Source organism: Ursus americanus, chromosome 4 (genome assembly GCF_024610735.1).
Source record: "Ursus americanus isolate L20-20 chromosome 4, mUrsAme1.1.p, whole genome shotgun sequence".
NCBI classification, from domain to species: domain Eukaryota; kingdom Metazoa; phylum Chordata; class Mammalia; order Carnivora; family Ursidae; genus Ursus; species Ursus americanus.
This window is the reverse complement of record NC_142130.1, coordinates 83,648,547-83,792,725: the sequence shown is the minus strand read 5'-3', so window position 1 is coordinate 83,792,725 and position 144,179 is coordinate 83,648,547. Positions and strand designations below refer to the sequence as shown.

Here is a 144,179-nt window from a genome sequence, read left to right as displayed (position 1 = left end):
AACATGTCTGATGGCTAAAATGAACATCCCAAAGCCATGGAGCAAAAGCCAATATAAATCCTGCAAGTTAATCTCATGCCCCAATTTGGTTGATTAACTTGATTTTTAAAATTACTTTCCCCATTCTACATATAAGAAAATGTAGCACGAGAGGTGCAGAGAGCAGGCAGGGTCCATATTATTTTATTTACCCTACAGATGAAAAAACTCAGGGTTAACAAAGGAGTTTAAATATAAAACCATAAGAGACTCTTAACTGTAGGAAACAAACTGAGGGCTGCTGGAGGGGAGGTGGGTGGGGGATGGGGTAACTGGGTAGATGGGCATTCAGGAGAGCATGGGATGTAATGAGCACTGGGTGTTATATGCAACTGATGAATCACTTAATTCTACACCTGAAACTAATAATATACTATATGTTGCCTAAATTGAATTTAAATGAAAAATTAAAAATAAACCAACAATTATAATGTGAAATAAATATAGTGCCTAAGTTCTCACATCTAGTATTTTAGTTTTCTAGAGAATGAGTATGACTCGATAAAGAAGAGATGGGTCCCAACAACCTTAACTATTAGAAACTTCCTTCTCAGGTTGCAGCATGGAGGCGCCACAGTACTTTGAGGCTGGAGTCTGTCTTAGGGAGAGCTGGCTTCTCTGGCCCTTCAGCTGCCACCTGTTTTTCAGGCTGCTGGCTCCTTGAGGTCTTTCACCAACATATGGTAAGTGATTGAACTAGATCAGAGGAGGGCCAAAGAAGGGCTAAGCCAGGGAATTGGTCGTCTGAGTGGAAATATGAGATAGATTTGAGAAATGTTTTGGAAACAATATGTGAGACTGACTGAAAGGTAAACTTTCATCATATACTCACTACCTCTTTGGAAACTATCTTGTGGCCTGATGGTGTCAGTTTGAGAGGTATCATTTTATTTGATTTATACTCCTATCGTCCAGTGAGTGTTTAATAAACAGACCCCAGCCATAGTTGAACCACAAGTATTAATAATAAACTTTGAATTGTTTTCTAGATGAATAGATTTTATGACCAAACTATATAGAGGCTGGATTTCTGCTTTAGAGAGATTAATATCAGAAGATTACATTGTATACTCCCTGATGTATTTTAATGATGTAACTCTTGAGGAACACAGTCCTTGACAAAGGTGACCAGCAATGATAATGCTATTGTATTAGTCCAGCCATCAGCAGTTTTAGAAAGTTATTAATGAAGCATAACTGACCTACAATGTTATATTAGTTTCAGGTGTACGGCATGTTGATTTGACTATTCTATATGTGACTCAGTGTTCACCATGATAAGTGAGGCAAGCAGGTGTTTTTGCAGTTAACTAGATCTCTCCTCAAGTGATCAAGGATGTTATTAAGACTTTTTCTTTATTGTGACCATTACAGTCAAATGCACCAAACCAAGATTAGTCTTGCTTACTATTAATCTTGCAGTCATTACAGAGATCAGAGACACTCGAAGAGGCAAGAGTCCCTTCATCCTTCTTCTTTCCAACAGCATCTTCATCCTCCATTCTCCTGTTCAGAAAGAGCCTATTTCATGTTATAGGTTAGTTAATCCTCATTATTTGTGATTCAGTATTTATAAATTTGCCTACTGTCTCTAACTTACTTGTAATCCCCAAAACAGTGCTTGCAATGCTTTCAGTCATTGGTGGGCCCATGCTGAACAACAAAAAATTGGGTCACCTGATGCAAAGTCTCCTAGCTGAGGGTGAAGAAGGTGATGCTCTGCCTTCTAATTTTGGCTCTCCTTTCCGTAAACAACTATGCTTTTCCCATTCTATTCAGTTCCATGTGAGTTTCTTTTCCCATTCTTGTGTGTTTTATTGGTAACTTAACTGTTTGACGAGATCTCCACGTAGAGCTGTCTAGCACTCTCATGCGCATGAGATTGGGATGTGTGTTAGAGAAGCTTCATTCAGGTATGAGTTATGGTGTTGTTAGCTGTGAGTTCAATGTCAATGACTCAGCAATAGGAATACCCAGAAAAAGGAAGAGAAAATTCCCCACCACTATGCAAGGTCACTCCAGAAAGAGCTAGAATCAAATGAGGAAGAGCTGAGTGCATGGTGAAGCTAGGGGAAAGATGGAAACATGGGTGAATCTAGTTGTGAGCTGACCACCAAGAAAAATGTGCTGTGAAGAGTTTGCTGTGAGCATGAAAGCCAAAGAAATTTAAGGTCACATCTCCCAGGGTCAAAATATGTTATCCCTCCTCCACTAGGGCTGGGAAATGAGCATGTTTCAAAAGGTGATATGTTGTGAAAAAACAAAACAAAACAAAATAAAACAAAACCTCACATGAGGGACAGACTGTGCAGATCAGGAGGATGTGGAAGAATGAAAAATTACCCTCTCAGTATTCTACAGAAATGGGGTTTTGTGGAAGAGCCATTTTCCATGCTGATGAGACAGGCTAGTTTTCAGAGCATGTTGGCAAATAAATTAATGTAATACAAATGGTGTTTAGGTTGAGGAAGGTGTTTTGAGTAGAGGCCTATGAGAACCTAGTCTTGTGTTTCCCCTAGAAGTAATGGGTCAGTATCTGCAAAGTCTGTGTTCCAGGCAACTTTATAGTACAAGCTATTCCAAACAGTAAGAGTCTGCTGTATTTATCTTATATATATATAACTGGAATCCTTGTTTTACAAAACAGACTTCCAAAATGGAGTTTCAGGGAATCTTAAGTGCTATTAAAAATGCTTGGTTCTGGGGCGCCTGGGTGGCACAGCGGTTGAGCGTCTGCTTTCGGCTCAGGGTGTGATCCCGGTGTTGTGGGATGGAGCCCCACATCAGGCTCCTCCGCTGGGAGCCTGCTTCTTCCTCTCCCACTCCCCCTGCTTGTGTTCCCTCTTTTGCTGGCTGTCTCTATCTCTGTCAAGTAAATAAATAAAATCTTTAAAAAAAAATGCTTGGTTCTGCAATAAACCTAGTACACTTTAAGTACTCTATTTTACTAAACATTTTAAACAAAACCGTATCCTGAACATGAAAGATCAAAGACGAATACTAGAGCTCAGTATTCCAGACATTTTGTAATTTGGCCTTGACCCACCTGTCCAGTCTTATCAGGTTCCTTCCTCCTTATATAAGCCCACATCCCTACAGCTGGTCACCCATTGACCATACCTCATGTTCTTTGCTGTTGTCCATCTTCCATACTCAGGTGCTGAACATCCTTCTTTCCACCAGTTCAAGTGCCAGTTACTCAGTGAAACCTTACAGGACCCTTCCACGACAGAAAAGGGAGGGAACATAATTAATATGTGTCAGGATGTTGTTATTAATATGACGTGCTGATTGCAAGGTGGAGAATGGCTTGCAGAGAGAATATATGGTGTTGTGGTGTTTGTTAGATTCAGATATTTACTTAAGAGCTACATCTTGAGTATATGTTCTGATTTGCTAATCAGGGACTTGAGGACAGGGACTATAGATAGTTTGAATTTTTTCCCTTATAAAATAGGGAACAGTATCTTAGACATAAAATACTATAATACATCGTAGGGAAGTCATTGCCTGTAAAAAAGTAACATACACTTTAGTATTGTGTATATTAGAATGTTAAAATAAGGTGAATGTTTTTATTAGTCAAAAACTCTGCTTACATGTACAAGTGCCATTTTGTTGAAGTTTTTATCTCCTTGAGAATACAGTATTGAACTCAAAAAGAAATAATTATGAACTGAGTACTTTTTAAACTAGGATTTAGCAATAAAAAGAAAACAATAATTCTTTTAAAAAATTGAGTGAAAGAAATAATTCTTAAGTTTGTGTTAGTTGAGCCACACCATGAGCTAGCACAGTTTGAATAACCTTTCACCTTTTTTTGTGTAAATACAAAAAAGATGTATTTTGTAAGAAGTCATAAGAGTTGGAATGCTATAATTTTCATCTGCTTTGGAAATAAGCCAACTATGAAAAGACATTGGAAAAGGCCTGGATAGTGATCAAATTTCAGTTCCCAACAAAAGGATATGCATCTGGCCAGAATTTAAACTTAATAAAATTTGATGAACATTTTTTTTCTATCTGGATTTAGGAACAGGTGGTAGTTTATCATTTGTAAATATTTATTTGGTTAATTTTTCACCCTTTAGTGTGCATGTAAGAAATGTGTAATTCCAGTTGAGTAGACTGAAGACTTGCCTTTTCCAAGTGTGGATTGGCTTATTTTTTGGGTATTAATTTCCTACTAGTAGAATGAGGGACACAATGAAGCTTGATGTTAGAGAGGCCTGGGTTCCAACTGTTACCTTCCATATGTAGGGCCATTGAGAAAATTCCTTAATTCTTCTTTACTAGTTTTCTATTCTGGCTGTAACAAACCACCACAAATTTAGCAATTTAGAACAACAAAAATTTATTATCTTACAGTTTTGGAGGTCCTAAAATCAAGTCCTAAAATCAAGATGTTGGCAGGACTGCATTCATTCTGTTGGTCCTAGGGGAGAATCTAGATATTTTCTAGCTTCTAGCAGCCATCTGCATACCTTGGCTCATGGCCCCTTTGTCCGCCTTCAGGGCCAGCAGCACAGCATCTGCAAATCTTTCCCTTTCTCTCTTTTTGACCTCTGTTTCTGAAATCACATCTCCTTCTTTGACTCTCCTTCCTCCCCCTTCTGTTTATAGGGACTGTTGTGATTTTACTGGGTCCACCTGGATAATTCAGGCTAATTTCCCCATCTCAAGACTTTTAATCACACCTGTAAAGACCATTTTGCATGTAAAGCAGTATATTCACAAGTTCTGGTGATTAGGAGGTAGTTATTTTTGGGAGGACATTATTCTGTGTACTACACCTTCTAAATCTCATTTTCATCATGTTTAAAATGGAAACCACAGACAGTGCCTCACTCATTGGGTTGAAATAATCTCTTAACATACAAGTTGACATAAAGAGGGCACTCGGTTTCACAGAATTATTGTGTAATAGTCTATAGAGTGATGCTTAATTTAGTTTGCATTGTCTTGGAATAAAGTATTAAACAGATAAACATTTTCTAGAGGAGACATTTAATATTTTCAGCTCTTAATTTTATTTATTCATTGTAATAATTTTAAAAGTGAATCTTTCTAAGTGGTATCCATAATTTTTCTTAAATAGTATGTAATTAGAGGATTATAATGACATTATAATAAAGGATAAGACTTTAAAATCCAGTAAACATGTGTTCTAACCTCAGTTCTGTCACTTCTCAGCTGGGTAACCCTCAGCAATTTACTTAGCTTCCCTAAAGTTGCTCCCATGTTTAAAAAATAGGGATAGTAGCATTTCCTTCTTAGGATAGTTTGGGGGATTAAATTAGGAAAATATAAGGTAAAATAATATCTCTATAATTTTTTAGGGCTGCTGTAACAAACTACTATAAGCTTAGAGATTAAAAAAAAACCACAGAAATTTATTCTACCACCATCCTAGAGATCAGAAGTCTGAAATCCAGGTGTTGACAGGTTCTAGTGGAGGTTCTAGGGGAGAATGCTTCCTCCAGCTTCTGGAGGCTTCTGGTATTCCTCTGTTTATGGCAGCATAACTAATCTCTGCCTCCGTCTTCTTCCCTGTGTGCCTCCTTGTGTCCTCTCTTCTTATGAAGTTATAAGTCATTGGATTTAGGACCCATCCTAAATCCAGGATAATTTCATGTCAAGATCCTTAACTAATTATATCTGTGTGACCCTATTTTTAACTAAGGTCACATTTTGAATTCCAGATAGGTATAAATTAGTGGGGAGGATGGGGGCTCTATTCAAACCGCTATAATACTATTACTTTGTGTCACACAAAATGTTTTACTTATTGTTCTTATTTTCTAAATCTCATCATGTTGAATCATAGCATTTTGAATTTCATTTATTCAACAAGTAATAATTGTCTAGTGCATTAGACTGAATGTTTGTGTCCCCTGAAGTTCAGTTGAAGCCCTAATCCTGTTACCCAGGCTGTGCCCCAGAACTGGTGACCCACTTAGAGTTGGCCTAACAAATCTTTCAGTTAGAGGCAAAACCACAAAAGAAAAAGCGACTAACAAAAACCAGTCAGAACCTGAATGATCCAAGATGGCAGCTGACTTAACCCTAATCAACCCCAGGCCTAATTATATGCTAATTAAAATACATTAGAATGGTAAGTGACACACCCTCCAGAGCCATGACAGTTCTGACCAGAGCCTTCTAAGGAAGAAAAATAGGTGGTACTCCAGTTCCAGGAAAGGCCGGCTTCTTTCCAAAAAAGCTTATGCATAACCCTCCCCTTATCACCGTGACTTCATAAAACTCTATCCCAAATGCACCCCAAATGAGAAGTTGATTTATGAACTTGATTCCTGCCTCTCTGTGCTTTGGCCATTGAATAAATCTTGGGCTCTTAAATGCTTAGCCTTGGTTTTGTTTTTGGCTTTGCTACACAGAAGGGAAAAAGAACTTGCAAGGAGAGACAAGGGTTCTCCTCAGGGGTCCTAATCCCCTATTGGGGAAAAGGAAATTAATCAGCAACAATCCCCACTGTGATGATATTTGAAGGTAGGACCTTTGAGAACTAAATAGGTCATGAGGGTGGAGCCTACATGAATGGGATTAGAGTTTTTATAAGAGTCCCAGGAACCAGCTAGCTCTGTTTCTGCCATCTGAAGAACCTGGAAGAGTGCTCTTACCAGAACCCAACTATGTTGGCGAACCCAACTATGTTGGCTCCTGATGTTGGACTCCCAGCCTCTTTAATTGTGACAAATAAATTTTTGTTGCTTATAAGCCACCCAGTTTGTGGTATTTTATTATAGGAGCCCACGCTGACTCTGACTAATACACCCAGTAAGTACCAGCACTGAATTAGGAGCTAGAAGCCCTGTACTCAGAGTTCTTTAATTTTTCCAGAACTAAATTACTACCCAGTTCTCCTTTTCACTTGGATTTATCATATCCTCTACTGTACTCCAGCTTTCATACACTCCTTTCCAGAATTTGACTCTTGCTGTCTCAGTTTGTGGACCCTGTGTTGCCTAGGGGAATGTGAGCCTTTTCCACAACCACATACTGGCTCCTAAACTAAGTGTGGCCTCAGGCTTAGTTTTGATAACAGGACTTTGGAAAGCTCTCATCCCATCATCAGCCTTAGCTCATCATTAGCTCCTGTCTTAACCTCTGAGGCTGGATTCTTGTCCTGATATATGTAAGGAGAGGTGCAAACAATTAAATGTACTGGTGGGTTTAGCAAGGAGTCAAAGAGGTGACAACATCTGAAAGAATGATTAGAAAGAAAGGAGTACCAACAAAGGTAGCAACAAATATGCAGGCCGAGAGAGGGGACAGAACTCTGGGTGTTGAAGGAGATACAGGTGCTGCTTTGGTGCCATTTCAGTAGGTGAGGTGAAAACAGCAGGCTTGTGCAGCTTCCTGAGAAATGTCATTGCTCTGAACCATGACAGACTCACGCAGCTCTTTGATCTGCTGGGTTTGGCTCAGTTGAAAGGAGTTTCCCTTTGATCCTCTCTGCCTCACAGTGAGGCCCTCGGAGGTGTTAGCTGGTTTCATGCACTTTGTGGTTAAGCAGAAATAAAGTCGGAATCTCCACAGCAGGAAATTGCTCTGGAGGAAGGGCTACCAGACACAGATTACTGTAATATTCTTGATGAGAAGGGTTGACCCAAAGTCCTGGGAATAGAAATGGAATGGAGAGCCCAACGTAGCTATGAAACATACTTCGTGGATGTGGAATTGGCATTAGTCAAATAGTTATCTAAATGTTTGCCAAACCGCTTGATTCTAAGATGCACATTTTTCTTTCTTCTGTTTTAACATCTCTTAAATTGCAATACATCTTACATTTACTAATGGCCTGCCAGTAACTGTGATGTAGTAGTTTTACTTAATTGCTTATGCGTAGACATAAAAAATTCTGGAATGCAAGACGGCATCTGGGAAGAGACAAAATGAAACACTTTTTAAGAAATATTACACCATCAACATTCCTGATAACACAGAAAATGTTATTGTGTATAGACACCAACCATTCTGACCTGAAAAGTATTTCAGATTATTTGGGCTCTGAGTGAATATAGAGACATTTTACAAATACTTTAATCAACGTCTTTGGTTTTTATTTTTTTCAAAAAAATATAAAAATATAGGTAGATAAGCTTTTTTAAATACGTATAAAATAAAAATTTCAAGTGATAGGAATGTAAATGCCATAGTTCAATTGGCAGTAATTTTTTTAAGTAATGCATTTTTAAAATTAAAACTTTGATTTGATGACAGTACAGTGACAATTATCACAGTTGCATTTGTGATGTAAAGACACATGGAGCACAATGCAAGTCTAGAATAGAGGGATAAACTTAGTCCCTATAATTTAGGGAGAGCTATACTGAGAAAGGATAAAACTTTACAGATAACTAGTTCACTTACTTAAGAAGTAGAGGGAGAGCCCCTTTCAGGTAAAGAATAATGATGTGGAAAGGCCCTGTGAAAGAGAGCAATCATCGTTGAAGTGCAGATAGCAAGTAGGAGAATGTTAAGAGATGAGCCTAGAGAGATGGAGGGTGGCCACTTCCCAAAAGGCCAGATTTTGGATTTGGGACTTTCTCATGAGGTTATTGAGAAGCTAGAATTCTTTAGGCAGTGGTATGAAAGGACTAGTTCTGTGTTTTATAAACTAGCTCTGGTTGCAAATTGCAGAACAACTGGAGTGGGGGATGACTGAGTTTTGGGAGATCAGTTACAGGCCAGCTGTCCAGGTGAGACGTCATGGTGACTTGCACTAGAACAATGGAAACCAATGGAAGTGGGACGACTTGACAGATATTGTAAGGTAGTGGACATAAGACTTATCTTTTTGTTGGTTGTAGTAAGTATGCGGTGATGATAACATTAGCCTTCTGCCATGGACAACTCCATCCTTGAAGTTGCACATGTTCTCCTTTACTCTTAGTGGTGGACTTCCTGTTCTGGTAGAGCAGTAGTAGTAGCAGGAATAGCTAGAAATGGGGAATTTGGTGAGATATATAAGAAGTATTAGAGGTAAGACACCTTTTTATTTATGCAGGCTGTGGATAAAACAGCATCCATTAAAACATGACCGATTGGATGAATCATGATGCCATTGCTGAGGTGGAAAATGCCAGAGGAGCAGATTTTGAGGCACTACAGTAAATTCAGTTTTGCAGAAGTTGAGTGTTAGGGAACCTTCCAATGTCCAGAAGAGATGAAGAGGAGACAATTTTATATACGTATGTATATATATAAAAGATATATCTTCAAGGAAGATTTCTTTGGTAATTCCAAAGAAATACCTAGGAGATTGGAGATATGAATTTCTGAATAGTTGACTTAAATCCATAGAATAGGTTAAAAATATTGTACGGCTGAATGGTGCTCCCCCCACCTCCAGATATGTCCATCTCCTAATTCTCAGAACCTGTGAATGTTACCTTATTTGGAAAAAAGGAGTCTTTGTGGATGTAATTAAGTTAAAGATGATGAAATGAGGAGGCCATCCTCCATTATCCAGGTGGCCTCTAAATCCATTGACTGTGCTCACATAAGAGACAAAGGAAGAAGATGAGAAAGCCATATGAAGATTTAAGGCAGAGTTTGGAATGATGCATCCTTAGGCCAAGGAATCCTTGCAGCCACACAAAAACTGGAATAGACCAGGGAGAGAGTCTTCTCCAGAGCCTTCTCCAGAGCAGGCCCTGCTCACACCTTGAATGCAGAAATCTGGCCTCCAGAACTGTGAGAGAAGAAATTTCTTCCTTTAAACTATCAAGTTTGTGGTAATCTGTAATGGCAGTCGTAGGAAAAGATTACAAATGCCTAGGATAAGCTTTTAGGGACAGAAGAGAAGGATGGGGTTTGAATGAGAAACTCCCACATGTAAAGGTCTCTAGAGGAGGACAAGTTGACAGAGAAATAAGAAATGAACAGAAAAAGAGAAGTGTGGTGTCATGGAAGCCAAGGGATAAAATGCTTGAAAAAGGAAGGAGTTGGCAACTGCATCGAAAGTTGCCCAACCATGAAATGACATGGCTCTCTATATGATTCTTGGGTTCAGCTACATGGAAGATATTAGAATCGACATAGATGTAAAACAGATTGTTTACCAGGAATTAAGGCGTGGCACAGTATCTCCCTGAGTATGCCTCATCTCCCCTATGACTACTTGTATAACCAATAGAACGTGCCGGAAGTGACACTGTATGACTTCTCAGACTAGTTCATAAAAGATTACTTTCACTTTGCTTGTTGGAATCCTTGTGCAAGAACCTTGAGCTGCCATGCTGTGAGGAAGCTCACAGTCCACACAGAGACACCACATGAAGAAGGAGAAGCTGTGAGACTGTGTAAGGAGTAAGGAGAAAGAGGCTTGCAGCTGCTCCAGGCTACATGGCTCCAGCTCTAGTGGTCTGAATGTCAAGAGAGACCCTAAGCCTGATCCATTGAATTGAACCCCTTCTCTTGACCAGAAAAACCTGGACAGATAATAAAATAAGTATTGCTATTTTAAGCCACTGTTATTTCATACAGGAATAGTAATCAGAACATGAGGTACAGAGTTAAGTGAAGAAAGGTAATATGCTCGCACTATTTGAATCCTTTCTCAACAAGAGCACAAAAGGGAATTTCAGAACCACCTTGAGTTATTTAATTTTATGGAGCCAAATTGGCACTTGAAAAACTTTTCCCATCAAAGTTTTGGTCGCATTGCATTCTGAGATATATCAGAAAGTTACTTTATTTTCTCATAAAATTAATAGTTGATGGCGCTTACATGTACAATTTAGCAATTTACTTTTTAGTTTTCAGCACACATTTGGCATCATGCCTAACTTTGGGTTGCAAAAACTGTGAAAAATTAAGCTTTTGGGCAAAATTCCAAACCTAAATGGATGCTTATGGTATATCTGTAATTGCTTATCAAAGCCTATTGAGTCTAAAGGGTAATTCATAATTCAGATTAAAAAATGTATAACACCTCTAACAGGGTCTAAGGCAGTACCCCATAATCTAACATAAATTAATGTAGCAAAATGTATCATATTCACTCTAACACAAATAAATACAGACTATAAAGACTTCATATCAAGCCATTGGCTTATAGCCAGAAGAATTGGAAGAAAGAGGTGTTTTTTTCAGGACATTTTGGATTTTGGAATTATGGATAAAGGATTGTGCATCTACACCTGGCCCCTTTCCCTACCCCTGACCATCCACCATAGCTAAGGAACTGTGCCTGGAGAAATTTGCAACCACAGGACAAGCTGGATTCATTATTAATCATTGTTGTGTTCAAAGGGACATTGCCTGGTAATTCCACCATGTTTCTTTGGTCTCTCATCAAAATTTTAACCCAACTGTTTTTCTCTTTACTTTTAGTGGCTGACTTCGTCTCATAAGTTCCAATGAAAAGAAGGTCATTAGGAGGAGATTTTCTCAATTTTCTGGTATCAAACATGACTCTTGTTATAATATCGGAATTTCCTGTACCTTCTACTTCAGGCCAATTTTGCCCTATGCTTACAATCCTGTTTTCTTCTCATTCTCAGAAATCTCCTGCTATCGATTTGCCCTATTTTAAACAGGATAACTCTTAGTTTTCTGTGTTTCATTGTTGGATGAGCGATGATGGGCTAGGTTACATTGGAACATTGGAAGACACAGTGATGATATCAAGTGTGTATATGTGTTTGTGAGATACTAAGTAGATGAATGAAACTGAAACTATTAATTTATAAGTTACCTGTGAAGGTTATTACTGAAGCATTGGACATGGACACAACTGGCAAGAGTGAGATTCTATAAAGTGAAAAAGGAAGAGGATCCAGACCTGGGTCATGAGTTAAATAATCAGTAAGATAGGGAGCTTTCAAAGGAGACTGATAAAAAGTATCCAGAAAGGAGGGGAACCAAAACACCATGCTCCATACAGAAATGACAGACAAAATTTTCCAGAAAATTTGACGGTAAAGGGAAAGTTAGAGTCATAAAGTTGTAACCAGAGATGAATGAGGGGAATATGTAGGGTTTTTTTTTTTTTTATCCTTTTAATGTGGGAGCACACTCTATCATATGGCTATGAATGGGTTTCTTCCAGGGAATTATGAACCCTTAATTATAGTTACAACCAACAAACGTATTGTGTCTTATTAATTATGTTCTGTTCTTAATAATGTCCTAATAATTATTTCTATTAATTATGGCCAATAAACCTACTAATTCCTAACTTCTCTGTTCATTTGGGTTACTAAAAGTTGAAAAAAGCATATTTGGTATGCTTGGTGTGGTCAGAGTCAAGTTGGACCTCATCATCCAGTGATTTTTGTAGAGACGTTTGTCACTATACCTGTACGATTGTGGCTATAAATGCCCCTACAAAGGAGTTCAGGAAGTGAAGATTGAAGACATCTTAAAAAAAAAAAAAAAGGAAAAGTGTAGTTCTATAAATATTGCTCTTTATTTTGTGATTAATGATCCAAGTCTAAGACACCTTTGAAGTTAGAGATACCGAAGGAGATAATATAAAATAAGGTGCCAAATCACCCTAGTTATGGCAAAATTGTCCCCAAATGGACAGACTGCAAAACCTGAAATCCTTGCGATTTGAGTTATATGGTTCAGGTCAATTTTCTTCTGAAAATACTGTTTTTGGCAAATCTTTAGTAAGTGGTGTCTCTACATTTTCACCATAAAAACATTTTGAGAAAATATACAATCACAGGAACTAATATCATGACACAGGAGAAGCATATCAAGTGTGCTGTAGATTCTGACTATCTTGCCTTTTTCCATGATACATCTCTGGGATCATCTAGTATGTTTTAAAAAAATATATTTTTTATCTCTGCTGACCTTAGGCTTATTTAACATTGTGTTACAAACAAAGACAATTTCAGGAAAATTGTTGTACGTAAATTTTTCCAGATTTCTCAAGGGAATGTTCAGGATTTATATTCTAAGTTATTTCTTAGTTGGACACATATTGCTTATCTTTTGAATTTCAAACCTTCTGGAGTAAGAGAAATAATGGATTCTTTTGGTTATCTTTTAGGAAGGATAATTATCATGTAATATATGATCTGTTTATAGTTTCTGTGGATGTTATCTAACGTAAAAAGTGAGTGATCAGTGTGAGGCAAAGCAGACGGTGAAGTGTCTGGTTTGTGTCTGAGAGTAAGCAGACCTGAGAGCCGAATGGTCTTCACACAACTGTGGGTCATCGTGATGCCTGCTGGCAGACTCCGCAAAGGGGTTAGTTGAGCCCCAAATCATTATCAGGCAATTGGGAGCTTGGAGAGTAGAAGCATTTGACAAAACATATTAACTTTCTTCTGTCTTTGTTTGGATTGTTCTGCATCATGACACCTGTATATACACACATAGGCAAAGATACCGAGATTCTGTGATGAATGATTATAGCCATTTTAACACATAAGACATGTAAACTTTAGTTACCATGAATTACAAGTTTTACAGAAATTAATATTGAATTTTGTTTCGAAGTTGATATGAATTTCCTTTTAGTGCCCATAACCACTGTTAAGTTCTTTGGGCTGGAACAGTGTTATACAAACTTTGGTACAAGGTTCTCTGCAAGTACATATCTCTGATTGAATCTCAACCTTGTATTATAATCTGTTTCTGCATCTGTCTTCCCACGATGAATCCTTGAGGGTATAATGTCTCTCTTGTTGTCGTAACGTGGCACCTTATGTTTGTCTTGGCACATCCTAAGTCTTCTATGAAAGTTTTTAATAAAATACAGATTTTTTATATGCTTATCCATTGTAAATACATGCTTATATACAAACAAACAAATAAGTAAGAGTTTACCTCTCATTTACAATATACTTTTTATTTCTTACAGGATCTGGAATGAAAATATACTTAATAAAATATATTTATCTTACATTTTATTTAGTAGTAATTTTTACATCACTTTTATCATGCCAAATTCTAAAATAAACCTGAAACCAGTTCTAATTTTAGAATTACATAAGGTGTAACTATCACTTCATATATATAAGTCAGTGGATATTTATAAAGCTATTAATTCATAAAAAAGCATATATACAATTATATTTTTAAATACAATAAACTGTTAGTGTGAGCTTTTCTTAGTACCTGTTTTATAAAGTGTGAGTAAAGTAAATGCTCTTATAATTTCACATTTAATGTTTGAGTTATCTTAAGAATTGCTGTATAGTTAAATGTAGCAATAGCAAACATTACTACCTATTACCTCTAACTGAAGATAGTGAACTTGAACTGTGGAGTTGAACTTATATCTAATCACAATGATTATGTTCTTTCTCAGAATGCCTTCCCAGGTGATATGTTCTATAGTATCTTCCGACAGCTTTTTTAAATCCAGGTATAATTTACACACCTTCACCTGCACAAATCTTTAGTGAACTGGTTGGTTAGTTTTCATATATGTATACACTCATGCAATCACCACCTGGATCAAGATAGAGAAAATTTCCAGCAGGCTAGTAGGCTCCGAGTCAGTGTTCCTCTTCAATAATACCAGAGTAGCTACCATTGATTTTTATCACCCAGATTCATCTTGCCTGTTTTTGAAGGTCATATATATGGAAGCTTAGATGTGCTATCTTGTGCCTTCTGACTTAACGTTATGCCTGTAAGAATAATCCATGCTATTGTATACATCAGTGGTTCATTCTTTTTCATTTGCTGCTTAAAATTTCATTCTATCAACATATACCACAATATATTTATACTGATTCTACTCATCTTTTCCTCTGTCTCTGTCTCTGTTTCTGTCTCTGTCACTCTTGGTTTCCAAAGGAAATCCTCTTTTGGGCCTAATAAACATCTGGCTGTGTGTGTAAAAGAAAATGAGGATACTCTGAGTTTTTATTTATCAATTTATTATTTCTATGTGTTGTTTATGTAACATTAATGTTATTAGAAGTTATTTTTACAAGTCTAGTGATGTGAAAATGGAATAAGAGAGTAAAGGGTGGAGAAAGTTTTGACACTTGGATAATTCTTTAAGCTCTTAAAAGATTAAACTATACACATGAATCAAATACAGTTTAAATACTGAGGTTATAGTGATCACTACATTTGTTTTTTGTTCTTCAATCATTTAGGTTAGAGGCACCCTAAATGGTCCATCTGTTGTACTGAAATGGCCACATTGTCAATTATTTGAGTCTATGACTTTGTTTATATATATGTGTGAGTTGCAATTCTAGAAAGTATAAGAACAATCTCAGAAAGGAATAATAACAAAAACAGCAACTTGTCTTGCATTCCTGTTCTGAAACCAGGAACCCTACTTTCTTCCAAACATCTGCTATTTCTTGACTCATTCAATATACAACCCAAATTTGAAGAAAAAAAAAAAAAGAAAGAAAAGAAAATCTGTTTTGAATATCTGGAAGAATTTCTGTTTCTAATTCTTATTTATTTATCATGCAATTAAAATGTCATCAGCTGTAAGTATCAAAAGGGTCAGCCTCATGATCATGCAGAAAGATACAGATCGTACTTCCATGTGGCTTTGCTTTTACTAACTTTATGAACATACTCTGTGCTCCCATAACCAGCAACAGAATATGTATTGGGTCTGATCACGATTCCATGGCATATGTAAATAACTATCAAATAATGCAATGTCTGCTTTGGAAACTTTTCTTTCCTTCTTTTCTTAAAAAATCGACTGCACACCCAATGTGGCGCCCAAAGCGGGGCTTGAATTCAAGCCCTGAGATCAAGACCTGAGCAGATATCAAGAGTCAGACACTTAACCACCTGAAACACTCAGGCACCCCTGCTTTGGAAACTTTTATTGCTTTACTTTATATGCATTATTAATTTTACCACCAATTCTATAGTTTGGTGCTTCTATTACACTTGACTAGAGACATAATATCTTTCTGACATTTCTATACATTTCCAAATTTATTAGAAGTTATGTGTAGCTTTATTTATGTAAATCTATTAGAAATTATATGTAACATAATAATAGTCATGTAAACATGTCTCATCTCTCTTGACCTCTTGTTATCAGCTTCTCAATTTTCACATTTAGTCTATTACCAAATTATGTGTCTATCAAAGACAATTTACAAATCTGAGTTAACAACTACTTAGGTATACTGATATCAACCTACCGTGAGGATTTCAGTCTTCATCTATATGATTCAAGACATGAATTCACTCTTTGCCCATCATACTCATTTGCAACAATATCTAACAACTAGAGGCAATTATTTATTATTCAAGGCAAATGATAAGGACAGAAAAAAGTGGAAAACAAAACATGCCAGTAACAATGTCCATAACTTAATCCCTAAGAGTAGTCTATTTTAGAATTATACACAAAATCAATTAAGCTGTCTGTCTTTCTCATGCTTATTGTTTTTTCTTCCTTACTCTTTCTTGATAAAGGCATCATTTGCTCACCATTCCTCCAGTTTCCATGTGGCCTCCATCCACATCCTTCACCCCACTCATTTCCTCAAAAGAAGATGAGATAGTCAGTTGGCGAAATGAAGAAGCAAGGGGGGTGCTAGACTCAGTACATATCACTGGGGGTCCCAGACTGTTCATGAGAAATATGGAGTCTAGTCTACTCTCTGCTCTACAGTTAGGGACTTGTCTTTGAGGGTAAAAGCTGCAGTTGAACAGTTGTGCCAGCAAGATTACATCCCCAGAGATTCAAACTCACGTTCTGCATGAAGCGTGATCTCCATCTTTGTCTTTTCCATGTCATACCACAATTGAATCGGAATACAGATGGTGAAAAAGATACTATTTGTTATCTCTCCCCCAAACTCCCACCATTTCTCTCTTGGATTTTCAGTTTGTGCCTTTTTATTCACTTCCTCTTCTACTACTTACAAATGTAAGTCTCCTTTAGCTTACTATCAGTCCTGCTGTTTACCTTCTTTCTCTTTGTCTTCACAGTCTTTTTCTTAGCATGAAATTTGTCAAAGTGTATTTTGTATTTGCTCCTTTAATGGCTTCCTCTCTTACTCCTCTAACTTCATTGAAACTACTTTTGGAAGGATCTCCAAAGCTCCCCAAATCCTGTATCTTTTTATTATTCATCTTCCTGGATAAAAGCAGATTCAAACTTGGCTATAGTCTTCCTGATGGAAAGACAATATGTCCAGTTATAGAGGAGCCCATGGTTTTGAGCACTACAGTCTAAAATTGGTTTCCCATTCTTGGCTTTAGAGAGAAAGCCCTAGTATTATAGTGTAGTGAGTTATGTCTTCATTTGAGCAAATACACTAACTCCCTGTGAAGTCTTTTGGTAAAGGTAAGAAAAAAACAGTCAGTAAGGGAGATTCTCCAAGTGTAGATATGTCCCTGGTGTAACAACTTGGAATTCTGAAAGAACAGGGTGAAAGACAGGGTGCTCAAGTAAGCATTCAATAAGCACCTCTTTGTTAGCCAGATATTTTTTTTTTTTGGGGGGGGGGGACCAGGGATTGGAAAGGCAGAAAGAGAATCTTAAGCGGGCTCCACACCCATGGTGGAGCCCAACATGGACTCAGTCTCATGACCCTGAGATCATGACCTGAGCCAAAATCAAGTGTCCTTGCTTAATGGACTGAGCCATGGGGTGCCCCATTAGCCAGATTTTTGAGAGCTGTCCTCTGTGAAATAGCCAAGATTATCAGCACTCTATGCTCCTGAAGGAAGGCAATTGAGTATGCTTTAGAAATTAAAAAAGAAAAATCATATTCTACCACTTGGATTACATTCTGAATGTCTGCTAGTTCCCTATTTATCCTTCTAGCACATTACATTCATAAAGTTTAAAAGAGAACTTTCAATTGAGTCAAGGATGGAGAATCTCAAATGATTCTTAGCAGGAACGGAGTGAGATAATTGAAAGGAAGCTAGCAGAGGATAGTTTGGACCAGCTGCTCTAGCCATGGAGGAAAGAAACATTTCTTTCTGTGAGTGATTTTCCTAGGATTTGTATTTTTGAGACTCTTCATACCATATGTAGGTAAATATGAGGTTGTGGATATAGGAGGAAAAAGCCAAATTTTTTTAGATGCCAACCATGATTCTCCTGGAGGCATACATGTGGTATAGCCAACCTATTCCCTGAGGTCTTAGGACCAAGGCCATATTGGTACAAGCCACATAAATTTGTCTGACTGTCTCCCTACATCTGTCTTGGAAACTTGCAGTAAAGACAACTGCCCAATTGAAAACTCTTGGCTATACTGATAAGTCTTTCTATCAGAGACATGACTAAAACCAAAAATAAAAATATATGTTCTTTAAAGTTCCCTAATAAAAATAAAAATCAGAGATGTACAATAGTCTTCTTAATTTTAAGTTTAACATCATGTATATTATATTTCTTCAGTTTGCCTCCATAAGACTACAGCATGCCTCTTCGATAGACCCCACAGCATCTCACTAGTAATCCATTTTTCAGTTGCCACAAAAAAAGAAATCTCTGGGAAATGGACCTAAGTCTTCTTATAACTTCTTTATTTAAAAAAAAAATCAAACAAAGAAAAAAACCCAAAACAATAACAACATACCTAAATATTCTTAATTTTCTAAAGCTGTCAACACAATCAAACCATCTTTTGAGATTACTTGATACACATTATTTGATTAGTTGATACACAACGATGTTGTTAGTCTTTCAAAGTAAGTTTATCAGATTTGAGGCTTCTTTTCTCTCTAAAAAAGCAATAATATTGTGGGTCATATTTTCTAAAATGAAACATGATTCTCTACGTTACAATTTTTAACGAAACTGGATTTTGTATTCTTAGTCTTGCTTCAGTGTTTATTTTGATTTTAAAATAAATGTACCATCTAAAAGCTGATGGAGTCAAAAGAGAAAGTTTCATGACTAAAGGCAAAACAAATACATTCATCAGAAATTTTGGTGTTATTGTGGTAGAGAGTTTTCAAAAAAGTAAAGGTTAAAATTCATACATAAGTTTATTTCAACTGGGAAAACAGTGACTGACTGCATCCTTCTTGTTCCCATAAAGTTTCAAGGAAACTAATAATTAACTCAATCAACATGATTCTAAACCGACGTCTTTTAGTCAACTTTATTAATGTATTTCAAAAAAGGAAAGTAAGCTATTGACCAAATCCTAGGAAATTAATGAGTCTGTTGACAACAATTGATTTCAAAACAATTCCAAATCATTCATCAGCCAAATGGCAGGAACTAATTCAAATACCTTGGTATTTGAGGATTTGGGAAAAGGTTTGGAAAATTTGATTGAACTTTTTCTATTTCCTCTACCCTTTTCTTATCCTTTCAACCACTGAACTTTTTTTAATAGAGGCCAAATTCTTGGGGAAAAATTCATTTTTTATTACACATACCCGTGATTTTTAATCAATTTGAACCCTCTAGGGATTGCTATATTTATAAATAAGGAAAAAGCCATTGTTGCAACTACTACACTTTCTTTTTCTTTTTGGCTAGAGTTAATAGCAATTCATCCATGCTTCTCTTATGTAACCATCATTTTATTGAACAGATTCAGAAAATTCTCTATGTGGATAGGTTTAATTTTGCTTGATAAGGGCTCCTTTGTAAAGTAATGGTTTTGAAGTTATGAATGTTTTCATATAAATCATAATCTTTAAAAAAATTCTCTGCTGATCAATCATAAAACACAGATCTAGATAAGCATTTGTTTATATTATTAAAATTATAAGATTTAATTTTATACTACTTTAGTGATCTTACTATGTATTTTGCTGATTATGGATATAAAATTAAATAAGGCCTATGGGGACATATAGTTAAATTTTGAAGACAGTAATCTCTTTCTGTCCTAAAGTACTCTTTCAGAACAAAGTGAAAAAAATGAATGAATATTTATTAGGCTTTTTAGAAACATGAAAATTATTGTCATTGGCTTTATGATCTACCAGCTTCCCATACATTAATAAAGTTGCCTCTATAAGGGCCAATACATGAAAATAAAATCATTTTATATATTTAAGAGTCAGAATCTTGGGAGCCAATCCTGTCTTCATCACTTACTGGATATGTGACCCTAGGCAACTTATTTAACCTCCCTCTTCTTCCTTTTTTTTTTTTCCCCTTCTATAAAATGATCTACCTCCTAGGGTTTGGTGATTAAATAAGATGATACATGTGCTTGAAGTATGGCAATCACTATCTTTTTAGTACCTATTATTATTACATCAAACTCTAACTGAAATTGACATTTTTCATTAAGTGAGAAATTAAATTTTTAGCTGTCACAACTTACTAATAATGTATTCATGTGGATAGCAGTTTCCTTATTTTGTCATTCAGCTTTCATAGTAACTCCAAGTCCTGATAAATATCATCCATTAGACTCTTTATATATCATACAATGACTTTATGTCAAGAATATTAGAATAATCATCACAGGCAAGCTATAGATATTCACTGAGCATTACATATAAAATGTCACATTTCATAAGTTACTCTGATATTGGTTAGTTATTTGGGTACATCCTTTTGCAGAAACTATTAACAATGCAAGCAAATATATTTAAAACAATATCTCTAAAAAGTATTGGCTAGCAGAACAGTCAGTGAGTAACAATTATGCCAAAATTGTAAGGAAACCAGGATCCCATATATGCGAGCAGGGCTAAATCCACTTTTACCTCAAGAAAAGATTGATGTTCTAAGCAGATTTGGGCTATATAACTAGTGGCCTTGAAATGCAAGGGGGACAAAGTCAAGGTCCTAGACCTACTATGGTAGGAAATGTATTCAAGACACCCCTACCCCTGTCATTAAACTGGGTCATCAAAGGGTTACACACTCAGAGTATGGTGACCTGTAGTAATTCTCTACCACACCTCCATCCACTTCTTGTGGACCTCAGGGAAGTCTCCCTTGGTCCTGATTTGAGCATAGAGGATAAAGAAAGGTGGACAACAGTTACCTGTGGATTTCCATCTCATCCTGGGATTGAGCGTTCCCAGGATCCTCCAACTATGAACTTGGAATGAGGGATTCTTAGACTGACAGTGCCTCCAGAAACAAAACCAAATCCTCTTGAGGAGAGCAACTTCATCTAATCCTTAAGGAGTACTATGAATTTTTTAATGATCATCCTCTTCTAAAGTAACCAAGTACACAATGAAACAAAGCAACATGAGCCAGGAACAGCAGGAAAAAAGAAAGCAAGGAAAAGAAACAACAGAAACAGACTTATATTCGTTTCAAATATAGTGATTACAGATAATAAAACACTAGCTTTAAAATCTGAAAGAAATGAGAAATATAAAATATAGCATAGCAGAGTTTTTAAAAATCAAGTTGACTTTCTGGAAATGAAAAATCAATGAACTGATCAATCGTAAAATCTAGTGGTTGGGTTGAACATCAGAATAGCACAATTGAAGAGACAATTGATATTTTAGGATTGAAGTCAGAAAAATTTATCCAAAATGATACATATGGAGCCAAAAGATGGAAAATATGGAAAAGAGATTATGAGACATGGAGGTACCACATAGGCTTATTTGTAGTTCAAGAAGAAGAAGAAGGAGAAAACAGAATAGGTACGAAATTTGGAGACATTATAGTTGAGGATTTTCTGGAAGTGATGAAATATACCCATTCGTGGATTCAAAAATCTAAGAGAACTCTCAGCAGGGTAAATAATAAAAAATCCACACTGAGATGCATCATAGTGGCACAGCAGGGCATGAATGACTAGAAGGAAGATCTTCAGAACCACTGGAGACGAAAGGGCCTATTTCTTTCAGATGAGTACCTGCTAGAGTGTTAGCTTATTTCTCGACAGCTGCAGTGTAACCCAATGAAAACTTCCATTCTAGAATACCAGACTTGGCAAACCAAATGTCAAGAATAAGGACTAAATAAAAAACAAAATTAGAGGGAAAGAGAGAAAGATGAGAGAGAGACAGAGAGCAGGAGAAAGAGAGAGACAACAAAACCTGAAAGGGTTTGTTAACAGCAGACCCTCATTTCAGGTAGAAGGACCATGAGCTCAGCAGATGAAAAATGTGAGAAGCAGGAAAATGAAGTGCAAAGAAAGTGTCAAATGGGGGCAAATCTGAATCAAGGTTTCTCAACCCCAGCGCTATTGACATTTTGAGCCAGACATTCTTTGCTGTAAGGAATTGTCCTGTTCATTATAAGACGTTTAGCAGCATCGTCGGCTTCCACCCATCAGGTGTTGGGCAGCACCTCTCACCTCTCCCAGTGATGACACCCAATAATGTCATTAGGCACCGCAAATGTTCCTGTGGGGTGACGTTGCTTCTGTTGAGAACAACTGATCTAAATGAATATTAATTTATAAGACAGTAATAAATAGTACCTTGTGGCTCAAAAAGATGGACTTGAAACCCACAACAAAAACAATATATAAATCAGTAATGAAAAAAGGATCTGATAGAAGAGGAAAAATTAGAAATGATAAGGATAACCTCAGGAAAAGGGAGGACGGAGAGAAAAATCACGACAGACCAAGCAGGAGACCTAGAAAACACCAATTAAGATGGGAGACTCCAGCCTAAAAAAATCAGAGATTGCACAAAAACATCACCTTTAACAGAATACATGATTCCATTAAAGGCAATGCTTTCCTGATTCATCAAGGGAATAACATTTTAGCTACATGCTGCCAATGAGAAACACTTCTAAAACCAAAGGGCAGAGACAATTTGAAAGTGAAGAGAGAAAGAAAAGATGAATCTTGGATAAAGGAACAACAACAACAAAAAAAACCCAAAGTCTGGTTATTAGACAAAATAGTGTTTAACCATCATGGATTAGTTAATGTTTCTATCTTGATTGTTTCACATCTGTGATGCAATGGAAAGAGTCAGCCTTTGTTGCCCTTTCTTGATGTGCTTGCACAGTTTGTTTTGCACATGTGAATCCAGAAAAGAAACACTGAAGAAGAATAACAGGATTTTACTATAGCCAGAAGCAAAACTGATAACACGGAGGAGAAAACACTTCTAGCAGTTTCTTACACCAAAACAGGCTGGCTTTCATCTTCGTGACAGAAATAAAAACATTTTAGACAACATATATTGAAAATCTTTTGTTGAAAAAGCAATCTTCCTGGCTTGAAAACATTGAAAACATTCTAAAATTAAAAAAAAAATCATTTAGAAATCTGTGTTAACCAGCTTTTGGTGACGGTACAATTATGACCTGTCTGTCTGTCTTTCTTCCCTTAGGTTTGCATTTCTCTCTCTCTTTCACACACACAATAATAAACAGGAACCAGCTTATGGAGACATTTTGTACTCCCTTAGAAAGAAATCTGAACCTGTTTAAAAAATTGTTTAGCATAACCCCACAGAATCATCTGCTTAATTTTATTTATTTTGGCAAAGATGCTGTCACAGATGTTCATTGTTACACAATGAGAACGCGCTCACAGTGTAGGAGATGGGCGTAAAGTGGATTGGAAGAGCAGCGCATGAAGCAAGGAATCCCCATAAATTTTGTGAGTAAGTGTATGTGTGACCAGGTTATGGGCTAGTAAGTGTATATTAGCACCTTGTAAGAGTCTGGTGTCCTTTTAGAACACAGAGGTAAATTCACTGAACCCTCTTAGGAGCTGTTGAGATAATGGAGCAAGGCTGTTAATGGACGAGGGACAGAATGGCACGTACGTAAGATGGCCTTTAAAGGCAGGTTTTGGGAGATCTGGGGAAGATAAAATGCCCAGGCTGCTCTTTTATCACCTTCTCATGCCAGTGTGCCTTCTCTTCAACCTGGGGAATTTGGGCCTTGAGGTTATAGTCTGTCATCACACGGGAATTCTGCATGACCTTGTCAACTCTGAGAGCAGTACGATAAACAGCTCAGAGCTCTCAGGAATGACCATGTTTTAAAAAATTCTATAAATAGACTCTGCAGTTAATTATTACTCTCAAGGCTGTCTAGTAAGTGAACAATGAAACTATCAACCTGAACAGCTAATTCCTATGCAGTTTCAAAGCCTCTGGAGTTTAGATCAACTTCCTTCCTCACACTTGTTATTGACAGAAATTCTTGGTTCTTATCCTGTATTAATGAAAGTGCATGTTTCTTTTGATATCTTCATGTTATTTGCATGGCTAATAAAAGCTCTTTATATACAGGCAACATCCTGATCTAATTAATGAATGCATCAAAATCACTTCCTTACATTAAATATAATTTTTATGAGAATCTACTCTTCCGGGGGGGGGCATGTTGTATAGACCATTACATTACACATGTGCTTAGGTTTGCCAAAATGCAATTTCAGTCATATACTATATTCTATTTTCTTTATTCTGATTTTGCTAATAAGTATCTTCTTTGTTAGAAACACTAGCTCTTTACTCCTTAAAGGAGGATATGTCTCTACCGTTATGCACTCCTTGGACCCTCATCTTCTCCAATTCTTACCTCCTCAAACCTCAATTCAATTATTTTGCAAAATAAAATTTATTTCTATTAAATTTTAAAGCAGCTCATATCATATTCAGATACAACAACCACCAAATGGTAATACTGAAACAGCAATGTCTTTGGTTAAAAGCCTTGCTCCTACATAGCAGGGCTGGTGAAAGCATATGTTAGACAGAACTTCTCATTTAATAAAATTCACGGTAACTGGATCAGGCAACCCCTGTTACTCCGGGCTACCTGCCAGGACATACTACACTTGTATGGAACCAGCCATGACACTGGTTTTCATTTAGATGAATTCTGCTTCTGGGGCCAATAACATGTTTAGGCTCATGAAAGTATTCACTCTCCCCGGTGTATGTTCTGCACACTGTGACCATCCTCATTTTTATCATTCTGATTGTCATTTCCCATATTTATCCTCGGTCTGAAATTGTGTTGTCCTCTTTCATAAAAGATGATGAATTCGTTAATATATTTTCTCTGAGTTGTGTTTCCGGAAATGTTGATTACTACCAAGTTAGTGCTGCTGTTATTACACTACATAAAAGGCACGCTTCTGTCTCACATTAAAGGAACACTTTAATTGGGCTAGCTGTGTTTAAGAGCTCTGACACCTTGCCCCTTTCTGTCCCCGACACGTGTGTATTTTGCTGTCTAATATGCCCAAAGGACCGGGAAGTACTCATGTATATATCAGTTTAAGAATGAGATAAAACATTGGGCATGTGAAAATTAATATGTCAAAGTGTTTGTTAGAGACATTTTAGTAATTGGTTCTTATAGATAAGATGCATGAGACCCTGAGAGAATAGCTGATTTGCTACTATCTGAAATCCCTGTATTTCAACAAGACAACAAGATAAATATGAAAGAAGGTAATAATAGGCTGAGGTTTGTATTTGCATTACGATATTATTTCTTCAAAATAAGATTAATTCGACAAATGTACATAGAAACTTTCTTTTGTTTTGGGCCCTATTCTTGGTAATGGAGATGAAAAGACTCAGCTTCCAGGGTTGACAGCCTGGTGGGGATGTTATCAGCGCCTTTGTGTTTATTACATACGTATGGCTGCTAGAACTTAAGCTTCATGGAAACAAATTCTTATCTGCTTGGTTCACTGGTTCACTGAGCATCTACAAATGGGCCTGGAAAATTGCAGGTACTTAGTAATTATTTGTTGAGTAAAAGAACAAATATATGCATACTCTATGCTAATATTATATACCATAAGACTTATTATACTGCGCATATCATCAAGTTTCTCCCGGAGAGCAATGAGGATGGTGTATCTTGAGGAAGGCATGCCCTAGTCAACAGTTTAGCTCCATTGACGATAAGGATTGGCATTTATTTGACTTGCCTGAAGTTTTAAAACATTGGTTAACACTTCTAAGAGAGTATATATTCTGGGTATAATACATAAATGAAAAAATTCCTGGGCTTCATACATAAATGAAAAATCTCTGGGCTTCATACATAAATGAACAATTTACCTTGTTATTGCTACTGAAAATCAAAGCTATTAAAAAAAATGCTCCAGTTTTGCACAGTTGAAGACCAAACGTAGGCTTGAAAATTAGTCACACAATACTACTAGCAGCACATCTGCATAGCGTGCTGAAGGGAGGAGGCAACAGAGACAGAAAATACGCCCTGGAAATATGTGAGGGTGTCCACAGCACAATACTCCGCTAAATGAAAACATTCCAGAAAATGATTACAGTGTGCCATGTTCATAATAAGAATAGAATAAGCATGGGAGGCAAAGGGGGTAAATTAAAGTTTTTTTTTTTCTTCTTTTCCCTACTATCTTCTTTTCTGAGAAAAATGCAAAACACAGCCCATCTTGGGCAAGGTCAAAATCACAATAATGAGTCATTATATAATACAAGTATGCATCATAAGTGCAGAGTATTGTTTCAAGCATTTGCATTATATTTAAGGAATAGAGGCAATGGATTTAGAACGGTATGTGCTAGGGCAGCTCAAAAATAAAATTCAAAATATCCCCACCCCCTAACACACACCACTATAACAATGGAGGTTTACATTGTATGAAGACTTCAGAGATGCATTAGAAATGCTTGTAGATTGTAAGGCAAAAAGGACTCAGTTAATTACTGTTATGTGGGATAAAGCCCTACTCATAGCATGTGAATAACAATTTTCTGGCTGTACACTTTCTTTCAAGAATATCTCATGCAGTGGGCCAGAAAAACTGGTCATCAGTGAATTTTGTCTCAGTTAGCTACGCTCAGGAATGTTCTGAAATTTTGAAACATATCACGATGTACTGAGTGTGTTTAATTAATCCTATGACAAGTTTATTTAATTGACTTCTTCCCCACCTCACTTCTTTTCTCCCACGTGGAGTTTTCGCATTTTTCCTCCTTCTTCTCAGTTTGATTATGAGATTAAACATATGGTTATTTCTCCTTAAGAAGTTTGAGATGTCATTCAGTCGCTATTTCTAATACCCACTGAGATGATTTGACATTATGGAAAGCCGGTTCTTCTTTCTTAAAAAAATTAGCTTTACATTAGTGTTGTGAAAAAGTAACATATTTAAAATATGTTCATGGTGAGTGAAAGGAGTGAAACCATAATCATAATACTCTACCTGCTTGCTTCATGCAGAATATGCCAGAATAAATGTTTCATGGCTCTGTTAATTTCTGTGATGTTTATGGGCAGTGTCTGAATATTGACCTGAATAAGTTTACCAGATTTAACAAATGAAAATACAAGATGCCCAGTTAAATTTGAATTTCAGATTAACAAAGAATATTTTTTTAGTATGTCCCAAATATTGCTTTGGGCATATTTATCCTAAGAAATAATTCACTGATTATATGAAGTCCAAATCTAACCCATGTTTTATCTGATAATAGACAATGAAAGGGACTGTTGTCAATGACATCAATCAGATTTTTCCTCTGCAACGCAAAGAAAATATCACAAGGAGAGGATTCATGGTATGATTAAGCCAGTACTATGGCAGATTGATTGAGGCAAAGCTGAATTTTCTATGAAGTGACTTAGCTCAGCATGGACAGTTTGCTATAATGAAAGTCTGTATGGAACATATCGCTAGTGTATATTGTTTGATTATAGAAATTCATTTCAGGGGCATCTGGGTGGCTCAGTCTGTTAAGCTGCTGACTCTTGATTTTGGCTCAGGCCATGATCTCAGGGTGGTGAGATCAAGCCCCGCAGCAGTCTCTGGCCTGGGTGTGGAGCCTGCTTCAGATTCTCTCCCTCTCCTTCTGCCCCTACCCCTCTCTTTCCTCTCTCTAAAAAAAGGAAAAAAAAAAAAAGAAAAAATTTGTTTCATTCAACAAATATTTATTGTCTAAGACTTTGCCAAGCACTGTAGACACCCCATGATATTTCTAAGGAAACGAAGAAAAAGAAATTTAAAACTGAGATGCATGGCTACTTCCCTGAACTGACAATGTGACAATGTTAGTACATATCAGTTCATAAACACATTGCCCTCCTTCCTTTTTCTTCATTATTGAATTTGATTTGCACATACTACTTCCCATTTGTATGAAAATGGGTGATGTGATCAAGTGTTCTGTTTATTTGTTGAATTTCTAGAACTCGGATAGACTGCACTACATTAATTTAATTATAACCTATCCTAGATGTTTTTAATCTGCTTGTTGTACATATATGTTTGCCACACACACACACACACACACAATTAATTATTTTGCTTTCCTTTAATAACTTGTGGTATCTGCTTTATTGAATGAAGAATGAGCCCTGAGAAAGATTTTAATTTGCTTGGAGATTTACTCAGAAACGTTCAAGGTAATTGAGGTCAGCTAATATTTACTTCAAATTATTCCTATAAGAATAGTCATGTGGTTATGTAATCAAATGATAATCAAGTAATAAGAAGAATGAAAGTAATAAAGAATTAAATAATCATGGGTAATCAGGAGAGTTTTCCTGGTGTTATTTGTCTTTAATTTTTGTACTCAAACGGAACCACACACATTCCCTGTGGTTGGAGTAACGTGGAACCTAGCAAGTTGATGAAAAATTGCACTGCGTCTATTAAGTATGAGTTAATATATAACGATGATTCATATTGATTGTTTTTCATTGTAATGACCTCAGCAATGACTGAAATACCCAAAGGAAACAGATTTTACTGACACGAAGCATTATTAACAACCACAATCGCATTCAAGCAAGTGGTGTCGGAGCTCTTTTGCGTAGACGCCTTATCACACGCTCTATTTGGTGACTTTCCTATGAAATTGGCAAACACACGTATATATATTTTTTCCATTTGGCACGTATCACCACACCTTCACATATTTATTTTGTCATGCTTCTAATGAAATCTTGACTATCCTTTAAAAAGTGGTTCATTTTTATGCTTTCTTGAAGGCATTTCATTTTTTTTATTATTATGTTCAGTTAGCCACTGTATAGTACATCATTAGTTTTTGATGTAGTGCTCCATGATTCATTAGTTACGTATAACACCCAAGGCATTTCATTCTATTCATTATCCTTACCTAAGTAACTCTTGAATGAGAGGACCAGCAATAAACTAAGTGACTTTGTATTTCATAAATCATTAATTCATTTAAATGAGTGTTTGTGAGAGGGACCAAAGAAGCCACATACGTTGATGAAGGCTGAGTAAAATAGAGAGCAACCTGAAATTTGGGGAAGCATTTTTGGGGAGGCTTTTGACCCCAAACACAAACCAAAAGGAGATCAATCCTTTGCTGTGGTTTTAAGTAGTGTGACGCCTAGGCAACATGATAAATGTGCCGATATTTACAGAGGCTCCAATTAGAGCCAAGATATCTTAATGCACTCCTTGGCATCTCAGAGCACACATACTCTATACGAAGGACTTCTAGATTTATGGTGTGAAAGCAACCTACCATATGGGACACAGTTCTTAACACTTTCCTCCAGCATTTATACAGACATGCTCTTTTGTTTTGATCAATGTTTCTTAACTATTTGTAGACTACATATTTTTTCCCCAAAGTCTTTCAACTATTTTCTTCTCATTTTAATCTTCCATTATCCATTTGAAATAGAAAAGGTTTTATGCCCGTTTCACTACTTATACCAGTAGTTCTTATGTATAACTAACCAACCTATGATTTTCCCCCGTAGCACTGAGTGTAACTACTTACTCTTCATTATTTTCTTTTTTTTTAAATATTTTTTATTTTGTTATATTAGTCACCATATAGTACATCTCCAGTTCACTCTTCATTATTTTCAAGAGAGGGTGCATGGGGGATGTGGGGAAAACATGTACGCTAATGTTTTTCTTATGTTCTTGATGACATTTACTGTGTAGTAATTTTCACTAAGAAAAGTACTGCTTAAAAAAGAATAAAAATGGACTCACATAACTAATAATTTTTGAGAATCACGAAGATGTGTGATAATCATTTCAGTTAAAAGACACACTCAAACACAAAATGACTAAAAACCTAGGGACGGTTTCTGAATTGAATTTGCTTAAAATTTGATGCGGTAGCCAGTCATAATATTTGCCATATCACAGTAATCATAGTCCTGCTGTTTGGAATATGTTAGGTGCTAAAAATGCCATAAATGGAGGAAAGCCAATTATTTTCATGACGTGTGCATCTTAATAATTTTAAAAGTTTTAACTGTTTTGAAAAAGATTAAACATCCTGAATTCAAGGTAATTTTACTTCAAATTATCCCTAATTTGTTGACCTCACGTGGATTGATTGGCTCTCTTTTAAATTCAGATGGTCAGCATTCATTTAAATTTAACAGGTCAACATGATAGCTTGGAAAAGTTCTTTGATATGTGGGTTCACAAGGGCTCCTTGCATGATATTAGGTCTATTTAAAATGGTGATTGCATTGGAAATGAGTTTTCCATATTTATTAACTTGTAAGATTCACAATGCCTTGAAAGTGAGTAAAATATAAAATCAAATTTATGAACGTCACAGGTACAATTAATATCACATAAATATTTTATATTTGGTAATCATAAATTTTGTTCTTTCAGTGGAATTACTGTGTCATCACATGATAATTCTATATCCATATTCACTGTAACTCATTGTTTATTTACATGTCATATGATGTTAATATTTATTTTTGAGTTTTAATCCAAAATCAGTGTTTTAAAATGAGTATGTTTCCTGCAAAAGTAGACTTACGGGAATTGACTACACAGATATTTTAAAATATTTTTATAGATGAAATATAGATTGTCCAGTATTTTAATATGGTAATAGTTATTTTAGGTCACATGTTTAACATATATTTAAAATATGTTTTCTTAATTATAGTAGATATTCATGTTTCATAGAAGATATTTTTTGACATTTTTAAAAAGTAGAATAAGAATTTAGGAATATCGTCATATAATTTATTTGTTTTTAGTTTTTTAATGATCTATTTATTTGAGAGAGAGAGAGAGAGCACACAAGCAGGGGAAGCAATTGGCAGACAGAGTGGAGGAAGCAGGCTCCCAACCAAGCAGGGAGCCTCATGGGGGACTCGATCTCAGGACCCTGGGATCATGACCTGAGTTGAAGGCAAACGCTTAACCCACCAAGCCACCCAGGAACCCTGGTGTCTAGCCTCTTAGTAATTTTCTGTGTCTGTGTGTGTTAACAACACTTTTGCTACGTCACAGCTGCCACCACTTGGTTGTGGCACGAGAAAATATCTCAATGTCATATGGTGTTGAAGAGCTCAGGTTCTGGAATCTGACTGCCTGACAAAGTTCTGATTTCATCTCTTGCTAGTAGGGCGGCCTTGGCAAATCAAAGCTTCTCCTAAGCCTCAGACTCCTCATTGCCACCATGAGAACAGGGAATAATAGTAACTTCTAGCTGATATGTTTAAATTGGGGTAACCCCTGTGAAATATTCGGTTCAGGAAATATTTTTTTCTTTCTATTTGAAGCTTAGTGAGCCATCATTTGTAGATGCTTAAGTTAAAGAAATGCACTGTTGCTTGACGGAAAATTCTTTTATGTTAGGGGCAACATGCATATGTTGGTGCACTCATTTTAGAAAGCTGTGATCTTTCAACTTTTGTTGTAGTCATTAACATAGCCAATTAAATCATGAAAGGAGAAACTTCATAGTAAACAAAACACAAAGGTAACTACCAACTGAAATAAGAAAACAGTTTAAGAATAAAATTAAATGATAAATCCTCCATTTAAGTGGACTTACTTTCTTCTATGTTATATTTCTTTTTAAAGGAATATATATTGGGAAAACGGAGAGTATATCTTGGGTATTTAGGATTTGAATTTCCAGAATGTGATCAAGGTTTTCAACTGGTTACTAAGCCTGTGTTGATAAAAAAATTTAACAGATTAATGGGGCATAAAACATTTTTTAAAGTTGTCATTCCTGGTCTAGCACAGTGGTTAATATTTTACTGACTTACGTGTTTTTCCTGTTCACGCTTATTGAGTCTCTTAAGTCCCACGATTCAAAGAAATTAATTAACTGAAAGAGTTTCTTTTTTGCAAGCATGTCACTCCTGGGAATTAATGTGTCTACAGTAAAATCCATGTGAGTTTTTATACTGTCTAGTATTACTGGACAAGGTTGAGTCATACAATATCCATTAATTTTTAAATGCCTCAATAACATATTATAGAACCAGGAACTTCAGATTTTCTCAAAGATTGCACACTAAAGTTCTCTTGGGGATTTATAGATTGAGTTTGTGAGTATCACAACAAATGATGGTTTCCATTTCTCCTCCCTCTATAAGATCATAATTGGCATGTAATTTTCAAGGACATCTTTCCCTTCCCATCTTCAAATCCTTGTGAATTTCTTCAGTCCTGTGGGTCCTTGCCTCTTTCAAGTGTCCCTTTTCTCAAGTGTTTTGTGGAATATGAAAAATCTGGAAGTGCCATTATAAAATATGGGAAACTTTAATAATCTCAGCCATCTTGATTCATGTTTGAGGGTCCAAACAATTAATATTCTTTCCTTTGCTTACAACATTTTTAGTTTGGAAGGCTGATGTGAGGTTACCATGATCAAAAGTTCAAAAATCATTGAAGTTGTAATTGGCAAAGAAGAGATCTCAGTAATAAAGCAGTTGAGTGCCAGAATGCCTCTATCTTTGATTAATAATCTACTAAACTCTATGCCCCTTGAATGCTGAGATATTTTATTTTTCTTGGTATTCTGAATACATTGCCTGACCCATAATATTGGCTTGATAAATATTTGTTGAATAAGTGAATAAGAAAATAAATTCATTTCCTAATCCAACTTTCTACTTGAATAAGGAATCCTTTTAATATCCTGACAAACCAGTATCCAAATCTTATTTATTTATTTATTTATTTATTTATTTATTTATTTATTTATTTATTTATGATTTTATTTATTTGACAGAGAGAGAGATCCAGTGAGAGAGGTAACACAAGCAGGGGGAGTGGGAGAGGAAGAAGCAGGCTCCTAGCAGAGGAGCCTGATGCGGGGCTCCATCCCAGGACCCCAGGATAACTCCCTGAGCCAAAGGCAGAAGCTTAACGACTGTGCCCCCCAAATTATATTTAGATTTAGTGTCTTCAATCTCAACATTCCACAAATTGTTCATTCTGCCTCTGGGTACAGATCTTATTTCTTTACATTTCCTGGGAGATAGTGGGCAAAGAATTTAAATGCTTCAAAAGTCAATTTCATTATCTGTACACTTACTATACAGTTGTAATGTTCCGTTTAAGACTATTATGAGAATTCACTTATTGAGCATGCAGGGAACACTTGAGCATATCATTAGGCTCCCAGTTTGTGCTCAATATATTGTGATTCAATGCCAAATGGATCTTTTCTTTCACTCCATCAGTTGCCTAAAACAAATGTTCTTGTTTGGACTCTGCCATTCTTGCAAAACTTATCTTTTTCTTTGAATCTTTCATTGACTTTGTTATTATTGAATGAAGGAGATATACATCCATCCTTATTACAACCAACAAGGCATTCTGAATCACACAGTTTGGGAAATGAGTCACTTTCTTCCTGAAGAAACTTTTGGTACCATATTACTTCCTGTTCAAATAACTCTGATTTCTTTTCATGTCACTTTTCAGTTTGGATTATTCTCTGAGATCCATGATTTCTTTCTTGCTTCCTTTTTTGGTTTTCTGGATTATAAATGTAAATTAAAAAAAATGTTTTTCATTGTTTTCAGAAAAATGTCATGGACACTGGGACCTGGCAGCAAAAGATATTTTCTTTTTAACTTCCTTTTCATATTTAGTCAAAATTTTTCTTATACATAGATTTTTAGATTAAACATATTTTCTGGATATTAAGTTCTTTTTATTGTTTTTTTCTGACGTGTAATGGTACTAATGGGAAGTCTGACGCCAGTCTCATCCTCTTTTCTCTGAAGATTACTTTTGTTCCCATTGGAAGACGTTTTATGATTATCTTTTTCTGCTCAGAATTGTGAAATTTCACAACTCTGTCTTTCGGTTTGTACCTCTTTTCATTTTTTCCTGTAATCTGTGAAGTTCTTCAGTATGTCCTTTTCTTAGATATTTGTGTTACATTATTATATGTGACAATTTATACCTACCAATGGTCTCTTTTCTTTTTCTGGTTGTCCAAAGGTCTGGAACATTCTGGATATAACTGATTGGCATCTAAATTTTCTAATACTTTCTATTTCCTAGTTTTTTAAACTTTATATTCTGGAAGATATCCTTGTCTTTCTCTTCCAGATTACTAATCCAGGATGGCCCATTTTATTAAGTATTCTTATTGATTCTGTTCAATTAATTTTGGCAACCATGCTTTCAAGTTCCAGAACTTCCTTCTTATTTGCTTATTGTTCTTGTTAGGGCAGCTTGGTTTTATTTCAGGCATGAAACATCCTCTAAATCTTTCTGAGGTTACTAACATGGATTTTGTCTATCTATCTGTATCTATCTATCTATCATCCAACATCTATCTATCTATCTGTCTATTGAATTCACCTTTTTTACTAACATGTATTTAAAAATATTTCTATTTTTTGCATTTCTCCATTTCTTCTGTGATCACTTGGTTTTCTCTGATGTGATTTTACAACTGATGATTTCCAGTGTATCATTGATACTTGTGAATTAGCTGAGAACCTGATGAAACTCTTTGACAGCAGGGTGTGCTTTGTAGTTAGGAAGTCTGTGGCCCTAAAAGCCCCTTCCTGTGTGGGCAGAGGCCTGACTGTGAGCCAGTCCAGTTTTCAGGCAAGTCTCTCTTTATATTAAAGCTGTTCTTTTGAGTAGGAAGACTGGCAATGATCACAGGGTAGAGGACTTTAGTCTGGGGGAGAAGTACTTTGATTTATTTTGTTCTGGGTAGAACTGCTTCTCCTTCTCTATGCTCAGTACTCAACTCCACTGAACACATCCAGAGCCACCAGAGCCACGTCTGCTGTTTTCTGCCTTTCCTCTCAGCCACCACAACTGCCACTGGGGCGGCCATCCAGGAGAGTCATCTGCTCAGATTGAAGGTGAGATCCTTACCTGGGATCTCACCTTCTGCTACTCTGCACCTACTGAGGCGGGGCTGATAGCTGAATGACTCAGCAGCTCTCTACACGGGCCTTTATTAAATTCTGTCAAGAATACCTAGAGATATCTCTTGTTCTCTGTAATTCATAACTCCAGATTTAGAGCCACTTCATTTTATTTTTTCACCACTGAGAACAGCTCCAGTCACCTGTAATCTTCACCCATGCATATATTGAGATGTTATTTCTTTGATCTAGATTATACTTCTATTCAACCCTATTTCTCTACTGTCTTCTAAACTTTTGTTGACTTTTTTTCTGCTTAAGTCTGATGCCTTTTTCACTTCAAGCACTCTCGTGGGTTTATTATTTTTTGTAGAGCATGTTTATTCTAATTTCAATAGTATTTCAAAAAAAGATTATACAGTATGTTATGTTATAAAAGAAAATGGGATATTTTATAATTATGGTTTAGATATAGAGACAATTTTTGAATGTGGACAACTGTAATATCAGTCCATTGTTTTGGCGGAAAGAGATGATAGTCAAAGGAAGTTTAGTAAAGTACAGGTTACTTCTAACAGCTTGAACCAAGTTTAGGGAAACAGATTTAAGGTGGAATGATACCCTGGGGCTACTAAAAATGAGCATAGGTTTACATCCCAAGCCTTAATTAAGGAGTCCTAAAATGGCAAAGGAAAGAGTAGTTACTAAAACTCAGAAGAATGATGAAAAGATTGTCTTATAGGATCTGTGGCCATTAATAGAAGGATAAAGTCAACCCACATGGAGGAAATTAAGAAATAAATACTTCCTCTCATTCCTCTTCCCCCTTCCTCCGGTCTCCTGGTGACTCCCATGAACTGAAACCAACTGGTAGCCAGAAGGTGAGAGAGCTCATTGATATCTCTTATATAGGTCAGCCTCCAAAAAACACAAAGGATGGAAAAAGATGGGGAGTGGATCTGAACAAACAAGTGGGAAATATCCAGCAGGCCTCACCCTTCTGCATCCACTCTTTTACTTTGTCCAGATGAAATATTATGTCTTCAACAGAAGGACCACCCAAATTCCCATCAGCTATGTTGATGGCAATTCAGTGATCTACCCACTTGAAACTTAAAACAAGAGGATTACCAGTGCACCCATATGAGGCAGGAAAGTGAGGAAGAAAGGGAAGCGAAAAATAAACACATAATTTGCATAACATTTTACTGCCAAGTTCCCATTTCTGATACTCGATATGGGCTTACAACTTTCTTCACTACTCAGTCCATTTTTGTTTGTTGTTTGTTTTGTTCATTTGTTTGACTTCTGCCAGCCACTGCAGGTGTATGGAATTCTTTACCTAGTGAGGTGATCCTGCATGATCTGGGTCCATGTTGGTTCTGTCTTTATTGTGTTGCTGTAGTTTCTATTGACCAGGGCTCTTGGGAAAGGAAGTACCCAGAAGCACCCAAGCAAATCCCCTGTGTTCCACACATAGACCTTTTTGTCCCATCCGTGTAGCAGGGTTTCCACTTGCACCTTGATGATTAGGATCAATCACTTCAGCCTATATGAGACCTACTTCTCTTTCTGTGGGCTCAGTATTTTGAGAAGCCCTGAATAGCCAAGAGGAAGTTGCAGCTTCCAATTAAATAGACCATAACTGTATTTCCTAATTGCAGCATTTCTTTCTTAAAGAATACAAGTCCAGGGGCCCCTGGGTGGCTCAGTCAGTTAATCATCTGACTCTTGATTTCAGTTCAGGTCATGATCTCAGCATCATGAGATCAAGCCCCATTCAGACTCTGTCCTGAGCATGGAGCCTGCTTAAGATTCTCTCTCTCCCTCTCCCTCTGCCCCTGCCACCCCCCTCCCTGCTCACTCATTCACTTTCTTTAGGAAAAAGAAAGAAGAAAAAGAAAGAAAGAAAGAAAGAAAGAAAGAAAGAAAGAAAGAAAGAAAGAAAGAAAGAAAACAACTCCAAACCCCCTTAACCTAAGATTATAGGGACTGAAAGTAAAAACTTTTTCAGTGAGTAACTTTGATAATAGTAAAAGAGTTTATTCTTACCTCTGTATTGTAATTCCTTTTCCCATATATTCTAAATATGGGAGTGATGGCTCCATATATGAAGCGCAGGTTTAAATCATACAACCTGTCCCATAGGACAGAACTTCAACCTTGCAAGTTGTTGTTTTCCATTTGGTGGGGTGAGTCCTTAGTTGGCAATGGTGTTGTTACATTAAGGCAGTAGCTCTTGGGTTACGGGCACATGTTAAGGCCAGTAGATTTGTGATTATGAGTCCATTGTCCCATTTCCTTCCCTTTAAAATGCGTCTCTTTTTTGGACATGGTATTGCTTGGGGTTCCGTGGTAGTAGACAAAGTTAACAATGGAGATACTTTCAGGGCCAGAGTAGAGTAGAGACAAGTAGAGTGGATCTGTAGAGGCAAATGGCAAATATTCTAGCACACAAGGAGACTTTGCTGGTTGGAATGAAGAAGAAGAAGAAGAAGGAGAGAAGAAGAAGAAGAAGAAGAAGAAGAAGAAGAAGAAGAAGAAGAAGAAGAAGAAGAAGAAGAAGAAAAATGAAGAAGGAGGAGGAGGAGGAAGAAATGGAGGAGGAGGAGGGAGGGGGAAGGGGAGAAGGAATACTGGATGAAAGGATGTTTATTTTTAATTTTTTAAAGAGATTTTATTCATTTATTTGAGAGAGAGAGAGAGAGAGCACACATGAACAGGGAGGAGGGGCAGAGCAAGAAGGAGAAGCAGACTCCCCTCTGAGCAGGGAGCCCAACACAGAGCTTGATTCCAGGGTCCTGGGATCATGACCCGAGCTGAAGGCAGACGCTTAACCAACTGAGCCACCCAAGCACCCCTAAAGGATATTTAGAAAAAAATAATTCCCTAGGAGGAAAATGCGGAGAGTTTACCATTAAGAGAAATTTTTTTTTCCTTTGACTTTTTTCCCTTAAAAGTATCAGAGAAAAAAAAGGACAATGTGGGTTTTGGTTAAAAAGCGAATCTTAATGGAGAAAAATTAATAATAAGTGAACTCTTCTGAACTTCTAGACCATCATCATGGGAACTCATATCTACCATAAGAGCAATATGATCTTTGCTATCTAAGTCACTGTTAGATTGTTGTGATCAGAGGGCATAGTCCAAGAAGTTTTCCTCAACTAGTGAAAAAACTCTGTCGTTCAGTCAACTGACTACCTTCCGTGTGCCACATACCGCTGCAAGTCCCAGGTATACAGGGAGGAAGAGCCCTTTCTCTGAAGAAGCTAATAGCTCACTAGGCAAACAGACATACAAACCAACATACAATACAAAGCGATAATTACTGTGTGCAACTTGTGGTGTGACCAAAGGGAAAAAGGTTGGCTCGAAGTGCTGAGATAGGAAGCGAGAAGTGTCAGGGTGAGTTCAGAGGAAGTTTCACAAAATATTTGACTCTTGGGGGTAAAAGGTATTATCCTAATAAAGAGTAGAGGGAGAAAGAGATTATAGGCAGAGATGAAAGCAAGTGCAGTTATAGGGAGATATGAAATATTTAGGCCACTAGTTTGATATGGTCCCCAATGATTAGGTGAGAAGGAAAGAGGTTGGAGATAAGGCTTGGGAGGAGACTGATGGAGACAGGAGGCTGATGGAAATTATTTGTATTTTTCTTTTCATTATTGTGTACAAATGATTGGTATCTGAACTTTCTTAGGTTCTATATTCATGAGAATAAGATAAGCCACAAATAGGTTTTCCCTCTCATTACCTGTTCTAATAAGCAATAAATTTCTGGATCATGCAGTAGTCATTATGTTTTAGTCAGGGATCTATTGTTGAGAACCATTTGCATCCTCAGACTCTTAAAAATTATGAAGTGGAATCATTAATATTGTTACAAATTCAAACATATTATATTTCTAAATAATATATAGATCTGTGGCATATTAATTACTGATTAAATAAGTTATTATTATATTGTTTCTCAAATGAATTTAAAACTATTTCAAATATACAGAATGTACTAACATTCCCAGTATTAGACCGAGTCATTATCTTTTTAAAAATATTTATTTATTTGAGAGAGAGAGAGAGAGAACATGAGCAGGAGGGGCAGAAGGAGAGGGAGAGAGAGTTTTAAGCAGACACCACACCGAGTGCAGAGGGCGACACAGGACTCGATCTCAAGATCCTGAGATCACAATCTGAGCCCAAACTGAGAATTGGACGTTTAACAGACTGCACCACCCAGACACCCCTACACTGTGTTATTATCTGTTAATAATAGTCTCCAAAATAACATGTACAATAACTTGGAGATTTAAGGCAGAGAAAATTTGGAACACTGTACAAGAGTATGAATCAATTTCTTATTGATTTCTGTATTAAAGACCTTAATGTATATTGGTGCAGTCATGAAATCATGAGAGCATTTCTAGTGTTAGAAATGTTTAAACTATTGTTATTAAAATTTACATATTTTTAATACTGTGCATCCAATAAAAATTATTGTAGTTTATTTTTAATATATATTTAACTTTTAAACTATAGTTGTAAGTGAATTTTAATTAATTTCTTACCATAATTTTAGTTAACACACCTGACTTTTAATGAGAAAATGAGAAACATGTTTTTGTGTTTAGAAAATAATCTTGACTCTAGTTAAAATTAAATGGTATTTGAAGTTCTTAGTGTTATATTTATTTCTGGCATACTTAACTTATTTATCCTATAACTTACTTATTAGGAATTTTAATTTTAATTAAACATAATTACACCTCAGTGATGCTTTCTGGCTTCTGTATATAAAATCATGTTATATGGCAAAAGTGAACACTTGATAATTTACATGAAATGCTTGATTTATTAAGTTTCAAAAAATTCCCCTAGATTACTTCAAACTTCCACCCATCCTTAGCTAACTTTTATCTCAAATACAATCACAGATGACAAAAATAAAATGTGTCATTTTTGGAGGAGCATGTGAAGATTGCCCATAGTTTTTCATGTTTTCATTAGAAAAGAGAGTGAGTACTCTCTAGGGCCTGAAGCTGGGACAGTTAGCCATGCTTACATTCTTAAACCAAGCTCAAGAACAAACAGTTCAAGCACATACGTGACATATTCCTAAACTTTTCTTGGAAAGGCTGAAGACGTGTTTTTAGCTACTGACATATTATTTAGTTCTTTTTTTGCTAGTGCTGCTGGTGGCAAAAGATGCTTGTGTAACTGTTGTGTCTCTCTCTCTCTCTCTTTTTTTTTTTTTGGCCCGTTTTAATTTCTTATGTGCAAATACATTCTGTACAGACAAGGCAGGCTTTAATCTATAAAAGAAAGACACAGACATGATCCTGTCTGCAGATTTGGTTTTCTATTCTCTGTTGGACACTCTGGTGCCTGAATGGATAGAGCTCAGTGATATTTTGATATATAACACTTGTGTGCATATTTACACACACACGTATTCTCTCTTCTCTCTCTCTCAAAGATTTGTATACATGGTTAATTAACTTCACTTTCAATAGCTGATCAAAAACAAAGAAGGAGGAAAAAGCTTAACTATGAAATTACGAGCATTAGGAATCGTTCTCAAGAAAGAGAATGATGTTTTTCTAACCAGTTGTCCATCCAGCACCTTCAGAATTTGGATAGATAATCTATATACGCAATTTCGTTTTCTCCCCCCTCCCCGCCAGTGTCTGCTAATTGTTTTCTTTAGTGAAACCGGTGTGACATTAGCTCATTTTTACGAGACTCTCTTCAAACATTCCTTTTCACTCTAAACCATGTGTGTGCCACCCAATCTGGAAGCTTTTCTGTCACAAGTTGAGACATTTATTTTAAAAAGAAAAAAGAGTGGTGCCTGGGTGGCACAGTTGGTTAAGTATCCAGCTCTTGGTTTCAGCTTCAGGTCATGATTTCAGGACCGTGGGATCGAGCCCCGCGCCAGGCTCCTCACTCAGCACAAGTCTGCTTGAGATTCTCTCTCCCTCTCCCTCTGCCCCTTCTCCTTCCCTCCCCCGCTCTCTCAAATTATAAATAAATCTTAAACAAAATAAAACAAAACAAAACCCAAAAGTGGAAAGAAGGCTTTTCTAGAAGATATTTGATTATAATTTGTACCTTGGGAAAAAGTATTATGTAAATATTTAACATATCATCCTCTAACATATATCGATACAGTATAAATGTTAGCAGAGTATTAATCCTCTATTGATAAGTTTTGTCTATGAACACTTACATATCCTATTTAATATGCAAATTATGTGCCCCTGAAATTTATACTAATGAATAAGTGAAATTCATGGATTGTGTTCTTTTTCTGGTTAAAATTTCAGGCCTTTGACCTACTTCTTTCTTAAGTAGAAATTATTATGAAATAGATCAGCTTAATGAAAACACAAATAATCTACATTAATTAAATAAGCATATGCATCATCTGTTAAATTTTCCAAAAACATGTGCGAGAGTTAGAGTTAAATCAAATTAGGCCATTTTCATTTACAATTCTTTAGATATTCTGGATACTACAATAATGTCAAGTTAATACGTTTCCATATCTTTAATAGTACTGTAATGTAATAATAAGAGTAAACAGAGTTGCAATAATAATTTAGTGTAATAATAGCAATGATTGGTGAAGAAAAGAGACTTAAGAAATGACCTTCCAGTCTTCCTGTTGAGACCCTTTTAAGGTCCACTAATGCTCAGGTCTGTTCATTTGTTGCCAGTGTGGAATTTGTGAATTCAATCTCAGTTTCATAGACACTTGGAACAGAGAGATTAAAACGGACGGGTGAGTGAGTGAGTGTGTGGATTATATCATCTCTTCGTGCACACTCTACTCTAGAATAAGATAACACGGTCAAAGGAGAACTGCTCTTCCCACTCCAATGTTGTTGCTTTCTAAAGTAGCAGGAGGACTGGCGGCCATGAGAAGAGCATCTGGAAATGCTCCAGGGACTTCTGGAACATTCAGCCTCAATGCCCTCACCTCCCAAGAGTGAAGGGAGGACTTTGAGTGACATCTGGCTGTCCTTTGAAAGACTTATGTAATAAAACTTTTATTCTCTTTCAAGCAAAAATTTTTAATTAAGTTTACGTCAATTATTTATTGTCTGTGCAAACCCCACAACTTGGGGCTGCAAGATTGGCTCTACGAACTGTGTGAAATCATATCACAGCACATTGAATATTCATCCCCATCCAGTCTCTGCACCTAAGAAGTTTTGCCTCTCAGGGGAGTCAAAGGAATATGCATTCCCCTGCCATAGCACCTAGGACGAACCTTTATTTTTCTGATATGTCCTGGAGCCTCGCTTCCTCAGAGACCACTGAAGCATTTATTTTAAAGGGCCAACTTTTGGAGAAACTACAGAAATTAAACAGAGGTGCAGTTCATGGTCACTGAAAAGCCAGTATTGTCACCAAAGTGCAATTTGATAATCGTGTGTGTTGTTTTCATACATTTTACATATTATCCATAATATAAGTTCATTAAGAGATTGGTTGGAGCCGTTTTCCCTTACAGTTTCTGTAGCAATCAATTTAAATTTGAAAGAAGACTATTTTTTATGTGAAACTATACCAAAAATCTTTAGCTATGGTCCTGGCAAATAAAAACATTTTTAATATTTTCAATTTTTGATAATGAATGAGTAACTTGTATAAACACTATTTTATATGTCCAATTATGACTTTAAATGTACAAATAATTAGAAAAGTAATTAGAAAAATAATAAGGACTAAAAATATGTGGAACTTATGTACTGGTTTTCTTTGAGGTGATTTTACATATTACTAATTTACTGAATCCTCACAACGACTGTATGAATTAGGCACTAGTGTTATCTGTAATTTTCCATGAGTAGTTGAGGCATAGAAAGATTATGTAAATTTCCCAAGGCATACGGCTAATGAGCTGCAGAGGTGTGGTATCAATCCATGTTCTTTGGCACCAGTATTCATGGTGCTATGATGTCTCACTACAGACTGAAGATTAACCTAAAATGGAAAATTCAGTGCAAGTGCTTGGTAAAACAAACAAGCAAAAAATGAAAAAAATGAAATAAAAAAACTCTAATATTGGTTTTGTCTAAGACTAGCCCTTAAATAATTTAATAGTGATGTAAAAAAAGAGTGCACAGCCTAGATCTATTTCGATACTCTAAATGTGCAGGCAACTTCAGTCACGCATCACGAAATACATATAGACAAATAAATGTAGACAGCAAAACACACTCTGAAATAGAAAGAACTTGATATTTGAAAGTGTGGCTGATAATTTTTGTGAAAGGTAAAAGTAAATGCTGTGTTTTTCACTTATTGGTTAATTAATGACTAAACCTATTTCCTAATCGCATGCAAGTGCAGTTAGTTGAGTGCATTCATTTTTAACTTTAAAAGTTGCTTTGGGGATCCTGGGTGGCTCAGTCGTTAAGCATCTGCCTTCGGCTCAGGGCGTGATCCCGGCGTTCTGGGATCGAGCCCCACATCAGGTTCCTATGCTGGGAGCCTGCTTCTTCCTCTCCCACTCCCCCTGCTTGTGTTCCCTCTCTCGCTGGCTGTCTCTCTCTCTCTGTCAAATAAATAAGTCAAATCTTAAAATAAATAAATAAGTAAATAAGTAAATAAGTAAGTAAATAAATAAATAAATAAATAAATAAAAAATAAAAGTTGCTCAAACACAGCTTCAGGTGTTCAGAATTTCTTTGTCTACTGCTGGCCATTGTTTCAGACTCAACTCCAGGCATCAGTGAAAACTCGATTCATATTTTCTGAGAGAGGAATCAATGCTTTCTTCAGAAGTCTAAAATAAGTTGGCACTCTTTCATAATTCAAGTTTAATTTTAGTCATGAATGCAACTTGACATTTCTAAAAGTAGCCCACATTGTAAATTAAAATCTAAAATCCAAAAAATTTTAAAGTCAAAAGTTTGTGGTGTTTTATTTGTATGGAATCCACACCAGGCTGGTTCTACAACTTAGGGACATAACTCCAGCTCTGTGCTCCTTTCTAAAGAAGGAATTCCTCCTTCGTTTTTGCAAGGATAAACAGTTCACAACATAAGTTCCCGGATGACATGCATGTAGATATAAGAGAGGTACCATATGGAAAGAAATATGGCATTGAGGCTTTACTTGCTGTTTCAAAATAGTTTTTCATCTTGTTATTTAACGTTATTTAATGAACTATTATGTATACAAGAGAATAAATATGTACCTGAACGATGTAAAGAAGAAAATAAATATCTATGCACTCAACCTTTAACTTAAAAAAATAGGTCATTATCAGAAACTTTGAAACCCTCCATGCTCGCCTACCTCAAATCCCTCTCCTGCCCTGCAAATAGGAGTTTAATTAGTAGAGAATACCATCTATGCTTTATGATAACTATTCCCTAGCTGTATGTGTGGATTTTCCCACAAATGTATTGTTTTGTGTTTTTTGTATGTTGTCAACTTTACATAGATCAAATATCCATTAAATTCTGTGATTGACTGCTTGGTTCAACATTTATGGTTTAAAAATTCAATCATGTTTTTGCCGACAGATGAACTTCATTCATTTTTTCTGGTAGGTAATATTTTGCTGTAAAACTATGCTAAAATTGATTCATCCTATCTTTTGCTGAAAGAAGGTGTAATATTTCTAGTTACGGTATTTTATAAAATAAAATATGTGGCAAATTTTCTTATATTTACCTTTGAGGACAAATGTACAAGAATTTCTTTAAGATATGTCCTTGGGCCTCGGAATGAAAGTGCTTCATTATGGCGTATAATCAACTCAATTTAGTAAGGCAATATTTTTCAAAATCGTTTTAGTACTTTTTACTTACTCAGCAATGGATAAGAGTTCTTATTGCTCCCCATTCTTGTCAAAACTTAGTATTATAAAGACTATTTTTGTCAAACTGTAACCGGCACAAAGTTTCTCTTTGAGATTTCGATTTCATTTTGATCAGAAGTGAAGTTAAACATTTTTAAACGTCTTTACTGGAAAGAATTCATCCTCCCTTTCCCATCAAGGGTTTTCCATTAAACATTGACCCAGTGGTTGAAGATTCACTCCTAAGTATCCGGTTAGGTCTCTAGACCTCTTAGTAACATGGAAGTCCCAGGGCAGAAGGTGAAAAGTTCAGGGCAGGGCACTATCAGGTTGATTCTGTACAAAACCGATGAGTCAACACTGTGCTGGCTACTGTGACCCTGGGAACAAAGGAAGTTGAGGCCAAAGGGATCTGAAGTCTTTCAGAAGGGGTGTCTGACTCTATGACATTTTTTGTGTGTGCTGGGGGAACAGATCTATGAGAATAGCGTCTCAACTGGGTCACATTAGAGGTCACTTAAAGATTTCCCAATATGTCTTTCTTGCCACTGCACAGTATGCCAGGTGCTGCACTTCACTCCAATTGCTCTTGCGTTGACATTAACGCCACTTCTTCACTGGAAATGCAAATCTGAAGCCAGTACCTACTCCAAACCTTATGTCTTTTGTATCTCTTCTACTCACTAAATGCAAACTCTAGCACAGTGTCCTTCATCTTTCTACTCTGAATTAAAGTCTGATTGGATATAGTTGATTTCAGGAGAAGAATCTATGTTCTAGAGGCATGATGGATGTGAACTATTTTGAATTCTTTTTTGGAGAAGTGGGACACCCCAAATATAGAAAGGTTATCCAAAAATGATGTTCAAACATGGGTGTAAAAAATGCCCAGCAGAGGCTTCTTGGAAAAATTTTCACTCCTGTGATGGAGCCACTGAAAGCTTCTGCTTTTTCTACTAGATATGATTATGCAAGTGTGTGGTCTCCATGGCTGCTGGTGGCCAGCCTCCAAGCATGACAAGATTAGTCTTAGGAGGAAACAGGCAGTGTAGGCAATAAAGTGGAGGATGGATGTGATGACCTATTCCCTGGCTCAAACAAGTTTGAGGCCCACATTGTCCCTGGTCTCCCAGTTTTCGAGCTGAGAATATTTTCTCACTCTTTACACCAGTTTGAGCTGTTTTTCATCCTCTTTGCTGAGGAAAGAATCCTAAATCATGGTAGCTATTTTTATTTATTTTTATATGAAAGATCACCTCACGCTTCAATCTGAAATTATTGGGGAGAAAACTTTCCACTTAATTTAGGATGCTATTTTAAAAGATTTCAAATGTCTATCAGTTATTTATTTTCATCAAAGAACATTAGGATAGTAGTTATAATATTTATAATTATGATAATAATAAAAACATACCACCAACCTGCTTTATCTTTTTTAGAGTCCATTCAGGAGATTAACTCATTTTAAGTCCTCCATTGCTGTTGGGTGTGGGACGTTGATGTTGTACTTTACTCACTTTAGACCTGAAGAAACTGTAGCTCAGAAAAATTAATTAACTTTCTCCAGCTAATGAGTTTAATAAGGGAATAAATTATATTGAGAAACTAGGTCTTCTCAGATCTAGTCAAGCAAACAATTTGTTAGAGAACATTTATAGGATCCATACATATGCCACATAAACTAATAAATTACATATTCATTAACAAAATAAATTTAGGCTATTTAATTGTATCTACAAAAGAAAGGTAGTGCCTGTTTGGGGGAGAAATATCTCTCATGAGTCCATTTCCATGCTGTGTCAGGTCATGGGCGCTATATAACTTCTGGAGCAAGACTGAATTGGGAACATGAGTTAGTATGATTCTGAGCCCTTATCTGGATCCTTCGCTCATATGTTGTGTAGGCCAATAAATGTCATTTATTTTTTTTTAAGATTTTATTCATTTATCTGTCAGAGAGAGAGGGAGAGAGAGATAGCACAAGCAGGGGAAGCTGTAGACAGAGAGAGAAGCAGACTCCCCCCTGAACAGGAAGCCCGATGTGGGGCTCGATCCCAGGACCCTGGGATCATGACCTGAGCCAAAGGCAGATGCTTAACTGACGAAACCAACCAGGAGTCCCATCCTACAATACATGACATTCATTTTAATGAAGTTTTAATTTCTTGTGTTTTCTACGTTCAAATTGCTCTTTCCCTCGGTATCATTAAGAGAGAAAAAAACAACATATTTTTAAAATTATGAAACATTTTCGGTGCGCCTGGGAGGCTCAGTTGGATAAGTGTCTGATTCCTGGTTTCTGCTCAGGTTATGATCTCAGAGTCATGGGACTGAGCCCCATATTGGACTCCACACTCAGTGGGGAGTCTGGCTGAGATTCTCTCTCTCCCTTTCCCTCTGCCCCTCCCCATCGTTTGTGTACTCTCTCTCTCTAAAATAAATAAATAAAATCTTTAATTACAAAAATAAACTTATGAAACATTTTTGAGTAAACCTACCAACATGACTTCTGATACTTCCTCATACAAAAGGCTTATTCGTCAATTATTTCTTTTTTCCTTTTTTTTTTTTAAGATTTTTTTATTTATTTATTCGACAGAGATAGAGACAGCCAGCGAGAGAGGGAACACAAGCAGGGGGAGTGGGAGAGGAAGAAGCAGGCTCATAGCGGAGAAGCCTGATGTGGGGCTCGATCCCATAACGCCGGGATCACGCCCTGAGCCGAAGGCAGACGCTTAACCGCTGTGCCACCCAGGGGTCCCTATTCGTCATTATTTCAATCAACCAATCAACAAATACACATTTGTTATATGCAATGTGTCAGCCAATTCAAAGAGATTCTAGAGAATAAGACTGCTAAGGTCCTTGCCCTTATGAAACCTATATTCCTTTTAGGGATGCAAAGAACTAATGATATAATTACAATACAATCTATTAGGAACTGTGCTGGGTGAAATGAGAACATACACACTGAGCCTAGACTGGCTGGAAGGAAGAGGGGGTAAGAGTAGCCGGTAAGGGGGGCTTTGGGAGCAGGGAGTTTTCCAAGCAGCAGGGGTAAAGCCCTGAAGAACAGAGAACCAATGCATGTTTAAAAATCCTAACTAACTGAAGAGCAGGCCCCACAGTGCAGTGGTGGAGAATCAGAGCTTTGGATTTAGACTTTCTTGAGTTCAAATCAGACCTTCTTCATTTTCTAACCGATACGACATTATGTGACTAGGGAAAGGTTACTTCACTTTTCAAATGCTCAGGTTTCACAAAGAAAAGGAAACTAGTCCTACCTTGAACATCTTTAGGGAGGATTAAAGGTAATTTGTTCTAGAAAACATCAAGAAAGCATCCAGTACCTAACATGCTCTTGATGAGTGTTTTTAAGTTCTCTGTGGCTGGGCTGTAGAGAGCTGGGGGAAGGCACTGATGGGGTGGTTGGAGGACTGGGCCTGTGATGGCTTCCTAGGCCATGTTTGGAATTTGAACTTTGTCCTAAGAGCAGCGGAGAGAATCTGAAGGTTAAAGCACGGATTTGCATTTTGGAAAAATTTAGTATTTGGATGCAGTCATGAAGTACTATAAAAATGAAAAATATTTTATTTTGTAAGTTATTATGAAGATAAGACTGAATGAAAACAAATATGTGAAAAAGGCAATAACAAAAATTCTCAGAAATTTACACTTTACATATTTTTTTTTTCTTATACATACAAAAGTCCTGGTAGTCAAACAGGATCCTTAGGAACCCACATATATACAGAGAGAATGTCTTTGGACAACCAATCCATTACATAACTTGTTCATGATTTTTTAAAAAAAATGTATGGGCATACCAGTTGCTGACATATCCACATGTGCAGAAAAATAAAAATCACATGCCTAGGAAATGGTCAAAAATTCTGCTTACAATCAAATTCAGTATTGAAACATTTGTGATTTTTATGTAAATTGTTGTCTGTTATTTATTATATTCTGTGATTGCATTCAATAAATGTTTATTGAACCAATGTTTATGTACAACTCATTTTGTTTTTATACTAGAATCATTTTATTATGTACATTTTACTTTTATACTTTTATACATTAATTATTAAATCTTACTAATTCTGTTCATTTATTGTCTTACCACATAATATAAAATTGCATGTTTTCTGTTAGACTATTTGTTCATTTTTATTTCATTGTGTAGGATATGCCCTCCAATAAATGTTGTTGACATTGCATTTCTTCTGTGCCCACATCATATTTCACTTGATTAAAATTAGTATATCCCCCCTTACAACCTATAACTGCCAATAATTTTCAAAAGTATGGTCAGAGGACCAATTATGTAGGAAAAAAATCTAAGGAGGAGGGAGTTCTTACTACAAAGGCAGATTCCTGAGCTCTACTCCAGATTTACTGAATCAAAATGTTCTGGGTTTGGGTTTCTGGAAATTGCATTAAAAATTTTTTGTTTAAGTGATTGTGATGTGAATTCAAGTTAGAAATCTACTTCAGAATGCGTATGCACCTCTTTTCGGTTGAAGTGAATGAGAAGTGGACCATTTCAGTGCCGCCATTTCTATAAGTATTACTTGACCCATAAAACAATATCCATGATAGAATATCTTGATTTCTCCTAAGTTAATCAGAAAAAGAATCTCACGAAGCACTGATGGATAAGCAGGTGCTATTGTCTGACTGTGTTTTCCAAAAATTCATATGTTGAAATCCTAATGCCTGATATGATGGTATTAGGAATTGGGGCCTTTGGGAGGTGATTAGGTCATGATCTTAAGCTTCTTTGATTGTAGTACAATGCTGAAGGCAAGGAAAATCCTAGCAGAGCATTGTTCCATGCATGGCCCTGGCACACAGCACCACATCTGGAGATGAGCTCCCAATGGCATGGAGTCTGGAAACATGGGGCCAATGACCTGCCAGAAAAAGATTCTTATGGAATCATGAAAGCTGGTTTATGTACTTGAAAGGCTCATTTTGTAGAAGAAGGATCACTAAGTACTTTTGTTTTTTCCCTGTTTGTTTCTGGAGAGCACAATTAGAATCAAATGAGTTTAATTCAACAAGCCCTAATTGATTCTCTCTTTTATTGCAGGCATTGGGCTTGGAGTTTAGGGCTAAATGGACAAGCACTCACAGATTTCAGTTTAGTTGAGAAACAAACATGAAACTCCTTGTCAACTTCTTTTAAAGGTCCTGAGATGAATTTTCAAATTGCTTTCCCAAAGTTCTGCATCAAATTTCTCTCCCACCAGAACTATATGACAGAGCTCTTTCAACACAGCCTTATAAGAACATTGTGCATTAATTTTTCCCCTAGTTTTCCATGGAAATGGTGTATCATTGTTTTTTTTAATTTCCGTTGTTGTTACTAGTATGATGAAATATTTTCCAATATTTTAAAATAATTATCTATTATGTGAATTGGTTGATTTTAATTATGTAAGGATGATTTCAGTTGTTTTGTTTTGCGTGCTTTAAATAGATAACCAGTTCCCCCAGTGATGCTTGTTGAAAATCCTTCCTTAAAAAAAAAAAAGAAAGAAAAACAAAATCCTTCCTTTCTTCAGTGATTTCCAATACTGCTCTTATTCTGAATAAAATTCTCATATGTAACAAAGTTAGTTTCTGAATTATCTATTTGGTTTCATTTCTTTAAGCTAATTGAGTTATGTGGATTTTACTATTTAGTTGAATAATTCTCTATTAGTTTTTTTTATGTTCCCTTGTTGTTTCTTCTAGATAATTAAGAAAGAGCTTATTAATATATTTTTGTTTTAATTATATTAAGATTATAAACTGTTAGAAAAAAACACCTATATTTACAATAGTTTTATATCCAATTATATGGCCAGTATTATATCCAATTTTATGGCTACTTTTAAAGTAGCCTTTTATTAATTAATCCCAGGTATTTTTTCCTTTTTGTAAATGGGTCACATCTAAATATTATTTTGCAATTTTTGTTTATTGTTATGAGTAAATCTGTTTGGCACTGTATTTTTAAGAAGCTGTGGGAAGTGACGTAGAGCACAATGCTATCCCTACATTCTACCAGCAAGAACTAGATATTTGGGGCCGGCCTAAATGCAAGGAAGTCTGGGAAATGTAGTTCTTGGCTGAGCAGCTGTTCGTTCTAAGAACTCTCCACTTCTGAAAGGGAGCAAAAGCTTGTGAAGGTCAGCTAGATATCTCTCCTACATGAATATTGTTCTTTGTATTTGCATATTTATAAGTATCTAGATAGTTTACTGAATTACTTTATTATATCTAATAATTTTCAATGAATTGTCACAAGTTTTATTATACACATTTATTGCATACAATTACATTATCATCAAAATATATAATTTAGTCTTTTTTCCCCTCAATAGTTTTATGTTTTATTTGTCTGATCTGTTAGAACTTTTATAAAAGTGGAGGGGCACCTGAGTGGCTCAGTCGTTAAGCGTCTGCCTTCAGCTCAGGGCGTGATCCCGGCGTGCCAGGATCGAGCCCCACATCAGGCTCCTCTGCTGGGGGCCTGCTTCTTCCTCTCCCACTCCCCCTGCTTGTGTTCCTTCTCTCGCTGGCTGTCTCTATCTCTCTGTCAAGTAAATAAAATCTTTTAAAAAAAAAAAGAACTCTTATAAAAGTGAAATACTAAAAATAATAATAATTATATTTTTGGATTTAACTGAAAATGTCTCTAGTAGTTAGCAGTTGATTTGATTAGAGATATATATTCTTTATCAAACTGAGTCACACTTATATTTTCTAATACATCTCTTTATGTACATGTACGTGTATCATGAATTTAAACAGTAGAAAAATAGAATTTGAAATGTGTTTTAAAGGTTATTGGTATACTTTTTAAAATGTTTATAAATTAACTTGATTAAATTTACTAATAGATTTTCTAATATCAACTCACTCATTTTTGATATGAATATTGTTTTATTATTGATATCTAATATTGCCTTCTAAATATTTTTGAATCAAAATATCTTGTATTTTGTTTGATCCACTCTCCTCCAAACAACATTCACACATTTCAAATTACTGGACTTATTTGTATGTAGTGTTGGGAAACAGCTCTCTGCCAGGAAGATGGGAATACACTGCTAATATAATAATCAATCACACAGTGAAACCAGAATTTAGGTAGTTATTCAAATTGTCACTTTCTTTTATGCATCTGCATACAGGTCTGGATAATTGGTGAATATTTGACTCATTTAGCTTATGACTTGCATGTTTCCTTCAGCAGTTCAATATTTTATATTTGAGAAAAGTCTGAATATTAAGGTACTATTTAGAAAGCTGAAGACAAATTAATTACTAAAATTATACCTTTTACATCATGAGGATTCTCAACAAGTAAGTATATTTTGCTGTCCATTCAGTTGAATAAATGTACTAACTTCAAATCTAAACAATTGTTAATTTTAGTGTAAGCCACATGGTTAGTATAATTGATGCTGCCATGGACTGGATTGTGTCCCCTCAAAAATTCACATCTTAAAGCCAACGTGACCATATTTGTAGATGTAGCCTAGAAGGAGGTAATTAAGGGTAAATGAAGTCATAAGGGGCCTTGATGGGATAGTATTGGTATTCTTTTTTTTCTTTTTAAGATTTTATGTATTTATTTGAAGGAGAAAAAAACACAAACAGGGGGAGGGACAGAGAGAGAAGCAGACTCCTTGCTCAACAGGGAGCCAGATGCAGGGCTCAATCCCAAGAATCCAGAATCATGACCTGAGCCAAAGGCAGATGCTTAACCGACTGAGCCAAGCAGGCACCCCAGGATTGGTATTCTTATAAGAAGCAACACCAGAGTACTCGCTCTCTCTGTGCATGAAAAAGGGAGGGGCCAAGTAAGCACAAAATGAGAACCCAAGGGCAAAGTCCTCGCCAGCCAACAACTCTGCTGCCATTTTGATGTAGAACTTCTAGGACTGTGAAAAAATAAATTCCTGTTGTTTAAGCCACCCAGTCTGTGGTACTTTATTATGGTAGTCTGAGCAGACTAATATAGGTACTATCAAAGAATTAAATACTGTATTTTCTCTAAACAGAAAAATTACAAACAGAATCATCTCAAGGTTTTTTGTTCAGTGGAACATTATTTGTCCAACCTCTGTAAACCAATGCATTTTCTTGGCAAAGAGGAGGCATTGCCTTTCCAAATGACATATTTTCTTGTAAGCTACAGTATTATTTTAAAAAGGGAGAAAATATGTACAAATATTTTCAGTTTCCTGTTATGCTATGTTTCTGTAATGTGTAACAGCATGTTACATCCTTCTGTTTATATAATCATATACATTTATTGGTAATGACGATACTTTGGAAATGTTGACATGCATTGATGGAGGACACATGTTCCAGAGATGAGGAAAGTTCAGAATGAAATTACTTAAATTAGCATTAAACTTAGTACATGATAACATTTCCAAAGGGATTAATAAAATAAAGAAGTTAATGTGTTGACTGATAAGAAGGAAAGTTAAATTGAGTAATTGGACCATTCATGACAAAATATTCACTAGGAATGATTTAGTCAAGAGTTTATACCTGCTTGATAATAGTTATGATTGCATTTTTTAAAGATTTTATTTATTTATTTGAGAGAGATGAGTTGGGAGAGGGGCAAAAGGAGAGGAGTGAGAGGATCCAAGCTGAGTGCAGAGCCCCAAGGAGACCTCAATCTAACAATCCTGAAATCATGACCTAAGCCAAAATCAAGAGTTGTATGCTCAACTGACTGAGCCGCCCATGCACCCCACTGATTGTATCTTTTGAAAGAGAGAAGAAAGGTGTGCATATTTACTTTACTATATGGCTCTTTAGAATTGGGTGTTCTTATTTTTAACCCTCGAGTTTACAAGCAGTATGAGTCAATGACATAAATAAAGCTTGTATTTTACATTATGTAGATTTTACTTGGCATCAAATTTCAGATGTGCACACCTTGCATGCAGATCTTAGCTTTCCCACTAAAAGGAGCCGGAGATCCTTAGAAAAATGACTGATTTCAAGGCTGGGAAAATACTAGATGATCTTGAATATCTTGTTGGGCCAGGAATGTTGGAAATACATCAAACGAAAAGAAAAATAGCCGTTTGAAAGCTTATTTCAGAAGAGACCATTGACCCAAAAGGGGACAATTTGACAATCAAAATAAAAAATAATAGTGAAGAATTACAAGCCATTGAATAAAAATTGGAAACCTCGAGCTACAATAGGTATAAATAAGTTGAATGTTTGTGGAACAACAGGACATTTATTTTCTATAGATACTAATTACGAAGGGAGAAGAATATAGAGGAGAGGCTTGGTAGTATCACCTTAATCGAGTGATAAAAATAACAGGACCCGGGGCGCCTGGGTGGCTCAGTCGTTAAGCATCTGCCTTCGGTTCAGGTCATGATCCCAGCATTCTGGGATCAAGCCCCACATCGGGCTCCCTGCTCAGTGGGAAGCCTGCTTCTCCCTCTTCCACTCCCCTGCTTGTGTTCCCTCTCTCGCTGCCTCTCTCCCTGTCAAATAAATAAATAAATAAAATTAAAAAAAAAATAACAGGACATTAGTAATGGTACACACCAGAACTGTGCACAATCTTATAGAATAAAATGAGAATACCATCACTTAGGTGTCACACCTACTGTAAATGTATAACCTGAATCTCATCAAAAGAAAATAACAGACAAACCTCCATTGAAAGGAATTTTACAAAAATGAATGCTTGTAATTTCCAAAATGGAAGTTTCCTTCTGTTTCAGTCTTTGTTTGGCATAGTTCCAAATATATCAATATGCATCACTGCCTTGGGCAGTCAAGTAGAATGCACTTGCGGAAAGTGTATTTGATGAGCTGTCTGCCCCAAACATGCCTCCTGTCAACGTTCTTCCTAAAGGCTTTAGTGGAGCTACCCAGGGTGGAACAGACTGAGTTAAATCTGTGATTTTTTGAAAGATAGGGTTTCTAAAGTTGCTCTCAGGGATAAATCCTTGATGTTGGCTAAGCAAGTAGAAAATCTGGCTACAGTGCAAGGATTCAGAAAGTCCGGTTTTCTTATCAAAAATGCTATCCAAATTTTCCTCCCATCTCAATTTGCTAAAAGCTTCTGGCAACATAGGCATTAAGTCCTCTTTTATTTCCTATAATGGAAAGTTCTAGATGCCTTCGGCTATTTGGTTTCTGTGCCTCAGGGCGTTGGCTGTAAAATGAAAGTGATATTGATAGTACTTACTTCACAGAGCTCTTTGTGGACCATGAGAATTAGGTATGTGAATGAAAAGAGCTTTGGTAAGAAGTGGCACACTCAGATAAATAAGATTAGTTGATGGAAGGCCCTGAAAGTATTTCCACTCAGTCGTTCCTGTTGAGGACATCCGAATCTTGATTTTAAGAGTTGGTCAGTATCCAATATCTGAATGGGATCTGTCTATAAAACTGGAAGAAAACAGTGGAAGAATTTGTGGCTTTTTTTGGATATGATTGCGCATGCTCCACAGAATGAGCACCCCCTTTACTTTAATGAATTCAAAATAATAAATGTATAATTGTATAGAATCAGGTAAAATGCTATGCAATGGGATTTTGAGCTTGTTTGCATTTCTTCCTTCTTGTTTTGGGTGAAGCCACTAAACAAGGAATAACTGAGAATGCTTGCTCTCTGTTCTGGTTCAGCCTGGATCATTCTGTTGCTTCTCCCTGTCTACCATGGCTTAATTTGATTTTCAAGCAACAACGTCTGTATTAATTATGTTGCAAAGGGGAGATTCATTCTGCACCTACCCTGACGCTAGTTTCTGTTAGCCTGAGAAAGCACTGGATTCTGTCTTTGCTTGGGTTGTCCTACAATTCTATATTTTTTGTGAATCTGCAGGATCTGTGATCCCACAAGTCCCTGTACCATTCTGCACAGGCTTCGGCTATAATCTGGTCATAGGAAGAGTATCTTTTTCATGAAGGGCCAGGCTAAAAAAAATTTTCACCCTGGTGGAGGCATGCTACTACCATCACACTGCTCGTTGTCATGCCTTGAAGACATTTACTAGGTTACCACAGTGCAGAATTTAACTGTTGCTTTTTTATAATCCAGATTGTGAGGGCACAGTTTCACATATATTGATTGTGATTATTAAGTGCCTTTAATATTATGGAGAATTTCATGAGTCAGGATAAGTAGGGTAGGGCAGTATTTCTCTCCAGAAAACATTTAAGGCAGTGAGAACATCCAAGTCACTATTACGGTTAGATAAGCTAGCGTTACTCAAGCTGTCTCTTGGCATGGAGCGAATCATGTTTTTAAGTGTTTGAGTCAGAAAGACTATCCCCTATGAAGAGAGAGTGTTAAGATTAAGAAATGATACTCTAACTCTCCGTAGTGCTTCACTGAATTTTTCGTTCATCATTTAGCTTCTTCACGATGTTGCAGTCATTATGCAGTGATCACTGGCTAAATGAGTAAGTTTTATGCCACTCTCTCCCATCCCCTTCACCCCCATAAGGAAACATCATCTTATACGAATGCAAGTGTGAATAAATTGATTTGAAAAGCAGAAGTTCTTTGTAGAATTTATAATCATCATTACATATCGAGTAGCATACACTCATTTTTCAAACTGAAGTTCTAAAGTAGGTTTGTTTGTTTGTTTCATTTAAGTAAGCTCCAGGCCCAGTGTGGAGCCCAATACAGGCCTTGAACTCATGACACTGTGATCAAGACCTGAGCTGAGATCAACAGTCTGACCCTTCACCAACCAAGCCACCCTGGTATCCCTAAGATAAGATTATTTTAAAATTATTTTTAAAATAAGATTTATGGGGCACCTGGATGGCTCAGTCAGTTAAGCAGGTGCCTTTGGCTCAGATCATGATCCCGGGATGAGCCCTGCATCAGGCTCCCTGCTCAGCGGGGAGTCTGCCTCTCCCTCTGCCCCTCCCCCTGTTCTTGTGCTTTCTCTCACTCTCTCTCAAATAAATAAATAAAATCTTTTAAAAAATAAAATAAGATTCATTTCAGCTTGAATGAAATCCACTGGGATGATTATAATATCTGAAAAACTTAAACATTGAAAGTAATGAGCAAGTAATGAGAAGACTTTGTTCCAAGGTTTATATAAGGGGTATTGACAATTCATAAATGAGAAGATTATTCTAAATAGGGTGATCGAAAATTTTCTGTCAAGATTGCATTTGATATGTCATAATAGAAACTTGATAAGCAGGGGCTGAACTAGAAAGCAGTTTATTTTTTCACAAATAGCAAAAGGGTGGTGGGCATCCAGGGTGAACATGGTAACTGTCTGACATTTTCAGATATCTCTATTCCTTCCAGTCTTCCTGTCACCCTAAACACATGACCTGTAACCTCAAGCTTCTCTACCTCAGCATCTCGTAACAATGTTCTGTCACACTCAAGGACTTCCTCTTAAATCTCATTGGCCCCTTAAATCCCCTTCCCCAAGGACAGAAAATCACACTCAAAGACTTCCCCTTAAATCTCATTGGCCAGAAGCATGACACGTGGCTCTCTTAGTGGCACTGACTTCTATAAAGCTAAGTATTTTAAACTGACCATGTTGTCATGTCACAGAAAAGTGGATTAAAAAAGAAAGTGAAGAATGGATATTAGGCAAGACACTAGCAGTGTTGACCCCAAATAACTAACTAGATCCTCATAAAGATAGCAGTTATCCAGTTCCAGAATCTTTTTTTGAATTCTGATTAGGGATATATGTATCCTTTTTACTCTTTATAAAGTAAATTTTCCATAGATGAGATAGTGACAATGCACGATGATATTTACTTGTTAATCTCAATAGGTTGTTTATAATTCATGTGATTATTCATTTCTGACAAACGACAAACAATGTACATTTAAGGGAAAAAAATACTAAAAAATATGATAGAAAAAAACTTTCCCTTACATTTAAGAACTGATTTTTCAGGTCAACAGGGATCACAATATTCCAGAAAACATGAATAAAATTTGTTTGATATTGAACATATCCTGCCTAGTTATTAAACTTCCAGGATAAAAAGGAAAAAAAAAAAAAAAAAACTTCAGACACCCAGGCAAAAACACAAGACATCTTCAAGGAAGAAAAATTTGTTTAACTGTATTGAGAACCGAAAGAAAATGAGCCATTGTCTAAAATGATATGGAGAAAATAAAAGAATAAACAAAAAATGTCACAGGAGCCAAGTTACCATTCAGGCATGAAGCCAAGAAGCAGCCGTTCTCTGGCGTGCTAAGAACAGTAGCTACACTCCCTGAGTACCTGCTGTGCGCTGTGCCCTTTCTGCATGCTTTACGGGTACACTACACTAGATTCTCACAATAATCTCATGAAAGGGAGGGGGTGCAATATTTCTCTATTTTACAGTTGAGGAGATCTAGATAAGTTATTTATTTAGTCTGTCCAAGATTTCACATCTCATTAATAATAAAGCTTGGATCTGAACCCAGGTAGTTTGGTTAAAGAAACAGTAAGCTTCCCACTACACCACACTGTAAAGAACCTGAAATAACTTACAGAATAATGAACCAAAGATCTCTTTTGAAGAAGTCAACAGATACACTAAGAAACCTGACAGGTGGTGAAGCTCAGCCAGTGAAAAGATAAATAATTATGGTTACAAAATAGAATATCCCTCAGCACAACTAGAATGCTGGTATGATGGTGTATATACTAACACAACCAACAAAAATGAAAGCAGACAGGAAGGAGGTGGACATGATGTTAACAGTTACACTTTGCTTATCTCTTTCATCAAGGAGAAAATGGATTCTGCTCCAAATTAAAATATATTATTAAAGTGATGGCCTCCATCTAGTTACATTATTCATAATTTTTTTTTTTCCTTAAAAGAGTTTCATTGAGGGGCGCCTGGGTCGTTCATTCAGTTAAGCATCTGCCTTGGGCTCAGGTGATGATCTCATGGTCCTGGGATTGAGCCCTGCGTTGGGCTCCTTGCACAGTGGGGAGTCTGTTTCTCCCTCTCCCTCTGTCCCTTCTCCCTCTCGTGCTCTCTTTCACAAATAAATAAATAAAATCTTAAAAAAAAAAGGAGTTTCATCGAAGATTCTGGAATAACAAAGTATAGGATCATCAGTGGGAATGGACAACAAAAGGAGAGTGAAGACTATGCTCAATGGGGTGAACATCAACGAAATTATTAGATGCATTGTATTCGTGGATACGTAAATAATCAGGAATTAAAGCAATATTAATGTTAGACTACATGATAGTTAGCCAGTTAGCTAAAATCTTCTAAAAATAAATAGATAAAGACAGCCTTCATTCATCCTTGGGAAAAGGGGACTGCTGGTGGTGTTAGTAGATAAACTGATAAAGACGGAGGCGAGGGATTTACATCAGCATGACCAGCACTCCTCATGACTGGGTTCTCAGCAGCTAGAACACAGAACAAGCCATAGAGGCACAAGGGCTCCACGGGGCCAAGAGGAGCCAGTGGCAGAGGGAAAGCATGTCACCCGGGTCTTTACAGGGTAACTTGCAGGGATGTTCTTAAGTGGGGTTGAGTTCTCCTGGCTGGGAGAGTTGGGCTGGTCCCTGAAGGGGGAGAATCCATTGGTCATAGTTTACTTATATTTTTCTGGTCTCTTTTCAGATTCCTGACCTATGGCTCCCATCCTCACACCACCCCCAAAATCTTAGTTATCTAGTTTCTTGCTTTTCCTCTGCAGCTGAAATCTGCCTCATCTCACCACCTTGACCTCCAAAATCTATGGAACTGATATCATTTCCTGCTTTGGGAGTTTAATGCCACAGATGTGTTTGGTCTTCATTTCAGCAAAGCATCTGATGAGATCTCTTCTGGTATCTCCCCCCCCCCCCCCGCCCAGTCTCCAACATTAAAACTTAGTGTGTTTTACAATTCCTTGTGGACATATTTTCCAGTCATACTGGAATGACTTTAATCTTTCTGATAGCAAAGATTAGTTCCATCGATTCCACCAACTCTCCTGATCCCATGGAGGGCTCTGCCTGGATGAAATTCTGCACTGGACTATAATACATGTTTTGTCTAGTTGTCGTAGTTATTCATTTTAAGAATCAAGTTTTGTCATGTAATGAGACTCAAAAGATTTCAAGTTCTGTAGGCATCTTCCTGGTCAAATTTTTAAATTCCTAGGCAAAAATGCAGGAAGATAATTAATTACGCCAGCCTTGTATCTTATTGGAGGAAAGACTTTTAGCCCCTTTCCTTCATGCATGATCTACCTAGGCTCGTAGCCCTCTCTCTAACTTAGTAGCCCTCTCTCCCTGCCCCCGACCTCCCATGCAGGGAAAGAGACCAATCTAATGCAAATTTGGAGACTCTGATTACACACAGTTTTTACTATGTGTGCAATCATTGGGCATAGCTTCAAGGTGAAGTGTCCAGGCTCTAGGATTTCTCATTGTCCTTTTCCTTTTTATAACATGTTGCAGAATTGTTAGACTAAGTCAGGGATTCCCCTTAAATTTTGGTAGTCTTTCTTTGGCTCTCATGCTGTGTATGTGTGAATAAATAGACTCTAGCCATAACTTTCTCTCTCATGCATGTACCCCGGACCCTGATGATTTCAATATTTCTAATGTGGTGGTCTTAGGGTAACGGAGATGCTTAGATGGTTCCTTTCAGATTTAAAGCCTAAGCCATTTATGTTTTATTTTTTAGTCCATTTAAGTTTTATTTTTTTAAAGATTTTATTTATGTATGTGTTTGTGAGAGAGAGGGGATGACCATAAGGAGAGGGACAGGCTGACTCCATGCTGAGCATAGAACTAACGTGGGTTTCAATCCCACGGCCCTGAGATCATGAGCTGAGCCAAAATCAAGAGTCGGACACTTAACTGACTGAGCCACCCCATGAGTTTCCACTTATCTTTTAACCAGGGTTATTAGTTAGAGAATACAGCAACCAATAGCATGATACTCTTGTGCTTGTTCTGTTTTGATCCTTGGCTATCCTATGTAATAACCGTGTGGGAGAGATTGTTGGGAGTTACATAGGATTTAAGTTTTCCTGGCCACCTGTATTGATCAGGTTCTCCAGAGAAAGAGGAGCAATAGGAGATTTATTATCCATCTGCAAGGTGGAGACCCAGGAAAGCTGGCGATGTAATTCATTCTGTGGCAGAAAGGCCTAAGAACCAGGGAGGCTGACTGGTCTGAGGGCAGGAGATAAGAAGAAACACTTCCGCCCAATCACTGAGAAACACACAAAAAATTGGGATTAATTTCTCCTTCCTCTGCCTTTTGTTCTATTCATGCCCATCTACACTGGAGAAGGCAATTTACCTTCTGAGTTCACTGATTCGAAATGTTCATCTGTTGGGGGGCCTTGAGTGGTTCAGTCAGATAAGCATCTGCCTTCAGCTCAGGTCATGATCTCGGGGTCCTGGGATCGAGGCCCCCCCACCCCCCTGGCCTCTGGCTCCCTTCTCAGTGGGGAGTCTGCTTCTGCTGCTCCCTCTTCCTCTCCACCCCAACTCGTGCTGGCTTTTGCTTGCTCTCTCTCTCTCTAATAAATAACTAAACTCTTAAAAAAAATAAGTTTAAAAAAATATTCATCCCTTCTGGAAACATTCTCACAAAACACCCAGAGATAATGGTTAATCTGGGCACTCTGTAGCCAGTTGAGTTGACACACAAAGTAGCTATAATGCCTCCTGACTGCAAAATAGTTGTAATAGCACCAAAATTTCTCCCTGACCTCTGAAATACTTTACACTCTTTAATAAGAAGTGTGATAAACAGTTTATTTATAGGCCTATGTCTGTATTGGCTTTTGCTACCTGAGGACAGGCATTTCATTTTTATATTTCAGAAGCCTAGCATTGTGCTTGTACACATACTATTTATTTAGTGAGTGATGACATAATTCTAAGTATGTCATGTTGAAAATATATTGTTAGATATTTAGAGCATTTTTAAACGTAGCATTTAATTGAGCATGTACCCCTAAAAGGCATTATACTCATTTAGAGATTAGGAAATTGAGGCCCTATGAGGGGCTTGTCCAAGTTGAGTAGCAGAGTTGAGATTCACAGGGGGGTATGTGCTATTCCAGAGCCAGCTCTTGGCATAACGCCACTGCCTCTAAGCTAGCTGAAGTACGAAGTGGGGATATCTAGTTCTCTTCCTTGCCCAGGCAACATTATCCCATGTGAATCAATATCAGTTTTCCTGGCTCTGGGCAGGAACCTGGTTATTCTTGGTGATGAGATATTTTGGTCTGGTGACTGTCCTGAAGGCATACTCAACTGAAAAATATGCTCATGAATAGTAAGTATCTCCCTCATCATGCTGTTTATTTACAAAAAGTTTTGGAGTTAAAATGAGAGAGAGAAAGGGGGCAGGAAATCAAGAAATCTAAAGGATGCAAGGTAGGTAGAGATATTTGTAAGGAAGAAACTGAATTCCATCTTTGTATTAATGTATTTTAAGATATATATTATTTTATGTATAAAAAGTAAATTATACTAACAATGTCATATAACTATATTATACTAAACACATTATATTAAATATATTAAATACATATAATGCATTATAATTATATACAATAAGATATGAATTATAGTACATAATAAAAAAGAAATCTCTGTATCCTCAGTCTGGTCATTTCTGCGTGGAAGGGGTCAAAAGCCAAGCCTCTCTCAGAGTAATTAAGAAATAATTAGTGGAATATCAATACTGGAATACTGATTGGAATTATCAAGGAAGAGAATAAAAGCCAATTATGTCCTGTACTTTCCATTATATAAGATCTTAATCACAACTGGGCTTATCAACTTTAAGATATTCCTTTCTATAGTTAAGATCAACTAATGGGATATAGAGAATTAGTTTTTATTGTTGCAAAAATATTGTTAATTTGACCAAGTCTTCTTAGGTTGATTTGAGTCATTCTAATGAAGCAGAAAAGCAAGACAGTAGCAGAATTTTGTTATTATGTATTTATTGTGTTAATGATCGAGATATGTTTGAATATCTTGTTTCAATCTTATGAAGAGATTGGAGCGATTCATTACATATAAAATAATTAAAAAATAGGAAAAAAAGAAAATAGTAATTTAGTACCATAGGAAATAGAAGATATGAAGAACGTATCAGGAAAAGTTTGTGGAAGGATATAAACATGCTATAATTTCCTAGACAGTTACTGAAATTAGGTCTACAGGTTTAGCTTTCTGAGCTCTCTGGCAGTCAAAGAAGAAAAAAAATAGATTCATTTTGAATTTTACATTGTCAGGGAAAAGCATTCATTTAGTTGTTGTTAGTATGACAACCCTATCTAAGCCTTATTGTTTGTGCATGTTCTCGGCGATTTCTCAATGAATGCTTATGATGTACAATCTGCAGCCAGTTGTGCTCAGGGGCTCCCCAGGGATTCTTCCCTCTTCAGTGAAGATTTCCTGCAACCAAATGTTCACACCTCTGGGTACCATGGAACACAGCACAAATGGGTCACGGCCATTATGTCCCATTTGGGATCATGTTGACAGAAACCTTTTATCCTGAGATAAGGGAACCAAGGTTGATCTTTGTCTTCCTGTTGTTCCTTTTCTTCTGGAATTCTAGATAATTATGAGCTACAATGTGCCCCATCCAGCTGCACTTACAATGTGATGAAGTCCTGCCTATTGATTGCCATCCTCAGATGTATGACTTTGTGAATTGAGAGTATTTTTGTTCCTTCCAGGGAGCAGTTCATATTTGAAATCTCTTTAGAAAACATAGCAAAGAGAAGCAATGTAGTCCTAAAATATACAACATTTTCTTGCAGAGCAGGAAGAAGACAGGAAAATACGTCCCAAAACAAAACTCAATTTTCCTTGTCATATACCAGAGAAAGATATCTTTTTTACAGTGGGCAATTAGATTATAGGAATTTCAGGGCATCAAGAAAGACAACCCCCCCCCAATCCTTTTAATTCTAAAATATTTCTTCTCCTCAGTACCTGAGGGTTTAATTATTTTCAATTAATTGATATTTCATTGGCCTTCAAATCATTAACACCTTAATGTGGAAATACTGTTCAACCAGAGAATTTGTTCAGAAAATAACTTGGGTATAATGAGAGACAAACATATTAAATATATTTTGATTGTGAAGATGTTGGAAAAAGAAGATTTAGAATCCAGCCTATTGCATAATAGTTGAACCCTTAATTACAGGAAAGCTCAGCCAGGGGTCTGATTAGTCTGTGATTCAATGTCAGATGTATGAATGGTGAAAACTGTTGTGATTACTTCATATCTCTTGTAAGACCAAACTTATAAACACATTTGGGAATTTTGGACCATCCCTGAGCATTTTTCGATGCCTTTATAAGAGAACACTTATTTTTAATTTTTAACTAGAAGTAGAAGTTAAAGAAACAAATGATAGAGTGTATAACCTTACGTTATATATAAGTTAAGTATATTGTTGGCCTTCAGTCGAAAGTCACTTTTCTAAAAATATATATAATATAAATCCTTTCTCCAAAAAACAACAAAAAAACTCTTAAAACAATGTGTTAAGTTATATTAATTTTATTTAGTCTAAAAATGACTTATTTTACTCTCTGTTCAGGAATATCTAATAAGTACAGTGATTACACAGAGTAGATCCTCATTTATGTATTCACAATAAGGATAGGCTTCCATAATTCTTTTCTGTCTCCTTTAATGGTAAACTGTATCATACGAAAAATCTATCCTGTATGGAACATGGCTGATTATTCACACACACACACACACACACACATACACACACACACACACACCACATTTCACCCAAAGATCTAATCATTTGTAGGGTGCATATATAATACAGAAAATTATGATGTTGTATCTGCATGATAAATGTAAATTAAACAGTTTTTCTACATAAGTCATATAGTTATCTGGCTTTGGTAACTTTGATAACCACTGAATGGGAATAAAACAAGATTTCAAAAGTGGAAATGTGCGCAATTTTGAAAGGAGCTAAGAAACACAATTTCTTTTTCCCTTTAGCAGGCCCACAGCCAAGCCATTGAGAGACAAGCCCATGGGAAACAAATTAGCTCATGTACCTCAAGTACTCCTGGAGCTTTCCCACGTACCTCTTGGCCAGTGCTTGGACAAGGTAATTTACCATATCTCTAAGTGTCGCACTCCCAAGGGCACATTCATCTTGCCTTCCCAGAAGCAGGTTGAGGTCTGGAGTTTCATGTTTATGATCATGAAGTATATTTTGGCTAGCAGAATGAGAGACGCAGTTGTGTTTTCAGTAAACTCATCCATTACCTTGACTTCAGAGCTATTGAATTCATACTACCTGATGAAAATAATCAACTTCAAATGAGAGACGAAACTAAAATATGTTTATACCATCAGAGGTCTACCTGTGACAGGAAATAAAAATCAAATCATCTAGGCATTGCCAAGTAAAATGAGAGTTAGTAAAAAAGAAATACATAATTTTAGAGTCATCATATATGATGAAATATTGGAAGGGATATCTCTTTATTTTGGTTTGTGTTAGTACCAACCAGACTGTCTTTTCAAAATCTGTGAATCTCATTAGTGGAAGGATGAAAGTAGATTTTGAAAGCTCGTATAGGGTTTGAAGAATTTATATATAACTATGAATATTTTGGGGGAAATCATTGATCAATGGCATCTAAAATGTGAACCCCAGAGAGAGAAATGGATAAAATTATTTAAAAGTTTGGTCATGAAGAAAGTGGGGAAAAATTAATTAGAAATGAAGTATTTACTGATAAAATACCTTTTAAAGGTATAATATACATATTTTAAATCATGTTCCTTCTAAACTTATTAAAACTGAAAATAGAATAAGAGAAATTGCATAAAATATTAATTATAGATCACAAAACTCTTTGTAATATTAGAACTTCTCTTTTTCCTAATTTACTCTCTTTTTAGGGAAATCATGACTGCCACGCTATACTTAGAAATCTACTCCTTTTTTCTCCTAATCCATTATGTAGTAGAACTAAATATGTCAAAACACATATTTACAGAAATGATTGTATTGTCAGCAAAAGAGTGACCTGCAATATTGTTGTTGTTGTTGTTTTTTCTGACACAAACAACCGCTTCAGGATAAGGGGCATTCACTTCTTGTATCTTATTTCCCCGCCTTTTCTCTCACTTTGAATTATTTTTTCTTGTATTTCTGATGGCATTACATTTTACATTGTAATTATTGGATTGTGCATCATGCATCATTGTTTTGGTCATGGTCATTATGATCTCATATAAGGGAAGTCACAATGAATTTTTGGAGGTGCCCATGGAAGGGTATCAGTGGAGGTGAAAAAAATCAGAAGTTAAGGCAAGCTCTAGATTTGTGATTTATGTACATGTTTTGGAGATTCTGGTCCATGGCAGAAGGGGAGAGAGAGGGAGGGAGGGAGGGAGAGGGAGGGAGAGAGAGGGAAGGAGGCAGTGGGTGAAGTTTCAAGCATGAATTAGAAAACAAAAAAATTTTAAATTTAAAGTAAAAATATGTTCAGATAATTTTTGAGCAAAATCTAATAATTTAGTAAATTGAACTGAAACATTTGCATTAAAAAATCTACAATGATATGCTAAATATCTGATTTCTTCCAAGTCAAGCAAATCATATAGGACATGAGAGCCAACAAATAAGGAATGACATGCAAGTCTATTTTTAGAGTAGTGTATTACCGCTGAGTTTGTACCTTGCCAATGCAGGGTTCTATTACATCTCATTCTAGTTGAAGACATCTGCAACCATGTCATCTAAGAAGACAATATTGCAATATTGTCTCAAAGGATTAGTATAATTGTATTAGTTGTTATTAAGTCACATTTTTGGCTTTTCTCACATTTTATTTTTTCTTTTGAGAAAATTTCTTTCAATATAAATCATACTAAGTTATTCTTTGGATGGCAATGACAAGAAACTTGAATTGTGTGGAGTGTGGCACAGTGTCATGTAGCACCTCATCCCTAAAGCGACAATCCTGGTTCAGGTCTTCAGTCTCTCCTGCTTTGTCCATTATAGTCACTGGGCTCTTTTCTATCCATGCATCCTCCCCTCCCCTCCACTGGCTGCCATATTGATTTTTCAAAATGTAAATTTAATTCTGTCACTCTCCTTGAGAAAGTTTTTAAGTGATAGTTTATAACCATAAGACAATAGGACAACTTAGATTGGTATGCAGGGCCCTTCAGGGCTCAGCTTCATCTGCCTCCATTCTCTTGATCCTTTCCACATTGGCTCTGCCCCAAACACATCATGTCATGATGCTTCCTTACCTGGGGCAGCTCTTTATCTTTGCTGTTCTGTTATCTCCTACTCTCCCTTCAAGTTCAAATGTTAACTTTTCCAATTCACTGAGAAATACCATTAAGCACTCCCTTTTCTCTCCCTGGCAGCTCATATGTAACCCAATGAGAAGACCAGTTATTATTGTTTTGAATGTCTTGCTAGTACAGCACTTTCATATAGAGGCCCTTTAACAATTGCTTGCTGAAGAAAAGAATGGGTGACAAAATAAATAGGCGCTCTACAAACATCAAGGGCATAGGATGTTTGATTGCTGTCTTCCACCAGGCTACTGAAAACCTTTGAGATCACACACATAATATAATGGATATCCTCCTATGGCCAGAAATTCTATGACTAGATCTTGTCCTACAGTGGAAAGGCCTCTGAAGAACAGGTTAATCCCCCATTTGTGGATTATCCACAGATGGTGCACTCTAGTTGAAAACATTTGAAAACTTAATGTAACCTCATTATTACATACATGATGGAAATCAAGACCAGAGAGGTGAAGACAATTTCCTAGAATAATAGCTGAAATGAGAGGTGAGATAAGACTCAATCAAACTGTCCAGATACCCCGTTGGACAATCCTTATAATAATATAGCAAGCTCTTTAGTGTGCAAACCAACCAACCAACCAACCAACCGAAACAAACAAACCAAGAAACCAAAAAAAAACCCCCAAACCCCAAATCCACCAATAGTTCTTATATTATTTTTATTCACTTTATTTATCGATTTATTTATTGTTATTAAATACCTACTATCACTCTGCTCGAGACATCATGATAGGTGTTATGGGTACAGAGGCAGATTGCCTGTGGATTCTGTTCTTCAGGTATCCATGCTTCAGCACTTACCTGTCTCCTTTTTCTCCCCTTACCATTTCTCTTTCCTTTCGACCTAAGGAGGCTCTGTCAGAGGGGCTTTTAGCTAAATTCTCTAAGTGAATTAAGTAATGGGGGAAAACAAACACGGGACTGGGCATTGTAGTTCAGACTCTACCTCTAAGCTTTGAGGCCCTAATAGTCACTTCACCTTTCTGAGCGTCGGTTCATCAATCTGAGTAGTCACAGTGATCTCTACTCTGCCTCTGCATAAGCCATTTTGAGAAGCAAAGGATGGATATGCTGCATTTCGAAACCATTGGCTTTAGAGCCAGGATAGTTGGTTTGAATTGCTGTTCGATTACTTATTAGGTGTGGGACTGTGTCTTCTCATGTTCAAAATGGGGGTTATATCATCCACCTTAACTTGTTCGGATTAGCAATATTGGAAGTAGAGGTAAAGGTGTGACATTTAAGACATTATCGATTACTATAAGTCTTATTTTCAGATATGTTTGGGGGTACTTCATGCATCTGAAAGTTCTGTACACACTGAAGAAATTATTTCCCCCAGACACATGCTAACTAAGGCATGCTATTTATGAGATGATTGGTACACCAGTGGTGTTAGGATTTTTCCCATAATTCCACACCTTTGCTACAAAGATCAGCAAGGATGCTGGTTACACGGCAATGGCCAGGAGCCTGAGGCTATGTGAAATGAGGGCTACTCTGGAGTAAATTGTCATGTTCAAAAAATAAAGAATGAGTCAGACCATGCCTAATTCCACAGGAAAGAGATTAGTTGCAGCAGAAAACATGTGGAGTTAATTTGGTTAGAAAGGAAATATTAACATCTTGAATTCCACAAAGACTCCTACCCTTGGAGTTCGTTGGATGGTTTACAGAGCTCCATTATAGATCTTCATAAACGTAGTGGGTACATAATAAAAGGGCAAATCAAGGATTTCTATTGTTACAGTGAACATTTGCGTTTTATATACATTCAAAACCTTATCCCACATATGTAGCCTTTACTGATACAGAGCCTAGGGATTTTTGAGGGAATTGAAACAAGAAGTGATTTTACATAATGTTCTTTCGAGCTCCATTTTGGCTAAATTTTGAAATCTGATTTTAGAATAATGTATATTTGGAATGAGTCAGAATAGTATGTTTCTACAACATGGCAGTCAGCTGTAGCTGGAATAAATGGATCCTTCACTAATTTAAGGTCCCCACTGACCACTAATTTTTTGTCATTCAGAATTTGAAATTTGCTTTTTGTAATAGTTCCTGAAATTACTATGAATTTTCATAGTTATGGAGATGCTTGTCCTCATCATTTGTATTTTCTTTCGTGTTTGACAAAGGAAAAATAGAATTTGTCTCTATCTAATTCTATCTGTAGACTCCTCCCTTCAGCCTCTGTTTTACTCTGTGTTTTGCTTTTTGCTTCAGGATGTTTCTTTCTTTCAAATCTTAGACAGAAGTTGTCCATCCTTAGGTACATCATTAGCATAATTTTTAAAAAGAAACCTCTGCAGGTGATTGCAAAAGGATCCTTAAGGACACAATACTGGAAGAGATACATAAAATAGGACCTTCGAGATAACCAAATGAGGACCATTATGCTATAATTTAGTTCACCTCTAAAACTAGTTACATTAAAAAATTATCTAATTTATCTTACATTTCCCAAATAGTTTTCTACATTATTTGAAGACCTCAGCTTGTAGATCCAGGGTATTTAGATCTTTTGCTGTTTTTTTTTTTTTAATACATTCTTTAGGAATACATTTTTCAGTTGCAAAATGCTTCCTTACAAACATTTTGAAATTAATTTGTTATAATGAAAAAGTATCTTTTTAGAGCATTAAAAGTATAGACCAATATTTTTTTCTTAAGTTTCTGAAGTTTAAAATCTAAAAATCTTAGAAAAGTGTATTTCGATTGCACTATGCAATGGTATATATGCATATATATATGTATATATAATATACACCTATGTATTCACACTATATACATACACACAGGTATATAAATAATTTGGAAAACCTCACAAGTCAAAATAAATAGTTTTACATTTATATTTATGTCAATCACAATAATTTTGCTTTACTCTGAATTCTCAAATTAAACCTTAAAAATTGTTACTTTTTATTAGTGCTTATGAATCAGGCAATACACCTGTCCTTCCTACATACTAAGTCATTCATTCTTCATAAAAATCCTAAGTCCTGTGAATTATCCCCATTAAACTGAGGCTCAGGGACAAAGTAATTCAAGGTTCAAGAGCTTCTGAAAGGCAGAGCAAGGATTACATTAACTCCTTGACCTTAATCACGACACAGTTTTTTTGTTGTTTTGTTTTTACACAAACTGTCTTATCTCAATCAAAAGGATGCAATAGAAACACTTTTAGGAACTCAAAAGCACGAGCAATAAGTCTACACGGTTTATATCAATAATACATAATGAACAGTAAATATAACTATTCCTCATTTTTAGCAAAGGATATTATTTCATGAAACAGAAAAATTGGATTGAGATTAATACTTTCACAAATGGAATCATTGTTGGTATTTCTCAGATGGCCATTAGGATCTAGGCCAAAAAATCAAACCACGTTAGATTAATTGATACAGGAAAATGGTTAAAGCTGCAAGTGAGGCCACCCAGAAATTAACAACAGCAGGAAGCTGTTGTCACCCTCGGACTGGGAGGGCAATAAAAACAGGTGGCGTTACCAGAGTCCAGAAATCATGGCTGCGTCACAGCTGCTGCATTGGTGATGGATGGGCTGTGGTCAGGAGCTGGAGCCTCGGAGGAACCAGCTACAACCAGACACCACAGGAGCACAGAGAAGGGGGAAGAGCCTGGTTTCTCCTTCCTCTACCATTCCCGTCACTGGCTCAGTCTCTCACTGCAATCTCCACCTGGAAGCCAGAGAGCAAGGGCTCGCCCCAAAATGGGGTTTCCTGTAAAATGAAGCAAAAAACAGAAAGAAGGATATGGATCTTGAGAAGACAGTCCAGCTATCCTCCCTCCTTCTCAACCCACCAAAGTGTAACGGGATGGTTTTGGATAAATCATTGAATTACTATGAACTCCTTCCTTATGTAGGAAAAAAAAAAATATTACTATTTCTGTCTTGCAGGATGATAGAAGTAAATGAGATGGTGAGTTTGAATTCTTCATCTATATAAGGCCTGATATAAATACAAAATACAAACTTTTGCTATGTTTGTATGCAACAAACATAAAAATTCTTGCTCTATTGATGAATTAGCTGTAGCAATAATTTCCAATGCAATACACACACACATGTGCACACACACACACACACACACACCCCGAAGTACCTTTCCAAGCCATGTGATTAGGGAAAGCTTTTATTGATGACTTTATAGTAATTGTGGAAAGATATAATTATCTCTGACTAATTTTGGAATTTAAGATTTTATATGCATTAGGTTTATTTATATAGTTATACGTTTATATATGTTAAAATAATTAAACAAGGAAGCAATTAGACTGACGTGGTTCTCATGCCTTAGTAGCCCATGTGAGCAAACCAAAACCTAAGGCAGAGTCAATTCACTGGACTCTGAGACAATGAAACTTAGAAAAAAAAATAATCACAAGCAGTGAAATCGGTTTTCGCAAATGAGACAAAGGCTTAAGCTACAGCCAATCAAATAATTGCTTTGCTTTGCTTCAGCTTCTTCTGTGTAAAAACCTTGTCTTTGGCTCTCAACAGCGGAATGCTCCTAGCTCCCTTTGGTTTGATGCTGCCTTATTTGAATCAATGTACGCTCAAATAAACTTTCAAAATTTTGATGTGCTTCACTGTCTCTTTTACCACATATAAAAGTATATATACGGCAAAAGACAAAGTAAAAAAATATATAAAACTACATGTATATATGTATTTTTACTTTGAGACCTAACATGATATGAGGGTTTTATTTGATACAATATACTAATTTAATATTAATATTTTGGGGAGAAATTGTTTTTTTAAATGACATGTAAATTTTGATATCCCAACTGGATTAAGTCTTTGAGAACATATTAATACTGTAGAAACACTTTCTGGATAATTTGTACTGGCACTCTGTAAGTAAAAGTCAAAAATGCATAAAAAGTTGTGTTCCTTAAGTTGATAATGTCGCTTTTGTATTTAATGAAAACTTGAAATGCATTTTTACATAGAATCACAAGACCCTCGAGTAATAACAAATTATATCCATAATGAATTATAAATACTATTTGTACTTAAGTTAAAATCGAATGTCATGAAGTACCTTTTCTCTTTTAAACAGCATTAAGAACATTTGAACATACAATAATACTTTTTAAGAAAAGAAACAGCTCACAGTGCCTTCAAAATGTCTGATCTAACACCACACCCCAACTCTTGACAGAAGAGCCAAAATGTCAGTTTTGCAGCTCACTCCAGTATAAGCTAAAGTGATACCTTTTCACCAGAAATGTATTGGCAAGAAGAGTTTGGTTGGGGAGAGAATTTACAGAGATGGGTAAGTCAGGGAAGAAAACAAAACAAAACCAAACAAAACAACAACCACAATAAAAAGAAAAAAGAAATTCAAGGATATCATGGTATCAGAGAAATTTATTCCGATCGTTCTGGAGACTGGGAATCTGAGATCAGGGTACTAGCCTGGGTGGATTCTGAGGAGAGCCCTCCTCTGGGTTATAGACCTCTTGAATCCTCACATGGTAGAAAGAGTGTGAGAGAGCTCTTCGGGGGTCCCCTATATAAGGGCACTAAACCGATTCATGAGGGCTCCCACGCTCACAAACTAGTCACCGCCCAAAGGCCCCATCTCTTAGACCGGAATCCTGGGAGTTAAGATTTCAACACAGGCACTTTGAGGTGATACAGTGTTCAGTCTATCGCACCGTCTGTGGTACTTGTTCTAGCAGCCTGATGTGACTAATACTGATTTGGGTGTTGAGAAGTGGGGTGCTGCTGTAACAAATGCCTAAAAATGTTTTCAGTGTTTTTGGAACTTGGTAATGCGCAGATGCTGGAGGTGCATGCTGGGAAAAGCCGGGATTATTGTGAACAGAATGTTGGTAGAAATACGGAATGTTAAACACCATTCTTGTGAAGTTGGGAAAAAATGAAGAATAGGTTGTTAGAGATTTCAGGAAAGCTGATGCTTGTTCTACATCGGCAAGGAACTTGGCTGAATTGTGACCAAGTGTTTTGTAGAAAGTAGAAATTGTAAGCCATAAAATTAGATGGTTAGCAGAGAAGATTTCTAAGCAAGTATTGAAGGTGTGGCTTGGATCTTCCTTATCACTTACAGTAAAATGCAAAAGAAGAGAGATGACTTGTGGAAAAAATTGTTAAGCAAAAAGGGACCAGAACTTGGAAATTTGGAACACTCTCAATCTATAAATATTCAAAAAATGTGAAGGCTTGTTCTGAGAACTCTAAGGGTGTGGCCAAACAACCATTTGATAAAGAGATTATGTGCGTGACTCACGGACTTACTCAGCCATCTCCGCAAGAAGCCAGGAATAGAGATGGGGTTATACCGGTACAGGGACTGCCAGTTGGCTTTAAAGTGGACAGAAAATATGAGACAAGATGAAAGAAAGCCATTGGACTTTTTAGATCCTCCAGGATTGGACCAAAGAGTTATTTGACTGCGGATGTGCACTATTCTTCAAAAAAGGGAAGAGTGACCCTAAAGGAATTTGATCATCAGGTCTACCCTCTAGGTTTCAAACTGTGGGACCATTGCTTCAGTATTAACAGGCCACATGGCCTTTTATTGCACCGTTGGGGTGGGAACACCTAGCAAGTCCTTGCAGGTGGAGTTGCCCCAGAGCTTTGAGGGCACGGAGGCCACAAGGCAGAGACCCCAGTATCTAACCCCTGCCCCCATGGTTTCAGAAGGTGACATCACTGCCTCAGTGGCTTGGGAGAGAAGGGTATTTCACCAAAATGGGTTGTTCTTAAGCCTTAGAATCTAATGGAATTTACCTTGTAAGGTTTTGGACTTACTTGGTACCTATCACCTCTTTTTTCTTTCTAGTTTCTCCCTTTTGAAATGGGAATGTCTATCCTTTGCCTGTCCTACCACTGTGTTTTGAAGGCACGGCACTTGTCTACTTCCACAGGTTCACAGCTGAAAACAAATTTTGCCTGAGGAGGAATCCTACCATGAGCCTCATGCATACCTGATTTAGGTGATCTTTCGATAACAATTTGGACTTTAGACTTCAGAACTGATACTGGAATCAATTAATTTGTTGGGAGCTGTTAAGGTGGAATGAATGTATTTTCCATGTGAGAAAGACATGCATTTGGGGGGACAGGAATAAAATGCTATGTCATAGATTGTGTTTCCCCAAATTCATATGTTGAAGCCTTAATTTCCAATATGACTATATTTGGAGATCGGGTTTTCAAAAGATATTTAAGGATAAATGTGGACATAAAGATGGAGACCTAACCCAATAAGATTGTCAGTTTTATAAGAAGAGGAAGAGTCAGAGTTCTTTTCCTGCCATGTGAGGACACAATGAGAAGGCAGCCATCTGTAAGCCAGCAAGAGATATTTTACTAGATCTTGAATCAGCCAGAACTTCAATCTCAGAATTAAAAGCTCCAGAACTTTGAGAAAATAAATTTCTGTTGTTGAAGACACCCAATCTAAGGTACTTGTTATGGGAAACTGAGCTGACTGATACAGCCTCCCATGGTGCCAACCTGCTTTGAAACATGACATGAACAGACAAAAAGTTATATTGTTTTAAGCCAGTAAAAATTGGAATTGTTTGCTAACGCCGTCGAACTGCTCTAATATGGTAACAGAAGAAAATATATGGAAAGAGAATTAACCAGGAAGCTAGAATGAAACAGTCATCTACCATATGAAGCAGGTGATTTACCATGGGATTTAAACATGTAGAGTATTATCTTTACAAAGAAGGTAGTTATTATGTTCTTCCCTCATTGAACTCTATGAGGAAAAAAAAATTTTTTTTAATTTAGAAATTCTTCAATAAGAATGTCCTAATCATGTGAAAACCTGAACCAAATTTAGCAATTATGGGTATAGGAAAATACCAGCTTGTTTTTTTAATAGATGTCAAAACAAAAAATTTAGAATAAATTATGAACAGAAGGATGTATTCTAGCAGGCACTTTTCTGGTTTGAGGCACGAAACAGAAGTAGAAGAGTAACAATCGGCTGAGACTCAGCATACAAATCGTTAAATTTGAGGTCAGTGCCTGATAAAGAAAGTTAGTTTCTATCATGGCCACAGTCTTGAATTGGAAAGTTGGCTTTATATCCCAAATAAAAGAGCATATTTTCAATAGTTTCAAAGAGAGGGAATACACATGACATAGTTGAGGAATTACTTATCTGTTCCCATGTTAATATTTTGCTAGAGAAAAACTTGTTCTGTTCATTAGTCCTAATAGGTGAGGCTATGCAAATATGCCCCAAATCAAGAGCAGCAAATATGTTCTTAAATCTTAGTGATTGTACAAATCCAAGTTTGATAGGAAGAACAGTGGCCCCCCAAGGTGTCCATGTCCTAATTCTCAAAACCTGTTGAATATGTTAACATGGCAGAAGGTAATTTTCAGATATGATTAAGTGAAGACTCTCGATATGGAAAGATTATCCAGGACTAATCATGAGAGCCCTTATAAGAGAGAGGCAGGAGGGTCAGAGTCAAGAAAGAGATGTGATGATAGAAGCAGAAGGTAAGGTGAGATGATCATGAGCTAAGAAACATGGGTAGATTCTAGAAGCTGGAAAAAGCAAGGAATGGATTGTCCCCTAAAGTGTTCAGAAAGAATGCAGATGGACCAACATCTTGATTTTAGTTCTGCAAGAACCACTTAGATGTTTGACCTCTGGGGCTGTTAGATAATATTATTTTTTAAGCCACGAGATTTATGGCAATTTGTTACAGCAGCAATAAGACACTAATACAGCAAGTTTATTCTTATCAACATCACAATACAGTTGCAGCTCTGTTTTTCCTTTAGCAGTGATTCAGGGATTCTGAGGCTCTTCGAATCAGTAGCTGAGTCATACGAACAGATTTCCAGTTTGCTGCAAAAAGCAGGAGAGGACTGACAGATTCCTTAGGAGGTTTTTATGAACCAGAATTATCTTATATAAATTTCTTCTGCCTTCTACTGACTGGAATTCAGTCATATGTCCCCAGTCTAACTATGAGAGAGTTTGGAAACATAGCTGGTGCACAAAAGAGGGAACTATTTAGTGAATACGTAGAATTTTTTTTTTTAGCAGTCATATACTTCCCTTTCTTCTCAAAATCCTTTAATGATTGTCGTATATCTTCTTAAATTTAATGTTAGAAGGGAGGTAGCTGAAGCCAATAAGAATATTTCTCCTTTGGACAAAATTTATTATTTCCTCTCCAGATTTTCATAGGATGCTTTTTATATTTTCCTCATATTTCATTTTTATCAAAGAATTATTTTAAGAAAGTATACTCTATAGATATTTGTATAGAACACAGTAAATACTTCAAATTGAGTTCTATTGATACGCTATACGTATATCAATTTGTAGTTTTTAATCTGAAAAATATTTTCTTCAGTTGTTTCAGATTATTGCTTCTTTTTCCTGCTTTTGTTTGTAAGTCTGGATCACTTACATTTCTTAAAACCTATCTTTGTTCCCTTTTGTACAATCTTTAATCATTTGATCTTTGTCATGTTTTTTCTCTGCTTTCTGCAATAATTTCTCAAATTTATCCTCAGAATCATTTAAAAATATCTTTTGCAATGCCAATTGTATTGACTTAAAGAAATATAGATGTTAAAGTTACTACTAAAGTTGAACTTGGAGTACATATTAACAGTCATATTTACCTGATGTCGTAAGTGAACTAACAGAACTAATAAATATTTTGTAGTGTTTGGGTGAGGATAAAATTAGATAGTGTATGTCAGATATTTAAAGATGAGCTTCCCAGCTCAGAATGGCTATTGACTCAAATATTACGCACTTGGGAATATGACAATTGTTGAATTTTTTTCTAGAGATGGGGTACAAAGATAAGTAGGGCGCGATCCCTAGCTTTGGAGTGCATAGATATGTAAGAAGAAATGACAGTTGGAAGAGATACAATTGGAAGGCTATCATATGTGTTTGGTGTTCGAGTTGACACACAATGGTGCATTAGTTTCAGGTGTACAACAAGAAAAGATTTTTAAGCTGCATATATTCATTACGTCAAAAAGTCATGTGTTAGTGTTGAATTTATAGATTAAAATGCATCCTGAGTTTTTCAAAACTCCTCAGCTGGAAACTGTACAAAATTAGTCTCTAATAGCAGCTGAAGAGTTTCAATTTGAGTAAAAACTGAACACTTAACTTCTAATTCATCATTATAATTTGAGAACCATTTTTGTGTTCAATCTCCAGTTTTGTTATTTCAACATTTGTGGGTCATTGGATTTCTTAAAACATAAAGCAGTTCTCCTGTTATTTTTACTAATTATGATTTAATACAATTGGCAAACTACAAAGTCTAGTTCAGCATATCTAAAATTAGGTGACCCTCTCCCACTGATTTTAATAAATGTGCCAAATTTTTCTCTGAAGCATATGGATAAATATTGAAGCACAATTTCAAAAAGAGTCATCTAACAATCACCTCTTGGGAAGAATTTTGTCTTTGAAACATCCTGTTTTTTCATATGGTATATATTATAGAACTTGAAAGCAGTATTATAATGACTATTACCTCTTGCAACCAAGGGGAGTATTTATATAATAAGAACATCAGGTTTTAAAGAAAAAAGTCCTGAAGCACTTAAATAAAGCAAATTTTCAATCATCTTTGCAACTTTACCCTACACAGAATTATTTTACAAGACGACTGAAATAAAGTCAAAACAAACATTTTTATAATCATATATGTAATATTTATTCCTCTTTATTTCTGCAGATTAAGCTATTTAGTTATTATGATGTTTATTACCTAATGATTGATGAGAGAAAATCAAGTTCAATTATTTTAGACCTTTTACTATACATAATAATCCTACAACTAAATTGATAAAAGTAATAGCTGTTTGAGTATACTTGATTACATTCAATCAGTGTTTTGCAATTTCCAAAAACTTACATATGCTTATCTCATTTTATCTTTACAACTACTCCAAGAAAGATAAGAAAGAAGTTAACATTTTGTTTTACTCATGGCCAGGGAATTAAGCAACCTGGCAAAGATAATATACAAGTTAGATTTGAGAATAGGACTACTTTTGTTTATTCTAATAAATAAAATAAATCCCATTAGTCTTTGTTAAAAGTATACCTAGAGAACTATGCAAAAATACATAAGGTCATTTTCTAAACAAATGGTAGTTCTGTCACATTTATCTTTAAACAATATTCTCAATTTATCTCATTATTCTGATTTCATTGTTATTGTCTCATTACGAGACAAGCTCATTTTTCAATGGAGCTCCTCACAACTAATTTTTATGTAAAACCCAAAGAGGTTCAAATTAGTTCAGGCTTAATTAGAAGTTTTGCATACCTATATATTTAACATTATAAGATACTACCAAATTATTTTTCCTAAGTGTTTATACTACTTTGTATTCTCATCAGCAATATATGAGAAATCCAGTTGTTTCACATTCTTACTCACATATGCTGTTGTCAAATTTTTAAAATTTTAGTCATTTTAATAGATTTTAGTTGTTATCTTATTTACATTTTGATTTGCATTTCTCAGATGAGTAATGATGTTGAACATCTTTTCACGACCTTATTTGCCACTTGTGAATTATTTTTTCTGAATTGCCTTTTAAAATTTTTTGTACATTGTTTAAAAACTGTGTTTGTTTCCTTCTCACTGAATTGCTGAATTTTAAGAACTCTATATATTATAGATTCAAATGCTTCGTCAAATATATTTGACAGATACTGAAAATATCGTCTATGGCTTATCTTTTCATTTTGTAACAGCATCTTACAGAGGGCAGAAGGTCTTTAGTTTTGATTAATTCTAATATATTTTTTCTTACTGTCTTCTTTTATGGTTTTGCTTTATATCGCCTCCCTAAGAAATGGTTAGAAGGTCTGACCACAAAGCAAAACCTCTAAATATTATGTAATACTTAAATTGACAAACATTTGAACCTGAATTTCTTGGTATAGATTAGAAGAAAAAAATATGTACAGTAGCAACTGTTTAATCTGGCAATAAGTTAATCCTTTCTTTGTTTCTTACCAAGTAAAACCATTTTCACAAACAATTTACACTGCTATAGAGGTCTTTGTTTATTTATATAGGGAGTGTTTATTTTTCCAGGAAAGTGAACTTTCATCTTTTCTCATATGTGTCATGAAAAACTTGAAGGTTTCTTGAATAATGGAAGCATATTGGTGCTTTTTTAGTCAGATCAGACTCCAACATTGTACTGTACATTGAACATGCAAGCTAATCTTATTATGGGATGTGGCAGTCAACAGACAGCAACATCCAAGTCAGAATAATGCCAGAACTACAACATGGTGTATCACTGTCCACGCGCAAACTGCTGTGATGGCTACTGAGTGGGGTACATGGCAGGAGAAGCTCCCAGATTTCAATTCTTTATTAGAATAGGATGGCAGTCATCCATATTCAACAACAAAAGTGTGTTTTCATGGTATCTATCTTGTCCAAGTCTCCAGAAACTTGGCTACATTTCAGATATGTGTTTTTCTGAAGTGGAACAACTCCAATTCCTTCCTGTTTAGAAGTATTACAATGGATACAACTCTCTCTAGAATAAATAAAAATAACACTTCTTCAGCTATGCTGACTCCTCCAATAGCACTTTTGGTTTTGATTGTATATTTTTTTCTGTTTCTTTGTTTTTGTAGAATATGGTTGGACCTCCAAATGGATTCAGTATGGCTGACATTTGTAAAACTGAAAAATAATAGTTAATCCCATTCCATAGCCCAAAAGAGAAGCAAGTTTCTTAAGGGAATTTATACTTAGTGGTTTTATTCTCTTCCATGTATCTGAGAAGTAACCCATAGAAAATTAAGGTCCCTCTTCCCTCCAAATAGTGGGTAGAAATTTTATATGTGGACCCATATTGGATGATTAGCATGAAATTTGGTGGGACCTGGTTTTTGTAGGGGTAAGGGAATTCCATAATAATGGAATATTTATTTATTTTAATTTTTTAAAAGATTTTATTTGTTTATTTGGGAGAGAGAGAAAGAGAGAGAACATGAATGGGGGGGAAGGGCAGAGGGAGAGAAAAAAGCAGACTTCCAACTGAGCAGGGAACCTGATGTGGGGCTCGATCCCAGGACCTGGGATCATGACCTGAGCCAAAGGCAGACGCTTAACAAACTGAGCCACCCAGGTGCTCCAATAATGGAATATTTAGAGTGACCATAAATTATCACCTCAAACTGATATTAAAGAATGGTCTCTTTTCCTTAAATAGTTTTCTGTACAATGTTGGATCAACCATGGATTCTTATAGGATGACTTGAAGCAGGGGTTTTATGGAGGTATCTAGTAGTCATTCTGGGTTGGCCACCAACTGACTTGGATTTAAAGAGGGCTAGGTTGCTGGAAGATTCTTTTTATATGAATTTCAGGGCCATATACTAAAAAGTACAAAATTTGTACCCATAATAAAATTGGTTAGCAATACACCCATTCTGATCCTTACATCGCTTTATTTTTCCTTATATTTTGCTACTGCCAAACGCAATCAACATGTAATATTAGTTGTGGAGCCTGAGCATATCCCCGAACATTCACATTGATGCAGTATGTTCTTCCTTTCCTCTGCAGAATCAAGAACCCATAGGGGAAAAAAGGAGCCTTTAAAATTCTGCCCTACCATTTCATTTTCAGTAATTCCCTTATTCACTCATGGCAGACAAATTATTGCCTCCATATTCATATTCTTTAGTTCCCCTTGTGATCCTTCTTGGTTTCTTAGGCTTCCTTTTATTTTATTTTATTCTATTTTATTTTTTTATTATGTTATGTTAGTCACCAGACAGTACATCATTAGTTTTTGATGTAGTGTTCCATGATTCATTGTTTGCATATAACACCCAGTGCTCCATGCAATACATGCCCTCCTTAATACCCATCAGCGGGCTAGCCATCCCCCCACCCCCTCCCCTCTGAAACCCTCAGTTTGTTTCCCAGAATCCATAGTCTCTCGTGGTTCATTTCCCCTTCTGTTTATCTCCCCCCTTCATTCTTCCCTTCCTTCTCCTACTGATCTCCCTGCTATTTCTTATGTTCCATAAATGAGTGAAACCATATGATAATTGTCTTTCTCTGCTTGACTTATTTCACTTAGCATAATCTCCTCCAGTCCCATCCATGTTGCTGCAAATGTTGGGTAATTGCTCTTTCTGATGGCTGAGTAATATTCCATTGTATATATGGACCACATCTTCTTTATGATGGCATCATAAAGGGCATCTCGGGCATTGTTGAAGGGCATCTCGGCTCCTTCCACAGTTTAGCTATTGTGGACAATGCTGCTATGAATATTGGGGTGCATATGGCCCTTCTCTTCACTACATCTGTATCTTTGGGGTAAATACCTAGTAGTGCAATTGCTGGGTCATAGGGTAGCTCTATTTTTAACTTTTTGAGGAACCTCCACACTGTTTTCCAAAGTGGCTGTACCAACTTGCATTCCCACCAACAGTGTAAGACGGTTCCCCTTTCTCCACATCCTCTCCAACATTTGTTATTTGTTGCCTTGTCAATTTTTGCCATTCTAACTGCCGTAAGGTGGTATCTCAATGTGGTTTTGATTTGAATTTCCCTGATGGCTAATGATTTTGAACACTTTTTCATGTGTCTGTTACTTAGGCTTCCTTTTAAAATCTTGCTATCTCCTAGGCATAATACAAAACAATTGCCTTATTTATCTAGTAAGTTCCTGTTCCATATTGCAAAGTATTTGAAATATTTATCATTCTTATAAAATAATTTAATTACAAAATTAATACATGTTCATTTTAAATTCTGAAACAATAAGTGATGCATACAGAAAAAAATTAACTCTATTTTCCATACCCTGAATACAGAAATGTGAACATTCTAAAACACTAGAGTTTATTGCCCTACAGAACATTAAACAAATGTCTCATATAAAAATAAATAACTAAATGAACTATGTCAGTGTACCTTTTCTAATGAACTGTATAAATTCCTCTTTCTCAAATGCTTTTTGAAACAGCATCACAATTTGTTCTTTCATTAATGAAGTAGTTACTATTAATTAGTTCTTAAATCATTGACATGAGCTTATTTTGCACTTGCATGACAGTGATGTTTTTAACTTTTTAAAATTATGTTTTAACAGTGTCATCAGAATTGCATGCATGTGTGTACCCAAGGTATGTACAAGAATCTCATAACAGAATTATTTGTAATAACCTATGGTTAAGAATAGTCTGTATGCTGTTGTACATGTAGGAGTAGGATCCCTTTGAAATAAGTCATCAAGTCTTCCTGGTGTTCCTTCCACCCCAGTCATTAAACTCCAAAGTATTCACTTCCTTGCCTTCTATGACTGTAGATTATTTTTGTCTATTTTTGTAAAAAAAGTATATATATATATTCATTACTGTATATACTCTTCTTTTTCTGACTTGATTTACTTACTATGGTAGATGTGAGATTCACCCGTGTTGTTACATGTAGCAATAGTTGCAGAAAATTTCACAATATATGTTGTATATTCTTTCTTCTTTAAATGGATATTTAAGATATTATTTATAATAACCAGTAGCTGGAAAGTACCCAAAAGACAACTTTTTGTTATTGTTTATATTAATTATAAATCAATTGTATGTCCCCTTGAAGATATTTAGTGCACTACAATTGGGCAAGAATTGTAGAATGGCCTAATGGACAAAATTCAAACATGGGTATACACTGGGTCACAGAGGACATATGTTGTCAATTTCTCTTTTCTTTGTACATAATCGTTGCTTACTTGATAAATTTTGGTTAAATTTACTTAAAAAAATAACTATGCTTTTGAATGTTTGAGTGACAATTCTTCCTATTTCTAAAAATCAAATTAAACTAGTTCTCTGCTCTTAGATAAAAATTAAAAAAAAAAAAACAAACAAAACCCCTCCTAAGATGCACTCATTTAATTCCATTCCTACATCACAGATAAGAAGTCTTTACAACTTTTTTATTTCTGTGCTCCCAGAACAAGACATTTAGAAAGATTTTACTTCTTTATTCATTTTTCCAACTAGCAGCAGGATTTGGTCAAGAGAGTTAAAAAAAAAAAATAACCCTGCCCCCAAGTCCCCTTGGATGTGTGTGGGGTTTCTCTCTCTGTGTCAGACTCTGTGACCACTTCAGCCAGGACATTCTCTTTCATCCGTGTTCCATGCCCCTCCCCATGAAGTCCAACATCATCGACAGGATGCGATAGGCCTTTGGTACCAGATTTTATAAGCAGGAAAATATTAGTTACCTTCAGAAAAGCAATGAAAGACAGAGACAACTTCATTTTTATGGCCACTTGGATGAAAACTTACATCTGGATTTCTCAAAGATAATTCAGACTTGATATGCTAAAAGAATACCCATGATCTTGTCTGACCTCACTCAAATCTGGTCCATTTCCGGTGGTCTCTTTCTCAAAAAGTACACCATCAAATTATGCGAGCTAGAAAAACTGATCTTTTTCTTTCTACTTTATATCCAAATCACTACTATGATCTGCTGAATTAGAACTTCTAAGCCATGCAGTCTTCATGAGTTCTAGATTGTCCTCAAGGGAATGAAAATTAGTTACTTGGTAGAAAGACAAAACATTATTATTTTTTATGTGTAATATTTTAATGTATTTTTAATGTATAAACATTTTTATTTTTATTTTTTATGTGTATATAAATATATATACACAGTATAAAATCAGATATACAATATGCTTGTGGTATTACAATTTCATGGAGGAGGGGCTATTAAAAATGTCTAAAAAAATGGGGTGAGAAATATTGAGAAATATTGTCCTAAATGTAGGTAGAATCTGTCCACTGCTCTCATCTTCGCTGTTACCATGTTCCTGCCTAGAGTCTGGTAACAATATTTCTGTCATGCTCTCTCGTCATCCCATCTGATTATCTTCCAATCTCTTCTGCACCCTGCAACCAGACTAACATTTCCACATCTGATCATTTCCCCCACAGCGTAAAATCTTTCAATGGTCTCCATTGTTCTTAGGCTATAAACCAAATTCTTTCAGGACTTACATGATATATTATGGCTCTGGTTCTGCGTATGTCTACATGTCGTCCCACATTACAGTGACCCTTACCTTCTTCAGTCAAGCCAGTCAGTGCTCTTCTTTAACACCGAAGTTAACACCACAGAAGTGATACGCGCATTTCTCCTTACACTTGGCCTGGTTAGACTCTCCCACCCCATTCACCAGATCTCAGTTTAATAATTCCTTCCTCCAGGGAGCATTCCCTGACTTCTCAAGCTATGCTGTGCCAGATATGTATATTATAAACCTTCTGGGGTCACATTTCTTACCTTCAGAGCACATCTGAGTTTGGGTTTATATACTCCTATGTAATCAATATTCCAGTCTTTATTAAACTGTACTTTTTATGGGAGCAAGACTGGTGTCTTTGTCTTCTTCACATCATTTTCCCCAGTGCTTAACACAGTATCAGGCACACAGTAGGCATGTAGTAAATATTTTTTGAATAAATGAACACAGCATGTCACTCTTTATTCTATATCTTTCTAGTGCTACAATAATAACCAAAAGACTTTTCATGTTCCATCAAGTCTTTTTTTTTTTTTCTTTAAGTCTTTTTGGGGGGGGGATTTTATTTATTTATTTGAGAGAGAGAGAGCAGGAACAGCATAGAGGGGCAGAGGGAGAGGGAGAAGCAGACTCCCCACTGAGCAGGGAGCCCAAAGTGGGGCTCGATCCCAGGACTCTGGGATCATGACCTAAGCTGAAGGCAGCTCCTTAACAGACTGACCCACTCAGGTGCCACCCATCAAGTCTTTCATGATCTTGGCTCCTGTCTACCTTTTCAACTTCTTATGCCCCTCTGTTTACTAGGCTCAGGTTCACCATGTGCCCTCTTAACATAGGGGCTGTGCTCATGCTCTTTTCTCTGCTTCCAGTTCTCCTTTGAGCATGGGCATAGGAGTAATTTCTCAGCTTTGACCCTGAGATCCAGTGGCCCCTCTCAAAGAAGCATTTCTTTATCACTGTATCTTAAGTTCTGCTTCCTCCCATCATTCTGTTTCTCTATGGTCTGTTCATTTTCACAATTTTGAATTATGTGTGTATTTGCTTTCAGAAAGTGGAGTTGTCTACTAGGGAGCTGACTAATAGGGTCCAAATACCAGATAGGAGACGTGAAATGTGAAATTGGTGCAGGAATGGAATAAAAAAGTCCAACTTCCAAAAAATACTTGGAAGAAGAGTCATCTATGAAGCAGATGAAGAAAGAGAAATCCAAGAAAGGATAAAGCAAGATGCTATGGTCTCGTAGCATCCTCCCAAGAAAGAGTCATTCACAGGCTTGAAGCTGAGAGTTACATCCTGGAATATGCTGGTCACATCAAGGTACCACTAACCTGGGATGCCCGGGTGGGTCAGTCAGTTAATGTCTGCCTTTGGCTTAGGTCATGACCCCAGGGGCCTGGGATCAAGTCCCGTGTGGGACTCCTTGCTCAGTGGGAAGCTTGCTTCTCTCTCTGTGTGTGCTCTCTCTCTCTCTCTGTCAAATAAATAAATCAAATCTTGGGGGAAAAAAAAAAAAGAGGTACCATTAACCTGTAGGTGAATTATACTCCCTGACTAAATGTCACTACTTCATCTCTCACAATTGCTCTAACCAAGCTTGCCATTTCATTTTTCCATCAAAAATTCTCTGGAAATGTGGATTTTTCAGTGTCAACACAGTTTGTGCAGATACCAAATCAGAAGTGTGTCTGCATTACTGCCCTGATACCAAAAATACACGTAAGTATACAGGGAGTTTTCTATTATTGATATTTTACCCTAGAAATAAATTTTAAAAGGATAAGATATTCTTGTACAAAAGCTTTAATTTCCGTAAGAGCTTATATAAACATTTGTTCATGAATTTAATAATAATAATAATAACAGTGGAATGTGAATTACCTGAATCTAGTGGTATCTTTTTCATGTTTTATATTTACATCCTGCATGAATTCAGTTTCAAAATTAATTCTCAATTAATTTTGAAAATTAATTCTTGGACAAAATGTTTATCATGATAAAACAAGTGAAAAGTAAATAAAATTTTCTGCAACCCCAATGGAGCTAGTTTGGTCTTTGCTGTATTCATTCCCCTTTCAGAAGACATTAATATTACAATGACAGTCATATGTCAAATGTCCCTTCATTTTAAGGGAAAGAGGTTAATCTTACAATCTTAAATGCAAATTTTGGAAGTCACTTTTCTTTGTATGGGCACTAAAACCACTTGGTCAATTAAAGCTTAAATCCAGTCATGAAAACTAATATTTCTATAGCTTCTCTGAAATAAAACGGCCAAATTATTTTTGGCCTCCCAATGTTTTTTGTGTGTGCTTATTACTAAAAATAAGGTCAAAGATTTAAGAGTTTGGGTTTCATTTTAAATGAGGCTTAAACAGAAGAAACACAATATCTTTACCAAACAGCTACAGAAACAACTGCACCATCACTGTTAAATTAGTTTGAAAACTAGGTTTGAATTTACATATTTGGGAAATCACAACTCATGGAAATACTAACTGCCAGGGAAACTTGTGACAGGTCCATTTTTCTTTTCTTTTCTTTTCTTTTCTTTTCTTTTCTTTTCTTTTCTTTTCTTCTTTTCTTTTCTTTTCTTTTCTTCTTTTCTTTTCTTTTCTTCTTTTTTTTCTCTCTTTTTCTTTTTCACATAAATTTACAAAGTAAGTGCTAAGTAGAAGTAAAGGAAAGTAACGTGGTAAAATAATAAAATTATATTAGAACATTCTTATCACAGGGGCGCCTGGCTGGCTCAGTTGTTTGAGCATCTGCCTTCGGCTCAGGTCATGATCTCAGGGTCCTGGGATGGAGCCCCACATCGTGCTCCCTGCTAAGTGGGGTCTGCTTCTCTATCTCCCTCTGCCCCTCCCCCTGCTCATGCTCTCTTTTGCTGTCTCTCTCTCCCAAGTAAATAAATAAAATCTGAACATTCTTATCACCATAGGAAACTTTTGCTCTCTTAATTTTCAATAATTTACTTCCTAAAATGAGCCACTTTTTTTTTTTTTTGGTCTAGAGCCATAGTTTAAAACTATTTCATGCATTTTGTCTTTCTCTACATTTCTTCTAAGCAGAAATAATCAATATGTCTAGAATGCTTGCAGTCTAAGAATATTAATTCTGAAATGGAAACAAATTTAATCTTCCTAGTGCTGCCTAATTTTGAGACTAATTTAAAGCTCTCCAACTGGGTAACTTCTAGACCTCTCTCCTCTAGACTTTTGAAGGGCATCCAGAAAGAAGTGCCAAGCTTTTCATTCTATTTTACGTATCAGTGTAATGAGCTTAGGCTATAAGTTCTTTGAAAATACTTGAACAGTCATCCAACCCACTAGATTTCCTAAGCATCCTGGCTTTGTAACTTTCTTGGGTATCGTACATTTTCAATCCTGTGGATTTGTAGTGCTGGCCAGTTAAGTCCATGATCATGCTTTCTCCCTTGGGACATACTTCATTATCTTTTTTCTCCTAAAGCTGGGAGATGTTTGTAGAGTAATGCTAAGCCATTTACCCTCTATGAATATTTATGTTTTCTAAAAAGGAAAATCATAGTAAACCATGCCTCATTGTCCTGTAATTTATTTAATTCACAGGCATGTTATTTAAGGGTAATTGTCATGCTTCATAGAGCCATATCAATCCACTGGAAAAAAGGGAGGGCTTTGTTATTGAAGCTTTCTAAAACCAAAATAATGTTTATATATTTGGGTACAGCTAAGTCTGAGAATGAATGGGAACCAAAATATCAACTGTATTTTTTCATGTATATATATGAAAAAATATATTTATAATATATAAATATATACTATAATATATAAACATATAACATAATATAAATATATATTTTCATATATATGACATTAAAATTGTCTAAAATAAAAGAAAATTTGTTATATGTGTTCTGCTGTTGTTAGCAAATAGAAACATGGCTTAGTATTTTCAGGACATTTTAAAATGTGCCTGGAGTTGTCATCCGTTTTCCAGCATACAATATGTTTTTCTTTTAAAATATTTAGTTTTTTCTTGTATTCTCACATGTATCTCTTCCAAAGCTATTATAACAATTCTGTATAATTGTATTCACATGGCTGTAAAGGATTCTACATTGTTTCCTAACTGCACTGAAGCTTTAACTTGTACCTAAAATAACACACTGAAAAAAAAATAATTTTGTCTTTTCATTTCTTTTCACAGAATAGTTGGACAGAAATGTTGTGTTATAATTGTATAGATGTTCGAGTTTAGAGTCTTTAACATCCCTTGACTTTTCCACTTTATTCTTCAAATTCCATGTTCTTAACAGTGTTCATATTTTAAAGCAGGAAAAAGCTCTCTGAACTCAGCGGCTGCTACGCTGTAATGTGCGCATGCGAGTGAAGAAAATCGTTTACTCAGGTTGTGAAAGTTACTTGTGGCTTCCAATTATACCACTCGCACCACGAACAGATACTAAGGCACGAACACACTGCATACTTTCCAATCACTTGAACTAGTTTATTTTTTCGTGAGTAAAATGCCGATGTGCGCCCTACCTGCCAACTCCACATGGCTGGAAAATATCTGTCCGAGGCCAGCTTCACCTCACAAAACTTTAACAAGAAATTGCAGAACTTGGCTGCTTTGAAGGACTTCGGTGCTCTCTGCTGTCTTTTGTGGATTTTCTGCTTTTGACATTTTTTTAAATACAGAACACGACTATAAATAATTAAATTTGAAAAATAGATGAACAAGTTTACTCATAAATTTCAGAAGATAAATCTATCACCGAGGTATGGATACAAGGGCTGCCACAGAATTGGAAATTATACCTTATTCCTCATAAATAATGGACATTAGAGGAGCAAGATACAAGATTTTCCTCCTGTATTTAGATGCTTGAAATCGGAGTAACTGCTCTCCCCACCCCACACATAAGATCAAAGGACAGGTTTTAAATGAATGGCCACATGTAACAAGCTGTAACACCCTGTCTGGCTGAGAAAACTTTAGAGGGTGGTTTACTGGTTTAACGATGTAAAAGAGTCTGATGTTGACAATTTCAGTGTCATTTCTCCTAATGATAAGAGTCGGTCTTCTACTTCAGTTCTTTCCAGAGCCTATTTATGTTAAGGGGCACTGCTTTAATTGATAAAAAAAGAGAATTTTTTAAGAAAAGAATTTAAACCACCTGCCTTAATCCCACTCTTCCTCGTGTAGTTTAATGTTCAGGAAAAATATGGTTCTTCTCTTTAAATTCATAAAATATCTTCTTTTAAATTCATGAAATAGCTTGGTAGAAGTAGTTATGCTGCTCCCTCAAACACTATAAAAGCAGTTCATTTTTTTTTCTCATCAAAATGAAAATGCTGTGTGTGTGTGTGTGTGTGTGTGTGTGTGTGTGTGTGTGTGTGTGTTGTAGGGGTTAAACTTTACATAAGCCCAAAGTTCCCCCATGAAACTGCTGTTTTGCATAAAATTATACTCCTCCCAAGAAAAAAGATTCTGAACAATCAGTAGTCTATAGCCCTCGCTTTTTGAATCATTGTATTATTAATGATTCTGCGGAAGAATGTGACTATCTTCATGCTTCCGTTTCCTCTTGGTAATAGAATCTCAAAGTCTTAACCGGGACACAACTTTACCCAGCCTCAGACTGTATTCGCCAGCCTCTTTCACGTATGGCTATGATCATATGACTAACTTCTGGCTGATGGCTTAATAAACACACAGTATGTGAAACTGGTGTGTGGTGTCTTTAAAGGGCAGCTTCTTAGTCTGTTTTTCCTTTCCCTTTTCCTGCTGGTGGAAGGCCATCCTTGAAAAGGTAGACAAATACTGCACACTAAAGAAGTGATACGACAACCAAAATGAAGAAACTATGATCCTTGGACGATGTAGGGACCCAGAGAGGTGTCTGTTAGATCTAGATAAGGTTAGCTTATATTCTCACTTACACATTTAATCTTTTTAATTGTGAAACGATTCAAACAGAAAGAAAAGCCCAGACACATCCATGTGTGTACCACCGAGAATTAGCAAAATTTAACTTATTATTAAATAAAATAGAACACCAAATAATTTATCTTTCTTTCTTTGAAGTACTTGCTGTTTTGAATTTGGTGTGTGCCTTTTCCATTTGTGTTTCTGTGAATGTATTACGAACATACGTATCCAACAAAAACATAGTATTTTTATTGCATTCAAAAGTTTTATATAAAGGATATCATATTATACAATGGATTCCACAAGTCTCTTTTTTCACACAGTAGTGTGTTTAATTCATTTACTTTTGTTATGCTTATGTATATATTTGAATCTCTTTGCCATCCTTTTATTTGTGTGTGTGTTTACTTGCCTCGATTTTCTGTGCTTTTCACAAATACGGCCTCACCTTCTTTTCGGTGATCTATTGCTATGACCGAGCTTTATTCTTACATGCATCTTTTGTTCACTGATTTGCAAGTTACAACATCTATATCTATTTTTCCCAGAGGTTACTTTAAAAATACATGCATTGGAATGCTTGGGTGTCTTGGTTAAGCATCTACCTTCGGCTCAGGTCATGATCCCAGGGTCCTGGGATTGAGTTCAGCATCGGGCTTCTTGCTGGGTAAGGAGCCTGTTTCTCCCTCTGCCTGCTGCTTCCCCCGCTTGTGCTCACTCTCTCTCTCTCTCTCTGACAAATAAATAAATAAATAAATAAAATCTTAAAAAAATATACATGCATTATTAATAAACTCTAAAATAAGTTAGAAATATCTAATCTACTCTTGAATAATATGATAGTTAAAACAATTAAGTGTACATTTTTAAAAAATTTTTAAAAAAGACTTTTTACTTATTTTAGAGAGAGAGAGAGCATGGGGGAGGCATAGGGAGAGAGAGAATGAATCCTCAGGCCGACTCCCCACTGAGCACAAAGCCCAACGTGGGGCTCAATCCCTGGACCCTGAGTTCATGTCCTGAACTGAAATCAAGAGTCAGATGCTTAACTGGCTGAGCCACCCTGGTGCCCAGTTTATTATTTTTTTAATCCACCTTATTCATCTTTTTTTATTATCACAGTTAAATTCATCAAAACACTCCACTGATTTCTTTCTTCTCCATTAATTCTTGTAGTCTACATTCTTCTTAGTTCAATCCCCTTTGTGACTAAGTATACACATTAGTACTTCTTTCAGTGGCCTAGTAGGAGTCCGGGTCCAGCCTCAGGAGAGTGAGCAAAATGTTTATTATGCAGTTTCCCCCCTAAAATATGCACACACACAAACACACACACACAAATGAAAAGTAAGATATCACATGTATAGTATATAGTCTCTACCAATGTTTAAAATAACCCCTGGAATCAAACATTTCTCAGGACATCCAAAAGACTAGTTTTTAATATTAATTTTTATTGAATAATTGTAAGATTTATGGAGAAATTTAATTTCAGAGGGCTGAATTCATACAAAGCAAATTTACCGTAAGTTATATAGAAAAGAACTGTTGTTAAGTGTGTTTAAGACCATAGAAATCAATCTTTACTAAGAGGCCAACAACGGAAGATGGAGAAAGAAAGCTAAAACAAATGAATTCAAAAGAAAAATTTTCTGTTTTTGTTTTCTTTAACATTAAGCTAAAATAATATTAAAAAGTAGTATCTAGGGGCGCCTGGGTGGCACAGCGGTTAAGCGCCTGCCTTCTGCTCAGGGCGTGATCCCGGCGTTCTGGGATCCAGCCCCACATCAGGCTCTTCCGCTATGAGCCTGCTTCTTCCTCTCCCACTCCCCCTGCTTGTGTTCCCTCTCTCGCTGGCTGTCTCTCTCTCTGTCAAATAAATAAATAAATAAAATCTTAAAAACAAAAAACAAAAAACAAAAACAAAAATGTGTAAGGATACACATATTACTTGGTGCATAATTGTCGCTCAATAAAGAGTTCAGTTGATTTAGCACAACTAACAATGTGTAACTGATTCAGTTGAATATTGATACTAAAGAAGACGTACCTTTAGAATAAAGGTTTCAAAATAATTTTTGAATAAATGCTTTCAAAATAATTTTTACTTTTATCTACTGTTAAAAAGAAATATATACACATATGTATATATATAACATTGCTGCTAGAGTCCGCATGTGAATACAGTGTAACTAAAAGTCTCAAAAATACACTTACTATTGGGGGCACCTGGGTGGCTCAGTTGTTAAGCATCTGCCTTCAGCTCAGGGTGTGATCGTGGGGTCCTGGGATCGAGCCCCACATCAGGCTCCCTCCTCTGCTGGAAGCCTGCTTCTTCCTCTCCCACTCCCCCTGCTTGTGTTCCCTCTCTCACTGGCTGTCTCTATTTCTGTCGACTAAATAAATAAAAAAATAAAAAATCTTTTAAAAAAAAAGTAGTATCTAATGGCAATCCTCCACACAGTACTTTACTTTTATTCTTTTGACTATATCATCATTTTATTTTGATAGAAATTCTTATCCTCTAAGTTAATCCCCCCTCTACCTATGCCTGACATGCAGCAATATGTATTGGGTAGTTGTTTGTATTTAATTCTTTGTATCTTCAAGGCCTTCTTGTTAATCTACTGCTCTGCATTCAATTGGATTAAAATTGATTCAGTTTTTAGTACAAATTACTTAAAAACTTATTTCTGTTAAGTGGCAGTCAATGTCACTTTCAGCTTTAAGGTTACTATCAAAAGAGAGGAAGATTTTATTAATACTTTGGATTAAGGATACAGCGCTCTGAATGAATAAACAAAAAAGGATAGTTTGTTCTCCAAATATCAATAGCCACATTTTATAAAGCACACCCAGGTGGGTATATACTGTACATATGTCTATTTATATTATTCAGGCTGGTGAGTCCACTCATTTTTAATTTGTGAACATTCAGAAATTGTTCTATGAGTAATGTTTAATTTTATCTTTATTTTTTTAAATAAACCTTTTTTTAAAAGATTTTATTTATTTATTTGACAGTGATAGAGACAGCCAGCGAAAGAGGGAACACAAGCAGGGGCAGTGGAGAGGAAGAAGCAAGCTTCCCAGCAGAGCAGGGAGCCCGATGCGGGGCTCGATCCCAGGACCCCGGGATTATGCCCTGAGCAGAAGGCAGACGCTTAACGACTGAGCCACCCAGGCGCCCCTATCTTTGTTTAAATTAAGTAGTTATCTTAGGCAGAAATCTGGGGTCATCCTTGCTATTCTCTATAGCATTCATGTCTGAATGGTCAATAGGTCATGTTCACTCTAGAACGCATGTCAAAACATGTTTTAAAAAATAAATATGATATGACCTGGGCAGTATGCAGTATAATTGGTTAAATATATCACAAAATGTTAAAGAAATTTTATACCTACCGTGTCATGAAAAAGATTTTTAAAGCACTAGACATTTCCCATATGGTGATTCCCAAAGCCAGAAACACTGTATTTTTAGTCATTAAGAAATAGAACGAGAGGAGGAGACACAGCTTGGAGACTGTATGTGGTAGTAGTTAAATGAATTCTGCCAATGCATTTTTCTCCAACTCTGCATTTCCCAGGGTGGGAGAATTTTTTTTAAATGTTTAAAAAAAAAAAAAAAGGAATCCTCTCCTAGAACTTTTTGGAGGTAGTTGCTTCAAACTGGAAATAAATTAATATAAAACTCATGTGATGCTCTATTTCTTTTTTCGCATCACGTAGTAGCTTTAGAAGCTGCTTGCGCCAAATCACATAGCTAAAAAATGGAAGCAGCCTGGGTCATGAGTCACTGCTTGAAAAGGAGAGGTGCTCAGCAAAGCTCAGAGATCCACACACCCATATTGGACTCATACATGAACAAGAAATAAACTTTTATTACAGTTAGCTAGTGAGATGTTGAAATGTATCTATCCTTTCCTGATTAATTTGGGATATTGCAATTTAATTTATCCCACCCTGACTAAAAAAATAGAAAACAAAAACGAAAATGTGTGGCAATAGTGAAGAGCTGAGTGCAGGTGGTGAGGACTTGGATGCTAGGGGCTAGAAAGCTGGTGATCACTAGTATACAGGAAGAAAACATTTAGTAATCCTAAAATATGCAGTTGCTTGGGAGGAAGCCAGGAAACATGGATGGATAAAATGAAAGCAAGAGTGTGAGTGGTTATTACTGACTGCACTTGATAAATTATTACAGGAAAAAGGTGAGTTCAGAATTGGCAGATTCATGAGCATAAAGGTAAGAAAATAGAATCAACACAGAGACTTTACTCCCTCACAGCATTAGATTTCAAACAGTAAGGGATGCGATTACAAAGACTGAATGACAAAGTCATATTATGGCCCTCTTGTTGAATAAAGTCACTTGAAGAAAAGAAGAGGCTGAAGCTGTAGTGATTTTTAATGTAACTCTTAGCTGAAAAAGGGACTGAGGAAAAGAGAATTTAAGGGTGTTGCTTTTCTACATATTGTATCAGATAATCTTAAACACCATTCAGTTGAGAAGGAAGCATGGTGATGTGAGTAAGGAAAATAATCATTCTTGAGATTTAAATTAAAGAAAGAACTATGGGTATGATTTCCGGTATGGGGAACTGACTGGAAGTAAATAGAGCGGAAGTCTTCTCAATTTTTGACAACAATGTATTTCCAAGGAAATCTGACTGTTTAACATTTAAAATGAGGCTTGGGTTTCCGTTATTGAGAGGCAGGCCTCTCCTAAGGAATTCTCATTTCAGAAATGTAGACAAGTAGACTCATGGAGAATGCGGACTTCCCAGAATGCGGAGTCTAGGAAGACATGTATAAGAGAGTCGTTTCCCTAGAGAAAGGGGGAATCTCTCTGAATCCTTATGTAAAGTGCTTTCATAGTAGCTACCCAGTGAGAGTTCAGTGTTTCTATCAACCATCAACACTGCATGTCTTGTACTTTCCTCCTTTCTGATTGAGCATGTGTATTGCAGGCACTCTTTCCCTGATCGGGTGTGTTGGACCTGACAACATGTCATTGTATTTGATAGGTCATTAGACAGGGGCCATAGCCAGACTTATGAGAGACTACTGATGATCCTGGTGTTTAGACACATGCACTGACAAAATAGGACTAAATAGAACTGACCCTTTGAGAGGTGGCAAGTATGGTCAGTGTATGGAAAGAGTAGAACAATTTGGTGACCATAACGATGAACTGCTGGAGAGATAATATTAGGTGTTCACCACATTCTATTCCTGAGTCTGACCCACGGAATGGAGAAGGCTCATCCACATTCCATTGGCCAGACTCAGATATAGGATGTAGTGAACACCTAACCTTGTCTCTCCAACAGTTCATTATTATGGTCAACAAACTGTAGGCGAATTCTGGGCCCAGACCTTAAAAACATTTTACATGACCCTGAAGACTTACAACAATGTGTGTGGAGCTTTCCGCTCCAGGTGGCAGAGCTACAAGATTATTGGAACATTGGTAGCTGTTGTGGATATTTAGTCTTTGTTATACAGAGATAGATAGATACGTGTGTGTGCATCTCTCTTTCTCTCTATATATAATTTATATAAATAATATAAATATTATATATAATATATAAATATATATTCACATGCACACTTTCCTTTGTAATGTAAACACATCCCTATTAATTCTATATTAAGAAGTATGCCTTATAGCAAGTACTTCAGAAATGTTGGGAGAATATAAAATATTCTTGAAGACAATACTCCTAAAATTCTAACAGTGGGAACTTGTAGGAAGGATGACCCTGTTAAACTAGTTCTCTGTAAAACGCACCCAACAAGATGTAATTTTCATGTGATTTGGAGAACTAGCATTGACTCATGCAAACACACAGCAGAAAGCCTGACATAGGGGTGTGATTGATAACTGTTAATTATTAGTGGTAATGCCACTTTATTTTCAGAATGGAGAGAAATTATGAAGAATATGCTGTGCAAATGGTACAAATACTTGGTCATCCAAAGGGATATGAGGCTCAACTGCTCCTAATACCTGGCCCTCATAAAATGTGTCATTCGACAACTGTCTTTCCCAAATTTTCACATCTAAACGATAGAAAAGAAAGTACCTAGAGCATAAAGGGAAGTGACAGAATATGTGTTCAGTAGTTTTGAACACAAAGTGAGATTTCGTCTCACTCTACTATGATCCGGGGGCTCCACCTCCCTTGGGTCCAGGTGCAGGGCTCAGGTATCTTACAGGATAGAGTGAATGGAAGGAGAGGACCAAAGTCACACATCAGGCACCTGCTCTGTTGACTTAGAATCTCCTTGGAACTCTAGCACTTGCTCTCTGTTGTAAAATTAGGAAGACTTCGTGTTCCATATCTTAACATATAAAACTGATTCAGACCCAAAGTTTCACAGCATGTAGTTATTTAGGAAATCGCCTCGGGGCTGAATCATTTTGCTATCATCTTTCTATTATCCATTTTTCCCATTGTTTCTCCCTCTCTGATTTACATTGTGTTTCTTTTCTACCATGATTTCTACCACTTTAACTGTCTAGCATAAAAAAATATTACTTAAACTTCGATTAATCTGTTGGCAATATGCCATCTGGATCCACAAATAGAATTTAAAAAATCAAGACATCAAATTATACTGATTGAGATAGATTTCCTTTTAGCATTCTGTAGACGAGAAAGGAAATGATTGAAGCATGATTTTGAAAATAATAGATATCAAGCTCTTGCAAAACAACATTTTTGTCAGCTAATTGTAAATGAATGAGAAACATATGGATTAAGTTTCCATCGAAAACACACACATTTATAAATTCAGGCAAAATTTGTTTGGCAGAAGTCTTTTTTTATTTTGCCAATTTCAAAATATTTGAAAATAATTTGAATGTTTATTTCAAACATAAAAGTCATAGGATATTCATTATTACAAACTCAAAAGGAAGAAAGAAAAAACCTATAAAGTGACTTCTACAAAAATAAGCAAATGCAGTTGTAATTTTGATAGCCCCATGGATTATTTCAAATGTAATTACCTGAAGGGAAAAAACATCATGTTCTGCAGACCAGAGGCAAGTTGGAAAACTCAGGAAAATACCAAGGACCCAAGACATGAATCTATGCTGCTTATGCTGAAATATAAAAAGGGTGGAATCTTCCAAATAACTTCAAAATACGTTTCATCTTACCAATAGCATTTATTGAATTTAATATGAGAATAAAATGTACCGTGTATTATTGGTTTCAAGTAGTAATTAGCTAATTTGAGCTTAGCTCTTATAAAATTAAATAAGATTCAATTGGAATTTGATTAGAAATGGTGGTAAAAATACAAGGTGATCATATTAGTCTGAACTTTTTGGTTAATAGTAGAAACCCTACTTAACCTATTTAAATGAGAACATTATTATTATTTTAACAGAAAAGGAATACATTGGATCCTACAGTTGGAAAGTTCAGATCTCGGACTGAGTTTTGTCAAGTGTGTGATGTGTTCTTCTGTTTTGATGCTTCAGTATTGCCTGAAATCATGATGACATAGGGAGGAAGGAGCAGGATTGGTGTCATCCAAGATAGACTGAGGACAAAGGCATTGGCTTCTTCTTCTTCTTCTTTTTTTTTTTTTTTTTGATGTAATGTTCCATGATTCATTATTTGCATGTAACACCCAGTGCACCATGCAATATGTGCCCTCCTTAATAAGGGCATTGGCTTCTTAATAAACAGGGCTGGTGGTTCCAAAAAGAAATAAGAAGGAATATTGAATGAGAAGGTACCTCACAGTCACAGAGAAGAACACTTGATTTTCTTCCAATACTATCGACAGTTTCTATAAAATTGCTGGTATTATTCTCCAATCTGATGTAGTGTACTGTATTAGTTGGTTTTTCCTACAATCTGACAAAATGAACAATTTTCAACGTTCCCTGTTTGGTTAACTGCATTTTCCTTGAAAATATTCTAGTGTGTTTTAATTGAACAGGTTAGGGAAAGTGAACTCTTCCCTCTTGGAACTCTTTCTTAGATTCGTTTTGTCTTTCTTTCGGATTGTTTGATGATTCCCTTCCCTCTTGCTTCCTCATCCATCTATCCATGAGGCTGGGGCGGGAAGCCTGACCCTGTATGGTTGCTCACATAGTTCGCTTCCTGCCTCAGAAGGCCTGAGCTGGGACAGACAGGTAGAGGTCTCAGAGAAGGAAGATATGGATAAGGTGACAGGCTAGTTCTGCTTAGACTTGGAGAGAAATCGCTCCCTGGGTTTCTTTTCTCAATACTTTCATCAGCAGGGTGGTAAGATTTAAGAGCCTTGGTCAGGCAGCTGAGGGCAGGTGCAGGAGAAAGGAGCCTAGGAAATGATCTGGTCAACCTCCGAAATACGTGATGTGACTTGTAGAATCTGATGCTATGCAATGAGATAAAAAACTGACTGCCTAGCGTTTTGGACACAGCCCTCGTTAGTGATAAAGTGTCCTCTGTGTTTATCTTTTCCACCACTCTGCAATCACAACAGGGCTGGTTGAGGATTCTGAGACTGTGCTTGTCATTTTTGTATCTCCTTTGATGACAGGAGCACTGGTCATAGACATTACCCTATATATGGTTTCAAAAAGGAAAGATCTTCATGGAAAGACCTAGAATATACCACAAAGGTAATAAGGCTTGGTTTCTGTGTCACTTTCTTCCATGCATGTTATTAATAATTCCTAAGTGCTTTCTTCATTTGCAGCAGGGAGATACCTAATCACGGAACATTAGTGCTTTTTAGATCTTGAGTATTGGAATGCACTTCAGAAATGAGGCTGCAGAAAAATGATGACGAAAAACGGAAGCGCAATTCAAATCCCTAATGACAGACAAGCATCAGAATCATTGGTATTATAATTGGCTTAAGGTCTTATCTTGGTATCATTTAAAAACTAATGATCTAAATCATGTACTCAGAAAAAAAAGAAACAGTATGTTATGAAAGGAAGGAAGGAAGGAAGGAAGGAAGGAAGGAAGGAAGGAAGGGAGGGTGGAAGGGAGGGAGGAAGGAAGGAAGGAAGAAAGAGAAAAGAAGAAAAAGAAAAGGAAAGGAAAGGAAAGGAAAGGGAAAGAGAGGAGAGGAGAGGAGAGAGAAGAAAACCCTTATGAGTAAAGAGGTTTTTGGGGTGCCTGGGTGGCTCAGTCAGTTAAGCGACAGACTCTTGATTTCTGTTCAGGTCATGATCTCAGGGTCTTGAGATTCAGCCCCACATCCAGGCTCTGCGCTCAGCAGGGAGTCTGCTTGAAATTCTCTCTCTCTCCGTCTACCAGTCTCCCTGTTCTCGCTCTCCCCCTCTCTCTCTGTAAAATAAATAAATAAATCTTAAAAAAAAAAAAAGGGTAAAGAGTTTTTTTTAAGTTTAGAAAAATCAGCTATTCACTTTGCTTTGTGGCTCCTTGAACACCTTAAAAAGGAATATTTTTCATGGAGAGAAAAAAATTAGGCGTGATTTTAAAAAATAGAGTCTAAACGATGTTTTTGGATATTTGGGTCAGATTTTATAAGAATTCTGTTTGCATAATATTATGGAATATAATCCCTGGGCTTATATTACATTCCACTTTAACAAACTGGGCAGATGGTGTCTTTGTTAGTGGTCCTTAAGCTACACATGTTTATGCTTTCGTTTGTACCACCTCAGAGAGTGAAGAAGTATTTTTGTAATTCCTATTTTATTTTAGGAGTAACTCAGGAAATACTTACATCGTCGACAAGGTGTAGTGTAATACTATGTGTTAGCCACTGATCAGCATACTCACCTCCACTTCATGGAAGTCTTGCACGTAGAGATATGTCAACCCTGAGGCCCTGGCTCCTCGTTAGGGTAACGTTTGTTTTTCCAGTACGGCACACAGAGGCATCACGAAGTAGACAATGACAGGAATACTTGCAAATATTTCTCCAACACTTTTCTGTGTAACAGTCATTATGCTAAGTGTTTTACATGCCTCAACACGTTTAATCCTTCAGGCAACCTAATGAAGTAGCTAATTATTATCCAAATTTCACCACAAAGACTCTGAGCACAGAATGGCTAAGTAATGGCTGAAGGTCATGTGACCAAATAAAATCTCACCACTTTCTCTGCTATGCTTTATTTTCTAAAGCTGCTTTATTTTCTAAAGCTGCTTGAGGGGCACCTGGGTGCGCTCAGTCATGATCTTGCTATCAGCTCAGGTCCTGATCTCAGCGTGGTGGGATCAAACCCCGCGTAGGGCTCCACACTCAGCGGGGAGTCGGCTCTAGACTCTCTCCTTCTCCCTTGGCCCCTCCCCCCAACTGACACGTGCACTCTCTCTCAAATAAATAAATAAATCTTAAAAAGACGATGTTTGAGGGGCGCCTGGGAGGCTCAGTCATTAAGCGTCTGCCTTCAGCTCAGGTCATGATCCCAGAATCCTGGGATCCAGCCCCACATCAGGCTTCTCCACTGGGAGCCTGCTTTTTCCTCTCCCACTCCCCCTGCTTGGGTTCCCTCTCTTGCTGGCTGTCTCTCTCTCTTTGTCAAATAAATAAATAAAACCTTAAAAAAAAATAAAACAGGGGCGCCTGGGTGGCACAGCGGTTAAGCGGCTGCCTTCAGCTCAGGGCATGATCCCAGCGTTATGTGATCGAGCCCCACATCAGGCTCCTCTGCTATGAGCCTGCTTCTTCCTCTCCCACTCCCCCTGCTTGTGTTCCCTCTCTAGCTGGCTGTCTCTATCCTGTCAAATAAATAAATAAAATTAAAAATAAATAAATAAATAAATAAATAAATAACAAAATAAAAAAACCCAAAAAACCAAAACTATGCTTGAGTCTGTGAAATGAAACTGCTGTTGTTTACAACAATCTTTGTAATTGTATGTTAAGCAATCATGTGACATAAAATACAGTAAAATTGCATTAAGAAGAATAACTTCCTAAAATTGAGAAAAATGGGGAACAAAAAAATATTAAATGTTTTCAAAATGTATACATAAGTTGTTTGTCAAGCTTGATGTTGGAATAACATTATTTGATTATGAACCCACAATTATTCAACAGACATTTATTAGACATCTCCCTTCTGGCTGATTTTTGGATAAAGCCTGTACTTGAAGTCATAGTGTATTATTTTAGACAGACAATTCCCTCTAAGAAGATGGAATGATTATGTTCAATTTTTTTTCTTTTTTGTCTCCCGCTGTCCCTTTATATTTACATATATTTCTTTTATGATATAACTCAAGTAATAAAAAGTTATCTTGTAGGTTATTAAAATACTTTGTCCCACTGTAATAGTAAAGATTTAACTGGTTTAAAGGTAGGACTTATCCCACTCCTTGTTCAGACCTGCTACAGACAGGGAAGCCAATGGTCAAGGTAAAAAGTGGAGTGGCTGATTTTTTTTTCTCTTTCCCTACCTTGCAATTCTACTTGATTTCTCATTCTTGGCAATAGTTTTCTGTCCCCATAGAAATCAGCATACAGAGAGTGAGAAGAAGGGGCTACTGTTACCTTCCTTTCGGCCTGAAAATAGTTTGAGGCTGATGCTTTTTCTTCTATGGACACTTTTTTGTCATAATTCCTCACTCTTGTATGGTGGTCCCTTTCCTGGCTCCTCATTTGCTCCTTTCTCAGCCTCTGTGCATCTGGCAGTATTTCTAGATTTTCTTTACCTAAGCCTTTTTGACTCTTTGGGCAACCTTCTGGAATGCACACACACACACACACACACACACACCCCTTTAGCATTGGAAAAACTGGGAATAGACTTCCCTAATCAGCCCCTACTCCTTTGGTTCATCCATTGGCCACTATCCTGCCCATCTCTCACCCTTTAGATATTTTAAACAGAGCCTAACATCAGATGACCTTGTCTACTAATTATAGGAAACCCTTCACAAGCTCCCTGAATTGTCCTATTGAGATACTTTCTTTAGGTTTGAGATAAGGGAGGGTATATCAACTCCTTCTCCTTTTTTCTCTAAATAATCATATTAAAAATATATCTATTCTTTTTCACCAGTCTTGGGGTGAAAAATGGTTTCCCCATCCTTCTTATAGTAGGCAGAACTTTCTAAGAAAACTTCTCTCAAAATGCAACTCTCTCGAATGGAAGTGAGGGGGAAAAAGTCATCAGGTTTTGAATAACAGATTTGTAAATTCTACACAGTCTAGGAAATCTTTTGGAATGTGATATTGCCTTTTGGTATTTCAACCAAGTATTTTAGCATCATGTTTTGTGTGTGTGTGTGTGTGTGTGTGTGTGTGTGTGTGTGTGTGTGTGTGTGTAATTTTGGTGGCCAAATATCCTGAAGTCCTGCTCTGGTCAGGATTGGGACTGAGCCATAAATCAACCACATCAGTGCACCCCCCACCCCAGGGCCCACACCTTGGCTGGGAGTAGCCCCTACATCATCAACATCTGGCTCACTGAAAAGTACAGCAAATATAGCAGTAGCATTAATGAGCTTTCAAGTGAGCTCCTCTTATATGGATAAGTAGATGAGAAAGAGTGGATGAAAGTAATCCACAACAATGAAATGACACCAACATTCCCTTCTGATAATATCTTCTGAAATGTGACTGTACAGACTAGGAGTATAAATTCACACCAAGAAAAATTCAGTTTCTCTTCCTAAAATGACATTCCTGGTCTACGTGTGTGTATACATATACACATGCATTCCTGAAAGCAAGGAAATCAAATATACACAGGGTTAGCCAGAACCTTCAGGTTCTTTTTAATGAAAGGACTAGAATCCCAGCTCAAGCTAGCTCACTCTGAGAGAACAAAAATAATTTATCGTGGAGTCGTAGCTCTTCACACCTGGCTAGAGGCAGCAGCTCAACTGGTATACTTTGGACCTTTCTGCTCTCCCTGTCACTCATCCTTTCTTATCTGTATCTCCTTGCCAAGTTGGCCTCCTTCTCCATATGGATCTCTTGCAGCATCAAAACTCTAAGGCAAGAGGTGGCTCTGATAAGAAGTCCTAGGAGGGAACTATTGGTCTGGGTACTCTCATTGCTGGGGCAGTGGCAGAGCACTGGAAAAACTCCAAGCAGTGGAGAGCAGGGGAGGAGCTTGCTAAAGAAGGTAGAGGTACCCTGTATGAGTTTGCAAGGGCTGCCTTGACAGACTGCTACCAGCTGAGGGGCTTAAAAAACCCGAGAGACTTATTGCCTTTTGATTCTGGAGTCTGGATGTCTGAAATCAAGAGGTCAGCAGGGTTTGTTTTGAGGCTGTGCTGAAAGGGTCTGTTCCAGGTGTCTTTCTTGGCTTATGGGATGACCAGTTTCTCCCTGTATCTCTTCACTTTGTGTGTGTTCTATGTTTGTCTGTCTCTGTGTCCACAGTCCCCTTTTATAAGGACACCAGTCATATTGGATTAGGGCCGATTTTAATAAACTCATTTTACCTTTTATCTCTGTAAAGACCTTAACTCTAAATAAGTTCACATTCTGAAGTACCAAGGGTTAGGATTCCAACATTTTGGGGGGGGGGCAATTTATCCCATAACACATTGTTCCTGAAATGGGGGGAGGGTCAGAATTAACCCCGAGGAGACAAATTTCAACTAGTATATGCCATTATACACACATATACTATATGGCAACTATGCCAGTAAAAGCAATTAAAGAGATTGCCATCATTCTCCTTTCTCTTTCTCTCCCCTTAAATGCATAGACAAACTTAGATTTTCCTTATATTTGAACTTATATATCTGAACTTCTTATATTTTTGTATCTATTATTTTTAGTCTCAAAAAATCCTGTTTGGTGATGGTTTGTGTATAGATCTCCTGAAAATTTTGTTCTGTTGTATCTTCAATGCTCTCTTTCAGTTTTCAGAAGAAGAAAAATATCCAAAGGCAGTGGTTCGTTTTAATTATTTGTATGATACAATCATCTTACAAAATCCATTTTAATCAAAACATTTATAAAGTGGCAATATGCATTTCTTTCCTATATTCATGTAAAAATTTAGTTAAGAGTTTCTAACTTAGGACTCAACACCTCAACTGAAATATACAATTACTTCAATAAAATCGAAGACATTTGTTTCATAAAAATCTTACCATATAAATCGAATTATCTATTGCATAAATTGGTATGTGTTAGTCTTTCTTACTACCTCCTTAACTGTAAGGTCCAGATAGTTATCAATCACAACACATGGAGTTTTGCTTTACTATTAATAGAATGAATGAAAGAAATGACAAGTCATCCATCAAATAAAACAAAACAGTATCTTTATGTTTATTTTCCCTAAAAGAAAAAGATAGAAGTCAATTAAGAGATAATGCAGAGAGGGCGCCTGGGTGGCTCAGTCAGTTAAGTGTCTGCCTTTGGCTCAGGTCATGATCCCAGGGTCCTGGGATTGAGCTGCCCCATCAGGTCCCTGCACAGCTTGTGCTCTCTCTGGCTTGTGCTCTCTCTCTCATAAATAAATAAATAAATAAATAAATAAATAAATAAATAAAGTATTAAAAAAAGAGAGATAATGTAGAAATACACACACACGTGAGTTTGGAATCTATTTTCCATTAAGGCAATTCATGGTTTATTTTGATGTTCTATTTCTTATAGCATTATTGAGGTATAATTGACAAAATTGCAAAATATTTAAAGTGTACATCATGATAATTTTATACACAAATACATTGTGAAAGAATTCCACTATCTAGTTAGTTAAAACATCTTATTTGTTTGTTTTTGTGGATTTTTATGAGTTAGGACCTCTAACGATATGGGTTGGCTTGAAATTTAACCATTTTAGAATAAATGCATGATGTAATTTAAATATAATAGAAGTGGTTTTTTTTTTAATTTTTTTGTTGCATGTCCACATTTTTTTAAAAATTTGTTATTGGGAACTGTCTTTCCAAATAACACTCTTCAGGACAGAGTTCCTTCTGCAGCTGATATAAATTATTTGTTGCCAAAAGATATGCCCCCACAGCAGGCTGTGATGTTGCTCTTCCTTCCAGATGTTCACATCATCCCTCCTTACACAAAACAGCCCCTAGAGAAGAATTATGTCAGAAATTTGAAAAGCAAACATCCAGCCTCTGGTACTTTCTATCAATAGATTTACACAAACTGAAATGGATGCCTCCAAATTTCTTTCTTACTCCAAGATTCTACAATCCTCCTTGTTTTCACTTCACAGTTGAAGACTGCACAAAGTCCACAGTGTTTTCATCCCACAATTAGCGTCATTGTCACATCTGGGATTAGTCATTGTTAACTTCAAGATGTCCGATGTTTCAGTTTAGCATTTTAAATGTACCTAGACTTCATTTTCTGGAGTCAGTTTTGTCATTTTAATATGGAAGCATATTGTGTTGTATGAAATATTAAAAACACATAGCCCACCTCTTTGGGCAGGACACAAAGGTAGGAGATTAAGTATGTGTCTAAAACATTTCATCAGTTCACTAAAGGTAATATATTAAAAACATATGAACCTAGACTTCACAGAGATCTGACTATCAGTTTCCAGCCACACTGTCTTCTGGGGTATCTCACTTTGGGGCAAGACAACTAATATTTTACAGGTCAGATCTCCCCCTCTATACAATGGGAATTATGATAACTAGTCACAATGTGATGCAAAAAGTTATAGACCATGACAGAAAATACCTGGCTTATAATAGTTTCCTAAATGCCAATTTTCTTCCTTTTCATTTGCATTAACAGAAAAAAAATCTTAAAAGAAAAGTTATCTAATAAGTAAAAAAAACTCAAAACAAAATTATCTAATGAGTAAAAAAAAAAAAAAACCCTCAAAACAAGGTGCTTGCACAGGCTTCTATAACTCTGTCACTCTTTGAATGATGTTTTGATTTTTAATCACAACCACAAAGTCTTGTACAACTCATAGATATTATGGAAGAATGGGTAATGGATATTCCATGCTCATGGATCGGAAGAATTAACATAGTTAAAATGTCTATGCTACCCAGAACAATCTACACTTTCAATGCCATCCTGATCAAAATACCAATGACGTTTTTCAAAGAACTGGAACAAACAGCCCTTGAATTTGTGTGGAACCAGAAAAGGCCCCGAATTGCCAAGGAGTTGCTGAAAAGGAAAAACAAAGCTGGGGGCATCACATTGCCGGATTTCAAGCTATACTACAAAGCTGTGGTCACAAAGACAGCATGGTACTTGCACAAAAACAGACACATAGACCAACGGAGCAGAATAGAGAACCCAGAAATGGACCCTCGGCTCTTTGGGCAACTAATCTTTGACGAAGCAGGAAAAAACATCCAGTGGAAAAAAGACAGTCTCTTCAGTAAATGGTGCTGGGAAAATTGGACAGCTACATGCAAAAGAATGAAACTTGACCACTCTCTCACACCATACACAAAGATAAACTCCAAATGGATGAAAGACTTCAATGTGAGACAGGAATCCATCAAAATCCTAGAGGAGAATGTAGGCAGCAACATCTTTGACAAGGGCCACAGCAACTTTTTTCATGACACATCTCCAAAGGCAAGAGAAACAAAAAAACTGAACTTGCGGGACTTCATCAAGATGAAAATCTTCTGCACAGCCAAGGAAACAGTCAAAAAAACTAAGAGACAGACTAGGGAATGGGAGAAGATATTTGCAAATGACACTACAGATAAAAGATGGTATCCAAGATCTACAAAGAACTTCTCAAACTCAATACACACAAGAAACAAATAAACAAATTAAAAAAATGGTCAGAAGATATGAACAGACACTTTTCCAATGAAGACATACAAATGGCTAACAGACACATGAAAAAATGTTCAAAATCATTAGCCATCAGGGAAATTCAAATCAAAACCACATTGAGATACCACCTTACACCAGTTAGAATGGCAAAAATGGACAAGGCAGGAAACAACAAATGTTGGAGAGGATGTGGAGAAAGGGGATCCCTCTTACATTGTTGGTGGGAATGCAAGTTGGTACAACCACTTTGGAAAATAGTGTGGAGGTCCCCTAAAAAGTTAAAAATTGAGCTACCCTATGATCCAGCAATTGCACTACTGGGTATCTACCCCAAAGATACAGATGTAGTGAAGAGAAGGGCCATATGCACCCCAATGTTCATAGCAGCATTGTCCACAATAGCTAAATCGTGGAAGGAGCCAAGATGCCCTTCAACATATGACTGGATTAAGAAGATGTGGTCCATATATACAATGGAATATTACTCAGCTATCCTAAAGAACGATTTCTCAACATTTGCTGCAACACGGTCGGGACTGGAGGAGATAATGCTAAGTAAAATAAGTCAAGCAGAGAAAGACAATTATCATATGGTTTCACTCATTTATGGAACATAAAAAGTAGGAAGATCAGTAGGAGAAGAAAGGGAAGAAGAAAGGGGGGTAAACAGAAGTGGGAATGAACCATGAGAGACTATGGACTCTGGGAAACAAACTGAGGACTTCAGAGGGGAAGGGAGAGGGGGAATGGGTTAGGCCGGTGATGGGTATTAAGGAGGGCACGTATTGCATGGTGCACTGGGTGTTACACACAAGTAATGAACCATGGAACTTTACATCAAAAACTAGGGAAGTACTGTATGGTGACTAACATAATATAATAAAAAAAATTATTAAAAAAATGTGAAAAAAATATGTAAGACCCTCAGTTAAGTACAATGCATGTTGAAAGAACTTGAATTTGAAAGACATATATTTACTATATCATAAAATATAGTGTTGCTATAGTTCTCTTTGCATTAATTACTGATAAAATATATGCCCTTGATCTGAGGGTCAATGACGTTTTCAATTTATCATAAAAGAACTGACATAAGTTATGAGGAATAACTTGATACATTTCCTGTATATGCTCTAAGTTTGGATTTACCATTTCATATCTGAAAATATTTGTGGAAAAAGTATGAAATGTGTCTATACATTTTCACAAACTTGAACAAATTGCAAAAAATTTGAAGAAAAAAGAACATATTAAAGAAATACTGTTTTAATATTTTTTTGAAACATGGAATACTGGATGACAAATAGTTCTATTATTACTATATTGAACATCTATGAGGCTACGCTGCTAAGTATATAATTGTGTTAAATACATTGTTTTTATGCAAATAAATAGTTTTTAACCAACAATCTGAACTTGTGTGAAAGAATAAACAGTTATTTTGAAATATTTTTCCCCAGTACTACTGATTTTGTGGGAAATTCTTGAAACATACATTAGGAAATGTCTATGCAGAAAGCACCTCACAGTGAAAATTAAAATGTGCAGCCACATCTTGGCCATTATAATATTCAAGGGAGAAATTGACTTAAGACATTAATTTTGGTATTTTGCACAGGAAAGGATAACTAGAATAAAAATCATCTTCTTTTCCCTAATAATATGTCTATTCGATTCCTGAAATTTACAGGCAAATAACTTTTACTTAACATAATTGAGATTTTGTTGATCTCCTGTTCTGAAAGTGGAAGAGATCCTGAAAGCTGATAAGAACTTCTAAAGAATAAAGATCAGTTTAGTTCTTGTGCTTGTAAAGATGGAGGTATTCAAGATGATTAAAAAATGTAATATCACTCTTTCAGCTTGGTGCATAATGAAGAATGATTAAAAGAAAGAATCAGGTGCCTGAGTTTATATCAACCACTATAATTGACTACATTAACTTAAAAAAGTAGAAAATCATGATTTTTTTACTTTCTTTTACATACTTTCTAAAAAGTATGATTAAATTGTTAAAAATCCATTTCTACATATAGATATACCTTTAAAAACAGATTCTCCACTAAATATCTTACTTCCTCTGGTTTTAGTTAAAAAAATGATTAATAATTTGTATGAGTTGCTTTTTACAGGTCAACCCCTATGAAGATCTCATGATAAATTGCCATATTGGGCCAAATTGTATATTATATAACCAAGTATTTTGTTTTAGAATGACACCAAAAAACACATAATTATGAGGGGAAACAAAATTGGCCATAGCACCTATCCCTGGAGAATCTTGTTTATATTTTTTCATCCAAAGATAAATTCTGTCTTTAGTTTACTGTTGCCTAAGCCAGTTCCCTAATCATGTCAAAATATTTTTCATGATCTTGTGATTTTTCTGTAAAATCACTTGTGTATGCATACCTGACACACACACATGCGCACACAGATGCTTCTTTGTTCACACTTTTTGACCCTCTTAAAAAAATATACAGACAGACTAGCATAAGTTTTCCATGACTATCTGGCAATGATTTATATTTGCTTAAGTACTTTTTTTCAAATTTCTAGTAGTGTTTCAATGGGGTTACTTGGTAGGAGATCAAGAGCTGTTGCACAGCAGTTTCTACTAATTTAAAAAAAAAAGATAAGATTCTGTTTTAGTCCCTTCAGTTGACTATAACAAAATACCACAGACTGGGGGACTTACAAAAAACAGAAATTTAGCTCTGGAGGCTGGAAGTCTGAAAACAGGGGGATAGGTGAGGGCTAGGGAGCTCCATAGGAACCCTTCATAAAAGTGCTAATCCCATGGGGCACCTGGGTGGCTCAGTTGGTTTTTCGACCAACTCTTGATTTTGGCTCGGGTCATGATCTCAGGGTCGTGAAATGGAGCCCATGGTGGGGTTCTGTGCTAGGCATGGAGCCTGCTTAAGTCTCTCTCTCTCCCTCTCTCCCTCTGCCTCTCCCAGACTCTCCCTCTCTCTCTGTCTCTAAAAACAAAAACAAAAGCAGAAGGTGCTAATCCCATTCATGAAGATCTCACCCTCAAGACCTAATCATCTCCTAACACCACCACCATCAGCATTAGGATTCCAGCATGTGAATTCTGGGGGCACGCAAGTGTTCAGACCAGAGCAGATATGTCAATAGAGGGAGACAGACAGCTTTTTAGATAGACAATAATTGTGGGAAGAGGGGCCCCAGGAAGTGTCTCTGTGGGAATGGATTCTTGAAAGAGATGTGGAAGGATGTGCAGAAGCTCGCCAGATAAACAAGGGTAATAAAGTCTGGGTAGAAAGAGCATTTGAACAAGGTTACAGAGCCTAAGTCATGTTCAGGAAAGTACAACTTGTTTTTAGTGATTACAATATAAGGTGCATTTTTGATGTGTAACTGGAAATGTAGGCTAGACAATGAAGTTATTTATTTGTTTAAAATGCCATCTTTACCAGGGTTTTTCAAACTTTTTAAATTGAGAATTGCACTTTACTTTGTAACTATAGTTAATTTAGGGATGGACAGTTCTTGCTTTGCATGATCCTTATGGTTCTATCAGTCAGAAACCCAATGCAGGTCTCACCGGGCTAATATTTAACCTAGTCACTAGGTGTTGACAGGACTGCATTTATTTCTGGAAGCTCTAGGAGAAGAATCTCTTTCCTGGCCTTTTCTGGTTTCTAGGGACCACTCACATTCTTTGGCTTATGGCACCTGCTTCCACCCTTGCAGTCACCAATGGATCAGGTTCTTCTCACACTACCATCTATCTCTTTGGTTCTGCAACAACAGGAAGACTGGGAGAGGTTTTGTGCTTAAAAAGACTCATGATTACATTGGGCCTACCTGGATAATGATCTGCTTATCTCAAGGATTTTTTTTTAAGATTTATTTATTTATTTGAGAGAGAGGGAGAGTGAGTGAGCAGGGGGTAGAGGGAGAGGGAGAGAATCCCAAGCAGAGTCCCCACTGTGTGTGGAGCCCATCATGATCCCATGGCCCTGAGGTCATGATCTGATCTGAGCCTAAACCAAGAGTCTGACATTCAATCCACTGAGCCACCCAGGCACCCCTCTCAAGATTTTTTTTTTTAACCTTAATCACATCTGCAAAATCCTTTTGTTATGGAAGGTAACCTACTTATCTATTCCCGGAAATAGCATATGGACATCACCGGGGGCCCATTGTTCTATCTAGTACAGTCCACTTTTTGGTCCCCTAAAATTTACTTCTGTCCCTCACACAAAATTCATTCAGGGAACCCAAGTTCCTCAAAAGTCTGACTCATTAAACTGTCAACTAAATGTCCCAAATCTCATCTAAGTCTCATCAGTTCAGAAGTCCCAAATGTCATCATCTAGATGATCTAATTTAGGAATGGGCGAGACTCTCAGTTTAATCTATCTTGGTATACAATTCCTTGACATTTGTGGCTCTGTGAAAGTAAAGAAACACATCATGTGCTCCTGAAATACAATGGTAGGACAGACATAGGATAATAGTTATAGACAGGAGAAAATTTAAAATAAGGTTCAAATTAAAGGAAGAAGGGGGGCATGGATCTTCCAAATTTCTAAATCTAGCTGGGCAGACTGCATTAGGTTTCAAGGCCTGGGAATAATTCTCTGTATTTTCAGCCCCCTTTTCAGGCTCATGCTTCCTCCTCTGAATCATCCTTCCCTTTTCATGAAATATGGCAGGTGTTTGCAGCTGAAGAGGTTTAGCAGCTTGTTTCTTGCCAATAGAATTTTAGCTTTTTTTCATTTCCTACTTAATCCCTTTTATTTTAAACTGGCATTGTTTCTTACAGTATAAAATCAGCAAGAACTTCGTGGATCTCCCATGTATGTCATAGAAATTCACTCCGTTAGACAAGAGACTTTCCCACAGATATTTGTTTCATAATTAATTCTCTTTTTTTGACTTCTCCTGACATCTCCCAGAAGCAATACCCTTTAATTTCCTAGAGCTTCTCTGGTTTGTTTCGGGGATATTTAAGTCACATCCGTAATCTCTTCAAAGAGCCTCTTGTGTGACTGAGTATTCTGACATTTTGATCTTTTTGAGGTATTAGGAAAAGACTGTCACAGTTACACCCTCAGTTTTTCCTTCAGATCCTACATTCCTGACAGCAAATCTCTTAATTTTAGCATCTTTTTCTATCTGGATAGGCTGAGAGTTGACCAAATCATCACCTCTTGGTTCCTTTTGTTTATTCATTTTTCTCTGAACTTATTTCCCCCTCCTTGCATTTCACTATGAGCAGGAAAAAGAAACCAGGCTGCTGTCTTCATCCTTTAGCTTAAAAATCTCTTCAGCTAAGTCTTCCATGTAATTGTAGGAAACAATTCTGCTAAGATTTCTGCCACTATATAATAAGGTAAACCTTTCTTCCAATTTTCACTAATGTGTTGCTTATTTCCTACTAAACTCTTACCAATAGCACCTGCTATGTCCATATTTCTACTAATAGTCTACCGTAGTCTATGTTCTCTATACCATGTCCTTCACTTCCTTCTCAGTCTTCACTGTCAGAGTCACTAACATCCGCATTTCTACTAACAGTGTGGTCAAGGCGATCTAAGCTTTTTTTTTGATAATGCTCTTCAAAATGGACTCACTAATTCTAAAGCCACTTTGACATCTTTTTAAATATTTGTTACAACAGTATATTACCCTCAGGTACTCAAATCTGTTTTAATTTTCTATCGTTGCCATAACAAATTCCCACATACGTGGTGGCTTTAAGAAACACAAAAGCATTCTCTTATAGCCAACATCCTCTTTCTAGCAATGTTTTCTAAATAGAATGAGGGCTCTCTTTGTTCCCTTAAGTTGCAGCTAATGCCCACCTCTTCTAAGGGACAGAATCAGCAGTGATTTTTCTCTTCTCAGAAATTATGTTTTGCTCACAGATTCTACTATTGAGTGCTACTTACCCTGTGTTTTGGTGTGTCATTATTTATCTTTATAATATACGTCAAGTTATCTTGATACAATTAGATATCCAAGGAGAGGAACTGTGGGCATTCTTAGCATCTATTACAGTATTTTTATATGGTAGCCATTTTGATTCCCTTTGTGAATGATATTGCAAAACCTGACAGATAACAGATTAGTTAAAGGAGAGATGTTGCCTTTACGAAGTCAAGTTTTTGGAAGTCAAAATACTTTACTAACAGCAAGACACACATATTTTATGTAGTGACTTGTCATTACTTTCTAATCTTTAAGTGCTGCTGTTATTAATAGAATATTTTAGCTTACAAATGCTTTTAACACATATCTTGTTTCATCTTTACACATACACACAAATACTCAATACACAAAAGAGGAAAATGGAGTCACATGTAGATTTCAGTTGTGTTTGCTGACCTGCACATGGTCAAGAAAGATGTTAGTAGCAAAACAGAAAGTAAATCCAAGATACAATTACAAAACCTTTGTTTTTCCCACTATGCTATATGTTCTCCTTTCATGTAGATTTTAGAACAAATTAGTACCTGATACACGTACCATTTGCATCATTACATCAAGTTTCTTGAGAATTGGGAAAGGTACAAGAAGGAACAATTAATTTTGGAGACCTCATTTTTGGTGTAATTAGTGAAAATATGGTGATATTGTATTTGCCAGAGAAAGCAATTAATCTTGGGAAAGGAGGTCACATCATGAACAGTTAAGTTAAATCACTGCAGTGAAAGAGCGCTGACTAATTGTTTTTCTAAACATTCAATACGCTTTGATGATTTATTATTATAATGCATAGATTGTTTTTTGAAGTAATTATAAAAGCACATAAATAATCATGGATTGTGCCTAATGGATAGTAAAGGTAGTCCCAAAACTTAGAAAGAAGTTATGGTATTGAAAAATAAAATGTGGAAAATAGATAAGTAAATGGGTGAATAAGGAATCTTGGTTCATGGGTTTCATTACTATTTGAGAAATAGCAAAGGAAAAACTTGACATAATAACATACCAATCAGAACACATATCATGAAATACTGAAAACTAGAAATCAGAGAGGAAATAATTTAGAGAAACTCCAAACTTTGGCTTTCTTTTTCTTCTGCCTCTACAGCAGAAGAGTCCTGCTAATGAGAATGAATATATATTAGGGCCCCATTATTTGATCCTGTGGTTAACTGTAACCATGTGAGACATTAAACTCTCTCATGATCTTCTGATTGGAATGCAGATTACAATAGGAACTTTTCTTATAAGAGAGTGCCCTGGGTGAGCATAAGGCACCAAAGCCAACTCCTTGAAATTTTACTTCTTGTAAATTTTACTTCTTGTAATACATTTGCACTGACCACTATAAAATAGTCCCTCATTAATTTTTTTTCTGAATCAACTTATTGCATGCAAGCAACAGAAATTATCTCTGGTTAACTTCTGCAGTGAAATTATTTCTTAAAATCCTATGAAGAAGTGCACAGAATTGCTACAATGGTGGGGAACCAGATTCATAAAATGGTCAGCAACCAAGGGAATCTAGGTAGGACACTTCTTTCATATCCTTGTACAAGGACCTCTTCCACAAGATATTCAGTCCGGCAGCACTGCCATTATGAGTAATTTCTTCACTCCTCATGGTCTCCGTGTTCCCTATTCCAGAATCAAAGTTCTAGGCAGGAACATCTGATTGGTCAAGCCTTTCAGGAGGTGAGGAGAGTAAATAGTTCTGTAGTGTGGGTAATGCTCTGGATGTTGATACTGAACCTGAAAACTAGCTTGGAGACATTCTTTCCTCCAAGTGCTGTTGTCTGTAAATACATTAAGCAACTCATCACTGTCTTCACTAACTATTGATTAAAAAAAATAACTAAAAAGAACAGGGTCAAGTGTAAAGTTCTGGGACATGTCGTTTAAAGTCTTTATCGGATGATATTATGGAAGATTCTGATGGATGCATTTTGGAAATACAGATCCATAATGTTTTGTGTAGGTGTTCTCAGCTGGTGGAGAGGTGTCAATATTCCTTCAGGGATTTAAAATATACACATTTCTTTCATACCTTAGAAGACAGAAAGCCTCCCTCAGAATGATTTATGTGGTATGAGAAATGGTTTGGTCCTAGCTCTTTTACTATTCAAATGTATCCATTTATCTGAGTGGTTGTGGTGTTATAATATGCCAAATCTTACCCCAGGTTGTGTGGTATATAATATATAATATGTAATATATAAAATGTAACATAATATACTATATATATATATTATGATATATAATACTGTACCAGTATTAGGCTAAGGGAAGGGTCATCTTTTCACTAAATTAATATTTCTTTGGTTCTCAACCTTCTTGAGAGCTTCTTGGGTGAAATCTGAAACTGTCCCTTGTACCCAGAGGGCAGGGAGAGATAGAAGAAAGAGGCAGGCCATGCCAGGTTGCTTGGTGGCAGGTTTAATAAGCAAGTGAATGTACACGAGAGGCTTGTTTTGATGGCTGCATAGATTTCCACACTTGCAGCCAAAGTCTTAAATGTTTATATAGAGGCCTTCACTAGGTACAGTCACATACATTGTCTAGATGGTCTCATCACTACCTCAAGGATGTGTCCTTGGGACAGCCTCTGAGGGTGGAGAAGGCAAGTGGGACACACGTTCTAAGGATAGGGGAGCCTCTGATTGCCGGGGTCCAGCTCATGTGTCAACTGGAGGTTGCATCCCCCTGATGATTGCCTCTAACACTTTATGAAACCCCAGAGAACTGAGGATTTTCCCTTAATTTAGGGCCAGGCAGATACTGTAAATTAAACAGAATTAAATACGTATGATTATTTTTCATCTCTAAGAAGAAATACTCTCATTTAAAAAATCTGTTTTATCTTGTTCTTGATAAAGATGTAGACCTCTACAGAGAAATATTTCTTCACTCCTTAAACCTACAAGTATAATGGTAAATGATAACTGACACTCACGTTCAGAATTGGAGACTATTAGGGAGTGGTGGGGACTGTACTGAACAGAAGACCACATTCCTTTCTTGTTGGAAAGCCATCACAGAGATCTAGCCAACTGTTGTCATATGGGCAATGAAGCCCAGTATTGCCAGATATTTCCGTTTTTTCAACAGAAGCCAGAAATTTGGGTTTTTATGTGAAATTTCCCAGTTTTAAATGTTGGTAATGTAAACACACACACACACACGCACACACACACACACACACACACACACACACACAATACAGGGGCCAAATAAAACATATGTGTGGGCCAGGTTCAGCTTGCAAGTTGCCAGGTTGCAACCTCTTCTAGAAGCATAGAGCTGGAGCCCAACTACTATCTCGATCTGCCCAGTAATTGTTGTTCCCCGGGGACCTGTGGCTTTTAACAGAAACAGAACCTTGATATACCTTTCCCACCAGCCTGCCCACCTTATCCAGATTCCAGTGGTGGCAAGCCAATGTACTTCCTTCGTGACTCTCACCACATAGATTTTAACCATTAACTTTCCCACCAGACCATGAATTCCTTAAGAGCAGAAAGTCTTTGTTCATGAGCTAATGGTATAGAAGCGGAGGTATGCTAATTATCATGAATAAGCCTCACTTAAGCAATAATTCTTCTATAGTAATATTTCCAACATTTCTTTCCCTTGTTCTAAGAGATGATCCTCCTGAAACACTGACTTTTTTCTTTTTTCTTTTTTTTTAATGTAAAGAGTGAAAGATAATTGTTGATCTTTTGGCTAAGCAGTCCTTCTGACTAACTCTGAGGAAGAGTTAATTCTTTACTGTGAAAGGCATAGCATAATGAAGAACTGACACAAATTGGTAAGTTTCAAGATCAGTAAATAGTTATTGAGTATCTACTACATGCCCCAAGGTTGCTGATGCAGAAGTAAGCATGAGGAACAAGTGTCTGCCCCAAAGTCTCTATGCCTAAAGGAACAAGTGTCTGTCAAAATTGGCACAGAAATGTCTATAAAAAGGTCTTAGGTTCTGATCTTGGGTAGGAGTGGCACATGTGCCCCATCTGGAGGATTCTTGCATCTTGGGTCCAAAGCCATGATGAATGCATCCCTGCTCTTCTCCACTGGATTCCCTCTGGGGGTGCTCAGAGACAGGATTGAATGTGCACCCATCATTCCCATTTTCCCAAATCTTCCCACTTGTGCCATTTCCATAAATCCCAGTGAAGATCTTGGACCACATAGATATTTTAAAATAAAATTGAGAGAGGAAATCAATAAATGCCAAAAGTTACTTCTACAACATAAGTGGTTGGATGGTCAAACCTGGAATTATAATTTTTGACTGGTTTCCTTTCAGGAAAACAATTCTTTTTTTTTTTTTTAATATGTTACTTTATTTTTTAAAAAGATTTTTATTTATCTATCAGAGAGAGAGAGAGAGCACAAGCAGGGGAGGGTCAGAAGGAGAGGGAGAAGCAGGCTCCCCGCTGAGCAGGGAGCTGGATGCAGGGCTCGATCCCAGGACGCTGAAATCATGACCTGAGCTGAAGGCAGTTGCTTAACCAACTGAGCCACCCAGGCACTCCAAGAAAACAATTCTTAAGTTAATGTAATAATAATAATGACATTTATAGAGTGGAGACTATATGTGTTAGCTATTATTCATGTGCTACTTTGTTAAAGCCTCGCCAAAGATGGTCAAGGGCTATTCATATGTGCTGGATGTTTTACCTCTGTTACCCTTTTATTATTTACCAAAATAAAATAAAATAAAATAAAATAAAATAAAATAAAATAAAATAAAATAAAATAAAAAATATATTATTATTTCACTTAACATTAGAGGAAAAAGAGCTTTAAAGAGGCTTAAATATTTTTCTTAAATTTACCTTGTTGGTTATGTAACTAAGCTTGGATTTCCCTACCTCTATGAAAAGTCACAAATTTTCTATTACACTACATAGTTTATTTTATTGGGGTCTAAAGCAGTTTCATCCACTGGTTTCTAACTAAGGAACAGAACACTTCACTAGTCTCCCAATTGTCTCTCTATTCATGTATAAATGAGGAATAATTTTGGCCACAAGTCACAGAAAATCTAGGAATGGATGAAGCAAATATTGTAATTTGGTTTTGTTAGAAGCATATTTGAGAAAGAGACTAGCGTCAGAAGTTTTCAGAGGGAGTATTTTCAAAAATATCACCTTAGGGATGTGAAGGAAGCAAGACTCTGGAAGGAAAATTGGGCTGAGGTTTATTTATAACAAGACCTCAGCCATGCTTTGGTGAGTGCCAAAGGTACGATGGCTGTCAGAGATGGCTATCCTGAGATGAGGGGAGACACCCAAATCTTTACAACTCACATCAACCAGTCATTGAATATGTGTTCCCCTGTAGGACATACACATTCTCAGGTGAGGAGGCATTCTTTAGCTGAAAAGGGATGGACAGCCAAGAGATGTTAATCCATAATCTTCCTAGTGGCTGAGAGAGTAAATCCTTTAATCCTGAAGGGAGGGATCTAGGCAGCCCATCATTATATTCGCCACAAATGAACATTTTGATTTTCTCTCATATGACAAGAAGACTAGATATTAGTAATTGCTGTGGTTTTGGTTCAGCCATTTAATAATGTCAGCACTTCTGCATACTTCTCTTGGTCTTTTCTTGCTTTCTCTTGGTCTGTTTCTCTTGGTCTGTTTCTCTTGGTCTTTCTTTATGATGGCAGGATGGCAACTCCAACTCTAACCAGCAAGATAAGAAAAAGGGAGAAGGGGGTGGTATCAATAATCGTGGTTTCCTTGATCAGGAAGCTGAAAGTCCTCCAGCAGACTCCCTTTAATTCTTATAGTCCAAAATTGGTCACAGGGCAAGGAAAACTGGCAAATTTAATAGTTCTCTGAAAACGGAATTATCTTAATGGACTTAGATTAATTTTTTGAGGCTGAAAATATTGTTGCCTGAAAAGGTTTCTTAGTAAGAGAGAAGCAGGGAATTGGTATGCTGTAAACAAAAAATCGGTACTTTCCATAGGTCACTTTATTCTTAATTTGTAACCACGTTAATCCTTAGGCAATGTATGCCTTATGGCCGTACCTTGGGCATGAGAACATTTGGGTGAGAAGGATGAGATGAGGCTTGAATAACAGTATTCCCTTCAAATGATGATATTCCCAACTCAATCTCTCTGAATCTGTAATATGATAGAAGATGAAGAATAAAGTGAGGGTGGAAAAGAGAATGGGACAACACACTGAAGTTAGCTGGGAAAACCAACCTTATATGTAATACGTAACACAAAAAAATGACCAAAGAAATCCCGTTCTAGTTAATGAGAAATAAGCTGTGCTTTCATTTATATTAATATCTGTTTGCAACATCAAAACATTTAGCTTCTTATTAGCTGTTTCTCAATGCTGATGTTTATTGGCATTGATATTGGACAAGAGTACATCTGCGGTAAATTAGCTTAGGAAGTCTTGTAAATGGGGTCATAGAGTCCTAGTAATTCAGGGTTGGAAAGACTTTGGAAATAATCTAACGCAAGCTCATCATTTTACACATAGGAAACCGAGATCAAGAAGGGGCAGGCTGCCCAAAATAAATATAGGTATAAACTTTTAAAAAATCTTTTTTTTTTCTTCTTTTCCATTAAGCAACAGTTAAGGGGTTTGCTGGTCTTGAACTTCTCTGTGGGCAAATTTGAGCAAAGTGTGATTGTCACACACACAAAAAAGTTGAAACGCTTCATTTGTATTCAGGGAAAAGAAATGTAGATTAAGTAATTTATATAAGATTGAAGTCTACTTCATGAGCCAAAGAAATCAAACATTAGAAGTACCACCTTTTGACAAAGTCATTATTTAAAAATAATAATTGCTATTATTACTGAACTCACAGAACAATTAACATGTTTCTGAATCAGCAAAATAAAACTAGATATTTCAGCAAGCATCTATTTAACTTGGTGATGTCCCAGCAGCCCAAATCTAAACATAGATTTCAATGGCAAAAGTTTGTTTAATGGGAAAACCTATCCAAAGAGAAACAATTTGTTTCATCTGTAGTGGGGAAATATCCATCTGCTATTAGGTTAGTACAGAAAGCCAAGAGTTTTGTAAAAATTTCCACTGGTTGGCTGTTGCTTGTCATCCAAGGGAAGGGACTTTCTGGAAAAAAAAAAAAATCACTGGGGGTGGGTCCATTACTTTTAAAAGTGCTACTTTGGCAAAAATCTGCATAAGGATTGGGTAGTTCAATAGTGAGTAACATTTTTCTGTTATTGGATGTGCTATGTTTGGGAGGATAAAGGGAGACCCAGCACAAGTGAACTGGCATAGGTGAGTAGGGTAATCTAAACACTAGCAACAGTGGCTATTGTCAGATGGACACTTAAGACGTATGATGCTTTTTTAGATTCATTTTTAGCTTACATTAATTAGCAAACCATCCAAATTATTACTTTGCTTCTGTATTCATTATTTCAAAAATATATTTTAATTCTGATTAAACTTTACATCATGAAAATCTTTGTTTAAGATGGGACTTTGAAGAAGGTTGCTGGTTATCCTTCTTCATTTTACAAACAAGGGACCAAGGCCAGATAGAGTAAATGACTTTGCCAAGATCACAAAACTAGTTAGTGACAGCTTTTTGATATTTTTCATTGTTTTGTGTTAGTCTATAAAGAAAGACTGGAGGCTCCCTTAGTCTCTAGGCTATAAAATTAGACTACCCATTGAAACAACACAGTTTTTGTTTTTCTATTTATTTATTTGTTTATTTATTTATTTATTTAGAACAGGACAGTGTATGAGGCACAGACTAAGGGACAGTTGTTAAGAATTCACATATGAAAGAGAAAACAGAAATGCGTCTAGAGGTTTAGTATAATTATCGGAGGGGCAAATAACATACTTTGATAGACCTTAGGGACTGAACTGCATAAAACATACTTCAAGGTTGAAGTGGTTGCCTATTTTGAAGGTTCAAGGTTGTGTTGCTTATTTTGAATTATGAAGGCATTTCAGCATATGTCTATGACATATTTTATATACCTAACATCATTGGGGAAAGAAAGACTATAGGGGAATTTAAGATCTGAATAGGATAAATTTTGCTTACAATGTCTAGCACTTAGAAATAAACTGTAATTCAGTGATATGCAAAGATATCTTGGTACTTCTGACAGAAAATGATGTATTGATATAATTAAAATCAATGCATTATATAGCGTATAGTTGGATTATATTTTATTAAAGTGATTCTAATATTTTGCTCTTAGTAATTCAAATTTTACTTCTTTCTAACTCTAGTTAGGGGTGAATTAATCATAATAACAATGAACCATTCAATCAAATAAACATGTTCCTCCTCTTACAATTTGTAATTAGAATTCATTTTCAATCATAAAGTCATTGTAGAAATCTTCTATTTCTTTGACTTAGGAATTTTCAATATAGGATATTAGTGATATTTGTGGCTGATCAATCAATATTTTTTTTGCTATGTTCAGTTAGCCAGCATATAGTACATCCTAAGTTTTTGCTGGAGTGTTCAATGATTCATTAGATACAAATTTTATGGTGAAGTATAATGTAAACTTGCTGTGGTCAAACTTGACAAGTTAGGAAACATTAACAGCAAAATTATTTTAAATGCAATATTTCATGATCTTTATTAAGTATGAAGTCTATTAAACTGATAGACCTCTGAAATGATTGGTTATAAAAATAACTTTTCCAATCAAAAGAGAACTAGAAAGTTTCATTTATTCTCATTTTCTTGTCCCTTTACTTCTTTTCAAATTAGCAAAGCTTAGCATGATTCATTTTTCTTTTGAGATAAAAGTTTAAATCAATAATCTTCCAATTGAGAATAATAACAATCCTAAAAATAAGCCTTCAAATGTTAAATAAAACTGACACTTCCAGAGTTGAGAACATCAGTGTCAGAAGGATTTTTAGGATTAGTCGTGAATTTCTAACAAATAATGTTGTTGCGTATAAGTAATTGTCATTTGCTCATTAGTGCAAATCTGGGAATATGCATTCTTACAATTATAACTTTTTTTTCCTTATAAAACAATTAGATCAAAACACTAAAAGAAGAAAGAAAGAAAGAAAGAAAGAAAGAAAGAAAGAAAGAAAGAAAGAGAAAGAAATAAAGGAAGGAAGAAAGAAAGAGAGAGAGAAAGAAAAGGGAGATAGAGAGGCAACCAAGAAACAGACTCTTAACTCTAGAGAACAAACTGATGGTTTCTAGAGGAGAGGTGGGGGGGATGGGGAAATAGGTGTTGGAGATTAAGGAGGGCACTTGCTGGAACGAGCATCAGGGTTGTATGGAAGTGTTGAATCACTATGTTGTACACCTGAAACTACTACGTGTTAACTAACTGGAATTTCAAAGAAACTTAAAACAAAACACTCTAGTGCCCTCCTGTGCTATTTTTTCTATTAAATCCCCTCCTTGACTGCGTCTTCTGTAGTGACATGAAGGTTCACAAGGGAGGGTGGGAAGTTTCTGGTCTCTTATATTCTTTATACTTGGTCTCTACTATCAGTTGAATAAGATACAGATACCTAAAATGACACCCATCCCTGACATTATAATAAATCCTTTTATGTTAAAATAGTTACAAGATAATTCTCCAATATTATAGTTAAAACCTTGAGATTATTTTAATCACAGGTTAGTCATGAAAACTGATGTTCAGAAGACTGGAAGGGTAGCTGGATGGTCCAAGAGCAACACCACCATGTAACAAGCCCTGTGCCAACATCAAAGCAGGCCAAGATGTTGGATGCGGCACTTGGAAAATAGCTTACAAGTTCTTTCTCTGTATCACCCAAAGCAAAGTAGAGAAATAAAAAATCTGACAATGACATAAAGATTGAATGAATGTATCCCTTAATGTAATAATTTATGTGCTTGAAACAATTTATTTAAAAGAACACCTGAAGTAAAGGCATTTCTACCGAAGGTCTTAAGATTCATTTTTAAAAATTACTGTGTATATTATAAAAACAACTTAGGCACACCATGTATTTACACATTATTTTTTTGGTAATATTCAAGTAAGTTACCAATCTTCAATCTTTTCAGAAGTTAGTTTGAGAATCACTACATTTGTATTTTTCTGGAAAGATGAAAGAATTGGAAATGGCTGCTTTGTGAAGGTCTAGCTACAGAATAAAAGCTCTAAAGAGATGTATTCTTTGTAAATAAGTGGTCCCTCAATTTCCTATAAAACAACCTAGACTCAAACATAGACATGTTGGATAATTTATTAAACTCCCTGACTTATTTATGCTCTGTGCTTTCCACCTTTGTAGTCCTGGTAAAATTCAGATATTATTGGAGGGTGCTATTGAATAAATATGGCTACATCTGAGTAAAACGACTAAAGTACAACACTAAAATGAAACTAATGAAATATCTTTTTATTAATAGAAATTTATGGTTTATTTAGTTTCATGGTTCTTTTTTCCTTTCACTTTACATCTATACTTGACTCCGAACGCCCAATTTGATAGAAGATTAAAAATATTAGGAGGAAAAAGTGGAGAAAAAAGAGTGGAAGGAATTATAAATACTAAGGTAAGATTTACACTGTAAAATAAATGAAAAATTAAAAGTATGTAAGAAAAAATAACATTGCCATGCAAGTCAGTCAGCACGATGGTTAAGTAGTGCCTGCCTCCCTGGCTGTCACTGCAGCACTCACGGAGGAGAACTCATGAGTTGCTCATTTATTCCAGAGCCGCACAAGGTCTAGCAGAGCAGTCTTCCTGGGAGAAGACTCGTGACCTCATGACTGTGGGGCTTCTACGCTGCTAGATCAGACCTGACCTCTCCCACAGCCATTTCACACGACAGAAACTTGACTCTAGCTGTATCTTGCCAGCCCATCCCCTGGCATGATCAGGATCAGGGTCCACGCCTTTTAGACGACCAGAATTGATTGCCTTAGTCATGGTGTTAGATTTAGTTTATATGGAGCTTTGTGAGACAACAACTATTTTTCTGACAGGCCAAGGGGAAGGACTCAGTCTTGGACAAATTAAACCTTACCCATCAGACATAAATAACCATTATTCCACATGAATATGAAGACTATCAATTATACATGAATATCTAACATAAAGATAGTCTCTGTCGCTTCTATCACTTCACTGAACTATTAATGTGGCTGTTCATTAATATTGGCTTATGTTTCTGGAAAGTACTATGACCCAAAAATGAGAAGTTCCTTTTTTCTCTCTCCCTCCCTTCCTCCCCCGCTTTTTCTTTACTTTCTTTTTCCTTCCTTCCTTCCTTCCTTCCTTCCTTCCTTCCTTCCTTCCTTCCTTCCTTCCCTCCCTCCCTCCCTCCTTTCTCTATTTTTTTCTTTCTTTCTTTCTTTCTTTCTTTCTTTCTTTCTTTCTTTCTTTCTCTTTCTTTCTTTCTTTCTTTCTTTCTTTCTTTCTTTCTTTCTTTCTTTCATTGTAAAATCAGAAAAAGTTCATCTAAATTAATTTATCTAAAGGTATCTTTTGTTTAAGCAAATGTTTGATTCGTAGGAAATTTGTCTTAAAATCAAATTTCTGCTCAAAGTCTTACTTGTCTATATGTACCTGAGTCAGATACTAGGTATTTATTGCTATAACTATTTATTGCTTCTCCCTTTTAGATGCCCAGTATGACTCCACTATCCTGCCTCCCATGAACAGGCGTGGACACATGACTGAGTTCATCCAAATAGCATGTGGACCTCCATCCTTGGTCGGCTAGAAGCTATTTCCCACCCCCAATTCTCTCTCTCTACCCAAGCCCGCTATTCATGTCAATGCTCAGGGAGTTCTCAGGATTTGTAAATTATGTGTTGAAGATAATAGAATTTCCCTCAGCCTAGGGCCCCAAGTGATTCTGTGACACAAACTTCCACCCCCAACTGCTAATAAAAACTTACATTAGCAAAACTTAAACTGCTGTCTAAATAAAAGCACTGAAATTTTGGGTTTATCTGTACGGCAGCTGAACCACTACACAGCCACAGGATTTTAACTTCAGAGATAGAGGACCCTGAGAAGTTATACAGACTGTAGGCCATACTTTAAAAAAAAATGTTAAAAATCAAAATATTTAAAAATGACATACTTAGAGGGACAACTTTTTGATAATGAATTTTTCATTCAACTTAAAACCATAATGGTATTCTGTGCTTTTTTATGCCTTATGAACTAGGTGTGGTTTTAAGATTTTTAAGGGGTCGTTTAAAAAATGAAGAAAAAAAAATCAAAGGGAAATATGTGACAGAGGCTATTATGTGCCCCACAAAATTTATCTGGTCCTTTACCGAAAATATTTGCTGACCTAAAGTGTAGTAGGAGGATTTTACTGATTGGGTCTAGGGGTGTGTGGATCAAAAGGTGGTACAGATTGAAAGGTGCTTTTGTTACTATAAACATTAAATGTTTGAACCCACACTTCTCAGAGAGCTTGTGGTTGCTTATGCTTTGGTTTTAATGGATAATTTATTATAGATTATGTCCAACTTTAGTCAAGAGAAGCAGCCATTTCCCATCATATTCTATTTTTGGAGGGACAGTAGGCCAGGTAGGAAATCTAAGTTTGAGTTTAATAGGCAAGTACTAAGATTGATGATAGGAATTTCAACATTTCTAAAGGTGATGAGATTTTAAAAAATGGGCAGCATGAAGTTAACAAAAAGAGCAAATAGTTAAGTCATGAAGTAATAGAAATTATGTGAGCAATCAAAGGTGTAGTTTGCTATGGAAATTAATTACAAAATTTTTCAATTACCACTCCATGTATTAATAATAATAATGCTTGTATTCAGTATTATGATCAGAAAGCAATAATTTTAACTTTTCTCTTCTAGTTCTAAAAGATTAAAATGCAGTTTATGATAAGCAACTCAATTTGCAACATGAATAATATGAATGATTTCCTTAATAGTTCTGGATAATAAAGTTTAGCTAAATACATGGGGAACGTAATATGAGTATTGACTCATCATTTTTCCCCTTACACATGCCCTTTGAGTTAATGTGGTTTTTTATTAAATCTAGATATAATTGACTTATTGTTAATTTTAGGTGTATAGCACAATGATTTGATACATGTATAAATTGTAAAATGATTGCCATGATAATTGAGTTAACATCACTTACGTTTTAGGAACTTAAACTTAAACTTCAGGGAAAATATTATTACCATAAAAAGCATTTTCCATAAAAGATTACCTAACCCCTGTTTCATCAGGTTAAAGGGTGACTGGGACACAGAATTCTAGTATAATTTTTAAAAAATGACTAAAAACCTCACGGAGTTCTTTGTAAAATAATTTATTTAATATGATGTAGATTTGCAAAACTAGGTACATCTTAAGAGTTCTAGTTTTCAAGAATTGTATTAAAATGTCCAGGTTGACCAACAGAGAAAGAGGGAGAGGGAAGGGAAGAGGAAAGGTTGTTAAGGGAGGGGGGAGAGAAAGAGAAAGGAGAGGCAAGGAGAGAGAGAGTCAGAGAGACAAAGGAAGAGACACAGAGAGTTAGAGAGAAGAAATAACAGTATTACTTTGAAAATAGGGGGAAAACAGATGGTAGATATGAATGATCCCTGGAAAGTCATGGGAACCCACAGCAACAAGAAAAGACTTGAAACATAAGAATTGTCAATGATTCCGCCTGGTGCTGAATTCTGTTAAAGCAAAATGTACCAAGGATTTTAATTATAATGTATTAATGTGTTTAGAAATTCAACTTTATGGTTTAAAAAAGTATATTCCAACTCTACATTTCTAATATATTTCCATATATTAGAAATATATATATAGAAATAATATATACCAGTCAATTGCTGATCTAATTTCCGCCACTATAGATTGGTTTGCCTTTCTAGATGTCATATGCATGGAATCATATAATACATGCTCTTTTGCATCTGAATCCTTTTACCCAGTATAATGTTTTGAGATTTACCTATGTCCTTTTGTGTTTCAATAATTCATTCCTTTTCATTTCCAACTAGGATTTTCCATTTCCATTTCATTTCCAACTAGGATTAATTGTAAGATTATAAACAATTTATTTTCCAAAATAGTTGTTCCATTATATATTTTCACCAGCAGTGTATGAGAGTTCCTATTGCTCCACATTCTAACACTTGATATTGTCAGTCCTTTTACTTTAAGCCATTTGAGTATTTGTGCAGCGATAGCTCACTGTAGTTGTAGTTTCTGTTTTCCTGATGACCAACGGTATTGTGCATCTCTACATTTATTTGACATTGCGTATTTTCTTTTGTGAAATATCTGTTCAAATTTTTGACCAATTTTTAAACTGCACCATTTGCTTTCTTATTATTAATTTTTAAGAGTTCTTTATAAATTCCTTTTCAGTGCTTATTCAGTTATTTCATAATGAGAAAAATGCCATGATTAAATTGCTAAGTAAAATTTCAGATAACGTAATTTATAGTAAAAACTAAACTATGTGAAACATGCATAGAAAATGATATAGTGAGAGTAATATGCCTTCTTTTCCTTTTCTGAAATTTCCATTGTTAAATAATAACCCTGGAGAAAAAAAGAGACTGCTCAAGAGTATGCAATTGAATACATTTAGACTTTTTTAGTTTTACTGAAGTTTAACTGATATACAAAAATTGCATACATTTAATATATATATTGATGAGTTTGAACATACGCATAAACCTGTGATGCCATTACCACGAGTAAGATACAAAGCATATCTATCACCTCCAAAAGTTTCCTTCTATTCTTTTGTCTTGTCCTGTGTTGTTTTCCTTTTCTCCCTCCCTCCCTCCCTCCCTCCCTCCCTCCCTCCCTCCCTCCCTCCCTCCCTCTCTCTCTCTTTCTTCTTTCTTTCTTTCTTTCTTTCTTTCTTTCTTTCTTTCTTTCTTTCTTTCTTTCTTTCTTTCTCTTTCTCTCTCTCTCTTTCTCTTTTTCTCCTTCCTTCCTTCCTTCCTTCCTTCCTTCCTTCCTTCCTTCCTAAGAACACTTAAAATGACATTTATCCTCTTAATATATTTTCAAGTGTACAATACCATATTATTAATTATAGGGACTATGTTTTACAGCAGATCTCCAGGACTTATCTATCTTACATAACAGAAACTTTATTTCCATTAGAAAATAATTCCTCATCCCCCCCCCTTCCCCACCCTCTGGCAACCTCTGTTCTACTCTTTGCTTCTATGAGTTTGACTATTCTAGATTCCTAACAGAAGTGGAATCATGTGGTATTTATTCTCCCGTGTTTGGCTGTTTCACTTAGCATAACGCCCTCAAGGTACATCCATATTGTGGCAAAGGGCAGGATTAATTATATTGACCATGTACCCTGCAATCTTGCTAAATTTACTTAGGAGTTGCAAGAGATGTTTTGAAGATTACTTAGCATTTTCTACATACACACTAACCATCTGCAAACAAATCTGTATTGCTTTCATTTATTTACTTATTTTTACCTTTTTCCACTGGCCAGGTCTTTTAATGCAGTGTTGAGTAAAAATAGTAAGAATGAGCATCATTGTCTTGTCCCTGATTTTGAGCAGTTCAGTCTTTCATCATTAAATGATGTTATCCATAGGTCATGGGGGGGCTTTTTGGGGGGTGAGGATGGGGGGGATAAACTTTATCAGGTTGAGAAAATTCTCTTCTATCTTTTGACTCTCAATGCAGTCAAACTCCACAAAAAGCTTGTATTCTTTATATTTCTGTTTTTATTTTAACTTATTTCTTTATTGCAAAGTTTCCTATTTTTTTTCAGTGAGGTTCTTCTGGTTTCACTTGGGGTCTCTCATATAGCTGCAGTCAGGTAGTGCCTGGACTAGAGGTCATGGAAGGCTCGATTGAAATGCTTAGACAACTATGTCTCCCTCACTATATACTCTTAGGGCGTTTCCACATAGTCTCGTCAGCAGGGTAACTAGACACCTTTCATTGTGGCTCAGGATTTATAAGACCTCAAAATTGGAAACCAATGGACTTTTTAAATGTATAGGCACAAAATTCATTCTTTGTGGGCAGGGACCATACAAGAGTTTAAATTCTAGGAGGCTGGTTCTTTGGGAGCCACCTCAGAGACAAGCTATCACAACGTACTAGTGTACTTTAGTTAGTAATACTTTATATTATTTAATACTTAAATATTTTAAGTGTCTCTCTTAGCTGTTTCTGTAGTAAGAATTTCAGACAACATCCTTCAAATATGATCTAAACAGCTCAAGTTTGTAGATTTGCAGTTAACTTTTCTACTTCTGTATATCCCACTGCTTTTTCTAAAAACACTTAAAAGTAAATTACGGACCATTTAATATCACAGATATTATATCTTACTAAGTTACATTTTTGTATATTAGCATAAAACAGTAAAACTATAATACAAAACCAATAGAAAAAATATTGGAAACAAATATCAAATTAATTCATTTACATAAAAACCTCCATGAATTTGAAAGATAAATTCTAAGCCCCAAATAAAAATAAAAGAAAAATTGGAGAATTAAATAAAAAGTGCTCAAGAGTTGGGGCGCCTGGGTGGCACAGCGGTTAAGTGCCTGCCTTCGGCTCAGGGCGTGATCCCGGCATTATGGGATCGAGCCCCACATCAGGCTCTTCAGCTATGAGCCTGCTTCTTCCTCTCCCACTCCCCCTGCTTGTGTTCCCTCTCTCGCTGGCTGTCTCTATCTCTGTCAAATAAATAAATAAAACCTTTAAAAAAAAAAAGTGCTCAAGTGTTAACATGAATCGGTAACAGCATGAATAAGAAAAAAATATGCCTAATTTTTAAATAATGTTATGTTTATAAATATCAAAACAAACAAACTGACAAAAGACAAGCAGATATTCTAAAACAAAACTCTAGACTTAGCCTTGCTCTGCAGAGGGTTTCTGCAGGTGTTTGCCTTTAGGAAATCTGTGCAAAATAGACAAGTGTGTCACCACAGGAATTCTTCCTGTGTATGTAACTGATTTCTAGAGAAATAAACACAAGAAAATTGTGTAGATAAACAAGCTAACATAGTTGATGAGTATCGTATTTGCAGAAGTAAAATATGCTACAAAATGTTGTAACTAAAGTCATTTCTTGATCATTTAAAGATGATTATCCAATTGTGAATTAGTCATCCTGGGACCTTGTTCTCCACTTTACCTTTTAGTTCTTGCTCCTGCTGTTCACATTCTCAGTGTTCCATGCATTATGCTTTCTCTTCCCTTCTCTGGACACTAAGTAGGACAGTGGCAAATGCAAATCATAGTTCTCCAACAAAGTCTTCTTTGAGTATATTGGTCCACAGTCAGCTCTCCCTTCTTCTTGGTCTGGCAATTGTTAGAGACACTACTCACTTTGGGTGAACAGCCATCTTGTACTGGTACTTCATTGTTATTTTTGTATTGAGATTTTCTCATTGAGATTCTTAATATTGACATGACCAGAGACTAAGCCTTGTATCCACTGCGTCTTCCATATTTCAAACAGTGAAAGCATCAAGATTCTGTAAATATTTGTTAAATTAAGCAATGTGATCTAGGATTATAAGCTTCTCTCTTCTGTTACCCCAATTTTACCATATTTTTCACTAACTTCTCAATCAGACGTCAGTAAGGCAAAAATGATTTACAAAATAATTTGAACATATAATGTAATACCCTGATCTTCACAGGTTCAGATACTAGAGAATGTAATGTGTGTGCACACATGCACACACAGTGACATACACACAATGACACGTGCACACACAATGACACACGCACACACAATGAGCCATACTGAAGATTCTTTACATTGAAAAACAATGAGGTACTCTATGCACCACTTAACCAAAGCATATATTGTGTTCATTTTAAACTATGTTCTACTAAAAGTACTGTGTTTTAGATACTCACCAAAATAATAACATCTATTAATAATTATTAAGAACTTAATTCCATTCGGCATCACTATATCATTTTAGCTCCACAAACTCCATGAGTTTAGAGACTGAGCTGCAGAGAGCGCTGAAGTCACTTAGGCTTAGCAAGTAGCTTTGGGAGAGCAGGGAGGGTGTCTGAGCATCCCTATATCCACAGCAGTTACCTGAGACTGTGTTGAATGAGCACTCCTGCAAATTTCAGGAGCCAATCATCAATTGCATTTGTAGGTCTGAGTATTCTTTAACATGATTAAATGATTTTCTCCACAATCTTCATGCATTATGACTGTCATTATAATACAACAAAGTTATTAAGATAATGGATAAAAGTTACCTGAAAAATATACTTCATACTGTTCACTTATACAAAAGGTTTCTATAGAAAGGACTTCCAATAACTTTTCATCTCTGAATGAAAGAAGAAACCCTCCACCAAAACCCAAACATTCTTATTAACAGTCACTCTTTCTTGGTAAAAATATAAGGGGGTGAGGCCAAAAAAGTAGAGACACCAGGTGAAGCAGAACACACTTATAAAGCCAATACAGAGCAACTTTGAACAAGCAGTAACATTTTGTGGCAGAGCAATGTCAAAGCTGCGCAACCATTAATGAGGTGCCATGATAGTTTCATGATTCTAGTAGCAACTAATAAGGTCAAACAAGAAAATTTCTGGCAAAGCATCAAGGTTTGAACTTCAGCCATGAGATAGTTGCCGTACTTTGCTGTCAAGCTATGTAACAAGAAACACCCAATAAAAATAAAACTTGGTTCACACGAAGCCAAAAAATTAGCAGTATTAAATGTAGCCTTACACTTGCTATGGAAAAGTATTTGCTGTTATAACTTTCATTGGGTACCTACCATTTATTGTTCACCGGTGACCAGTGCTTGAATTCAATTTTTGTCTGAGAAGCAGAAATCTGCATTATATAGTAGCGGGTGTCTTTGGTTGTTGAGGGTGGTCAAAAGTCCTTGATTGTGTGTGTGCACGTGTACACGTGTGGGTATTTAAGATCTATTTTAACAAGAATTTCAAAATATTGCTTTTGGGGTGGAAATCCAGATTTGGGGGGAATATAATATTTTGAATATCTGTTTAATAATGTATTATATAAATTTAAAGAATAAGGAGTCTTCAAAATGTTGGCCTCTTTGTTTTGTCTTTCCTTTCTCCACCACTGTGTTGTTCTGAAACTCAGGACATTCTAACCTTTCAATTCGATCTTATTTTCTTTTGACTGGATAGCATGGTACAGGTAAGCCGTAAATTGCTTTATTGCACACTAAATACTTTTTAAAAGCATGGTAGGAACTAGCTATTGCAAGAACTATTATTTATCCTAATTGATCCCAGCTGAGCTTGGAAGGTAGTCTGGCCTGAGAGCCTTCAAAGACTTGCCAAAAGGCTGTCAGATTTGATAACTCACACCACTCTGAACTTGGCTCGGAGGGGTCAGTTACAGAGTGAACACTAAGCTCCCCCTGATATCCAAGCCTGCTGAAAAATGCAGATACACTGCCAGCTGACTTGCAAGCCACTAGATTCTCAACTTTGTTTTAAGAGGCTCATGTGTTCTTGGAACCGGGGATGGGCTGCTCAGCAATAGAAGACGTTCCCATGTGGAGCTACAGAGCAGATGTGACTGTCCTGTGTGCTGGGAAGCATCTGTTTTTGTTAAAACACGGTTTGTGCGTTGGCCTACAGATTTAGGATGAGCTGGGGATATAACAAAACCTTAAATTATGCCTCTTTGATTGAGTAACTGAATACATCCATGAAGTTGTATTTTATTGTTTTATGTTACATTAATCTTTTTCACATAAAAGTTCTCATTTATAGATCATACAAAGACGCTTGTTGCTCCATGTTATCAAAGCTCCAGCTGAATGATCTTGCCAGTTGTTTTATAACATTAAGTTGAAGCACCATGAAGGAAAGAAAACGGTATTTGTCCCTTCATTGTTACAACTTCTTTGCCTAACACAATCCCTGGGCTCATGAAATCCCTCCAAAAATATTTGTTGGACAAATGAAAAAATGAAGAAATAAGTTTATGAATGAAGAAAATGGACAATCTATTTGAAGGGTTTTCTTTTTCTCTTAGTTCCAGTAAACTTCCTCAATTGATGGGTGCATTAACTAACCTTATCATGATAATCATTTTACAATATCTACCATCACATTATATACCTTAACCTTATACAATGTTATGTATCAATTATACCTTAATAAAGCACGGAAAAATGAATACAATTTTTAAAGAAATCAGCTTTCTCACTATTGTCTTTTTTTTTTTTTTTACAGAATTTATTTATTTATTTGATGAAGAGAGAGAGAGAACAAGCAGGGGGAGTGGCAGGCAGAGGGAGAGGGAGAAGCAGACTCCCTGCTGAGCAGGGAGCCCGAAGTGGGGCTCAGTCCCAGGACCCTGGGATCATGACCTGGGCCAAAGGCAGACGCTTAACTGACTGGCCACCCAGGCGTCCCCTCACTATTGTCATTTTAAAAGATATTTTGATAGAAATATATCATTTAAATTATATATTTATTAGCAATCTATTCAAATGCTACCCATAGCTTTCTGAAATTTCATATTATTCATGGGGAATTTTTTAGTGTTGCCCAGAAAATGAAAAGGAAATTTTATGTTGAAAGATTTTTTTCTCCTTTTCCATTTTCCGCTTTATGGATGTGTGCAGCTTCTTCATACTTTACCTTGACGTCTAAAATCTGGCTTTATGTTATGATGGATTCAGGGTGGCCACAAATTCTTTGCCTCTCCTAGTTGAGAGGAGGAGTCTATTTTCCTTCTCTTTGAAACAGGTGAGCCCTGTGATTGACTTCAACCAGAAAAATGCATCAGAAAGGACGTGGCATAAGTTCCAAGCTTGGGCTGAAGAAACTGGCACATTTTTGTTGTATGCTCCCCCTTGGAAACCAGCTGCCATGTAAGAAGTGTAGATGACCGCCATCTTTTGAAGAAACTAGGTCTTCCTAATTGGAGAGAAAGAAAACACACAAGGAAGTACATGGATGCTAGATGCCTGAGTCAACTTTTCAGACATTCCCATATAGTGAAGGGAGAAAACAGATGAAACCAATGCCACGTTGCACAGACTTCCTGAGACTTCTTCCCAAATTCTTCATCCATGATCTCATGAGCAGATAAAGCGATTGTCATTTTAAGCCACTAAGTTTTGGGGTACTTTGCATACACAGCAGTATATAATAAACCTCCACCTTCATTATTAAGAATATTACTTCTCTACCATAATGGTTGAAAATATACTAAGTATTCTCATAATATATCCTTCGAGAAAAATGAGAAATATCTCCATATTACAACTTTTTTCAGCATGAGGCCTCAGGAGATAAAATCACTCATTCTAATATTTATCTATAATGTTAACTTTTTACAATCATAGTTAAAATTAAAACTGATTGAAGCTTTATCATGCCATTATAACACTCAATACTCAAATATTCAACTTTAGAAAAATGACTCCCACATTTAGATGTTTACTAGAGTTGATTTTATGAACATTTTTAAACTTGAACATAGTCACACTGGATTTTAATTGGTTATATTCTCTTTACTATAAACAAATCCCCCAAGTCTCTGGGTTATATGTAAAAATGTTATTAAGTAATGGGGTTCTCTGTTGCCTGAAAGTTGCAAAATATTTTCTATTATTTCCTCTGTGACTTGCTATAAAGTGATTCGTCCAACTGTAGACTTAATAATTCCTATAACACAGATCAGTTAGGCTGAAGCTGTAAGAAATGCTATATCTCACCACACTCTTTTCCTCTCTGTATTAGTTAGTATTTGAGTTTAAGTGTGAGCAGAAACTCAAACAAGAATGAATTAAATATGACAGAAGTTTATTTTCCTCTCATAAATTTCCAAGCAACTATGACAACTGTACCTTGCAAAGTCAAAAGGAGCCCAGTTCCCTCCATCTGGCAGCACTCTACTGCTTCCTAGGATGCTGCTCTTAACTTCAGAGCTCAGTATGGACCAGCCAGAGGAGGAAAAGGTGAAGGGGAAGGGATGTTCTCTCCTGGAAGGCCATTACCTGGAAGGTGAACTCAGAACGATCACCCAAATCCCAACATATCTAAGTAAGTTAGTCATATGGCCACACCTAGATGCAGGAAGCCTTGAAATGCATTCTTTACTCTGGGTAACTATTTGTAGAATTAACATTTTGATTACTATGGGAAAAGGGGAGTATGGCTATTTAGAGACAGCCAGTGTTTGTCAGATTTTTCAACACCTACTCAATACTTTATGAGCGTTTAGTAGAGAACTGACCTTTTCTGCCTTCATGGTCAATCCAAGTCAAAATGCTGAAGCTGAATACTAGAGGAACACTTGTCTTTGATAAACACCTTCTCTAATTATTTTGTGCCCTCAGTCTGACTTTGGCTTCCTCAAATTTCTTCACTGACCCACACAACGCACCAATGTGGCACATTCACTGTGTCTGAATACTATTCTAAGCTCCATCCCCTCCCCCGTCTCCATTCTTAGATAAATTAAAATAAGCAGATTTTGTAACAAAACAAAACAAAACAAAAACAAAAACTTAACCTACCCTTTAATTACCAAAGAAACTGTATTCTATTGGGTGATATTTAGTGGTAACTGGTTAATCTCTTTTCGGAAAAGTATTTATTTAGACCCCCTTTAAGTTAAATAGCCAAGCTAATAATGAAAACTCAGATACTACGTTACACAAGTGGCAGATTGTTTTTCATTAGAAATGTTTTTTAGCTTTCTTCAATTACTCAATGCAATAGATGTGTAAAGTGGGCCCTTGTTAATAATCCCATCTAATAGGATCAGGAATTATCCACTTTTATTTTGAACTGTTTTATCTATCATCTATCGAGTATTTTGTATCTATCTATCTATCCATCTATCTGTCATCATCTCTATCATCTGTCCATATTTCTAGCTAAAGTACTGGGAAAAAAGCCAAACCTCAGAACAGAAACCTTTTATTATTTATTTATTTATTTATTTATTTAATTTTATTGAAGTATACTTAATATATAATGTTATATTAGTTTCAGGTGTACAATATAATGATTCAACAATTCTATATATTATTTAGTGCTCATCACAATAAGTGTACTATTAATCCCTTTTATCTGTTTCACATATCTCTGCCCCCCCCCCCGGCAACCATCAGTTTGTTCTCTGTATCGAAGAGTCCAAAATAAAAGCTTTTATCCGTCCTTGCCTATTCTCAGGATGAACCCCACGAAAGAAGTCATGTCCATTTCCCGCCCAGTGGGTGCTGGTCAGGAAGACCTGGGATAAAATCCAGCCTTCCATCCTCACCGCACAGTGATAAGGCAACACCTGTCCCTCACAGACTGTGAGTAGATCTCTGGCACCACCCTTCGTCTATAGCATGAAGCAGTAATCTCCCTATACAGAGACTTTGGGCAGAATTTTGGCATCCAGCCCACTCCAAGAAGAGGAGACACACCTACCTGGTGAAGCTTGTGAGTGGTACTCTGCTGTCTATCCCTGTCCTGCACTAAGAAGAAGGTGTCTTTTCCCAGTGGACATGTTGATGGAACTCTGAGCTCCACATCCCTCTGTGGTGGTGTCTTCTGCCTCCCCAGTCCATGCTGTGGGGAACTGTGGGGCAGAGTCCTGTCATCTGAGTAACACACAGTTGGGAGAGACTAGATTCACTGTAGATTTATAAACTAAATTGGCATTTGATAAGCAGCCCACAAAAGTGAGCCAGAACATGTATTTTGAAGCTACACAAGTTGACCACCTGCTTCAATAAAAGATATATACAGGAACTTTAGTCTTATAATATCCAAATCATCCAAGATATAGTCCAAAGTTCCTCACATACCAAAAACGAGGAAAATCTCAAGTAAGAAAAGATAATCAACAGAATCTAACACTGAGATGATACAAATGTTAGAATGACTGGACAAGGATTATAAAGAAGACACCATAAAAATGTCCTCCATAGTAATAATGTATACAAATGGACAAAAATGAAAACATAGACAATTTCAGACAATTTCAGTAAAGAAATAGAAGATAGAAAGAGCCAAATGGAAATTTTGGAACTAAAAAATACAATAATCAAAATAAAAATCAAACAACATGGACAAAATAGAAGACTGGAAATGACAGAGGAAAGAACCAGTAACATTGAAGGTAAATTAGTAGAAAGGATCTATTCTGAACAACACAGAGCAAACAGAAAAAACAAAAAACAAAATACAAAATATGTAAACTGAACCTCAGTGACTTCTGTGACAATAACAGAAGATCTAACATTTATGTCATTGGAGTCACAGAATGAGAGGAAAAAGAATGTGGGGCTGAAACTGTATTTGAGGAAATAATGACAGAAACCTTCCTAAATTCAGTGAGAGACAAACTGAGTGACCTCCAAAGAGGATAAACCCAAAGAACTCCATGCCCAGAAATACTAGAGTCAAACCTATGAAAACTAAAATAGTAAATTTATTATTCAGTCTAATTTGGCCAGAAATAATGTTAGAAAATAATATTATCATATGGTATTTAGTATGCTAGAATTCAAGCAGAAAGAACAAAATCATAGGCACTTTAAGAAGCAGCCTAAACACATAGTAACTGAAAAAGCTGTATTTTGGGTCTTGGTTTATGTTTGACCCAGCTAAACAGGGCAGGCATTGCATGAAAAACAGTCTCTTTATTTTAAAAATCAGTTTGATAGCACCACAATTATTTATACTTGCTCTTATTTTCTGATAAAAAATATTACCTATTATGTCCAACACTCCATCCACTTTTACTTATTCTTGTCAATCTTGTTTTTTCAAATGTTACAAATACTTCTTTTTGTAAACGTTTGAAACTCGTCCAACACTCTGGATCCAATTAATTCATATATTTTAATGTTAAAGTTCTGTCCTGATTTTATACTAAAAGGTAATTTTATACAAACTGTGAATCACTTTTTAGGAATTTTTGTTCTTTTTTCCAACATATTTCAATTCATTGATTGTAAAGATTAACACACACTAAAACTAGTCATGCTTTTTGAAATAACATGGTGAGTAAATCATGGTGAGTATCCAAGAAACAAAAACCTTGAGACCTAATCAGGAATAATTTCAGAAATAAAAATAATTTATTTTGATAATAATTACTATCAAAAATAACCACAGCTTACATCAAAGGATTCAGTTTTAGCATGTACTTTTAAATAGCTCTTTTAAATCCAATAGTTGTCTTCTTTTGGCTTGAGAGATCGGAGTTAAAGTAAAACATGTATCCTATCTTGTATTATCTGTTCTCTTTGTAGACATCTAGAGTGGAAATTTTAACATATGCCTGAATATTTGTATGTCTCAGTATCCTGCTTTCATCTGGAAAATCCAGGAGCCCCAAATAACCCTGTGATTTTCATGAGTGTTTGAGAAGAAATATTTCACTTTTATACCTATGACAGCTTGCACATAGCCAGTGTTGGTTTATCACCTATACACTGAGTTTTTTAGGGAAATATATTAATTTTCATTCAGTTGTCAACATTACATTTTTTTAAAGAATCTATTTATTTATCCATTTATTTTTGAGAGAGAGAGAGAGAGAGGGGGCACTTGAGCAAGGATGGGGGGAATGTGAGTGGCTAGAGGAAAAGGGAGAGAGAGAATCCCAAGCAGGCTCCAAACTCAGTGTGGAGCTTGATGCAGGGCTCGATCTCATGACCCTGAGATCATGACCTGAGCTGAAATCAAGAGTCAAGCATTTAACCTACTGAGCCATCTGGACACCCCACAACATTATATATTTTGATTGTCTCTCCCATGCTCAATGTGAATATTTTTAGAAAATTCTTACTACTGTTGTTAGGCAGTCAATTAGTAAAATATAAGCTCTAAAACTTTTTTTTTTGGCCACATGTTGTGCCAGAATTTCTTCCACATCTTCTCTGTAACTGAAAGTGAGCTTTCTCTGATGGCTAAAATTCTCACTACCTTTCTGATAGTGGTCTCTTTTTCCACCTATGTAAAAATGAGGTGTCAAAGATTACTCACCCATGATTTCTTATGTGTGGAGCCTAAAAAAGAAAACAAAGACATAAAAAGTAGAAAGAGATCCATAAATACAGAAAACAAACTGATGGTTGACAGAGGGAAGGGGTTGGGGTGTGGGCAAAGTGGGTGAAGGGGAGTGGGAGTTTCAGGCTTCAAGTTATGGAATGAATAAGTCATGGGGATGAAAGGCACAGCATAGGGGATATATTAAGTGGTCTGTGATAGTGTTGCATGGTGATAGATAGGAGCTACTCTTGTGGTGCCTAGAATAATGTATGAACTTGTGGAATCACTATGCTATACACCAGAAACTAATGGAACATTGTGTGTCAACTATATTTTAATTTTAAAAAATTACTTACCATGGCCGTGATTTTCAGACATTTCCTTTACCGTTCTGTGATTTTTGTGATTTTCTGTAATTTTTGTCATAATATATGGTTTCTCCATTTTGACAATCTATACCCTCCTAAAATTCTCATTTCTGGAGTGCTTGCTCCACCATTTTTCTCTTCACTCCAGTCCTATTATTAGCTTCATCAACCAGGTAGATAGTCTTTCTAGCATACTGGCTCAGAGCCCTTCAATCCCTAGGAAACCAAGGTCTCTCCATTTAATTTGTTACCCACAAACAGAAATGTAAGTTGGATTGAAATCGTCACATCTCTGTCTCATCCTTCTCTACGATTTTGAATGCTGAAATTTCTCTGCCTTGAAAATGAAGTTACAAGAAGAGTTGTTTTTCTAACCTGCTTCATCTCTCTCACTTTCATATTCCTATTAATACTGTTCTTTTAAAATCTTAATTATATCTTCTACTGTTCCTTTATTCTCTAAATCCAAAACCTTCTTCTGATTTTCCTTTCCTTCTGTGCCAGCCAGGATGCCAAAAGCAGCCATATCGTTTGCCAATGCACCTTCCAAGGGCAAAAACATAGGTCACACCACTGTGCCTACATTAACAATTTGTTTTTTATTACATCCATTGTCTGTTTTTTCTATATTTGCTCTCTAAACTGAAGCTGTTGATTTAAAAAAATTCAAAAACACCAAATCCACTTCAAGGTAATGTTATTTTCATCATTCCTCACTTGAAAAAAATCATTACTATGTTCCTTTCAGCTGGTGTTTGAAAGAGACTCAACTAATTGCCAATTCCTCTGTTCCTAGAGGAGCAAATGTTCTTCATCCTCAAAAGTAGTGAAATCATGTGTTGTGATGAGCACTGGGTGTGATACGCAACTAACGAGTCGTTTGAACACTACATCAAATACTAATGATGTACTATATGTTGAGCATAATAAAAAAAGAATAGTGAAATCATATGATGAGAATTATTTTACCCTCATTGATCCATTACATAAATATATATTGAGGAAAATGCCATGAGCTGGGTGTTAGAGACAGAAAGATACTAAGCCAGGGTTCATCTATCCCAAAGTTCATTTCTGGGAGAAGAAACACATAAACAGCAATTTTGATTTTATATGTTAAAGGTTCTTCTTTCTTTCCTAATTAATCTTATCTCCCCCTCCTCCTCCTCCCCCTCCCCCTCTTCCTCTCCTCCTCCTTCTTCTTCTTCTTGCTTCTCCTTCCCCTCCTGTTCCCCCACCTCTCTCCCCCTCCCCTCCTCCTCTTCTTTTTCTCCTTCTCCCTCCCCTTCTTCTTCTTTTTCATCTTCATCTTCATCATCTTCTTCTTCTTTTCCTGTATCTTCATCTGCTTTTCACTTCCTACTTCAGAGGAATTAATGTCTCTCTTCTTTCCAGTGTTCTCTCCTTAAGCATCTTCATCTTGCCAGAATATCTTACTTTATGAAACTCTTTTCAACTGTCCTTTAAGTTATTACCTTAGCAGGCAAAGCTGCTCATCTTTCACATATTAGTTTTAGTATTTCCCTTCTGTGAAAACATCCTGACACCTCCAGACTCTCAGAATTAATGTGTTTAATTTCACTTACTGTTTGCTCATACTGCTATCACAGTAATTCATAATTGCTTATAGTCTAGAAAAAATAATAATATGAGCAAGGAAAATGAGAAATAAGTTTTCAGACAATAATTGGTTGTTGGATGTGATATATATGAGTTAGAAGGTATGACAAGGTGAATCAGGGAAATGAAGGTTGGTGGTAGATTACTCTAAACTGGGAAGGTCCTGGAGAGCCACGCGAGCCTTCTGAGCTCTAATCCTATCTGCATTTCTCCACATGGAGGGTTGCAGACTCATTTCTTATTTTGTCTTTCAATAGTGTGCTTTTGGTAGGGGCAAGGCTGATTTAGACAGTTATTTGATCAAATGCTAAAGAAACAACTTCTGGCATATGCTGTATTTGTAACAGGTTTACCGTTTATTTTATTCTGATGCAGATTTCTGATAAAACTGAGCTGGAGTCTAACATATTTATCTCTACGCTATATACATGTAGGTCGATCCTCCTATAGCTGGAACCAATTTTAGTAGCCTTCAGAACTTTACATATTCAGAGCTCCCATTAAGTGAAATTAATTTGATGAGAAGAGTTTAATGTCTGGATGGACGATGAGTCTCCTGAAGCTTCATCCACAGGAAATCTGGATTGTGGCAATTACCTCCTTATGATCTATTTCTCCAGGGATAGGTGACTCAACAAAGGAAAAAAATGCCAATGTTCTTTATTGTAACACAACTCTAAACTGTAACATATAGAATATGCTTAGGGGAAATTTCAGTCACATCCTTAATTATGCACGAGCTTTATTGAATGATAGTCAATCTTCATTTTATTTTCCCTACGCTTAATATATTTGAGAACAGAGTTTCTTTAGACCAGATTGAAAGTGATCCTTACATACTCTACACCACAAATTTGATTATTCATTTAATGGGGGGCGGTGAGATTATGGAAGTAATTTGCTTCCTTCAATTGCATAAGTAAATCTGCTGATGCCAAGGAAGACACACTATCTTGCTAAAGTGGTCTTTTGGGGTGAAGGAAAGTTTTTATCTAATTTCATACAATTGGATTTTATAAAGGTTTAAATCATCCTTGACTACCACATGTCCGGGCAATAGTCCATCCTATATTGTGAATCACTGAAGACTGCTGGGAAGCAAAATGAGCGTTTTATCTCAGCAAAATTAGCAAAATAGTGCCATAAGATGTTTTCAGATGATGTCAGTATAAAGCTATTAAATTCAAATTATCCTCATCTCAGCAATATCCTTTGGGAGTGGGAAGAACTCGTAGCAGCAGAGAAATTTCCTTAGGAGGCTCTGAGCTGGTCTATCAAGACCTGTAATGGATACGGGTTTGGAGATTTATTTTTTAAGATTTTATTTATTTATTTGTCAGAGAGAGAGGCAGGCAGAGGGAGATGCAGGCTCCCCGCTGAGCAGGGAGCCCAATGTGGGACTCAATCCTAGGACCCCGGGATCATGACCTGAGCCTAAGGCAGACACCTAATGCACTGAGCCACCCAGGCGTCCCCAGGTTTGGAGATGTTATCAAATATGCCATGGCTTCTATTGCAGGTTAAATAGTAGCATTTTTCTGTATTGCTGACTCACAGTACAGTTTACTTGAGTTTAAGACTAGGAAGTTCCATCTGCATTTTATATTATCAAGAATTCTCCCTAAGGTTCAAAACTCTCACAAATCACTGCAAACTGAAAAAAATCTAGGAGAAGCTCTTTCTCCACCAAAATTGTTCCTATTCTATTTGGTTTGATAGGCTTCAATTATTATTAAAACATCATCTCCAGCGTACAGGTAAATTTCTGTAAGCATATAACATTACGGCAAATGTTTCTGGGAAACATTTGAAAATTAACAATTCCAAATGTTGTCTAAGATGGGGAGCCACTGGAACTTCCATACATTGCTAGTGGTAGTATAAAATGGTGTAATTATTTTTAAAAAGATTTTGCCATTCTTATAATGTGAAACATATACCTGCCCTATGACTATGCAATTTCACTCCTGGGTATTTACCCAAGAGAAATGCAAATTTATGTCCACAAAGAGACTTGAACAATAATGCTCATAGTAGTATTATGCAAAATAGCCAAAGACCAGAAATAATCCAAATGTTTACCAAAGGAGAGTTAATGAACAGATTATGGAACAGTGCTCCATAATGAAAAAGAATGAACTACGGATGTATACAACAGCATTGATAAATTTCATAAGCATTATGCTGACACAGAGAAGACATCTCTGTGAAGATAGCTCACAAAAGAGGATATGCAGTGTGATTCCATTTCTATGATATTTTAAAGTAGATCAGTGGTTTCCTGGTTTTGCAGGTGACAGAACAGGGAATGAATGTAAAGTTTTATAGTGCAATGCACATAATAGTGTATAGATTTTCATCTGAATGCATCAAACTATACAGTTAAAATGTCTGTTTGATTGTATATAAACTGTATATGTTTTATAGATATAATATATAGCATATACATTGATTTACAATAATAGGAAATCAATTAATACTACAATGCACCAATCATTCTAATAAGAAAACCCACTATTCTCATAAGGAAATCCTTTCAATAAATGTCCAGAGGAAAAAAAAAACAAACAACAACTTTAATGCTCTTTTTGAAAAGCAAAACAAAGCAAAATGAAAGGAAAAATGTATAAAGGCAAAACTAGAAAGTTACTTTTAAAAGCATAGTTAAGAGTAACTATGAAATAAAAAAGAATAACTATGAAATCAATAGCCATTGGTATATTTAATTATGATATGGTAAAGGCTTTGTGATTTAAATGAGTTAACAAGGAAAGTAAAAGAAATTCACTAACAAGATAAGATATTCAAGTACTGGAAAGAAATGATTATTTGCAGACATTTCGATTAATCCTAGAAAACTTAAGACAGCTCACTAAAAACAGAAATATGAAAAGGGTTCAGTTAGGAGAAAGAGAACAAATACAGGGAACAGTGGCTTCCTCTGTCAATGATGAGTTAGAAGAAAATACACAGATCAAATATGGAAAATAAGTAAATCCCTATGGAACTCTTAGAAGACCTGTTCAAAGTGAGTTAGAATTACATATATATATAATATTTTAAACAAATTAAAATATATGTTGTTTAAGCCATTAATTGAAGGTCTAAGTATTCTGTCCCATCTTCCCCCTAGATTAATTCGTACCTTTGTGGTAGGCAAGCAGCAAGAAAATGATGACATTAGTGTGACAGCTAGAAGGAATAGATTCTGCCAGGAGCAGAAATGAGTTTAAAAAGGACCCTTACCTCCAGATAAGCGCACAGCCTTATGTCACCTGGACTTCAGCCTGAACAGAGAGCCCAGTCACAGTGGGCTACACTTCTGATGTACAGAACTGTGAGCTGCTAGGTTTGCGATCATAAATCACACAGCAATA

At 36.2% G+C, this 144,179-nt stretch overlaps 1 long non-coding RNA gene across 9 annotated transcripts; it reads left to right on the top strand.

Annotated features, from left to right (window-relative positions):
• The first annotated feature begins 61,943 nt into the window (after window positions 1-61,943).
• LOC148110283 (uncharacterized) lies at window positions 61,944-126,159 on the top strand. Of its 9 annotated transcripts, none has more exons than XR_015724258.1 (5): window positions 61,944-62,081; window positions 64,803-64,914; window positions 116,533-116,644; window positions 123,321-123,384; window positions 124,457-126,159. It is a non-coding gene; the product is annotated as an uncharacterized LOC148110283 (long non-coding RNA). The 9 variants fall into 9 exon arrangements; XR_015724253.1 differs by having other exon boundaries at window positions 62,071-62,182; XR_015724254.1 differs by lacking the exon at window positions 116,533-116,644 and adding an exon at window positions 82,321-82,354 and having other exon boundaries at window positions 62,071-62,182.
• Window positions 126,160-144,179: the final 18,020 nt, after the last annotated feature.